This window comes from Pipra filicauda, unplaced genomic scaffold (genome assembly GCF_003945595.2).
Source record: "Pipra filicauda isolate LSUMZ 115617 unplaced genomic scaffold, ASM394559v2 scaffold8_size5757611_pilon, whole genome shotgun sequence".
NCBI lineage: Eukaryota > Metazoa > Chordata > Aves > Passeriformes > Pipridae > Pipra > Pipra filicauda.
Window position 1 is genome coordinate 595,669 of NW_024105087.1, and position 124,760 is coordinate 720,428.

General features: G+C 43.8%; 6 protein-coding genes and 1 long non-coding RNA gene across 15 annotated transcripts; 3 read left to right on the forward strand and 4 right to left on the reverse strand.

Annotated features, from left to right (window-relative positions):
• Positions 1–21,024: 21,024 nt before the first annotated feature.
• KLHL8 (kelch like family member 8) lies at positions 21,025–42,490 on the reverse strand. Of its 6 annotated transcripts, none has more exons than XM_027725060.2 (10): positions 42,448–42,490; positions 34,547–34,793; positions 30,786–31,334; positions 28,182–28,368; positions 27,340–27,483; positions 26,337–26,448; positions 24,726–24,894; positions 23,996–24,155; positions 22,824–23,025; positions 21,025–22,452 (listed from the first exon to the last, which is right to left on the reverse strand). In XM_027725060.2, exons 2-10 carry the CDS (start codon positions 34,751–34,753, stop codon positions 22,329–22,331), a joined length of 1,854 nt encoding a protein of 617 aa, XP_027580861.1. In that variant the 5' UTR covers positions 34,754–34,793; positions 42,448–42,490; the 3' UTR covers positions 21,025–22,328. The 6 variants fall into 6 exon arrangements, with proteins under 6 accessions (XP_027580861.1, XP_027580863.1, XP_039246957.1 ...); XM_027725062.2 differs by lacking the exon at positions 42,448–42,490 and adding an exon at positions 40,214–42,201; XM_039391023.1 differs by lacking the exon at positions 42,448–42,490 and adding an exon at positions 40,214–42,201 and having other exon boundaries at positions 34,547–34,855.
• Positions 29,615–31,477, forward strand: LOC120325253. The gene is made up of 2 exons (XR_005567159.1): positions 29,615–30,246; positions 30,625–31,477. It is a non-coding gene; the product is annotated as an uncharacterized LOC120325253 (long non-coding RNA).
• An 8,432-nt stretch (positions 42,491–50,922) lies between the features above and the next one.
• LOC113990005 (estradiol 17-beta-dehydrogenase 11-like) lies at positions 50,923–59,061 on the reverse strand. The gene is made up of 7 exons (XM_027725029.2): positions 58,763–59,061; positions 55,809–55,916; positions 55,056–55,187; positions 54,343–54,449; positions 53,048–53,185; positions 52,682–52,798; positions 50,923–51,595 (listed from the first exon to the last, which is right to left on the reverse strand). The coding sequence occupies exons 1-7, from the start codon at positions 58,970–58,972 to the stop codon at positions 51,508–51,510; spliced, it is 900 nt and encodes a 299-aa protein (XP_027580830.1). The 5' UTR covers positions 58,973–59,061; the 3' UTR covers positions 50,923–51,507.
• A 2,481-nt stretch (positions 59,062–61,542) lies between these two features.
• On the reverse strand, positions 61,543–69,515 carry LOC113990006 (estradiol 17-beta-dehydrogenase 11-like). Its single transcript, XM_027725030.2, has 7 exons — positions 69,180–69,515; positions 67,206–67,313; positions 66,454–66,585; positions 65,742–65,848; positions 64,115–64,252; positions 63,749–63,865; positions 61,543–62,257 (listed from the first exon to the last, which is right to left on the reverse strand). Exons 1-7 carry the CDS (start codon positions 69,387–69,389, stop codon positions 62,170–62,172), a joined length of 900 nt encoding a protein of 299 aa, XP_027580831.2. The 5' UTR covers positions 69,390–69,515; the 3' UTR covers positions 61,543–62,169.
• A 472-nt stretch (positions 69,516–69,987) lies between these two features.
• Positions 69,988–79,213, forward strand: NUDT9 (nudix hydrolase 9). Of its 2 annotated transcripts, none has more exons than XM_027725027.2 (8): positions 69,988–70,086; positions 72,340–72,576; positions 74,578–74,673; positions 75,655–75,741; positions 76,611–76,722; positions 77,144–77,290; positions 77,556–77,640; positions 78,581–79,213. In XM_027725027.2, exons 2-8 carry the CDS (start codon positions 72,383–72,385, stop codon positions 78,754–78,756), a joined length of 897 nt encoding a protein of 298 aa, XP_027580828.2. In that variant the 5' UTR covers positions 69,988–70,086; positions 72,340–72,382; the 3' UTR covers positions 78,757–79,213. The 2 variants fall into 2 exon arrangements, with proteins under 2 accessions (XP_027580828.2, XP_027580827.2); XM_027725026.2 differs by lacking the exon at positions 69,988–70,086 and adding an exon at positions 70,110–70,487.
• A 1,198-nt stretch (positions 79,214–80,411) lies between these two features.
• Positions 80,412–98,192, reverse strand: SPARCL1 (SPARC like 1). Of its 2 annotated transcripts, XM_027725025.2 has the most exons (11): positions 97,984–98,192; positions 92,319–92,436; positions 92,138–92,191; positions 88,317–89,501; positions 87,559–87,628; positions 86,793–86,911; positions 86,075–86,195; positions 85,115–85,251; positions 83,228–83,376; positions 82,161–82,309; positions 80,412–80,852 (listed from the first exon to the last, which is right to left on the reverse strand). In XM_027725025.2, the coding sequence occupies exons 2-11, from the start codon at positions 92,370–92,372 to the stop codon at positions 80,824–80,826; spliced, it is 2,067 nt and encodes a 688-aa protein (XP_027580826.1). In that variant the 5' UTR covers positions 92,373–92,436; positions 97,984–98,192; the 3' UTR covers positions 80,412–80,823. The 2 variants fall into 2 exon arrangements, with proteins under 2 accessions (XP_027580826.1, XP_027580825.1); XM_027725024.2 differs by lacking the exon at positions 80,412–80,852 and having other exon boundaries at positions 82,129–82,309.
• On the forward strand, positions 87,283–118,605 carry LOC113990034 (dentin matrix acidic phosphoprotein 1-like). Of its 2 annotated transcripts, XM_039391004.1 has the most exons (6): positions 87,283–87,303; positions 114,497–114,737; positions 115,570–115,646; positions 115,742–115,783; positions 116,262–116,516; positions 116,676–118,605. In XM_039391004.1, exons 3-6 carry the CDS (start codon positions 115,590–115,592, stop codon positions 117,945–117,947), a joined length of 1,626 nt encoding a protein of 541 aa, XP_039246938.1. In that variant the 5' UTR covers positions 87,283–87,303; positions 114,497–114,737; positions 115,570–115,589; the 3' UTR covers positions 117,948–118,605. The 2 variants fall into 2 exon arrangements, with proteins under 2 accessions (XP_039246938.1, XP_027580903.1); XM_027725102.2 differs by lacking the exon at positions 87,283–87,303 and having other exon boundaries at positions 114,228–114,737.
• Positions 118,606–124,760: the final 6,155 nt, after the last annotated feature.

Consider the following 124,760-nt stretch of genomic DNA (forward strand, 5'->3'; position numbering starts at 1 on the left):
TTCTGATAAATTTCTGAATTTGTGAATAATGGAAAATATCCTAGATGCTATGCTAGGGGAGGGCTGTTATTGGCTAGCTAATCTGCCTGAAAACATAACTCACTTGTAAGAAGAATAGTTTACCTTCAGTGCAGTGGTAGTCTGAATAAAAGTTTCCCTATTTCCCCCTTCCTCTCAAGGTAAAAACCATTAGGTAAAAGCTATCACATTGATTCAGTCCACAACCTTGTTATCTCAAGATAATTAGATAAAAGAGAAAGAAGGATTTCTTTTTGTACAAGCATCTTCCAGTGAGTCTTACCTATCTTTTATATCCCGTGCAATGCCAAAGGAAAGCATGATGAAGTAAAGATCATGACATTTGGAAGCAAATTTTAGCCAACCACTGATTTTTTTGTTATATGGATATATGATGGAGTGCACATAAATGTCCTCCAGAAGCAAAGACCTCTTGATAAATGACTGTACTGTAGACTTGCACAACTATTACAAGACCTCATCATTTGGATAATAAGTGTCTCAGTTCTTGAACCGTCTTGACTTTAGCATCAGGAAGTCATATCCAGCTCCAAACACTTATAAGCAAGTTTTATAGTTTATGTCTATGGCTTAAAAGGTTTTGTCTTCCACCTTAACTCCTTTTACAACAATCTGACTTAGTACAGCATCTTCCTGTGCCTCATGAATGTCAAGGAGTAAAATTCCAAGGACTTTGGTTTCTCAGACTTCTTTTTTTTATTTTCCCTTTCCTTCCTACAAAAGAATCCTGAGGACTTCATGTGCCAGTCTTTCTTCCATCCTTTAATTTTCCCAGTATTTGTTTTTACTTTTCTTATTTAATATGCTTTCATATTTTTCCTACATTTTTTTTCCACAGATCCTATTTTACGTTACGTCCCCAACTCAAAATAGCTTTTGCTGCCGGATTCCCACAGATACCCATAACTAGCTTTTTCTTTATAAATAAACCATCATTCACCCTATAGCGTTAACATTTATGAGTGGCAGTACAACAAATATAAACATGCATTTATGGGGGAGGGAAACTTTCATAAGGTTCTCTTTCATTAGGGAAGAAAACTTTACTGTAAGTATTTAAGTGACTGTTTTGGGACTGATAAGTTGTTTCCCACGTGGGTGTACGTCTCAGGCTCTATCTCACTTCCAAGGAGATATTGTAAATTTTTTTCCACATTCATTTTTTTTGCTCGTATCTGATGTATGTCCAGTAACTACTTAGAAATCTCAAATTCAGCAGTATCTTCACAATATAGCAGCATTTCCCACAGACAAAATACTTTACATGACCTTGCTGTTTAATTCAGAGCCTGATGATACTTTTTCCATAACCTGGATGCATACATCATGCTGCAGAGCTTTGTTTGTAACCTGACACAGCAGGCAATAAGATATAAACAGTCCCCAACTCTCAGCAGATTTTACTATAAAAAGCATATGGAAGAAAACTGTGCCTTGTTGTTTGTTTTTTTTTCCCCCAACCCTTACATAAACCTTGCAGAGCACAGGGTACGGTTCTATTTTAAGACAATGAAACAAAATGCAATAAGCTAGAAGACTTAACCTGTTCCAGGGTTTGTAAGCAATGCATTAAGCCCTGTTTTTACTGCCATAGCCCTTTTCAGTCAAATTTTTGTTAGTTTTCTCCTGATGGCATCCAATCTGTGAAAATGTTTAAAAGCAGAGAGATGCAATCTGATATAAAAAAACTTCATTGGAATGGAAATTCTCTGCAAAGCAATGTCACTTTTGGCAATGTTTTTGCTAATTTTAATGAGTGAAAATGAGGAAGCCCATTTTGCCTCCAAAAGGACATAGATGCTCGCTGGTTTGGCATCTTGGTGTTGAGGTGGCAGACTGAAATATTTTGTTTCAAAATGGAGATACAGTTCAGCAAAGAATTAAATAAAAACTACTTGGAAGAACATCTTCTCCATGGAATGGACACACTTCTTTCATCTTAGGGAAACAAAAATGACTGTTGAAAGTTGTGAGACATACAACGTAATTTTGATGCTTGTTCCCTTTCAATTAGATACATGAATGCCCACTTTCTAGGGGACAAATTGTAAATGTGTCAACGGAGGCATCAGGAACATCAGTTAGTTACAGTAGCATGAAATACCTACTTAAAAAGATGTCTTTATATTCATCCACCTCTTCTTGGGTTTTTAGGTCTTCCACTACAAATTGTCTGTCTATCCTGCATACGAATTACGGATTTCTGGAAGTGAAACCTCTTCCTTAAATAACCACAGAGGGGAACATGAACACAAAATATTGACCTGATGTAAAAAAATACAATTGTAGTTCCTTGAAAGACAAAAAAAGGGCCTAGTGTTGTTTCACCATGTATTCTGATCTCCAAGAAAAGATTTGTTTCTAAGTAATGGTGTAACTAACATATTTACTGGCTTATTGACATTGAACATCACATGGGGGAAATCATTTCACTTGGAGGCTACCCCATGTGTATTTCTTTCTATCTCTAGTTTCTGACATTTTTTGAGGCCTTCTATTGACTAGGAAGTTATGGACTATTCTCCTTGGAATTCAAAAATACATTTCAAGCCAGGAGAGAAAATGTTGCCATGGACCTCTTAGGGTCAGACTCAAATGGCAGACAATAGTACTAGTTTTATTTCACCTAAGATTTTTGAAGTGCCTTTCAAATTACTGACCACATTCTTCCAGGATGAGGAGCTCCGTTGTACAACAGCCTTAGTAAGAAACTGGGAACCATAGGAATCCCATTAAGTACACATGACATGGGAGGGTAGTTAGAATGATACTAATGATAAAATCCAAGTGTCTTTCATTCTGAATGCTGCTGACAGTGGCTTTTTTTGTTGTTGTGTGCTCTCTGAACTTTAAGCTTTGCTTCTAAACAAAAGATGATGATACTTGCACATGCCTCCTGAAAGTGTTGAGAAAGTGTTAGGAAAATCTCCTTTCCTACCTAACCCTCCTAGGTCCACAGACATATATTGCCTGGCTTCTAAACAATCTTAATCTTGTTTATGAAGGCAATTTGACTGTTCCTCCCACTGTTCACCATCTTTTGCTTTTTCTTCTGTTCTATCTCCAAGAACGTCAATAAAATTTCTTTATGTGCCTGAAGAAACTGCTGAAGATTTGTTCACATTCTCTTTTTGTGTAAGAAAGTGGAAAAGTATTTATTTCTTTGAACAATACCGTAAAGAGGATGCTTATTGTTTGCAAAAGACTTTTGCCCGTTACCTAGTATTGTTCCACCACATTTCATCTTTTTTTTTTTTCCCAAAAAGCTGTCATCATAACACGTCTCCTAGTTACAACTACTCTTAAAAGGAGTTCAACATTATTATCTATAGATTCACCCTACGGTTTTTTCTAACCAATTTTCAGCTATGAAAGTTACAGAAGCTGCACATAGAAAACTTCTGTATGATTTTAAATCACACAGGCAGGGCATGAACCTCAAGACTGAAGTGGTGTTATTACCATACAAAAGAAAATTGAAATAAAGAGGCAAAGCTGCCACTTTATTTTCAAAAATAAAATTAAATGGTACACTAATTTTCCCACAGCACATCACTGTCTTGAAAGCACAAAGCCTTTTGTAGCCTTATGGTAAAAACTTCTGGTAACAAAAGCAAAGTATTGTTTTTGCAAATTATTATAAGCCATTGCTAGAAGATACTAAAAATATAAAAAAAAAAAAAAAAAGAAAATCTCCTGTTGTTGTAACAAGTAGTGATTTATGTAAAAGCCACATTTTTTCATTGTTACCCAAGACCGATTAATTTTCTGAAGCTACTGCAGTGTCTAAGAATAGGAGATTCAGTCAATGTCATTATAAAGTTATCCAAGACCATGAGTCATTTCCTAGTTCTTCTTCTCTTGATACACAAAAGGTATTTCTCTGCATCTTAGATATGAAGAAAGTGAGAAGTCAGTGTAGAAACACATATTTTATTTCACTATAATCTGTTATTGTATGACCAGTTCTCAGTTCAAGTCCAGAACAAAACCTGTATATTTTACAAGGTCTGATGATTAAACACATGGCATTTAGAAAACTCAGTCCAAAGGTCAAAGAATATGTATGCGTATGTGTCTATAACACGGAGCAGAGCAGGTTATGGTGCCCAGGCAAGACTGTTGGCACAGCTCTGAGATACAGTGGTGCTAATTCTATTAAGTTGTTGGCAATAGTTTCTTTAAGAAATAGAATTCACCTTGGAATACTTGATTTTTTGTGTTGTATCTGGGTGAGACTGCGATGATTGTCGGCAGCATTGTGAAGGAAGGTCTTCCAGCTACCAGCTCTAGATAGAACTTGGTTTAGACCCTCTGCCAGGAATAATTTGTCCTGTTGTAGCACAGCCCGCCCTGGTTTCCTGATGAATTTTCCTTTAACATCTATGTAATAATTCAGCTCTTCCTGCTGCATCCACAAGAAGAGAGATATTACCTCTTAATTAAAAATAACTGCTTATCTTGGCCAGTGGGTTAGATTCTAGTTTTGGGCTTTAGTTTCAAGACTGGCAGTGTTGTTACACTAAAAAATTATCAATATTTTCCCGAATTCATGATTTTATATGGTGATGTGGCTTTGAAACTAAGATCTGCAGTGAAAACATAGGTCATAGGTCCTTTAATGAAAATACAGTCTCAGCAGCAGGCTAGAAATTTGGTTGGGTTTGTGTGGCTTTCAAACATGCAAAGTGATAGGGACAACATTTTTTCCATAGAAAGATTGTCTTTGACCAGTGTGCACTGCTTATAGAGAGAAGAGCTTTGTCCTGGCTGTGTTAAAATTAGGCTTTTTGATTCAGTTACGTTTGATACGAGAACTCTCTGAGAAACAGTAAGAAATATATCTTTATGTTCCAGGTGTTAAAGTCACAATCACATTGAGGGAGAGAGATTAAAGGAATTTGAAAATACTTTTTCCCCTGAGAGTTAAAATATCTGATCTAAATCTTTTCTTTTTCTAAATAGATTATCTTGTCTCCACTAGAAAATGAAGGATCTGTTACATGCCCTTGCTATATCATCGAAGTAAAGGAGCCTTCTAAATCATCCAGTAAAATCCACTTCGTGTTGTGTTGACATGAAGTTGAACTGAGATATTAGGTCTATATTGCCCTGACTTTTATATTTGTGGAGAGGATTGATGTATGGGAGAGCTTCAGAGAAGTTATAGGTCTCTGGGCACAAAATCCCAAATACCACTTAGGATCTGGACCAAATATTATTCCAGCACACAGTCCACACTGATATGTGGAGAAACACGTGGAGAAACACAACGTCCTGGGTAGATGAGTTCTCTGGCTGGTGTCCATAGATAAATAAATGAGAATATAATTTCTTGTTTCTGGGTTGCATTGTAACACTGTAACATGCAGACTGATTTTCAATTAAAAAAAAATTGTTCAAATTGATTTCACAGAAGACTTTAGCTTTCTGTAGAAAATGCAGAGGATTCTGTTTCTGATCAAGAAATCAAATGACCATAACTATTATCTGCATTTTTATACTAAAAAGTGGTAGAAAAAAAAAATTTGAAGAGTGGCACTGGGAGTTACTACACATATATACATACATGTACAGTTGTCCCTGTAAGCCAGACTCTGCCATGATTTATCTCATCATGAGACACAGAACTGATGGGAAGAGAGAGATTAGAATATGAAATGTCATGTGAGTCAAAATCTAACCTTTGGGACAAAAACTCCTGGGAAGGTCCTTACAGTACTTCAGAAAAGATCTATACAGAAATTACTTGAAAGAATCAATGTTTTCTTTTCTCAGCATCATGATTGTGGGACAGGTGCTTAGCCATAAGTGAGGCTGGAAACAAGATATACTGTGTTTCAACCATCCTGCTATCACAGAGAGGACCTCTGAAATATCCAAGTCATGGTCAACAGCCAGGAATGATATAGCCAGTGAAGGGACCACATCACTTGCTAAAAATGAAAGCCTTCTGTCACTGTCATAATTTTCATTGAAGTTGGCATGGGTCTATTTAACTCTTATAGGTTTCCGCTCTCCTCGATTCTAAATTACCCATTTTTGCCTTTCACACTGAAGCTAAAGGCACTCTGAACCTTGTGCTCTGTACAGTGAGTTATGAGACATTTTAAATTATGGTGTATTAAGGAGTAATTTACCTCTGGCTCTCACTGATTTGATCTGAGATTTGCTCCATAAGCTGCAGTAGAGTGAGAAATTTGCTGCTTAAAAGGATGGAGTTATATTTATGTTCTGACATATCCTCAACTGTAATAGACTGAGAAATGTTTTATCTCTGACACTTGCACTTTGCTCTGAGATCTGCACCTTTTAAAGGGGACTGAAATTGCACTTGTAGCTTCTCCCTCTCTGATAAATGGCTTGAGTTTCTGAGATCCTAAATGAGTGCCACAGTGAAGAAATGTTAAAAATTAATGGCACAGAGTTCTCTGAGGTGCAAATAAAATGCCGAACTCTTTTCATTCAATATGCATGAAGAGAAGGAGTGATCTGGAAAGGGAAATGCAGAGCAACCTTGATTTGAGGCACGGTATGCTAGCGAGGTCCTTTGATCTGACCTCTCTTGGTGCACACCAACGCACGCAGCACCAACAACAAGAGGGAGGAGCTCACAGCCCTTGTGCAGCAGGAAAACTATGATATATATGCAATCACAGAAACACAGTGGGATGATTCACAAAACTGGAGTGCTGCAATAGGTGACTATAAACTTTTCAGAAGGGATACGCAAGGAAGGAGAGGAGGTGGGGTAACCTTGTAAGTTAGGGAGTGTTTTGACTGTCTAGAGCTTGATGATGGTGATGATAGGGTTGAGTGTTTATGGGTAAGAATGAGGAGGAAGGCCAACAAGGCAGCATGGTGAGAGTATGTTATAGACCACCCAACCAGGACGAAGAGGCAGACAAAATATGCTATAAACAGCTGGAAGAATTGCTAGTACTTTTTCTCCTGGGGGAATTCAACTCGCCAGGTGTCTGCTGGAAATCCAGTATAGCAGATAGGAAACAGACACAGCGGGTGAGTGACCTTACTAGGGAAGGCATCCCAATGGACCTGTGGCTGATGTGATGGCTGGAGGCCATCTTGGGCACAGCTATCAGGAAATGATGGAGGTTAGCAGAACTGCTACCTTGTTCTTCCAGATGGCAGACTTTGTCCTGTTTAGGAGCTTGATTGACAGAGTCCCTTCAGAGGCAGTCCTGAAGAGCAAAGGAGCCCAGGAAGTCTGGGTATTCTTCAAGAACATGCAACAACAGAAGATGATAAATGACCCCCCCAAAAAATGTTGATGTAATTCTGCCACAACGTGAAAGATTAGAAAATCATGAGAATTTTCTTCTTTCTGGGTCTGTATGTAGTAATTGATGTGCCTTCTTCTTTTACCCATGTAACATTTAGAGAGGTCAACATAGTGCTTAATGGAGGGTGTAACTGAAGATAAATCAAGAAATTCAGCAATGTTGGTTGCTTGTATGCACCTTGAAGCTCTGACAAAATGCAGAGATAAGCCACTTGCTTTTCCCTGTGCTTTCAGGACCTTAAAATAGCTCCAACTACCATTTTATGACAGGAAGGATGATGCAGGGATGCACATAATTGTCTTACAATCCACACTTTTGATTCACCTACTTTGATCAACCTACAATTAAGAATTTGTACCTGTTAACAGCAAACAGTGCACCCTTTGTCTAGATTAAAACTGTTGGCATAATGCAGAGCCCCTCTGGCAAGTGTATGTGAGAATGGTAAGTTCCACTTCAGTTTTGGCCACTTGCCCCTATTACCCTTTTATGTTCAAACAAATGCAAAAAGCTGTGATAATTAGGTGGTTTATCCCCACTAATGCTGCAAATCTAGGTTACCTGAATCAGTGGGCTAATAGACCACATGACTAAAAATGGTGACAAGGTCTTCACTGTCAGTTTGCTAATGAATGCCATAATTATCTCTAGAAGATAAGAAATCTCAGAGAAGAGTAGGCAGAAAAGACCAAAGCAGAAGTCCCAGGAGAATATCCAATAAATCTTTGCTACATTAAGCATTTACAATAGGAACCATACTGCAAAAATGAGTGAAAATGAAGGGATCTTCAGGCTTCCACGATTGTGATAGGTTATCTGGCAATGATTATCATCTGATCAGACACTCCTATGTTGTCCTACAAAATCCTCCTGTCTTGCAAAAGGCAAATCCTTTTGCTTCTTTCATGTTTCAGGTTTTACACATGTAAAATCATGGAGTTCTTCATGTGTCATGCTATGATGTGAAGGATCATTAAAGCTTTATGAAGATAGATCCAGACTTCTAAAGGAATTTTAGCTCTCTGGGAAGTGATCGGGACTCCAAAATATGCTGGGTTGTGGTCAAAGGCAGAAAATACCTACAAAATGTTTATTTGCAGTGATGTCAGTGGTCGGAGTCAACAAAGAAGAAGCTGCTCAATAGAACAAGTGGTTAGAAAGATATGAGGTCAATGACCATCTTATCTCTGTTGTTCAGAGCAAATACTATTGAGCCTTGCTTTGTGTTTCCAAATTGCTGAAGGCTTTTGAGAACCAGCTCCAATTGTGAATCAATGGGATGTGATGATTCCATCTGAGTGTGTGAGTCTAAGTAATGGGGAAGCTGCCTGATTTCTGGAAAACAGAACAAACCACAAAAAAATGTCTTGAGACCCTGCTCTCCCTATCTAGGGAGAGCAGGGAAGATAGAGGGGCAACTGCAGGAAATTGGGAGCCATTAATCCACAAATGACAGCAAGAAGAAAGGAGAGGGAGAACCTTACTGCAGGGAGGCTTTTGTGTAGACAAAAATGCTACTAAATGGCACTATGACAAGAAAGGGTGTTCTTTGCTTGGGAGGAAAATTAGGTCTTGATATTTAAAAATGTTATTTGTAGATTTTCTACGAAACTTGTGCCATCACAGACCACTGAATCCTTGGAGGGTGTTGGAGAGAACTTTTGGTTTTGGAAAGCAAATGAAATGTCTGGTTTAGATTTTGATATTAATTTGTGGGGAGGAATTTACTGTGAATCCAAAAAGGACAGGTAAGTGGGATGAAAACGATCATGGGGATTTACTTTATTTCTTTAAAGAGAAGAAAATGAGTGATAATTAAAGTAAAGCTTAAGGATTGATAAGGAGTTAGGAAAAGCCATTCATTCTGAAGAAATCAATGACAATCTGATTAGAATGGAAAAGTATGTTTAGAGATGATTGTGGCTACAACATAAGGTTTTCTGTAACTTAAAAATGTAGGAGGAATTGGAGAGAGTACAAAAATAAGGGCACACACTGGAAGACTATGAGAAGAATTTAATTATGAAGGGATCACAGAAGAAAGGTGTTGCACAGAATAAAGTTTCTATTAGCAAGGGACACTAAAGGAGAGGGAAAAGGTTATACAGACATACTGGAAATGAGATAAATGCCAGCTCAAACGTGGGACAGGAAAACTTCTAAGGTTTCCAGGAATTGTTTTTTATCATCAGGAATGGACTAAGAGTACTCCACCTTGTCTCAAAAGAAGACTGGACTTGGAAGGTCCTTGCAACTTCCCTTACGGTTTGCCTTTCTCTGATCTATGTGACAAATGAGGATTTTTGCCATTAAATCACAAAGCAGCAGTAATTAATCATCATCCTTTGAAAAAGAAAGTATTTAATGATTTATTAATATCTACTTGATTCTGAAGAAAGCACTCCTTTACTGAATAGCAAGTTTCTGAAAGTATAAATCAGTATGCTCAGTAAAAGACATATATTTTTTAGGGAGGACAGGACTCATAGTTCTGAACAGAAAATACTGATCAAGTCAGATGTGAGTGCAAATTAATACCTCTTGCTGCTTGTCATCAGTTGTATGACAACTAGTTGCTATTCACCCATTTCCAAATGGAAATACATTTTCAAATGGAAATACAAAGTCCTGATGGTGCCCAGCTTGAATTCACAGCAGGAGAAGTTGTGTGCTCCAAATTTTGAGTTCCTCCTGCTGAGATCACTGAGTTATATATTATGCTGCTGCACACACTGCTTCAGCATTTGATCTTTTCCATGACATCCTTTAACAAATAACTTTTCTCAGTCAATGAGGAAGGCAAATAGACACTAGCTTACCTTTCATATGTTTTGCCAGTTTTCAGTCATCTATATCATACTAAATTATGCCTCTATTAGCCTTCCTCTCTGTGCCTATTCTCCTCCTTTGAAGAAGCATGTTTCCTGTCTTCTTGGATGCCTCTGAGTCTAAATGTCTAAATATGTCTAATCTCATAATCAAATGAACAAGATTTTCATTCATAGTCATAACACTAGCGTTTCTTAACAAAATGTTAAATGTTGGATCTTTCCCCCTATGTAAACTCCAGCTGAGGATTTCACTTTGCAGACTCATGTCTAAATTATCTCTCTCTAGTGCTAATTCTGATCTACATAATAACGTTTTTACAAACACAAGACAATCAGTAACATTCCACAAGTGGCGCCTCTCTGAGGCAGTTTTGATTCTGCTGCAGTTTCCCCTTGTAAACCCTTGGTTGATACTTACCCTTCCCTTCTTCCTACAGTACGACCTGCAGCAGCAAGCTCTCAATCTCAAAGCTTTGTTACCAAGTACAGGTGATTTTATTAATGAGTTTAGAATTTTGTGTTTATATTTTTTTTTTCAAGAAAAATGCCTGTCAGTTTTTGACCTTGATACTTCACAAGAAAATCAGCATTTAAATATTTTTTGTTTAAAATATCTGAGCCCAAAAGGGTTAAATAATTGAACCTGTAATACAAACAACAAGATCAAACTCAATTATTTACTGGAGTACGGTCTAATGGAATATGGAATTTGAATATGACCTGTCAGTGCAGAATCTTCTAAGTGTTTAAATTCCAGGACTGAAGTGCTTTGAATGTGTAAAGTCATCTGCAGCAGTAATAAATGGTGAAAAAAACAGCTGTTCTGGGGCTGTGAGCTAATTTGTATAAATGGAGAAGCCTGAAATACCTGCAGTCATCATATCATCTTAATTATCTGAGATATGTAGTTATTTAAATGCTCGTGTACATGTTCAGACATGTAGACATTCACACACACACACAGCTTTTTAGAAAATAAACTTTGATACCAAAGTGGGGCATTTTAAGAATGGACTTAGCTCTTGATCTAATTCTTAAATTCACTGCATCAAAATTGCTATTTTCATTTCATTACAGCCTAGTTTTTTTCCCCAGGTGGAGCCTATGTAGTGGGTTTCATTGTAGTTTTCAAGTGTGAGAAGATTGAGATGTTTTATACTGTTAAGGTAATTTGAATCAAAGGAAAGGTAAAGATGCTTCTTGTGTTTTAGTTTAGAATCTAATTATAAGGCTGACTTGGAAATTGTCAGAAAAATACTTCTGTCCTCAGGGACTAAGTCTGGTAAAGCTGAAAGGGATGCCCATTCTTATGTAATAGAAACACAGTGGTTTATTCCGTGTGGCAAAACTGAGTTCAGGCCCAGCTAAGGATCAGGCAAGAATACCTTCATAGTAAAATCTCCATGGGAGTAGGCTGATGTGGGTGTCCAAGGAGAGGGTTTTTCATTACTAGATACAGGTAATTTCTGTCCTTACAATCAGTGTCAGGCTGGTTTGTGCTTTGAACCACATGAGCTTACAGTCTCTGTCTTGTACTCCATTACTTCAGATTCTTTGGGCATTCGTTGTCCTCTGGATTTTACTTTATAAGTTAAATTCCCAACTACTGCTTCTGCAAAGCCTGCACCAGTGTTAAAAGTTTCTGATCACAGCTCTTCTTCTACAGCTTGCCAGATTCTTCTCCCATCAGTATATGACTCCCATTAACAACTAATTAACTTCTCACTTTTTAATAAACCCTCCCAAATGCCTTTAACTCCAATTGCTTTTTCATCTAGAATTATTGCTACTATAATTTCACCAAAGTAGTATCCTTCAGCTCAAAATAGTATCTCAGAGCTCTGAGGTTAAGATCTGTCAAAAACTGTCAACGAACATCACCCTTTTTGCTACTAACAGTTATACAACAAAAGGCACCATCTGCATTTCTTTTTGAAGTGAACTGTGTATCAGACTTACTGCATCCATTCTACTTTTCTCTACCAAAATCATACCTGAATAGACAAAACTACCAGATGCATTTGCTCAGGCAGCTTTAAAGAGACAAGACTTTTCGCATGCTGGCTTTTCAGTTGCTCACTGCAGGCAGATGCATCTGAAATATCTATTTAGAAGTTCAACAAATACCCATTATACTCTTTACTGTTTGAATTGAAGCTGGAGGCTACATTTTACTCATTGCAACACAATTGTTTTATCTCAGCCTCTGCTGAGCCTTTAAAACTCTGTTTGTTGGTTTGTGGTGGGCTAAGGGTATCTCTACTTGTGTTTTGAAAAATAGTATTCATTCCAAATAGGCTTGTCCAAAGGAACATGGTGCTTGTTCTTCATTGCTGACTGGACAGAGTTCATGTTGCTATAATTGAGGTTTCACTCAAAGGCTGCTAATACTAAAATGGACTATTGATTATAGACTTCAGCAAGATTTTGACCAGGTGTTCTATCATTTTCTCACAAATTTCAACCTGTATTATTACACTTAAATTAGAACAACATCTTCTCAATAGCTTCTAAGAGTCCAAACACAGTAAAAGAGGGTCAGAGGAAACAGGGCAAAAAAATACATTGTGACTTTCATGTGCACAAGATTTGCAAACAGCCATTGCTGTTCATGGTGACAGGCAGCTGCAATCATACCACATTTTATGCTAGTTACACATGCCAATCTCTTCCAGCTCATTATGGATTTTAATGCTTAATTGGATCAGCAATTCATTATTACCTAGAGTGAAATTCAGGATTTTTATCCTTTGAGAAATTCCCATGTTTCAATGTGGATTTTTATGCCAAATTAATGTAAAAGGATCATATACCCAGAGACAGGGCATCAGGTTTGTGATAGGAGTCAGACATAGTGGTATGTCCAAACCTACAGCTAACGCTTGAATACAGAATGGAATCTGGATATTGTACTAATATTAGTCTTTGAAACTTACTAGCTATGGAAGCCAAGGAGAAACACTTTGCTCCCTACGAACAGGAGTTTTACTGATGAGATTTTTTATTCTTTTACCTCCACCTGAAGTCCTTTAGTCTGATTGTGGCTGAGACAGAAAGCAGATGGTGTTCTTAGGGAACACGAGTTCTCCAGTGACAGTCCAGTGGCAGTATCTAAGTACTTTGTGACTCTTTCTTCTGGTTTGCTGTAACTGAGGCTTTTGAGGATGACGTTTGATAGTCTTCCAAGTCATCTGGTGTGCTACGTCTGGAGGGACCCAATGGTCCTGAAAAACATGCTCCAGTGAAAACAAGAAGCTTTAAAATCACCTCTAACAGATACAGAGGAACAAATCAAGAAATGGAGGGCTTGGAATAATTTCTTCCTGGCTGCTTAGTGTCTTGGCAAAAATGCTTGATGAGCCTCACCAAGGTAGGAATGCAACCACCTGGCCAAGTGTAACTACATAGATGAAACAACCAGCATATTTAACTGAGAAAAAACAGATAATATTTCCAGGAATTTTGGGCATAGTCTGCCTTTCCACAGATTTGTGTCCTTGGTCCAGCCAATCTGAGTTTTCTGCTACTGATAAACAGTTGATTTCACACTGCCTTTCTTCCAAGTGAACATGTTTTCATCTGCCTGGCTGCCTGTTTCCCACAGAATCTATAGAAGCTTTATATTCAGTGTTTCTGTCAAGTCTGGTTGAGTTTGGGCAACTGATTCCAAAGTTACAAGAGAGGGAAAACTAACAGAGTGAAGTCGCAGAAGCCCTGTTTCCTGGAGAAAAGGAAAAATGGAAAATGGGGTGAGATAATCCTTCATTCTGGTAGCTATTGTCTCTTGCAGATGTCCATAGTGAATAACATGATGCAGCAGGGAAATGACTAGAGAGACACAGGAAGATCTACCTCTACTGTCAGGCTGTTGTGCAACAGTCAGACCCATATGCAGTGCCCGATACAATTGATACAGCTATCAGAATTTGATGTACTCAGATACAGCTACTAGGAAATATTTGGGTGTCATCTGGCTGTGCAGGCCCTGGTTCTTACCTACATAGATAGAATGGTAACTTGTGGTGTATTGTCCAACTCATTTCTGTGGGAGAATCTTTACTGTTTGCATTGGGGTGGTGGTAACAAACCACACTGGTGATGTCTGGTGTTTCACATAGGAAGAGTAGAAACAGGGATTTTTTTTTTTCATATGAATAGGCATAGATTTAGGATATTAATTACATGATTTACTATGTCAGGCTGTTGCCTATGTTTGTGTTACTTGGAAATGTAATACTTCTTTCTTGCTTCCTAGGATTTTGTGGGATGTTGGTCTCCACGCTCTGCCTGCTAATCTCCAGAAGGGAGGCAGTGATCCAGTGACGAAATGTGCAGCACCTGCAGCTCTGAATGAATTCCTGCAATCATAGCTGGCAGTGCTCTGGAAAGTCAGGTATTTTCAGGAAAAGGATAGTACTACACATCCTTTCCTGCAATTTTTCTAGTGATAGCCATTGACAGCCCTTTTCCCATTCTTTAGAAGTTCATTTGAACAAACAAACCTCAAAACAAAACCTCAAAAAATCCAGAAAAATTGCAGCTACATTTGATAGTCTTAAAAATCCCTAGGGTTTCAAAAGTATGTCATCTTTAAGATACTGAAGCAGGATCAGAGCACAGTCTTGACCTGGATTACTGCGGTATTTCAAACTATTGTTTCCCAGCTGCTGGCAGACTCCTACTAAGGTCAGTAGTCCTGGTGCATCTAGTTGAGGAATTCAGCTGTAGGTACACTGGAGTGCTCATAGCAAACAATCAGCATTGTATTTAAATTTCCACCGAAAACTATTTTCTCCTTCTTCACATGCTTCCTCATGCCCCTGAGAAGATTTAGCATTCTTTGAGAGGGGGAAATCAAATTACTTCAAGAAACAAGATTGATGGGCCTAAGAAAAAAAAAAAGAAGATTGAAATTCTCAGCTGTTCTCTAAGGCAATTAAATTCTAATTGGAGAAAGTGCCTCGCATTCGACCTGCAGGCTGCACTAGGAAGGTCCTACAAGCTCAAAAGGGACACATAGCAGCAGCACATATATTTCTTGCTTTAGGCAGCCCTGTATCCAGTGGGCACAACTGAATAATGGGAAGGGCTGACACTGTAATGATTCCTGCTCTCTCACTATTCCAAAAAAATAGGAGGCACCCCCTGAGGTGTGAATGACACTCCTGAGGCCTCTCCTGACTTATTGATTCATTACAGCTCCCAAGCAGTCAGTTGCTTATATTTCATCTGGCACTACTCATGTCGGTTACAGAAATTGCACCCTTAGTTATCCCTTTTCCTAGAACATCTGCCTATGGAGGAGTTTTGGGGCTCTTTTCTCTCAGGGCTACAACTTCCTGGAACCAGACCTCAGTATGAGGTAACCTGGAGTGAAATCTGCACTGCCTTACCCAGCAAAGCAAACCTGCTAGACTCTCAAACCAAGCCTACCTCTTGCAGAAGAGAGTAGAGTTTCTGAGCACCTAAAGCCTAGGATTAACCTCTGCTTAAGCCTTGTTTTCTTCAGAGGAAAGCAGCTTGAGGTTTACTAGTTTCATGAGTAGTAGTGTCAGAACAGTGCTATCAACTGAATATCCCAGCCTGCTCATTCTGCTTCATGATATATTTTCAGGTGCCTCTTCACTGAGGCATTAGAGAGGTGTTGAGGATTGAGAGAAACGGAAGACTGGTGAGAAGGAAGTTAAAAGTAACTGGTGGTCAGGTTTCATTTTTCTGAAATAGTAAGAGCTTCTTTTACTTTAACATGATTCTTCTAGGGATTGCAGTGCTGTAAAATCAGTCGCACTTTTGAGGAATCACAGCCCTGCCAAAAAGTATAGCAATATTTACAGAATCACAAAATGGGCAAGGTTGGAAGGGACCACAGTGGGTCATCTGGTCCAACCTCTCTGCTCAAGCAGGGTCATCCTAGAGCACATTGCACAGGATTGTGTCCAGATGGCTCTTGAATATCTCCAGTGAGGGAGACTCTACAATGTCTCTGGGCAATCTGTTCCAATGCACAGTCACTCGTGCAATAAAGCTCTTCCTCACATTCAGGTGGAACTTCCTGTGCATCAGTTTCTGCTCATTGCCTCTTGTCCTATTGCTTGGAACCACCAAGAAGAGCCTGGCTCCATCCTCTGGACACCCTTCCTTCAGATACTAATAGACATTGATGAGGTCCCCTCTCAGTTGTCTCTTCTCGAGGCTGAACAGGCCCAGCTCCTCAGCTTTTCCTCCTAAGAGAGATGCTCCAGTCCCGTCATCGTCATAGTTGCCCTCCACTGGACCTGCTCCAGGAGCTCTGTGTCTCTCTTGTCCTAAGGAGCCCACAACTGGACACAGCACTCCAGATGTGGCCTCACCAGGGCTGAGTAGAGGAGCAGGATCACCTCCCTTGACCTGCTGGCAATGCTCTTCCTAATGCACCCCAGGATACCATAAAAATAAAAATAAAATAAAAATATAATAAAAAATAAAAAATATAATAAAAATAAATTCAAAATTAAAAATAAAATTAAAAATAAAATAAAAATAAAATAAAAATTAAAATAAATTCAGAAATACAATAAAAATTTAATAAAAAATAAAAATTAAAATGGAAATGGAAATTAAAAATTAAAAAATTAAAGTAGAAATTAAAATAAAATTTAAATTAAAATATAATAAAAATAAATGAAAAATAAATCGAAAATAATATTTTAAATAATTTTATTTTATTTTTTTATTTGAGTGGGATTTTTTAAATTTTCTCTTTTTTAAAAAAATTTCTTTTTATTTTTTTTATATTCTGTTCACGTTTTCGGGAGGACCTGGGGACCTATCGGGATTGACAGAGACAGCAGCCAATGGAACGGTGCGGAAGGCGGTGCGAGTTGCGCCGTGACCAATAGGCGAGCGAAGCGAAGTTCACGGCATCCAATGGGGAGGCGGCGGGGGCTGCTGTGCTTGTCTGCCCCCTCTCTCCCTGCTCTGCGCTCTCCCCTCCCGCTCGGGGCACGGCGGGGCAGGGCCAGTTCTCGGTTCCCGTCTCCGCAGCGCTGGTGGCCGCCGCGCCCCGCGCCCACCTGAATCGCCGGACAACAACATGACGGCCGCCTACGTTCGGGAAACGTGGCGCTCCCCTTTCATGCACCGTACAACAAAATGGCGGCCTCCAGGGCTCACCCCTCTCTCCTTAAAGGCTATCTAAGGCGGTCCAGCCCTTCCGACCCACCCCGGGGCCGAGTGGGTCAAGTCTCACCGGGGGAACAATTCTGCTACGAACACAGGGGTTTGAATCCCAGCTGTAACAGCTTTAAAAAGAAACTGCACTGGAGTAAAAGAAAGTGCGTTAAAATGCCACAAAGGGGTTTGAATCCCAGCTGTAACAGCTTTAAAAAGAAACTGCACTGGAGTAAAAGAAAGTGCGTTAAAATGCCACAAAGTGGCAGCAACACCAACCTTGATGATAGAGCCAAGAAAGAATTACAACTAGAAGTTTCATCTCCTGGCTGAGCGAGCTTTATTTGCTGCCAGTTCCAGTTAAGAGAACATGCAAAGCTTAGGAAATAAGTACAGATGTGGTAAAAGTGGATAGCAAAAATTTTAAGTAGAGCATCTGGAATAGAGAACTTGGTTTTGCCAAACTGCACTGCAGTGATGCTGAATATAGTTTTAAAAGCAGTTGTGGCCCAAAATGAAGATAGAAAGCCCCACTTAACTGTGGAGCAGTCTGGAGTTAAGGATTTTCCAGGCATTTGTTCTAATTAATCTTGAATGGGTTAATTGGCTGAATTTTTATCGCCTGTTGACAACTTGTTTGTAAAATGAATCTCAGTGTCATTCCACGCGGGAGCTGTGGCCCTGTCACACGGGATCAGCTGAGCATCCTGCAGGTGTCTCAACAGGCAGAGGGAACACACAGACAGCAAGGTGAACACAACTTCTGGTTCTCATGGTGGTTCAGGGCACTTGTGTCGGGCTGGAGCTGTGAAACTGCGCAGTCAGTGTTGCATTCTGAGCGCTCGATTCTATCTCTAACAAACCTTTGTTTGCTCAGGCGTGACCCCGTTCCTCAGTGATTGCTGTTTGTAGATATTTTGCCTGATGATGTGAATTTCTCATGCAGCTTGTTTCCAACTACTAGAAGAGATGGAATCACTCCAGGAATCAAATGTTGTTGCAAGTGGAGGTAAGATACAGAACTGAGGTCCTGCAGCCAGGATGCACAAAGGCACTCTTGATTTTAGGTGAGTGCAGAAAAAAGTTCAGGGCAGAAAAACGATCTCATAAAATCTCCTGGTGCTTCAGTAGCCTTAGAGCTGCTGGACTGTCTCTAACACTGTTGCTTGCACTGGAATGCAGTGGGGTGGAGCGCAGAGAAACAGGCTGTTCACCCGAGTGCTGGTTTCAGCACCTGCTGCCAGTCCTGCGGGCAGCAGTTGTGCTTTCATTTACCTTCCCATTGCTCTAAAAGAAAGGAGTGCCTTACCAGATCACAAGCAAGAGAAGTTCCTTGGTTTTGATGAACAAACTGCTTCTGACATGTCCAGTCTGCCCTCCGTGTGTAGTGTGTTAACCCTGAAAGGGTTAACAACACTGGCACTGCAATAACTGCCCCCTAATCCCACCGCATCTGAAGGAAGACCCTGGAGACAGGCAGGGATCCCTCCCTCGCCTGGCTGGGATCATTGTTGCCTTCAGCCTCCCGCTGCTTCTCCCGTGCAGCTTTCCGAGGCCGCTGCTTGATGCCTGTTGGTTGTGCTGATAAACACAGGGTGTGAGCGGAGCTCTCTGCCCGCGCGGGCTAGGTTACCCGCAGGGCTGCATCCCCCTCTGCAGGCAGGCGTTCCAGTGGAATCATTGTCTCAGCCGGTGTTTAAACAGGAGGGAAGTCTGCAATCTTCCTGATGGGACTAAGAGTGCATGTATGTATTTTGTTTACATTTTAAAGTATTCAAGTATCCCATGTCGCCTTCTAAGATACTCACAGCCAAGTATTTTAGCAGGATGTCAAATCCAAAGAGTTTTGCTGCAAGCATGGCTCTATTAGGAATGATGATGCCGTTGGGGGAGAGCAGTACTAAAAAGGATTTGAAGCTGTGAAAGTATAACCAAATGACCACAATTCCCTTTGAATGGAAATAATATGGTGTGAATTTACAATTCTTTTGAAAGGAGGTATTTTACAAAAATTGAAACAAACACTAATCCATGCAAGGTCCTTGCATCATTGTGGCATTATGGCATGTTCAGGAAAAAAAAACAAAAACAATCAGAAATTACTATTTCAGCATAGCGATCAGAAATATAACTTAAAGGAAAATCTTTGCCTTTGTGCCAATCTTCCATTCATAGAACTGTTCAGATTAAACTCTCCGTAAGACACAGCTGCCCTTGGCAGTGGTATGGTTTGGGAGGTTTCTGTCCAAGTCCCGAGGTGAGGAGCAGCACTGTGTGTGAGGGTGCCTGTGGGGCCGCAGGGCAGTGGAGATGGGGAGGTGGCGTGTCCCAGAAGTGGGGTGGGTGGCAGCAGGGGGGCTTGTAAGCAGTGGCTGCACCCACGTGATTGGAGATACACAGCTAAGAGGGCTGGTCAAGAGTGGTCCGAAGTCTGACTGTGCTCCTCCCAAAAGAACGTGACATCGGTAAAATCAGTGGGCCAGAAACCCGTGTGATTAACTGTGACCACACTTGATTCATCCAAAATGAGTTTTAAGTTGCATTTAAAGGATGTACTAACAGGCATCTTTGGGTTTACAGTTTTCAAGGGAGAGATCAAGGCTTTTACATGCAGGAAAAGGTCATTAACATCAGCAGAGACAATTCCACACTTGGGATCAGATGTGTGTCATCCTTAGATGCAATGATTTCCTGGCCCTGAATGTTCACAAACTTCAGTATTGCAAATGCAGGGGCTGCTCTGTCCCTCAGCATGGACCAGGGAGGGTATTCCTTTGTCATCATTATCCCATTGCCAGTACTGGAAAAAGCAAAATGAGTTTGCCAGTGTTAAATCACAACAGCTTTATGTGCAGGTAGGTAGTTACAGTTTGTCACCAAAGTAATCCTGCATTTTTTTTTTTTAAATAATTTGACATCATTGTTACATTTCCAGCAGTAGTGTCTCTAAAAACAGTTCCACACAAAATATTTGTAGCTCTGGTGACATCTAAGATTAAAAATGTGGACACCACTGTACTGGCAACAGGGTTGTTCCTTGTAAACCTGCTTTGCAGTTTTCATGCCAGTCCTTAAGGATTCACCGCCAAAGGTCTGAGCACGGGTGTTGGGGCAGGGCTGCGCATTGAAATACGACTGAGATGTCTGTCTTGGGATCCCGTTCAGACCTACTTACAGCCACAGGGTGACAGCAGAGCTCCTCCCACACAGTACAGAATCCCAGTGCCTTTGCTGTCACCTGATTTCCCCCTGGACACTTCTCCCTTTGGTGCCTGGAAGGTGACTACAGTCAGTGTGCTCCAGGCGTGCATTACTCACATGCTGCCCTCAAGGGTGCTCCCACTGTCCCACCAAGAGGAGAAATGTAGCACTGCCAGGCTACTTGGTTTCAAAGTCAGTGTAACTTCGTAGAAAACTTGGGGGGTTTTTGTTAGCCAGGACACCCATAGAAAAACCCATCTGGTCCCAGAGAGAGAACCTGCTTCCCTTCTTTCCACCCTTCCTAATCAGGTTAAGAGCCACAAGAGTAACCACAGCCTTGCAAGGCAGGTAGCAGGGTGATACAACTCGCAGCTGTAACACAGGGTTTTCTCTGCTGTCAAAAGCCTTCTGTTGAGAGTTATACACTGCAGAAAACAAAAAATGCTCCATGTTGTAATGTTTCCCAGCAATAGCATGCTCCAGTCATACTACAAACGAGGTCCTTTGAAGTACAAATGTTTATTGCAATGTTTCATTATTTACAGTACCATTCACTGTGTCCCTGGGTGCTACCAAAGTGCAAGCCATTTTGGACAGGACAGCTAAACCATGGTAATTCAGCAGCAAAACACGACTGCACCTTACGCTCATGCTGTCCTGCCTCTTCCCCAGGCCTGAACGCAGAGAAGTTTGCTGCTCTCCCAGGTCACTTGGAACAACCTGGTAATGTGAAACTTTGGTCACAAAGGATTGTCAGTTGCTGGTCTTTCAAGGTGATGCAGGAACAAGAATCAGCAATCTTTCCAGCTGGACTTTACTCGGAATTCAGAGTTTCTGATTGCCTAACGAGATGTGTTTGTATGCAGGACTGTCAAATTCCTATTTCAATTTCTTACGTAAGTACTGGTTTATTCCCAATTATTTTTTTTCTGATTCTCTTTGGTTTATGTAAGCTTTTCATCATCTACCTGTTTTGAGGCTATCTATCTACTTTCTTAAAAGAGCCAGTACCTTGAGAATTACCAGTCGCTACTGGATACTGATACTGGTTGTGTCATCTCCTAGAGTTGCATTTAAAGGTCTTTACTGCAAATTTTATTATGCACTTCCATTTCATATAAAAATGGTATTGCAGTGGCTAAACTCAGGGCAAGAATATTTTCTGTTTTCTAACACGTGTATTAGCTCAAGAAAGTAGTTTGAAAGACAGTTCAGACTGAGTTCCACTGCTGCCAGCAGTCCCTTGGGAGGCGGGCAGTGAACTTCTCTGCCTCAGTTATTTTATTTTGCACCAGGGATGTCATTACCTTCTAAAATTTGAGATGCCTTGTGTTACAAAGCTCTTGTACAATTAGGAAATGTTTAAGACTTCATTCCAGAAAATAAGTTATATTAAATGGCACTCAAGTCCTCCAGGAAACATGTAGCAGGGCTGTTGGGTGAAGTTCAGCAGTAACAATTTCTGCCTTCTCCCCATGCCTGCTTTACAGTTCCTGTAATAATGAGTCCCTGCAACAGCTGCCTCAAATGATTCTGAAATTACGGCTTCTCAAAAAGGGGATGATTGCAGCTCTTGGCAGGTTTCTTCCCCGTGAGTCACACTTTTATTCCATGTTATCACAGGCTTTTCTGTATCACTATTGATAAAAAGTCACCAAAAGCTTTACAGCTGCAGAAGGTACCATTTTCACAAAGAAAATGTACTAGATTGATTTCTTAACCTACCATACAAAACACAGTGTTTAAAAGCTCTGCAGTGCTTCTCTATTATCATTCCTTTGGAATTTGGAGGAGGCGGCAGAGCTCACATGCAGTCAACAACGTTGCTGGATCCTTGTCCCACATCCCGGATCTGGCTGCTGAGACAGGAGCACACGGCCACGCCTGCCCCTGCCCGGCAGTGTGACACCGAGCCCACGAGCTCCCACCTACGGAACGTGGCAGAGGGAAAAAAGAAAAGTCAGTTCCTGTCCTTTCTGAGCAATCTGAAAGTATTTATTTTCTGTGTCCGAAATTCTTTTACACAGCCTAGCTGTTTGCCCTGCACAAAAATGCAGGGCTTATTATTTCTCTGTAGATTGTTACTGAATGAACAAGGGATGCAGAGGAGGCAGAGGAGGGAGGAGGTGCTTAAATATTTACAAGAAAAACCTAGTGGCATAGGCAGCAGTCCTATATTGACAGTCATGGATATTACTCAGGAAACAACAGCTAGACTCCTGCTGCACGGTGTCATGTTGTGTTTTCATATAGGCAGACTTCATTGTCTTACTAAGCCAAATAAAACATTTAAAATTACCTATTCACTACAGGATCAAATGCTTCCACTGTATTCAGGTACACGTTGCCATTATGACCTCCAACTGCAAAAATCTTTCCCATCAGTGTCGCGATGCCAACACCACCCCTTGGAGTTGTGAGCTCTGCCACATATTCCCATTTGTTACTGCGTGGGTCAAACCGCTCCACCGAGCTCAGCGGGGAGTTGTCGTCAAAGCCACCTGCAAAGAACCATCACGTTTATCTGTTTTTAGCCACTTCTGGTGCAGGTGATGCCCAGGACTGGCATTATCAGGCTACTCTCAGTGTTAGGGGGTACTGTCCAGCTCCCTCTTCACTAGAACTTTCCAAGCCCCTAAAAATTAATCTAGCAGCTCTCCCTCCTGTCACTGTACAAGCATCGCCTAGGGCGACAGTTTTCTTCTATTCAAGTTGCAAGAGTTCTATTCTATTATTTTTCTCCTTGAATTCATCATACTTACAATGAAACAGCTTCCCATTCGGAACAGGAAAAAACCCAAAGACCAGTAAAAAGATGGTCCCAATCTTAAGTTTAGTTTAGTTTATGCAAAACACACTCTTGCAGAGTTCTCAAGTTACAGCATTGACGAATAGTTCAGTAGGAAACAAAAATTCCTCATGTAACACTTCGGTGATGCTTTCCCCTTACTGGGGCAGCTCTCAGAGAAGCATTCTGCTTGAAACCTTTGTAAGCATTTATGATAATACACAAGGCAGAGCTCTGCAACTACCACTATGGCACACCTACCTGGCATCTTCCTCCCTCAGGAAAGCAGGTAAAAGGTAGCGCACAGGACAACAGGCTGTGGAATAAGCGCGAAAAAGCTACTGTTGTCTACACTCAGAACACAACTAAAAAGCTTTGAAAGTCTGTGAACTTAAAAATCATTTCCTAAAAGGAAACCCAAGATTAGTGAGTCTAAGAGGGTTTTCTAATATAGACATATTGTGTTGAACAGTATAACCCTCCTGAAATGCGGGTTAGCAACTGCTTTTTTATTTCCTTGCTAACATACCTTTGTTTAAGTGTGTCGTGGTTGTACTTGCTCTCTTCTCCTGCCCAAGAACATCAAGTACAGGTCAGGTCTATCTGTTCCCCAGTTCCTCTAGCAACAACAGCTTCTTCCACTTGGCAGCACCAGCACTACAAAATGCCACATCCCTACTCACCGACAACATACAAGCAGCCATGGAGCTCGCTGACACCATTCCCAGCTCTTCGCTGACCCATCTCTTTCACTTCTATCCACTTATCCAAATGGGGATCATATTTCTCCACACTGGAAAGAGATGCTACACCGTCATTGCCCCCCACAGCATAAACGTGGTTCTGGAAAACATTTGTATAGGGAAAGATTATTAGTAATGTAGTTGTCTTTACTCAGCTTTCCATAAGCAATGTTAAAATTATAGGAAAACCTGGTATATCCACACAGTCCTAATTATTTACTTTATTTAAGAATTCCAGTAACAGACTTAATTATCTAACATAAATGCCATCTTCCAATTAAAGAAGAGAAAAAGTTATGTAATGTTGCAGCTATTTTGCAGAGCATATATGGCAACAGAGGGTTTAAAGTGCAGATGCATTCGGTACCTTTAATCATAGTGACCATGCCAAACCAGACTTCTGAGTGAGACAGGAAGCACTAGCCACGTGGTTAGAAGGGTTCTAATACTTGCTCCCAGTACCTCAAATACTGTTGAAACAGTTCAGTTTGATGTATTATCCTAAATATCCTCACCTTTTGCACAGTTCCATAGGATTTTGATGACCAGAGGTGCTCAGACCCACCAGCTGCATTTTGTTTAAGATCTCGTGTTCTGCCTTGTAGAAGCAGATTTGAAAAGCAGATCGGTTCCTCAGTTGGCCCTGACTTGGGAGTAAACAGTCACTTACCACCAGGGCCACGGAGCCGACTCCTCCCCGGGGAGTGTTCATGGGGGCGACTGTGCTCCACCGATCGGAGTCGATGTCGTACCGTTCCACGTCGCTGAAGCAGGTGTTGTCATCCAAACCTCCTATTGCGTAAATGGGGCCGCCAAGGGAGGCCAGGGCGATTCCTCTCCTAGGAAAACGACAGGATCAACACCTCAGTGCAAATCCTCGAGGAAAGGGAATGACACATCAAGTGCAATGTTACATGACTGGCACCTCTTTCGAACTATGGGGAAAAAAGCAACGAAAATTTAAAAAGTGAAGTTTATAGTAAATAATGTAGCTGGCCCTCTGCACACCTGTGCCAGAGGGGCATGGAATACTGTTTTGACAGAATGTCACCTAAGGCCCAAGTCCTCTACTCACATGCTCAGATATCTGAGATGGTCTTAGATATTTGCTTTCTCTGTCTGGGTACTGAATTTCATGCCTCCGATTTTGTTTGTCGAATCCGATGAAGAACCAAAACCTGCTGGTTTTAACTTTGTTGGTATAGCTGGCTTCTACAATTTGGGAATGATTGAAGGGGGAATATTGGTACATACTAAAAGGCAAACCTGTGCTAGATATTAGATGATTGAACTCTAGCAAGATGTAATCGCAATTTCTTCCATTCTGATTTTTAAATTAAGTGTTAAAATGGTTCTCAGGTTTGTTTCTACTGAATCTACCAACATGAGAGTACAATCGGTAGTACAAAATTAAAAAGCATTGTCTAGTTTCTGCTTTAACTACCAAGAGAGATGATTTACCATGTCCTTGGGAACATTCTTTCTCATTATACAGAGGGCAGGTTCACAGATGGGCGGGTGGGCAGGAGCAAGGGAGGCACAATCTTTGTACAGAACAAACATTGTGGCAATATCCTGGGCTTATCTTAAATTGCCTCAACAGATAACAGACACCATTAATGATGGCAGTTGTTTTCTATTTTGATTAAAGCTACAAAGAACTTAGCCGTGCTCAGTATGCTCCTACTTGTACAGGATGTTTTTAAAAACAACAAACAAAATGGAATGTAGAATTAAGTACAATGGTTTAAATAACACCAGAAACAAAAAAATTACAGATCCGTGAGTCCAGTAACTCCTTAAAAGAATCTTAAATGTCAAAAGGCAAGAAAAATCCTCAAGTGGACTTTCAGTGTTTTAGTCCTTCCAGCCTTTTGAGGCAAAAACATAAGTGGCTACTTGTTTGCTGGGCAGTATTTCACTTTTCATGTTATGCTGGCAGTTATCTTGCTCATTCTTAAAAAGAGCAAAAAATCCACAGAACCAGTTCATCAGTTTCAAGTTGTTTATTGGGCATAGCAGAAAGGCCCTTGATACCAGAATATAAGCATAGCTGTAGTAGAACAGGTTTCTGCTCCAGAAGCCAACTCCCCCAAAAAAAGAAGAAAAGATAAGGATAATACCTTTATAGCACAAAGCTCCAAAATAGGGAGAAAAATTCCTAGAAATAGCATTTTGAAAACCTGAATAAAGGCAGGGCAGACATGATATTTTCCAGCATGAGCAAGAAATGATATATCACAGACTAGGACTTAAATTTTGGATCATAGGACACATATACCTCTTTGTGTTCATCGATGCCTTCATCATCCACTTGTTTGTGAGAGGATCAAATACTTCCATGCTTCCTAAGTGTTCATTTCCATCATGTCCACCTACCGCGTAGACTTTACCTGAACACATACACATCTTTTGATATAGAGAGTGCTTGGCAACATTTCAGTTTTCATTTATATAATATCCCTGTCTATGTGGAAACAAAGAGTTCAAATAACGGTTAAAGTTTCTAAATGTTTTCGATATCAGAATTTAAGTAAGTATGGACTTTATATATTTATATGCTGTACTCAACCAGGAATCTGTTCTAATGAGGACTGGCTGACTGCTGTGTAAGGCCATTTTTTATACGTGGATTTATAAAAAGTAAAACCCCTGTTAAGGCAAGGGGGTATATACAGTTCATAGACTCATAGAATCATTTGGGTTGGAAGGAACCTTTCAAGGTCATTTAGTCCAGCCCCTCTGCAATGAGCAGGGGCATTTTCAACTAAATCAGGTTGTTCAGAGCCCCATCCAGTCTGACCTTGAATGTCTCCAGAGATGGGCATTTACCACCTCTCTGGGCAACCTGTTCCAATGTTTCCCCACCCTCACTGTAAAAAAATTTCTTCTTCACATCTACTCTGAATCTACCCTCTTTTAGTACCATTTACCCCCTGTCCTATTGCAACAGCCCCTACTAAAAAGTCTGTCCCCATCGTTCTTGTAAACTCCCTTTAAGCACTGAAAGGGCACAATAAGGTCTCCATGGAGCCTTCTCTTCTCAAGTCTGAACAGCCCCAACTCTGTCAGTTCATAATAATGTCTTTTCAGTAAGTATGGCCTTAGATTGGTTCAGAACCAAACACTCCTTCAGGAAAGAAGCTTTACTAAAGTGAAGAATATTCAATAATTAAGCAAGTAAAGTAGTTTACTACTTGTACAAGTAGTAAAAAGTATCAACTCCAGCAAAAGGAACAAAACAAGTGCCTTTTGAATGGGGTTGCTTGAATAGGGTTACTGACCTCCCACAGAGATCACACCCACGTGCCTCCTCCTGCTGTTCATTTCAGGGCCGAAGAACCAGTTGTTCTTACTGATAGAGTAACACTCAATGCTGCGAAAGGGGTCGCCTGATCCACCTCTGCCCCCGACACAGAACAGCACACCTGAAGGAGACAAAACAGGTTTCCAGAGAACTAGCAGGAGGATGGGGAAAAAAAACTGTATAGCAGAGCAAACTGAAAATTACATCGTTTGGGAGAAGTTGTATTTCACTTCCAGGGCACAGTCATTGCCCTGCATAACTGCATACTGGATTTTGGCCTTTGCTTGGCATGCTGCTATGGCAATTGGTTATCTATGCTCTTGCAAACACAATGTATATTTTAAATACACTTTTTTTGTGATTTTGCTTAAGGAGATGAATACATTGTTAAATATAACAACGTAAAAACGAGGATTTGCAGTCTAATATTCATTACTCACTTTTGGTGCAGGTTAGTCAAAGACTTTAAAAGTTAGCTCAGCCTTACACCAAAAGATAACTGTCCACTGTTTTTGGTATAGCTTTGAACAGATTGCCTGGTCATAACATACTTAACAGCTCTAGCTTTAATACAGATAGAGCCAATCAAGATAAATACATGCTTTAAAGAAAGAAAATGACTGCTAAAGTTCTGCTAGGAAAATGCAGCACATTATCTAAGTACCAGAATGGCACATAATGTCTTTCCCAATTTTGCATTAACTCATTAACAATCCTGGATACTAAACCATGCCTGCTTGATACCAATATACCTCCACAGATGTGCTGCCTTTCCTCCACACCACTCCCTACCGGATAACCAGACACACATTTAATTACCAGCAGTCTGCTTCCTTGGTGTTGTGCGAATGGAGTACTCAAAGTCAGGCACTGCCCTGCTGCTCAGGTGAAGGTGGTAGTTTCTTGCTTCATCCAGCAAATCCCTACATTTTAGATTCTGCTTGACAATCTCTTCCTTTGCCACAACGCCCATAAGGAAACAAATGGGCAAGAGAGGCAGCCGTACCTGACAGGAATGAACACAGTTGGAGAAACTGGCTGAACTGGCTGAGTCTCACCAGTCACAGTGACGCACATGTAACAGATGGCAGCTCCTGGGCCAGCTGGCAGCCCCACGCTCCTCACTGAAGAGAGCGGCTTGCATGGTTTTTTCCCAGATAACAGCGATATGAACAGTTCTTTTGAGTGACAAATGTTTGCTACAACCATTTGCACTTAAGCAACAGTGGAGAACTGTCCCTTGGCCCAGGCTGTGTGGGAGAAGTGCAGCTGCCTGTGCAGCAGCTGAACGTGCCAGGTGTGATGCAGGCAGCACCTGTGACTTCACCAGGGTAGCCTGTGTCAGGTTAGTCTGCAGAGGGTATGAATTTTTGGGTCACTGCTATGCTAATGTAAGGAGGGCTTATGCTAGAATGGTTCATTTTCTTTGGCTGGCAAGTCAAAAAGGAAACAGTTGTCAGCATGACCTAAGTGCCTATGAAGTACGTATTGCTAGCGCAGTAACACCTTTCTTTGACGCAGACTTGACAGACTTTGAGATTTTAAAAAAAACGTTGAGAGCCAATTGTTTCCTTCTCTAAATCCTTTCTGTCATTTATTTCAGCAAACCTTTCATTTTTCCTTGTGAGAGAAACAGTACAGAAGCATATGAAGTATAATCAGGGGCACAGGTAGGACCAGTGTTAGTGGGGGGAACTGAGGTAAACCTCCACCTGATTTCTTAAGGTTTGGAGTCAATGCTGCCAAGCAGCTCAGTTAGCCCAGTGGTGAAGTCCAGTATCTCCAGGGCTTCTCAGAGCAGCAGGATGGTGCTGTTATATCACTGACAAGGTCCCTGCCTTCAAATAAGCATGTGTCTCTACCAGTTTTTCCTTACCTACTTGCTTTCAGTCCCACTTCTTCCTTTACTTTGGCCCGGCTTATTTTAGGCTGCTTTAAAGCACCACCGTAGCCCTGCTGACAGGCTCCTGAGGTTAGTGATGTGGTAAGAACTCCAGGCTGACACACTCAGAACCTGATTATGACAGCAAAACCCATAAGGCTGATTATGATGTGGATAAAAACTGTTGATAAGCCCAGTCATGTTTTCAGCTAGCAATAATGTCCAAGTCAACTGATGGCTCCATGGCTCCATATACTCTGGCAAATAACCCATATGTACAGGAAGGGCTTTACTTTTTTATTGCTTCAATACAGATTTTGGTTTCAATACTGGTGTATATATATATATATATATAGATACTCTGGTATCAATAGAATGAAGTTGTTAATCTCATGTGATAGCACAACTGGGCAATAATACTCTTTTTTATATATATATTACCTGTAAAGTTAATTATAATGCACTAAAGAAGGGCTTTTTGTACCAAAAACCTCATGCTAGTCTAGATGAAACTGAAGGTTTTTGGAAGACAGTTAATAAACCATCTTTTACTAGGAAATGTGAAAAATGACACATGAAGACACTGACAGCAGCATCTTAGTGGACCTCTCCTCACTCATGTAACACCAATATTAGCAACTGAGCCAAATGCAAAGTATTCAGTGACAACTGAAACCACACAGCTGATCCTACTAAGACACATGGGGCATTCTGCAGTGCATAGCATGCACCCCAATCCTCCCCAGCACAGGTTCCCCATACCTGTCTCAAATATTGTATTTTAAACTCCATAACCAGCATATGTGGAACTTGAATAACTGAAGTACCTAATGCTTTGACAGGAGGAGGTCTGATGGGTGTCCAAATAAGTTCAGCTGAATGACCTTTTGATACCTGTGTTTCTTTCAGAAGCAGTGAACTCGCATCAACTCTGGACAATTGAACTGCCAACTCCTTTTGACTCCTACAGATAACCAGTGCTAGTCTAGCGAGCATTAAAAGGTCTATCATGTTTCCTGGCCTACTTGGAGGGCTGACATATCTTAGCCTTTTTTTAGTTAAACACATGAAATATTTTAGAAGCATGACTTGATGTGACATGTCTCTGTTACAGTTTTACTTTCCTAGCCATGTAAAAAAACTCAGTAGTTTTGACTCCTTTCTTAAGTACAAATACGTGCCAGCAAAGGCAGTAGTTTCAGGCTGTAGGACTGTCAAATCAAGAGAAGCAATGGCTTGCTCTGTTTCAAGTAAATCTAAGAAGTTTCTGCTCTAGCACAGATGTAGCTTTTTGTTGACTCTCCCCCCAGCCGTGAGCACAAAGTGAGTACTCTTCTCTGTACAGAAACAGGAGAATACCACTTTTTCCTGATATTCCAGAGATCTAACCTGCTTCCATGGTCAGCTCACAACTGTGAACACCAGATGAGGCACCAACAGCTGAGAACATTTTTCGTCTTGAGATCTACCCAAGTGCAAACAGTGGATTATACAACTAAACCACTGACGAGACAGGCACGTGGTGCCTCGGTCTGCCCTACCTGTGCAAGTATTTCATCCAGCCACATGGCGTGATGCTGTGGATTGGCCAGCAGCCACTTGATAGCAGCATTGTAAACTTGCTTTTCATTTTCAATATTTAGGTCACTGGAGGACAGCAGTTTATGGAGGTGCTGTGGTGACACGCTCACGAAGTCCTCGCACTCCATGACCTCCGCGAAATGCTCACAAGCGAACTGATCGGCCATGTCCATCAAGTCAATGCGGTTGTGGCTCTCGGCAAACGCCCTGACTGCCAGGCAGTTGGAGGGGTGGAAGTGCAGCTTCATGTATTCACAGCAGGCCTTTGCCACCAGTTCCACCTGCAGAATGCAGGCAGCGTACAAGAGGGGCTGGACGTTGTCCACCGTCAGCGTGAGCCGCGAGGAGTACGCGAACTTCACCAGGTCTTCTATCGCGTCGCCGTCGAAGTCCCTGATCTCGATCAACTTCTGCTTGGCCTCAGCCATTTCTGAAAGAAACATGGCTCTGAAGTAAGGGATGACACAAGCTAGAACCAGCTTGTGGCAGGAGATAAGCTTTGAACCGACCTGAAAGAAAAAAAAGAACAAAAAAACCCTCCATTTTACTGTAATGTCAGTTTTGGCTGTGAAAAAGATGAACGGTTAAGCTGAAATAAGAATTCTGGACTCGATGTGCATTAAAGCTACTGTATTTCGTTGAAACAAATTAACTTTACTTGCCCTGTACTTCTGGAATTACATCCATGTATCCCAGGCAGATCTAAGTTGTAACTTGGCCACCAGAATAGCGCAAAGCCATAAAACAAGGAAGCAGCAGCACTGATGCACTAAACTTGCCTTTCTTTAAAAGCCACATGAAGCATCCTTAGGAACATTCTAGATGCATCTTGGAGACAGAAGGAGACTGCTAGGCACTTGTTTTATGTGTATTCAGAGACTTTAAGGGGGGGGGAAATTGTAAAGTGACATTTTTAGACTACTTAATTTGAACTTCTGGACTTTTACTACTATCAAGAAATTGATAATGATCTTTATAGTAGCAAATTCATGTAAAACCATAGTAATAACAGTTATTACAGGGATTATTAAAAGTTACCAATCACTTCAAGATTTTTAGAATCTGTTAGCCACAAAAGATAGTGTATCCCCATAGAGACAAGGTATTTTTCAAAACTCTGATCAGAAAGCACAAAATAGGCTTTTCAGGTACTAAATTCTAGAATTCAATTACATTTAAAAAGAATGTAAATACTGAAGGTAAACGAACAATCCACTATTTGTGTTAACAGGAGTGCCTTCTTACAGCCTTTGTCATTCTGCAGTCTGCACTACCATAAAGGTATGGCTCAGTTAAGCAACCATTTTCCCTGGTGGACTAAAATTGCGTGTTCATTTTCAGATGAAGGTGTTACAGTGACCTGTCTTGCAATTTAAAAAAAAAAAAAGATACTAAATTAAAAAGGGTAATTTGGACCTTTTTCTAGCTCTGATTCAATACACAATTGCTCTAACCTTTTAAAAAGTGTGTATGATCAACACAAGTGTAAACTACCTGGTAAGCAGTGAGTTGAGTACAGAAAGCAAAGACACGTGAAAGAGTACACAGATTAAAAATGAGGCAAAGATGAATGGCTCAGTGTGATCAAACTAGATCACCCCAGAAGGAACAGTTCAGACCTACCAAATGAACAAAAAGCAAACCAACAGGAGGAGAAAAGCAGATGCTATCATCTGACACTCTCCGCCTTCTAACAGCCCTCTAACACTGTTCATATGACAGCAGCAGTACAGTGAAATTCCAGGATTTAGCTCGTAGGAGCAGAGGAAGTCTCCCTGTGTGCTCCCACTTCTTATCACTGTTATAGCATCACTCCAACTAACTACAGGACCGATGCAAAAAGATCCCACCAGCTGGTCTGCTGTATCAGGGAAAGCTCCCAAGCTATTCTCACCTTCACATATTTTTATTCTGCCCATCCTCCCACTCTCTAATTAAACCTTTCTTTTGAATTAAATGGCTTTATTATGTTACCCAAATCTGCTTAATATTCAAATATCTATTCTTGGTATTTTGAAATCTGAGTTCCCCTTCAGTTATTAACTATCATATTTAAGAGCCAGCAATTGGTCTGACAACAGCAATGCCAGAATTGCTATCGCAGGTCACACACAAAAGCAGAAAGTTCAGTAGAAATGTAATTATTCTTAAAACATGACAAATGCCTGAGCGCTACAAAAAGAAAAATCAAGCCCTCCAGAAAATTCCAATTCAAGATAACAGTTACCAGCTACATGAAAATCACTGATTTAGGAAGCTGTACAGTAAGATATACATGGGTTGCTTTAGCCTTCACTGGAAGATGAGTCATGCAATATAATATTCTTAAATTACCAAAGTAGCTCCACATAGATAATACAAATGAGCATTAAAACAAGCCTAACTTGGGGGAAGTTAAACTGCAGCCACAGTAAAGTATATTTTCCAAGCCAAGTTTCCCTAGCAGGAGTATACATTTAACTATGTTTATAAAGTAAGACTTTCTGCCTTTTTTTCACAAGGGTAGGTAGAAAGGAAAGGCAGGTGAGTATGAGGTCAACAAGAAAAGAGATGAGGAGGGTTGTTAAGAGTTCTGACGTGGACCTTCTTCCCCAAAATGCCTTTAAAATGACTGATGTAAATAGACCTGATGATGAGTGCTCAGCCCAATTGTTTCACGGCTCTCAAGCTACCCTGAGCAGCTTCAGCATTGTCATTCAGTGTCCTGTGGGCACTGTTATGAGCCACTGGACCTACTGCACTGAGTGCCTGCTCCGTGCCTGGTGACAGGCAATTTAGTACCTGCTGTGAAGCAGAACAGGAAAATGTTCTTGCTTATTACTCCTGTTGTCTGCTGGGACAGAAGGGAGAAAAACCTCTTCCTCTCAGAGATTTCCACTGTCTCCCAAGCATTTCAGAAAGATGAGATGCCTCCTGGAGACCAGGTTTACCAAGGACACACATCTGTCCAGGATTTTCCCAGTTCATATTTAACAGTCAAAGTGGCAGACAAACAATTGCTCCTAAAGGCATCCATTATCATTTGTTCTTGGTTTAGGAACTATGCTCCATCTCTTTTTCTTAAATCTTGCACTAGTAAGATGTCTAGCTAAGCAATACCTAATATTTGTAGGTGCTGATACCCACTGTTATGGATGCTAGATACAAATTTATTGGGATCAGGATATAAGGAACACACAGCTGAGTTACAAATAATGTATTAAAACAATGCTATGCAAGAATCATATAACTTGCTTCTTCTTCCTCCTCCTCCTTTATTCTTTGATCAGCTGTAGAACATAACTGTCTGGGTTTTTTTCTTTCTTTCTTTGAGAATGCTGGAAGTCAGATTTGTTCCAGAAATCCTGTTTGCTGGGAAGGATGTAGCAAAACAATACACAATGCAGAAACAAGAGACGGAATTGGAGATGAAAGTGAGTTGAGAACAAAGAGGCTACAAGGAGCTGAAACTGCACAGTAACATACTGATCAACTGTGGGACCTTGCTTAGAAGGCAAGTTGGATGAGGTCAAAGTCATGCACTTCACCTTAAATGTTTCAATTTCAGCTGTAAACCTCCTAAATAAGAAAAAAACCATCAGCATATCTAGAGATGCCTCATATGCAACAAGTATTCTGTGGTTTCCACATCCCTACCCAAATTCACAGCCACCTCCAGCACGTTTATTTGTAGCTTTATCTTCAGAGTGTTAAATGCAATGGATTCGTGACAAGTTATCACCTTCAGTGTAACGTCGCAGAGCTCTCCAGCTTCAAAGAAGTGAAGAAGAGAGCTGTGAAAATCCTTCCAAGCCTCATTTGCCTCAAATACAAAGACGTCATCTTCACCATCACTGTTGGAAGGCCTAGTTTGCTGCTGTTGCTGCCGCCTTTTTCCCTTTATCAGATGTTGTTTTGCCTGCTCAGGGACCATGGATTCTGAAGCCATTGGCTGTTTTTTCTCTCACTGCATGAATCTTCAAAAACTCCTGCCAAGACAAAATCCAGCCCATCAGAAGTTAAGTCCTAAAATGCAGTTCTGTCCACCTTCCTGTTTAAAAAAAAAAAAAAAAAAAAGAAAATGAAACATTAGGTAATGCTAGTACATTAACACTTTGATTACATGTTATAAATACTACTTATGATCTTACTTGGGGAAGATGAGAGGAGAAGGGGCAAAAAAACCCAACTCAGAGTCAAGAATCCTATGAAGGTACCTTTAGGAAAAGCCATTGTTTGTGAACTTGTTGCCCACACTTCTTGAAAAAGACATGAAAAAGGCAAAGATGTATCATAGAATCACAGTTTCTGTTGGAAGGAACCTTAAAAATCATCCAGCTCCAACCCTTTGCCATGGGCAGGGACACCTCCTACTAGACCAGGTTGCTCAAAGACCCATCCAACTTGGCCTTGAACACTTCCAGGGATGGGGCATCCACAGCTTCTCTGGGCAACATGTTCCTGTGCCTCACCATCCTCACAGTAAAGAACTCCTTCCTAACATCTAATCTAAATTTCTCCTCTTTTTTTAAAAAAAAATCCCCCTTTGTCCTATGACTATCTGCCCACGTAAAATGCCACTCTCTCTTTTTTATAACCCCCCTTTAAATACTGAAGGTACTCGAGAGTATATGGAGTAGCATGTTCTTCTCTCACACTGGCTAGATCTGGTTTTCACTTTTTTAAATTGATTTATGATGCATTCATTCTTCATTCTACACTGAGAGTTGATGATTGCTGTAGTTCAGTGATTTCCGCTCATGGACTCTGGCGTTCCAGGAAGTGGACTGACCAAAGGAACAAAAAATTCTTCTACAATAAAAATTTAACTCACGTGCCTGGGAGCAGAACTGATTTTCCTCTGGGCTATTTTGAAAGTGTCCATGTCTCTTACAGAATTTACAGCTCTTCATGCCTCAGTACCAGAGAAAAAGCAGGAAGTGACCTGAGGCGACCATACTCATTTCTGCTGTGGGTCACAGGGTTGTTGTCAGCTCCGTGTCCTGTGTGGTGGACAGGGCTGGTGGCTGCACTGGGCCAAGCAGGTTAAAGCAAGATCAAACATCCCTAGAGTATTTGCCTGTGGTGCTTTAAGCAAGGTAAGTATTACCTTTAAAAGTTATCTAAGAGAAAGACCTTAATTCTTCTAAAACCCCAAACTCGCTCAAAGATATTATGGACCATGGGATATATATACAGTTTATAGCAATAAATACTTTTTTTCTGCTGAAAACTTAGCTTCCATTATGCCAGATTTGGCAAATTACTATACTAAGCTGTTTTTCTAGTTTGTTAGGCTATTTTGATTCTCAAATTAATCCTCCACTACTGGTATTCACCACCTTTGCTTTGTTTAACATGCCCTCCAAGGAAGTCACTACTAGCATTGGGATATGAAGCTTCAAGCACAACCTCCTGAAGTTATAAAAATTAATATGGACAAACAAGAGGAAAAAAACAAGAGAAGCTGAAATGCTGTAGGTGTTGAAGAGCATATTGTGTCATTCCTTCATCTCTAGCCTACACTTCCAGGGAACTCATGCTTATTTTGGTCTTTGACTGACACTCTCACTTCAACAACCTAACAATTTTTACAGCGAGTAGAAGCGCTGCTTTCGACTGCCACTGACTCCTAAATGACAGTTCACAGCTCCCAAGTCATGAGGTTTTTCCATCTGACACATATGCTACATTTATCCTCATACCTTAACTGCAATCGCACATATACCTTCCCCAATTATTCTGTGTCTCATTATAAAAAAAGGCTGATGGCTACATTTTACCTGCTCTGGGTATGCCACTGTGAACACCAATATCAAACCTGTGAGTCTTCAGATAAATCAGTGCTGTTGGGGTCAATTTTTTTATGCTGTAAATGAATTAAGCAGTAACACATAAGCCAAACACAACTGATTTTAATCAAAGCTCTTCATCCAAATCTGATGCCTATAGCAAACAAAGCTTTTGGAGATGCTCTGCCCTGTAAAAGAAGTCGAGTGCATATTTGGATTTATATATTTGATACATACTAAGTACACACTTGATACTGTAGGAGAAGAAACTGGAAATCACACCAGAGGAAACCAATGCCATTACTGAGGCACACAGCCATAGATCACATGGGTGAGGGAGCCCCCAGTATTGCAATATCAAATATGTGGATGGGAACATGAGAGCAAGTCACTTACTGCTCCTCAGGTAAAAAGAAGTCTCTGCAACATGTCAAAAATAAACATATAATATAACCTTAGGGAAATATTCAGATAGCAGTAGTCTGACACACTTCAGTTTTCTTTTTAGACTTTGTGACAGATAATAATATTTAAGATAAGATTTTAATTCTTCCCCCAAGTCACCAATTTAGGAGCATCTTGTTTCTGTGACACATCTCAGTCATGCAAGTCTTTTTAGATACGTATCCCCAAATCCTCCACTGGTCTTAATTACAGCACCTCACAGGTTGAGTCTTCAAACAAATCATCATCTGCTATGGAAAGTACCAGCTGCAGCCATGTTTCATTTGCAGAAAATACTGGCTTGGGCTCATCTGAATGTTTAGCTACAGGCATTTTCTGTTCTCAGATTTTAAATGAAAAAGAAATGAATTTTAGTAGCACTTGAATCAAGATACTAAACTCTGGAAATCAGGAGGTCACTCTGAAGTCAAGGAGGTCAGTGTATTTCAGCTCCACAAACAAAGAGAGAAGAGCCATTTACAGATCATTCATAAAATCATCTGTTATTCCTTGTAAACAACTGTTTGACACTTGCCATGAAGTAGCAACTGTCTGAATAAAAAAAAACCAAACCACACAATTACAGCTCACCATTGTTTGCTGAGAGCAAGTCAGCAATTTTCTTGTTCAAGTTAAATATTTCGGTGATGTCTGCTGTTCTCAAGAGGGCAGCTGTTCCAGACCCCAAAGTTCGTGTTCTGGTTGTTAGGGGTTCTGTTCGTGTTCTGGTCTCCAGGCAAGGGACTGAGGATCCCCTCTTCCCTATTCCCTGTTCCTCAAACTTACAAAAGCAAGCAGGGATGGGGGACAGAGCACAAACACATTATCTTCTAACTGCTGCAATTCAGATAACAGTAACATCCTAAAGTGAAGTGATTTTGATTCAGACATTCTAGTTCAATCTGAAACAAAAGCAAGCAGGGATGGGGGACAGAGCACAAACACATTATCTTCTAACTGCTGCAATTCAGATAACAGTAACATCCTAAAGTGAAGTGATTTTGATTCAGACATTCTAGTTCAATCTGAAACTGAATCAAGTGTAAAATTACTCATGTCACATAAAGTACTTATGTTCAAGAGAGGTATAATACCTCAGTTTTGAAGTAAAAAGAAATTGTAGACATTGGACATGAATAGCATTGCTCTGTTTACCCCTATCATGAAATTAAAACCCCAGGAATCCTGCCCAACAAGCCAACCTAGATGTTGGAGTACATGGCCCACTTCCCCTGCCAGGTACCTTGGGAGACAGTGTCCCAGAAAGACAGGCTCATCCTTATTCTTTCTCTGACACATGGAAGGAAGACACTTCTGTGATACAACACAAACAAAAAACCAAGACTCCCAGTATAACCAAAACTAGGCAGCATTCACATGAGAGGAATTATGATATCCGTAAATCCAATGCTCTGTATAATCAGTGGTACCGAAGCTGGAAAAAAAGGGGGCAGAAGTCAAGGAGAAATCAAGACACAGATGAAATTTCACCAACTACCCTGTACGTAATTTTGCTCACCCACCCACAAGACGAACTAAAATCGCACCATGATCTGCGCAGAGCAGGGCAATCAGCCTCACTCAGAAAACAAAAAGGCCTTTTAATTGAATAAGATAAGAAATTTGCCTTTTGCAAATGCAAAGTTTGTAGCTCCATGAGCAGGGAGGCTTTGGAAGTGACTCAAGTACAAACAGAGACTGCATGCATATAAATATACACAAGTTCCTACGTGTGGCTGTGCAAAACTACCTTGTCTGATACAGAGCCTGTGAGTGTGTGTGGGTAATGAACCACTGGTGCTGCTGACCACGAGGTTAGATAAGCACAGACAGGGACAAGATCTTCTCCAGTTTGATCCAGCCAACAGAACAAGTCAAGCTGTTGTCTTGTTCTAAGAAAACAGGAACATTTGGAAAGTGGGCAGCTGGCAGAGCTAAGGAAGAGACAGAGGGAGAGAAGTGGGAAGGGCAAGAGGCAGCTGCAGTGCAAACTGCAGACAAGCAGCAGCTCTGGCAGGGACTGCATAAGCAGCTGTTCACTGTTCAGTCTGGTTACAGATCCATCATCAAGAAGGAACATGGGGGAAAAAAGGATAGACAAAATACTGTAGAAAATTCTCAGTGCTCTTCCCTTCTCCATTCATCAATTCCGTCAAAGATGACGTATAAACTTTATAAAAAACTGTTCAGATACCCATGCCAATTAGGTCAAATCAGACAAGACTTGATGGTTTTCCCAAACATGGGAAAGTTCAGGTCACATACTGTATCACAAACCTAAGCCACTGTACTTTTCAGCAGAAAGTTATTCAACAGAAAGAAAAAAAAAGTCAGAAACCGCACATCTAACTGGTTTAGCTTGTTTAAAACCACTAGGCTTCCTTTTCTAGAAATTCATAAAACAGATTCTTAGACAACACTAATATACAATTTCTAAACCCTTTCAGCATTTCAAAGGTTCTTTGTAGCACAACCTGACATTATTGTTTTGTGTTGTTACACAGGTAGTTCAGCAAACACTGAAATGGGCACAGCTGGCACCATCTTTCATCTGCTTCTATAACCAAAACCCCACCAGTGCTCTTTCTTAGAAGTCCCCACAAGGACTGCTCTTTCTCGGAAAAATGCAACAGAAGAGGTGCTTTGTAGAGCATGAAAAGCACAGTCAGATAAAATCTTATTTTGGAAATAATTCTGCCTAGCAGTCCCTTAAGGCTGTTTTGAGACAGCATCTTCCCTGCTCCCTTCGATTGAATGCTCCAGGAAGTTCTATTGAGGTTTAATCCCAGTTTCCATCAAACATCAGAAAGGCCATCTGTCTTCTGGGATTTATGGAATGACAGGCTGACAATTTTGCTCAATTTTCCATTATGAAAAACAACCAACCAACCTAATATGCCATGATTTATTTATGCTTGATTTATTTTTGCTTCAGAACAACCAGCAAAATCCCTCAGAAGCCACAAAACAGCAAAGGATTCTGCTTTGCAGATACAGGTATAACTAAGATGGGGTTTATTTATGCAATGCAACCTTGGGAATACCCAAAAAGTAGAACACAAAAGAAAAAAACATTGCAAATCAGTGCAATGGGAGTACAGTGAAGTGTTGATAGATATATTAAAAAATTAACTAGCATATTTCATTCATAAGAACACAAAACAGACCCTTACCAAGGGGAGGCACTATTGTCTTCTCTGATGGACCTGATTAAAAATAGCAATAGTCTAATGGTCTCCACGGCAGTGTTTAGTTCAGCCATTCCTGGGAAGTATTAACAGAGAGCAACATTATTTCTAAGTCATTTGCCAGCTGCCCTTTATCCTGGGCATGTAAATTAAGGCATGGTAAGCAGCAGAGCATTCCAGAGGTGCAGCCAAACTGTTTCCCAGACACTCACCACCCCCTTCTTCCCAGAACTCTCTGCCTTAGTTGCCAACCATCATCATATTCTCTCACCTAGAGCTGAAATTCACTGAGGCTGCAGCCTCATGTTATACACTCACAAGTCAAACAGCTCAAACCACAAAGCAATATCATGTTCCTTTTGTTCCAGAGCTGTAAGGCTCTTCGAAATCTGTTTGAAATCAAGAGGGGGCAGCGGTAATACAAGACAAAAGGCTTCACAACTCAAAACGCTACAACTACTGATGCAGGAAATTATTATTATGAAATCTGATCCTTGAAACCTGCTGGGGAAGAACCAAGGCACTGGCTAATGTGGTACTGTACTGCCCTGTACCAAATTACTGGCAGTCATTACACAACGACTGTGTGTCTTTGTGTGACCACACTGATTAAATTTGCTTTTACAAACAAATGGCCAACTAGAAAACTGGATGCCAGGCTACTGACATGCTGCTAACAATTTATAAAACAAACGAGGTCACGAGTATAGTGCACAGAAACCCCAGGCACAATCTTGCCATGTCACAACACAGACACAGAGATTATAGGGGAATCAGCATAAACTGACTCAAAAATCTCAGACCCAGCTGCTTACAGAAGGTGTCTGAGCCTTTTGAAGCGTCACCTACATTACAAGCAACCAAAGCCACATGTGACAGGCCTGTTGTTGTTGTGGTTTTAGTTTAACATTTGATGAGTTATTTTACCTGCTGTGGTACTTTTCTATAGTCACACGTGTGATTTGTTTCTTGACTGCGCTTCCAGAAGCCTTTGCAACAGGCACAGAAAGCCAGGTATCTCTGAGGTTTTTAACTCTTTCAACTGCAGTATATGTAGGAATGGCTTAGGCAAAGGAGGTAACACAGATCACAGAATATTCCGAGTTGGAAAGGACCTACAAGGATCACCGAGTCCGACTTTTAAGTGAATGGCCCCTAAGGGGGTCAAACCCACACCCTTGGCATTATTAGCACTGTGCCCTAACTAACTGAAACATCCGGATCATATGAACTAGGAGGCCCTACTAAGTTTGTGAACTACTTCCTCTTGGATAGTACCTACTCTTATGGATAAGAATCTGATTAACTGATACCTCCCAGCATCCGTCAAGCAAATGGCTTGAGTGGAGAAGGGAAGGTGGAACCTATCAAAGCAGGAAGGAAACCGAGGCAGGCAATATCAAGAGTTAGAGGAGCTGAGACATCTGAAATTCTCATTTATTTGAGAAGCAAGGAGAGGCTGGGAACTCCTGAGGCTCTCCCCAGTACCAACAGGCAATTTCTTGCTGGTTTTAACACAAGAAATATTTGTCTTGGAGTAAGCTAAGCGACTTGTTATCCCTTACAAGATGTCAACAGCGAGCCGGCCAGGGCACCAGATCCTCGGGCTGTGGTCTCTAAATGGAGCGTCTCGAAACGCGTGGAATCCTGGCTCAGTTAATTTTTTTAATTAATTTTTGTCTCCTCCTCGAACCGTGTGGCAGTGACGGCTCTCTCTGAGGGCTCCACGGCAGCACAAACAAGCCCCCTGACGCCGAGCAGAGCCCACCCCGGGCAGCGGAGCCGCCCCTGCGCTGCCTGGGGCACAGCCCAGTCCCGGTAGCGATTCCAGGTTAATCGGAATGGCTCGGCTTCGCTCCCCGGCGCCGGGAGCGGCCCTCCCGGGAGCGGCCCCGGTCCGTCCCGCCCCGGCGGCGGTGCCCGAGGGGTGAGACCCCACGGGTGCTGCGGTGCTGCGAGGACGGGGAACAACCGCGGCACCTCCCGCGCCGAGGCGGCGCCCGGGACACCTGAGGGGAACCCGAGGGCAGGGGGCGCGTTACATAAGGGCAGGGGAGCCGCCATGGCGGCGGGCGCGGTACGAGGGCGAGGGGCGGCGGGGGAAGGGCCCGGGAAGGGGCTGCAGCCCTCTCACCGCGGGGGAAGAACGGGAGGTGGGAGGTAGGAGCCGGGGCCCCCCGGGGCCGCCCCGCTGCCCGCCCGGTGCCCGCCCCGCTCACCTGCGCTGCTGCCGCTGCCGCCGCCGCCGCGGCGGGTCTGGCGGAGCGCCCGCCCGCCCGCCGCCAGGGGGCGCGCCCCGCGCATGCGCCGCGAGGTGAGGGGGGGAACGTGGGGGGGGCGAGAGCTTCCCGCCTTCCCGGCCCGCCCAGAGCCCCGTGAGGGGAACGGAGAGTCCTCTGTCTTCGCTGGGCCTTGAGTGCGGAAAACAAGACTTTCCAGGCCCGTCGGGAAACAGAACGCAAAACTGGCACATGAATAAAGGCATCCGAGTGCCGCTGAAGCACGTGCCCCACGGGCACCCGGCGCCGGACAGTTTCCACAGCGAAAATGATCCTGTTGGCTTGGGGTTCTTTCACAACCATGTTTCCCTTCTCTGGTTCAATGCTTATCTCCTTTCCTTTTGGCGCGTAAAAAAGCTCCCCTTCAATAGGAAGCAGAAAGAGGCAGAGCAATTCCCTCACCCTGTCCCCCCAACTAGTGTAATCTCCTCAGGAATAATCTTCCCCCTTCTTGAGGGGGAGCCATAAGAGGAGCGGCTGAGGGCACTTGGTCTGTTCAGCCTGGAGAAGAGGAGACTGAGGGGAGATCTCACTGCAGTTACAACTTCCTTGTGAGGGGAAGAGGAGGGGCAGGCACTGATCTCTTCTCTGGGGGGAACAGTGACAGGACCCAAGGGAATGACCTGAAATTGTGTCAGGGGAGGTTTAGGTTGAATATCAGAAAAAGGTTCTTCACCCAGAGGGGTGGTTGGGCACTAGAGCAGTCTCCCCAGGGAAGTGGTCACAGCACCAAGCCTGCTGCTTCAAGAAGTGTTAGGACAACACTCTCAGGCACATATGGGATTCTTGGTGCTGTCCTGTACAGGGCCAAGAGTTGGGCTTGATGATCCTTGTGGGTTCCTTCCAAGTCAGAATATTCTGTAATTCTGTAATACAGATCAGAGTGATTCTGCTTCAGATTTTCCAGGAACTGTTCTCCATAAATTCAGAGAGAGAAGGATGTAATAGGGAGAGGGAAAGGCTATACCAGCTCTTTTCTCCCCACCTGTCCACCAGCTCTGGTCTCTACAGCGTATATATACATGTCTCACGCAGAGAGACACCTACACCCTCTCCACTGCCAGAATACATTTCCTCATTACACACTTTCCCCCTGGCTTAATTCAGTCTCTTTCTTTGTAGTGCCCCTCTGTGCCTGTGGAGCAATAATGGCAAGTCTTCATCCCACTTTGCTTAAAGCTTGACTTGAGAGCTTGAAAAGAATTGGTCAAGAATGTTTTACAGCCTGATAAAATCAAATAAAGACCTTATTAAAGAAATACATGCCCTGGGAAGCACGGAGGCTTCCTTGCACAAAAGCAAGCACAGCTTGTGAACTGAAAATGCCCTCCACCTCCAGCCCCACAGCTAAATAATTCATTAGATTTTCCAGTTCTATACTGCAGTGTTGAAAGCTGGACTCACAGTGCATGCCAAGCTCACCCCTACAGATGTGCATAATAATTCTAGGATTTCCTTTTTTCCTGAATCCAACACAATTCTGCTGAAAAGCAGGAAGGTGTTTTATAAATCCGTGCTTATCTGAGAATGAATGGCTGGAGGTTTACAATTCCACACAGAATACACATATACTGTGTTTAGGAGATGCACATTTATTTTGGAGCCCTTAAAGGCAAAAATGTCCAACTAAATAACGCTGCTATTGGACCTGACCTGTTTGAGAAAGAGCCAGAAAATTATCCATAAAGAATATGGGAATCATTGTTATTATCTAAAATGTATCTGTATAGTGGGCTTGGGTTAATATTCCACACCCCTGTGCCATTTATTTCATAGAGGTCAGCATGAGCGAATATTCAGTAGCAAACAGCTGAATTGATTATATGGTATGCTTATCAAAACTGCACTAATTCTGATCAACCCAGCACATTATAGGGTTTGCACAAATACATCTCAGAAAATTCCTGTTCAGCAGTGTTTTAGTGGCTATTTTTCTGAACACAGAAACCCAAGGAATCCTCCCCAAATTCACCCATGTGTTCGAAAGCTACTAACCTGTGCGTATGTGGCAGACGTTGCTGTCCATGAGCAGTTTCCCGAAGGCTGTGATGAGACAAAGCGACCCGTAAAGACTTGTGTTTTGCAGATTCCTCCTTCCTTTCTATCACAATGCACTCTTTTATTCTCTGTTGGCCTCATAGAGAATGAGTTTCTACATCATATGCCACAATGTCCAGCCTGGCAGCAGCTTTAGTTTTCCAGGTGGGTTCTCTTCAAGATGAAAGCTTGACACTTAAGAAGTGTCAAGGGAGGAAATCTTACCTGCCAGCTTCCCAAGATGAGTGCTGGGGATGAGGGAAGTTTGTCGCTCTGCTCTGTGGAAAGATAGGAGTCGTCAGTGGGCAGACTGCTATTCCAAATGAGAAACTAATGCCTTCGAGCTCTTATTTCTGACTTTGAGAGTTAGTGATACTGCTTGTAATGTGTTGTGGCTCTCATCCAATACCCCTGGAAACCACCAAAAAGTCTTCCACTAACTTCAGTAATAGTTTGATCAGGCCTTCAACCCACAAAGTTGCCATTGTTTCGTTTTGCTGCCATTGGGTTCGTCGGAGTGCTGGCTCCTGCCCTCAGATACTTATATCAACTAAGTCATTGCAAGTAGTGATTCCCGTGGGTGAGGTATAATCTCTAATGACAGAAAGAGGTTACCTTTTCCTGAATGTTGGGAGACTTTAGATTCCTGGTGATCTATTGTGACTGTTATAGTCAAAGCTTTTCCTCTGTTTTGTTAGTAAATGTAAAATAACAATTTGAATGGGTTCTCCTAAAGACTTGAGTTTAAAACTATAGTGGCTCATTGGACGAGCAATTGTAGAATCAGAATATGTTTTCTAGAAAATGCAGTTAAAGATTGCACTGGTTGGGTGCAATCTTTTAGGAAGTGGAAATCTGATTAATCTCCCAATGTATTTAATTAAGTTTATTCAGCCATCTCCTTAACTCTGCAACAATAACGTAAGAATACAGAAATGTGTGTACTATGCTGCATGAAACATATGAGCAGTGAAAGGGACCTCAGGCTCCCAAGATTTGGACTGTGTCTGAAGTTAGGCAATGTAGAGCCTATGGAATTCAAGGTTTTGTAGCAACACTAATGATCATTTGAAATAATTTACCACAAAAGAATTAAACCTGGATGGTTGCTAAGCTACTTTGTTGATGAATGTGCTTTAAGAGATTTATGAGACTTTAATACTTTATCTCCTTGCTGTAAAGGCAATTAATTTAAAAATATTGCTATTCTCTGATTGTAACAATTCTAAAAAAAAAAAAAAAAAAAAAGAGGGCCAATTATGAAAAATTATATAGCTGGATTTTTGGGTGGATGTGTGGATTTGTTGGGGTTTTTTTCACCTATTTCAGAAGGAAAAAAGAAGTTCACCTGATCCAAAAGACAAATCATGACCTGGCAGCTCAGAGACAGGACATAAGCTTGGGTGAAAAGGTTCTTTGGGTGTTGAGTGACCGTGGCTTTGTGTGCTAAGCTCAGCTAAATCAGTGTGTGTCAGATATGCCTACAAGGTGAGACACACAGGAGCATAAACACCCATCTTGAGGAGGCTTTGAATAGAGACTGAATGCCAGGTAGTTTTGTCTTGCCAAGGAGGTGTCATACACTGAGTAGAGGTTTGCACCATGTCACTTGGCATCATCCAGAGATCCTGGGTTAGCTGACGAATGAGGAACAACCCCTTTCCCAAACATGTTACTGCAGAACAGCACTAACACAGCTGTACCACTGCCAGGCTCCAAGGTAGCAGATAATCATGAGGCTATCCATATATGCAAAACATCTCTTTCTCAGTGCCTTTGGTAGCTCAGCACTGCACGGCACAGGCGCTATCTAAAATTGGCTTTAGATTTTTGAGGATCATGCTTTAGGATTTGTCTGCCTGTGATCCATATTATGTTTTTAAGCACTTAATGTGCTTAATGTAACTGTGTACACAGTGTCCCAAGTTTCATGACTTCTGAGGCTGCAGATGTAAAAACAGCGTTGTGTGTGACAGGGCAAAACTGAAACAACCCATGGCTTGAAAAATAACTATCTGAAAAAATCTGTGCTACTGCTTTCTTATCTATAGGCCTGTGGTATGCGTGGACTTAGGTCATCCTGCTAAAGAACACACCTCTGTTTGGCACATTTCTTCCCTTTTTTCTATTCCTTTCTCCTGAGGAGAGAGAGCACAAAGTGAGCTACCGTGGCTCCTGCCCCTAGGTTGGTTACTGATTAACCATAATTATCTTGGATTAGGAACAAAGTAATCCTTGTGAGTCAGGAATTCTTTATCCAGAGAGTGAACATGTGAACAGTGAGTATAAACTATGTTCATAAAATGTTGCCTTTAAATGGCTGTCACTCACTCATTCCTAATGTCACAACCATTACAACTGACATATATAAAAGGAGTCTCCTTTACAGAGTGTCTGCAGAGTCCTCGTCAGAGATATTCACTTGAATCTCAGGAGTAACATCGCTGTGTTAGCTGTAACTAACAGCCGCTCTTAATTACTGTGCTGATGTTTCTTGAAAAACATTTTGATTGTGATGTCTTTGAAAATGATCAGCTACCAGCTGTGAAAAGGCTGAGTACACAGAGGGGAAGTAGTTTGCAGGAGAGCAAGTTTACTCCTACTAACACCTGGCTTCTTGGATAAATGTAAGCTTATTCATAGTCTGATAGTGGTTTTGCAGTAAAACTTAGTGGTGAGTTCAAACAAAGCAAAAGACCTACTTGGAAAAGAGAAACCTGCACGGTCAGATACTGGATGCAGAATGAAATAATCTGGAAAGTTGAGGGTACTAACAATTTAAGTCAGATTGGAATTTTGCAGACAGTTTTGCAACACTGTGAACCACCAGTAATCTCAGATGCTTAATTACAGTGGAGCAGTAGGGAAAAAACCACAAAACCATACAAAAGTTCAGTTTCATTAAACTGCTGGATTCAGAAGGTTCTCTGCATTTGGAAATCCGTGTTCTGAAATGCTGCCTAAAACTGCCTGTATTTTATGCATACTGGCATTACCTGCAAGCATTATAACACTGTGAGTATTGCCCCCATCATGAGGCTGGGGCCTCAGTGCGAGCAGACAGTGGCAATAAGATGTACAGCCATGATTTTCACTTGTAAGTGGCTTAGGTTTGTGGCAAGAAACACAGGTTGAGATGATTCTCTTAACATTCTGAGCAGGATTCAAGGACTTCAGAAAAATGCAGCAGAGCCAGTCTTCGAAGAAGTACTCAGACTTTGCTGAAGAGAGAGGTCAGGTGGCAGTGCTGTGGGGAGCTTTAATCCATGCCACTGGAAATTCTGTAAGACTAGATGTGGCCGAGATGAGCTGAAGCCACTTAAGTGTCTCTTGAAAATTTTACCTATCACGATGAACACAGTAATTATGATCAGTAAATATTGTTGTTAAATGTTGTTCTTCCCCCTAATAATGAGTCTCTCGAATCTCAGACCAGTTAGTGAACATTTGTAGTGGACAAAGGGAAACTATCACAGCTGCTCCTTTGTTTTATTCACTGTTGATTTGGGTGGTGTCCTCAAAAGGCTTCTGTGTCCATAAACTTCCACTTCTCTTGCAAAGCATATGGTTTCACCCACGCTGCCTGCCCAGCAGCCCTGTATCCGGGGATGCACTGCCCCCACAATATGCTGGAGTGTTTGCTGCCAGATAGGCTCATGGACCACAACTGCGCCAGGAATCCAGCTAACATTTCAGCAGTATGGATGACTGCAAAACAGTGCATGAGCATGGTGCCTGGCCATATGGCTTCCAAACAGAGCTATAGGGTTTATGATACCAGTAGTTCACCTTCATGCCTCCAGCACTGGGGAACAGAGCCTCTGTCAGCCAGCAGGGTAGTCCCAGCACTGGCATCTGCACGCTGGGTGCAGCAGCTCAGGGAGTACATAGTGCACCTGGCACATAAAATCCCTGTGGGCTCCTTACTCTCTTGTGCTTTCTGAAACTGGAACAGCTGGAAGAGCTGGGGAAGGAGCTCCACAGGCCTCTAGCCAACATCGTGGTGCTTTTAGCTGAACTGTTGCTCATCATGTCTGCAGGAGACTGAGTCAGCTTCAGCAGAGCCATTCCAAGCTAGGCACTTCTTCCTTTCCTCTTGGAACTTCATTCTCTGCTTAATTAATACATCAGCATTTGGCCAGACCCTAATTGCATGGCTCAGCGGTGCTGTCATTTTCCTGGCACAGGGCTCCAGTCAGGAGCAAGGCAGAGGAGGCAGGGAGGGCACAGAAGCATTGACTTCAAGAGACACCTCAGCAGGAGGCACAGCGTAAGGCCAGAGTCACTGACCTGACTCATAACTCCTAATAACTCCTTAAGCCAGGGTGTGAGGTACCACTCTTCAAATTTGGTGTTTAGCTGTAGGTGACTATATGAAGCTTGCTCACATAGGCTCCTGCTGGGCACCAGTAATAAACCAGAGTTTGGGATAAGCTTCAGTTTTTTGTTGTGAAAGAAAACTGAGGAGCCTGGGAGGCTTGATGAATCAGTTCTGTCACTGGTGGTCAGGAGATAAAGACTTAACTCCTTGCTGTTTGTCTCTTTCTTTATGCAAAGCAGAAGCCTTGGAAACTCAAGCAACATACAGAAGACCAAGTGGCTCTCTGTTGTGACAGGCCAGCCCTCTCAGCAAGAGCTCAAATAAAAGCAGGACAAAATGAAAAACTTCTTTCAGAGTAGAAAAAGGACTTTAAATCGCTGTTCTCAGATTTGGGATTTGGAGGGTCTTGGTTTAAAATACAAACCACGTCTAACATTCTTTAATTTACTTTTAACCTTTAGAGGTTTTTAATTCTCTGAAATTTGCTACCCTTCCTTTCTTTTTCTGTCTTGGGAATTCTCCACTATGAAGCAAAAGATCCAAACCTGGGAACCTGTACTTTGACACACTCTGTATTGTTACATGAATGTGCCATGAAAAAAATGGGAACTATTTTTCTTTCATTTAGCACATTTAGCCACTGTTTGTGCTGATGGCAGCACAAACTTTTACATGTTGCCAACTAAGAGCAGGAGGAGCTGGATGCTGAGTTGTCTCCCTTTTCTGAAGAACCTGTTTACAGGACAACAAGAAATGCTCAGGTGAGCAGGATGGATTCCAACTGGGCCAAAGGTGGCAGCGTATTCAGGCCTCCCTCAGATGGCTGTGAGCCAGCAAGTCCCTGCAGTGGCTGGGAGTTGCACAAGTAGGTGCACAGATAATCTCTGCTCCAAAGGGGTCTTTGACCCATGTTTCATCAGGTGCTGCTCTCTTGCACCACAGGCTGAAGGCCTTTGAGGGATTAACCTCCTGGTCAAGGTGGGTCCCATCAGATCAGGCCACTGGCTTGTCATGAGGAGCTGAGCGAAGGCTCATCTGGAGCCTTTTCCCGTGTACTCTCTTCCCTGGCACCCACCTTTAAGCCCTGGCCTTGGCCCCAGCTCTTGTGTGGGCTGTGCTGGTGGTGTGCCATGCCTGGCCCTGTACCTCACTGATCCTGATGTGACTTCCTGGTGTGACCACAGGACCTGCCTCATCCCTGCAGCCTGGCCTGGTGATTGGCAGGCTCTGGCTGACCCTTCCACCGTTGCAGCATCTGCTCTGCTGTCTTTACCCAGCAGCAGTGGGGTGGTGTCACGTTGGTGTGATGCCCACCTTGCCCTCAGCACCTGGCGTACCTTCTCCTGCCAAGAGTCCCTACTCTACTGCTCCCCTGCACCTGGAAGGGGCACAGCACAGCTGGGAATTAAAGTCCAAGATTACACAGGGATGTTGTTGCTGCAGCATTTTCTCCAGTAGCAAGGCAGCGTTTCATAGGAGTGGAAAACATAAACCCTCAGCCGGGTGCACATATTGGAAGACACGGACGGAAAAGAGGTATATGGAGGCGCATGTGTTATCCAGTGCCTGTAGGGGTTTAACTTTGTGCTGTGACATGTTAATTAGTTGAAATGAAGACGTATTCAGGAGTTCTCATGAGTGGAGTTCAACTTAAACTCACCTGCTGCATGCAAACAAAGGCTTTCCTGGCTCAGCATAACCTTGCTCTTTTCTTTAATAACACGAGTCTGACTCATGAATACTGACACAGACAGACTGCAGAATTTTCATTAGTTGGATTCATTGCCTTGTAATGTAAAGAGGAAAACCGTCTAACTTGGTCTGTGTTCTCACATAACAAATCACATTCTCCTGCATGCATGAAATGCAGGAGAGCACCCAGCAATTTGTAGAGAAATACTGCGCTGTTGTCATGGGGAAGTGTTTTAAAGGTGTCTGGGAATTGCAGATGAGCAGTGTTGAGAAATGATACAGGGAAAGGTGTGTTACTTGATACCACACCTTAAATGCACCTCTAGGATGTGCTTATGATTTTCACTGCCGAGAGACACTTCGTATTCTTTGTGTTAAAGAACTGTATTTATTAATATAAAGGCATATTGATGGTGCTCATTCATAATTGATAATCGATGTAATTAGGTATTATATAACATACAGACATATATTGTTTCAGGTACTTGCTACAAAAGTATGTGAAATTCATTGTACATATAAAAATATAAATTGAGGTGAAACAGGCCACCCACCTGCTGTATAAATTCCTTCTTGCAAGACAGCTTTGCTCAAGGATGTGTCCAGATTAACATATTCTCAAGCAATCTTGGCACTCAAATAGGCAGCTGTGCTGTCCCAAATACAGGCTTTGTGGGAATTCCTGTCTGCCTCAACACTACGAGACAGAGGCAATGTGATGTACACTCAAAGCAGTCCTTTAGACTTTTAGAGCTGCATCTCTGCTTAGCTAACACTCCACATTATGCAGGTGTGTTCCTGCTGCAGGTGCGGGATAAACCCATCTGTGTGCTTGGAAATGGTGGCCTGGAAGCACCTGTCTTAGTTCTGTATCAAACCAGCTGAACTACCCTCAGCACATGTTCTGTTTTCACTCGTGCCACTGCGAAACGAAAATCAATTCTTGCTTTTCACTGGGTGCTTCCCTGCCCAATGATTGCATCAAACTTGACATCGGTCATCTTCTTCAGAACATTCAGGGCACGTTCTGGAAGCACTCTGAAAGAGGTAATAACATGAAATTAAATGTGGGATAAGAAAAACTTAAATGATAGGAAAAAGTGGCACTGCAGGTGAGGGAAGAGTGGTCTGGGAGCAGAATGCACAGACACGGACTAAGTCTTAAATTGGGCATTATTTCCAAAGCATATGTAGCCCTCATCAATCTCCAGCTAGTTTTACTTCCAATCCCACCCATCTCCTTTTATGACAATTCTGGGACAGGTATGCACTGGACATGATTTATGTTGCAATATTGCTGCAGAATCCAGGAACTTTTCATATTGAACATAGACGTGCATTTTCTTTCTCTTTGCTTTCAAAATGTTACCTGGTTAATCTGGAAATTCTTGAAAGGAAAAAAAACCAAACTCAAACATCTTTACACTTCCTCATAAAAAGAAATTTAGGGTTAGGCCCAAGTTTGCTGGCTTTTGCAAACAATAAATTACTAATAGTTTCATGAGATACTGTAGAAAATAACTGAAAACTAAGTTTAGTTGTTATGATGTTAATTCTAGGTTTGGAACCTGAGCTCTGATGAAAACACCTCCTCAGCAGAGCGGCTACACTGAATATTAAAGATGTGTGAGAGGAAAAATCTTGCTTTACATAGCAGAGCTAAGAATGGAGCCATTTTAAAGCAATTTTCCAGCCTCTGTGGCCTCAATCTTTGGTGTTGATATGAAGAAACAAACACTAATAAGCAGCAGGTCCTCAGCTCTTTTGGAACTGCACTGGGGGTGCTGTTTCAGAGAATGTGGTATTTCCAGGAGGGAAATAGCAATCTGTGAAGAAAAACTGTTCTCTTGTTCTCCCTCCCCTTTCCTACTGGCCTGTAGAGCAGTTGAGCTCTCCACTGAGAACAGTTATCTACAGCAAATGGATTAGAAGGACCAACGAGAGGGCTCAGAAAAATAACTGTGTATGACATCTGCTGCTGTCAGTAGAAAGAACCACTGCATTATTAGTTACCTTGTGATGCGTTCTAAAATAACTGAATCAGATTTTACAAGTTTGAGGGTGGCACACTCAGCAAGTTATAGTTGATACTTGTTGATACATTTTTTTTTTTTTAATACTTACCTTTCAAGCAGTAAAGCAACACTCTGATTTGATGGAACAAAAACCATTTTCTGGTTGGTCACTATTCCTTCCATCAGAGCCTCTACAACCTCTTCAACCTCCAAAATCTTTCCAAGCCTGCAAAGGAAAGCACAGATGTAAGAGTTGTGGTGGTAGAAAGGGGTGGTACAAGCTTCACAAGGATGCTTCACATATGCACAAACTCAAGTAATTCAAATGCAACCATTACGTGGGTTAAAGGACACTTCTTTAGACAATTATACACAGTTATTATACAGTCAGTTGGAATAGAAGGCCTGAAGCTGGGATATTATGCAGTGCCCTGGTGCAAAGAAGGAAGGACAGGAACGCAGAGCACTGAGTTACCTTGTACTGGGGTTTTTGACAAATCCAGTGTTTATAAAAACCGGACAAAGGCACGTGGTTTTTATTCCGTCCTTTCCCAGGGTAGACAGCTCCTCTGTCAGAGCTTTATGAAATCCAACTGCAGCAAACTTGCTCGAGCTGCAGGAGGGGAAAAAAGCACAAATTAGAAGGCATAAATAGTATTTCTAACTCTCTACAACTGTAAATGGCCTAAACAATCATACAGTACAGGCTAGGAGGCAAAAAAAAACCAAGCAACCAAATAATGTAATCCAGCTGAGAGACAGGGCAGGGACTAATTCTAACTTCCCCTGTGGCAAGATGTAGTGCTGGATTAGATATTGCAGCTTGGGGAGTAATTGTGGAATGCACAGCAGATGTCTCAAAAAAAGTCACCTTGGTTTCAAACAGACCAAAGAAATCTTAGAAAACAATAACTAATGTGCATTGATAGACAGATATTCTGATTTATCCATGTGAGAAGATTTGTAGGAGGAATGCAGCCTGAATCTCTAAAATTAAAAAGGATAGGCAGTGTGGAAAAGAATATTAACCCTCTACTGTTTCTTATACCACATGGGAGCATCTTGTAACAGTTGTGTGTGACTTTTGAAATAGAGGAGCATTATGCAAGCAAAACTGAGGAACAACCTGCCACAGAAATAGGTGTGTACCTCTAGTTTAAGTCAAGTCCAAAGAAAATAGAAAAGAGAAGACTGCTGCACCTGGAGCTGCTGTTATAGAGGGCTAGATGCGACGTAGAATGGCAATATGCAATATAACAGGTTTTCTGTGCACCATGATTTTCTTGGTATGTTTCAAGTAGAAAAGCAGTTCTACGTCATGGTGGTAGAAGTATTTCTATACACTACAATCACTGCCACAAAGATAAAAAGACCAAAAGCTACTCATTAGGGGCTTTCTTGACAACACTACAACCACTCACAGAATCACTAGTTTCTAAGGAGAAGGGAGGAAGATACCTGTTTTGCTAAGGAAATGTCTGGATCGGTAAGGGAGAAAAAACAGAAGAATCTCTCATTAGTTGATGTGTCAAACGATTTTTCTTTCATACAAGCATTGCTCCTGATTCAGTCAGAGCTAATAACTACACGTTGGGAACTGCCAGCCATCCTCAAGTGCTGGCTGTTGTGCTTTCTTCCTCCTTAGCACAGTCATTTGTCCGTATCATATTCAGCGGGAGGATCATTTCACTTACTTGGTACTTTATGATGTAGAAGATGCGATTAAAAATTAAAAAAAAAATTAAGAGAGCTGATTTAAAAATCACTTACCAATAAGCCACCATGAAAGAAGTCACAAAATGACCTGCTGCCGAAGCCACCGTGACAATGTGCCCATAGTTATTGTTCATCATGGCTGGCAGAAAAGCTCTTGTTGTCTTCAAAGTAAGTCAAGAGGTAAAAATGCAGGGGTCAGGAAGGAAGAGAAGAACAATGTTTTCTTAGGCATATTCAGCACTGACCCTGAATATCAGTCATTAAGAGACCAATGCTTTGTGCTGCACAGCACCTCACAATCTGAGAGCCCCAGGGATACCTGTTCTCTGATCAGCTGGTGCATCTGGCAACCTGCTCTGCAAATGTTTCAGGAAGTCAGCTATAAACAGGATCTCATTTTCACATCTTTCCTCTGCTGCTTTTGAGGTTTCAGGTGTCACCAGCAATGCTGAGAGTGTCTCACCCTCACCACGTACAATAAAACACTTGTCAACCTGCAGCTTCTCTTTAGCTGCAAACAAATATTGCTTAACAGCTGAAACCCCCACACTCTGTAAGCCCCAGTACAGCTCTGACAGATGCTGCACATGAGGCTGTCACCAGCCTGCTCAGATCAGCAAGAGGCTGTTCAAGTTTCCCAAGGCTGCCCCTGTGCTGTACACATCCAAGACACTTTGGTAATTCACTGGTAATAAGGGTTACTTTAAATAGGTCTCCTCAACAATGCTCCCCAAAAATGTAGGTATGGAGATGGTAGTGGCCCTTACCCACATGTGAGCCAGGATGTTGACTTCAAACATTCTTTCTATCTGGTGGTCCTGAGTTGAGAGCAGGTCGGCAGCTGTGATCACACCAGCATTGTTCACCAGGATGGTCACATCCCCAATTTCCTTTTTCACCTTTCGGAGACAAAACAAAGCCCCAGAACTGTGTCTCTCATTCATTATATAAAAAAATCCCAAATAAAAAAATGCAAGGCTGCAGAAGATGAGCAATAATTAATTTATTTTTTAACATTATTTCTTTTATGGAGAGGAAGATCACAGTACCTTTCTAGATGTGGCAGAAACTGTGAGGTAATTACCATGAGATCTAGTTTAGATCTGATTCTTCTCCCTTAAATAATTACTGCCAAAATTTATTGTCTTCCACACACTGCGCGCACACACAGTTTGGACTGTGTAGTCACAGCCGGGGCTATGGAGGTACAGACAGCTTTGAGCCAGCTGGACCATAACCTTTACATTAAATGTTTCATATGTCCTCAGTGCTGCCTGTGTTTCTTCAGAGGCTGGAACTCTCCAGAGCAAACTTGGCAGTGAGGAATGACACCCTGGAGCCTCACTAAAGGGTGTGATCTTGGAAATGCCTCACCACTCTGTGTACAGAGAGCAGCGAGGAGTGGGGAGGTTCCAAGGCCCTGCATGATTTGTGTGCAATGCCTCTTCTCCAGCTGTCCCAGCTTTTCTGGAAATGGAGCATGTTTGGGTGAGCTTCTGTCCATGCCCCTGCTGCCCTACCTTCTCTGCAGCGCTGTAGATCTCCTCCCGTTTGCTGCAGTCCACCACGAAGGTTTCAACAGTGGCCCCCAGACCCTTGCATTCTGCTGCCGTCTCCTCAACGCCGTGCTGGAAGGGGCAGAAAAGAAAGACACCTCTGCACAACTGTGCTCTGCTGAAGATGTCTCTTAATTGTGTCACCACTGCCAGGCCCCTGAGCAGTTCACAGCCACCCAGGGACAGAGCTGTAGGTGGGATCCTTGGGAAGACAGCTATTCCAGCCTTAAATTTCAGACTTGTGTATACTGACTACCAAAAAGGAAAGAATAGAATCACAGAATGACTTGGGTTAGAAGGGACCTTAAAGATCACCTCATTCCAACCCCCCTGCCATGGGCAGAGACACCTTTCACTAGATGAGGTTGCTCAGAGCTCCATCCAGCCTGGTCTCAAACACTTCTAGGAATGGAGCATCCACAACTTCTCTGGGCAACCTGTTCCCAGAGAACAGGTTACCTTACCACCCTCACAGTAAAGAATTTCCTACTAATATCTTATCTACACCTATTCTCTTTCAGTTTGAAGCCATTCCCCCTTGTCGTGGCACCACATCCTCTTGTAAATCATCTTGCTCCATCTCACCTTTTTCTAGGCTCCCTTTAGGTACTGGAAGGCCACAATTAGGACACTCCAAAGCTGTCTCTTTTCCAGGCTGAACAATCACAATTCTCCTAGCCTTAGGAGTGTGGCAACAAGAGCGAGTTTGCCTTGGTAAGGCACACTTAACTAGGCTGCAGAAAGTGGGCACACAGTGCCTATCACAGCACAGCAGGCAGACACCGTGAGTGTAAACAGAGCTCCTCAAACACGGCCTGTCTGGCACCCAAGATATGAGAAGTTTTATGTCTGAGAGGCTTTATGTGTTTCTGTATTCACAGACTGGGTGTGAGAAGAGAGGTGCCCTCCACAGTTGTATTGGGTCTGGCTGAGATGGAGTTCATTTCCCTGTAGCAGCCTCACAGTGCCGTGCTTTGCATTGGTAGCCAGAAGGGTTTTGATAACACACCAGTGGTTTGGCTAGTGCTGAGCAGAGCTGGCACAGTATCAGCACTGTCTGTCCAACATTCCCCTCCCATCAGTAGGTGGGGGGTGGGCGAGATCCTGGGACGGGACACAACTAGGACAGCTGACCCAAACTGAGCAAAGGAATATTCCATACCACATGATGTCAGCTCAGATATAACAGCTAAGAAAAGAGGAAGGGGAGGGTATCCGTTTTTTATGACGTTTGCCTTATGGAGCAACTGCTACGTGTGCTGAAGCCCTGCTTCCCAGGATGTGGGTGGACACCACTTGCAGATGGGAGGTAGAGAACAAAATACTTCTATTTCTCTTTGCTTGCGCATGCACAAAATTTCGTCTCCACTTTAGTAAACTGCCTTATCTCAGCCTGCAAGTCATTTTCCATGCTATTTTCTCTGCCCGGTGCAGCTGAAAAGGGGGAGTGGATTGGTGAGCACCTGGCGTCCAGCCTAGGTCAAACCTACCACACCAGTGCACAAAGCAGAAGGACATTTCTTATGGAATGGCACTTGACACACGCAGAAGAGAAGCTCATCCATCAACCCCCTAAGTCAGGGCAGAAGTGACTTGGGTGTAGCCTTGTCCCCAGGTGCCAGAAAGCCATGCCAGTGGTGGCCTGTGCAGTGAAAGGCCCCAGGTCACAAATAGCCTGGGACAGCTCAGCACTTGAGAGAAGCTGTGCAGGTCCCTGCAGTGGGCGACTGGGCAGCTGCCCTCAGTCCTGGCTGCTGCTTAAGACTGAGAGCCCCAGAAGAAGGCCTTGGACTAGGTAGTTGGATCCTCCAGGATCCACCACCTCCTCTGGTATTGTATTTCAGCTCCTCCTTACACCCACCCTTACAATCTATTTCCTGGCACCAAAGCCAGGTGCTGCTCATGACAGTTTATTCCTTAATCCCCACATTCCATCCAGAGAACATGGACAATGCTCTACTTTGCTGCAGCCCTGTACACACCGGGAGGGCAGTGCTGTGCCTCCTGCCACATCTCCAGTGTCTGGTCTTAGCCATAATGGGCAGCACGAACAGACACTGAAAATGTTCTACAGTACCTTCCCTGTATATACAGCCCCTTATCCTCAGCTTGTCTTGGATTTTGTGGGGTTTTCCTGGTTTGTAGTGGGCTGGATTTTGGTTTTGCAGCTTCAGGACGACAGGATGAACTCCTCTCCTGACCCACTGCATCAGAAACCTTTCCCACTCTCTGCTCTCCAGCCTCTCATCCTCCCTGCACAGCTGCTTGCACCTACACACACTTGGCCTTGATCCCTACTGACTGCCAAGATGCATGTTTGTACCTGTCCGTCCTCCACTTGCCAAGGTCTTTTTGCGTTCCAGTCAAATTCTCTGAAACACTTTGGGCCAGTATGAACATTCGGCAAGGAGCCATCTACACTTGTAGCTGCCCCAGAGGGCAGCAGGGCTCACACGCAGCTCAGCACAGCAATGCTGTTGATATAAGTAAAGAGAAAACACACCTTCCAGCAATGTATGCAAAAAGCCCGAGGCCAGAGACGCTCAGCGGAGGCAAACCTGCTCCTCTGTGGACGCAGGCTGCCGGTCTCGGCGTGCTCTGCCTGCCAGCCCAGGCAGCGGTTCCAGCAGCAGCTCTCGGAGCACGCACTTCCCTCTCGCAGGGGCTCTGCCAGGCGGTGCCTGCCCCCTCGCTGAGCAGCGCCGAGGAACTGCGCGACCCAGAGCCCTCCATCCTCTGCTGCCAGCGGGGCCAAACCCTCTCCTGGCGCTCAGCGGGCCAGTCAGAGCCGGCCGTGAGCCGACGGCAGCGCAGGGGGAAGGAGCTGCTGTGGATGCAGTCTGGTGATGCCCCTCTTACGCTCCTGAACCCCATCGGGCTCGGAGGTGAAGGAGTGAGGGCACGAGCTGTGCCATTACCTTGCTGATGTCCCAGAGGACCAGCCTGCTCTGGCGCTTGGCGAACTCGAGGGCGGTCGCTCTGCCGACGCCATGGCCAGCACCCGTGATGAGCACAAGCTCTCCGCTGACAGACTTCCTCCTCACGGGGACAAACAGCTTCACGAAAGCCTCCAGGTAGGAGTAGACAAGCGTGGCCAGGAACAGAAAAGTTTCCACAAACAGATTCATTTCCACAAACAGATTCCGAGGGTCGTTTGATGGCCGAACTGAACTTTAATCTCTTTTGACGGGGACGTGGGTTGTTGATTTACCAGCTGCCCACGCCCGTCTCAGCGCTCACTGCTCGTCCTGTCAGTTCCCGGCGGGATCCACCCCCGCGCCGCCGTCCCGGGCAGGGGGCGGGAGCCGGGGGGGCTGCTCCGCCCAGCCCCGCACGGAGCTCTCCGTTCCCGGGTGAGTGGTTCTTGTTCTTGTTTGTCGTCTGCAGCAGGTGCAGGAGGGACAGAACTGGCAATAAATTTGCTCATCCAGTTTCTGGCAAAAGCATCTTGAAGTTCCCCTCAACTCTGTGTTGTGTGGCTCAAATCCTGCTTTGTGACTGTCCAGTCGCTCAGTTCCATGAGGTCCTTGAGTGGTTTTCTTCATGGTCCTTCCTTCCATTGGGTATCTGTCCATTGTCAGCAGACTTTGTCCCAATATCTTCCTCTTCCAGATCACTTAAAGAAAGCTGAATGAGACAAGTCCTTTCAACTTGTGGAACTCCATAGGTGAGCTCTTGCCTGGCTGCTCTCTTTTATTCTGTTTTCTAATTAGTGATTCATACTCAGTCCTTTCATCTTATGCTGTGGCTACTTAGTTTCCTCAAGTCCTTTGGAAAACGGCATTGACTGAGTGAATTGGGTCATCCTTATCTAATTGAGTCTAAATCACACAACTTGCTTGTGTGTAAGGGTGTATTCAGAACCTTAACCAGAACAGGAGTGCTTATGGGGAATAGGACAAAAGTAGTTTCAGGTGGTTTTTCCAGCTCCAACAATGTAACTGCATGATCTTACTTGAAAAGGATTGCTGACCTTACTCCTCTGCTTTTCAGTTAGAAAATTAGATGTATCACAGTCATGTTCATAATTTTATTTAAGCGTATTTTTAAGCTGCTTGGGGAAGAGTGAAGGTTTCATGAATATCTGTCAACTGACCAAAATCAGCCTCCAGTTAAGATTATAGTTCTTGAAAAGTACTGTTTTCGTTCTGGTGGTTTGCATGCATTGTTGCTAACCTTGTCTGTGAGAGACTGGGTCAGCTCCAGCAGAGCCATTCCAAGCTAGGCACTTCCTCCCTTCCTCTTGGAACTTCATTCTCTGCTTGATTAATACATCAGCATTTGGGCCCGACCCTAATTGCACGGCTCAGCGGTGCTGTCATTTTCCTGGCACAGGGCTCCAGTCAGTGCCGTGGCCAAAACAGTGACGGCAGGCAGGGCATAGAACCATTGTCTCTAAGAGACACCTCAGCAGGAGGCAGAGCACAAGGCCAGAGTCACCAGCCTGACTCATAACGAGTCCTAAGCCAGGGTGTGAGATACCGCTCTTCAAATTTGGGACTTGGCTGTAGGTGGCTATATGAAGCTTGCTCACATAGGCTCCTGCTGGGCACCAATAATGACCAGACTATGGGACAAGCTTCTGTTGACTGCTGTGGCCAGAAAGAGAACTGAGAAGCCTGGGAAGCTTGACGAATCAATTCTGTCACTGGTGTTCAGGAGATGAAGACTTAATTCCTTGCTTTTGCATAAGTTTCTTTATGCCAAGCAGAAGACTTGCAGCCATAGGAGACACAGAGACAACTGTAGCCACATATGAAGTTCTGCATAAGTTGCCCTGCCCAATAATTCCTCTGGGCTCTGAGAGACTAGACTAGATCTGGCAAGATGGGAGTGAACACAGTCTCCCTTTCCTTAGGACCAAGTATGCTGAGAAACAGACTGCAGGACAGCGCTGTCTGGATTTCTGTCTTCCAATTTAATGCTGCCATGAGAATCTGAATAATGCACAAGGCTAGTGGGAATGGTGTGCCAGGAGAAGCCAAATATCTTGTCTGATGTGTCCTACTGAAGCCAGTATGACAAGAGGGCCTAGTCATCGGGACGTTGACTTGTCTATCTCAGGGGTCTTTTTGTGCTTTTTCTTTGGAGTCACTGGACCATATTGCACCCTTTTCTGAAGAACCTGTTTACAGGACAACAAGAAATGCTCAGGTGAGCAGGATGGATTCCAACTGGGCCAAAGGTGGCAGCGTATTCAGGCCTCCCTCAGATGGCTGTGAGCCAGCAAGTCCCTGCAGTGGCTGGGAGTTGCACAAGTAGGTGCACAGATAATCTCTGCTCCAAAGGGGTCTTTGACCCGTGTTTCATCAGGTGCTGCTCTCTTGCACCACAGGCTGAAGGCCTTTGGGGATTAACCTCCTGGTCAAGGTGGGTCCCATCAGATCAGGCCACTGGCTTGTCATGAGGAGCTGAGCGAAGGCTCATCTGGAGCCTTTTCCTGTGTACTCTCTTCCCTGGCACCCACCTTTTAGCCCTGGCCTTGGCCCCAGCTCTTGTGTGGGCTGTGCTGGTGGTGTGCCATGCCTGGCCCTGTACCTCACTGATCCTGATGTGACTTCCTGGTGTGACCACAGGACCTGCCTCATCCCTGCAGCCTGGCCTGGTGGTTGGCAGGCTCTGGCTGACCCTTTCACTTTTGCATTTGCTCCACTGTCCTTTCTTGGACCTAATTCCCGTCTCCATTGCTGAGAGACACTTTTGGGTTAGAAAAATGTATTTATTTGAAATAAGGAGTGTTGATGGTGCGAAGGTATTATTGATAATCAATGTAATTAGGCATTACATTACAAACAAGGTTGCATTATTTCAATAATACAATTAATTAAAATAGTTCCATAATACACATTACAAATGCACATGAAACTGTAAGTGTTCATTACAGCATATTTTTTTACATTTAAAAGATAAATTGAGGTGAAACAGGCCACCTACCTGCTGTATAAATTTTTTCTTGCAAGACGCTTTTGCTCAGGAATGAGTCCACATTAACATATTTTCAAGCAATCTCTTGGCACTCAAATAGGCAGCTGTGCTGTCCCAAATACAGGCTTTGTGGGAATTCCTGTCTGCCTCAACACTATGAGACAGAGGCAATGTGATGTACACTCAAAGCAGCCTTTCTAGAGCTGCATCTCTGCTCTGCTAACATTTCATATTATGCAGGTATATTCCTGCTGCAGGTGTGGGATAAACCCTTCTGTGTGCTTGGAAATGGTGGCCTGGAAGCACCTGTCTTAGTTCTGTATCAAACCAGCTGAACTACCCTCAGCACATGTTCCGTTTTCACTCGTGCCACTGCAAAATGAGAATCAATTCTTGGCTTTCACTGGGTGCTTCTCTGCCCAATGATTGCATCAAACTTTGGAACAGTGAGCTTCTTCAGAACATTCAGGGCACGTTCTGGAAACACCCTGAAAGAGAAAATAACATGAAATTAAGCATGAGATAGAAACTTAAATTATGGGAAAAAGTGGCACTGCAGGTGAGGGAAGAGTGGTCTGGGAGCAGAATGCATGCACATATATGGACTGAGACTAAGTCTTAAACTGGGCATTATTTCCAAAGAACACATAGCTCTCATCAATCTCTGACTAATTAAACTCCAGTCTCAGCCAAGTCTTGTTACGACAGTTCCAATGCTGTGTATATGCTGGGCAGTATTTGGGTTGCAATATTGCTGGAGGATCCAGGAAGGCTCAATATTGTACAGATATAGGTGTGTATTACGTGCTTCATGCTCTGAAAAGCAGCAGGCCTAAGGAAGGATGAGATGTTAAAACTGAGGTGCAGTTTCCTCTCCTAGGATTCTTTCTCTTAAGAGTTATATCTCTCTGTCCCCCTGTCCCAAATTAAGACAGAAAAGCAAAGTTATCCTAAAGGTTTTGACAGCATTAGTTTTCATTTGTCTATGCTTCTGCAGACTTGCACTGTCAGCAAGCAGCTCTTGGAGATGCAAAAAACTGAAAAACTTTTTCCCACTGTCTGTTGTTGGGTTTTGCACACAAGATATTACCAAGTGTTTCATGAAATACTAGAGGAGTTAACCGAGACGTTCACTTAGTTGTTCTGATGTAAATTAGAGATTTGGAACTTGAGCTCTGATAACAACACCTCCTCAGCAGAGCAGCTACACTGAATATTAAAGATGCGTGAGAGGAAAAATCTTGCTTTACATGGCAGAGAACAGTAGAGCCCTTTTGAAGCAAAGTTCCCAGCCTCCATGACCTCAATCTTTGGTGCTGACATGAAGAAACAAACACTAATAAGCAGCAGGTCCTCAGCTCTTTCTGGAACGATGCTGATTCAGAGAAACTGTTGTTTGCAAGCCCAAGGAAAATCATGATCTCTGAGGAAAAGGTGTTCTGTTCTCTCCCTCTCCTTCCTTATTGGCCTGTAGAATAGTTGAGCTCTTCACTGAGAACAGTTATCTGCAGCAAGTGGATTAGAAGGACCTATGAGAGGGCTCCAAAAAATCTTTTGTGTGTGTTCTCATTAGAAAGAGCCACTGCTATTTCATTACCTTGTGATGTGTTCTTCTCGTACTAAAATATTTTAGATGGCTGGTTGTTTAATACATTATACTGTCTCCTGCAGACAATTACACATTATCTAGTTGCTATAGGCATACTGATGTCAAATCTGGATTAATAAGTATAACAATGTCCAATACTGAATATAAAATAAATGAAACTGGGCTGAATGTAAACTGCTTCTGTCCAGCTGTCATTTCAGGGTTTCCCTATGCTGCCAAACTATATCTTTTAATATCATGAGTGCAAAATGCAGTTTCCCATAAAATTAAATTAATCTTCATTCAGATGTTACAAGTTTGAACTTCATATACTGAAGTAGTAAGTATTGTTGTTTCCACCCCCACTTTTTTATTTTCTTTTGCTACTTACATTTCAGAAAGCAAAGCAATATTTAGCTGTGGAGGAACAAAAACCATTTTCTGGTTGGTCACTATTCCTTCCATCAGAGCCTCTACAACCTCTTCAACCTCCAAAATCTTTCCAAGCCTGTAAAGGAAAGCACAGATGTAAGAGTTGTGGTGGTAGAAAGGGGTGGTACAAGCTTCACAAGGATGCTTCACATATGCACAAACTCAAGTAATTCAAATGCAACCATTATGTGGGTTAAAGGACACTTCTTTAGACAATTATACACAGTTATTATACAGTCAGTTGGAATAGAAGGCCTGAAGCTGGGATATTATGCAGTGCCCTGGTGCAAAGAAGGAAGGACAGGAACGCAGAGCACTGAGTTACCTTGTACTGGGGTTTTTGACAAATCCAGTGTTTATAAAAACCGGACAAAGGCACGTGGTTTTTATTCCGTCCTTTCCCAGGGTAGACAGCTCCTCTGTCAGAGCTTTATGAAATCCAACTGCAGCAAACTTGCTCGAGCTGCAGGAGGGGAAAAAAGCAAATGAGAAGCTATAAATAGTATTTCTAACTCTCTACAACTGTAAATGGCCTAAACAATCATACAGTACAGGCTGGAAGGCAAAAAAAAAACAAGCAACCAAATAATGTAATCCAGCTGAGAGACAGGGCAGGGACTAATTCTAACTTCCCCTGTGTCAGGATGTAGTGCTGGATTACATATTGCAGCTTGGGGAGTAATTGTGGAATGCACAGCAGATGTCTCAAAAAAAGTCACCTTGGTTTCAAACAGACCAAAGAAATCTTAGAAAACAATAACTAATGTGCAGTGATAGACAGATATTCTGATTTATCCATGTGAGAAGATTCGTAGGAGGAATGCAGCCTGAATCTCTAAAATTAAAAAGGATAGGCAGTGTGGAAAAGAATATTAACCCTCTACTGTTTCTTATACCACACGGGAGCATCTTGTAACAGTTGTGTGTGACTTTTGAAATAGAGGAGCATTATGCAAGCAAAACTGAGGAACAACGTGCCACAGAAATAGATGTGTGCCTCTAGTTTAAGTCAAGTCCAAGGAAAGGAGAACCAGAGAATCACTTTATTGACTGTCATTGATTTGGACAGTGTAATCCCACTAAAATCCCTGGCTGGGGAGTTCTCACATTGCCAGCAGGGAGTGATTCTCTAAGAAAGAGTGTTCCCAGGGGAAGACTGCTGCACCTGGAGCTGCTGTTATAGAAGGCTAGATGTGATGCATATTGTGAATGACAATATGCAATCCAATAAATTTTATGTGCATGCACCATGATTTTCCCAACATGTTTCAAGTAAAAAAGTAATTTTATGTCATGATGGCAGAAGATCGCGGGGAAGGTCAGCAGGGAAGACATAATGGTGGGAGTCTGTTATAGACCAGGATGAACAGGCAGATGAGTCTTAGCCTTAGGCTGAGACAGGGGAGATTCAGATTAAATATTAGAAAATTTTTCTCACTACTGGAGTGGTCAGGCATTGGAATAGGTTGCCCAGGGAAGTGGTAAAGTTACAATCCCTGCAGGTGTTTAAGACATCTCTGGATCTAGCACTGGGTGATGTGGTTAAGTGGTTTGGGGGTTGCAGCAGTAGTGCTGGGTTCACAGTTGGAATTCATGATCATAAAGGTCCCTTCCAACCTCGATGATTCTATTTCTATTCACTACAGTCACTGCCACAAAGGTAAAAGGATCAAAAACTACTCACTAGGGGTTTACTTGACAACTCTACAACAAATCACAGAATCACTATGTTGTAAGGAGAAGGATACCTTTTTTGCTAAGCAAAAGTCTGGATCAGTAAGGAAGAGAAAATAGAAGAAAATCTTTCATTATTTGATGTGTCAAATGATTATTCTTTCATACAAGCATTGCTCTCAATTCAGTCAGAGCTAATAACTTGGTATTTTCTGATGGAGAAGACACAATTAAAAATTAAAAAAAAAAGAAGCGAGCTGACTAAAAAAATCACTTACCAATAAGCCACCATGAAAGAAGTCCCAAAATGACCTGCTGCTGAAGCCACCGTGACAATGTGCCCATAGTTGTTGTTCATCATGGCTGGCAGAAAAGCTCTTGTCGTCTTCAAAGTCATTTAATCCAAGAGACAAAAATGCAGGGGTCAGGAAGGAAGAGAAGAACAATGTTTTCTTAGGCATATTCAGCACTGACCCTGAATATCAGTTATTAAGAGACCAATGCTTTGTGCTGCACAGCACCTCACAATCTGAGAGCCCCAGGGATACCTGTTCTCTGATCAGCTGGTGCACCTGGCAACCTGCTCTGCAAATGTTTCAGGAAGTCAGCTATAAACAGGATCTATTTTCACATCTTTCCTCTGCTGCTTTTGAGGTTTCAGGAGTCAGTGGCAATGCTGAGAGTGTCTCACCCCCAACACGTACAATAAAACACTTGTCAACCTGCAGCTTCTCTTTAGCTGCAAACAAATATTGCTTAACAGCTGAAACCCCCCCACTGTAAGCCCCAGTACAGCTCTGACAGATGCTGCACATGAGGCTGTCACCAGCCTGCTCAGATCAGCAAGAGGCTGTTCAAGTTTCCCAAGGCTGCCCCTGTGCTGTACACATCCAAAAGACACTTTGGTAATTCACTGGTAATAAGGGTTACCTAAAATAGGTCTCCTCAACAGGTATGCCCTGTAGGTATGGAGATGGTAGAGGCCCTTACCCACATGTGAGCCAGGATGTTGACTTCAAACATTCTTTCTATCTGGTGGTCCTGAGTTGAGAGCAGGTCGGCAGTTGTGATCACACCAGCATTGTTCACCAGGATGGTCACATCCCCAATTTCCTTTTTCACCTTTTGGAGACAAAACAAAGCCCCAGAACTGTGTCTCTCATTCATTATATAAAAAAATCCCAAATAAAAAAATGCAAGGCTGCAGAAGATGAGCAATAATTAATTTATTTCTTAACATTATTTCTTTTATGGAGAGGAAGATCACAGTACCTTTCTAGATGTGGCAGAAACTGTGCAGTATTACCATGAGATCTGGTTTAGATCTGATTCTTCTCCCTTAAATAATTACTGCCAAAATTTATTGTCTTCCACACACTGCGCGCACACACAGTTTGGACTGTGTAGTCACAGCCGGGGCTATGGAGGTACAGACAGCTTTGAGCCAGCTGGACCATAACCTTTACATTAAATGTTTCATATGTCCTCAGTGCTGCCTGTGTTTCTTCAGAGGCTGGAACTCTCCAGAGCAAACTTGGCAGTGAGGAATGACACCCTGGAGCCTCACTAAAGGGTGTGATCTTGGAAATGCCTCACCACTCTGTGTACAGAGAGCAGCAAGGAGTGGGGAGGTTCCAAGGCCCTGCATGATTTGTGTGCAATGCCTCTTCTTCAGTTTTCCCGGCTTTTCTGGAAATGGAGCGTGTTTGGGTGAGCTTCTGTCCATGCCCCTGCTGCCCTACCTTCTCTGCAGCGCTGTAGATCTCCTCCCGTTTGCTGCAGTCCACCACGAAGGTTTCAACAGTGGCCCCCAGACCCTTGCATTCTGCTGCTGTCTCCTCAACGCCGTGCTGGAAGGGGCAGAAAAGAAAGACACCCCTGCACAACTGTGCCCTGCCCACGTGTTGCTGCTCAGGCACCTTGGTAGAGCAGTTACAGCCTGGAGATGTCTCTTAACTGTACAAACACAGCCACACCCCATGGTAACCCAGGGACAGAGCTGTAGGTGGGATCCATGAGAGGACAGGTATTCCAGCCTTAAATTTTGGACCTGCCTAGAGGGACTGCCAGAAAGGCAATGTGGCAACAACAGCGAGTTTGCCTTGGTAAGGCACATGTAACTAGGCTGCAGAAAGGGGGCACACAGTGCCTATCACAGCACAGCAGGGAGACACTGTGAGTGTAAACAGAACTCTTAAAACACAGGCCTGTCTGACACTTTGAGATATGAAAAGTGGTTTCTATGTATTCACAGACTAGGTGTAAGAAAAGTGATGCCTTCCACAGTGCAAAATGGCATTTCAGGAATGGCATCTGATACACACAGAACAGAAGCTTCCCTAAGTCATTACATCAACCCACTAAGACAAAGCAGAAGTGACTTGGGTGTAGGCTTGTCCCCAGGCGCCAGAGGACCTGTGCAGTGAAAGGCCTCAGGTCACAAATAGCCTGGGACAGCTCAGCACCTGACATTACCTGTGCAGGTCCCTGCAGTGGGTGACTGGGCAGCTGCCCTCAGTCCTGGCTGCTGCTTAAGGCTGAGAGCCCCCAGGAAGGAGGCCTTGGACTAGGTAGCTGGACTGGAGAAGCACAGTCCTAAATCCTCTGGAATCCACCACTCCCTTGGTATTGTATTTCAGTTCCTCCTTACGCCCACCCTTACAGTCTATTTCCCAGCACCAAAGCCAGGTGTCGCTCGCTACTGAATTTATTCCTTAATCCCCGAATTCCATCCAGAGAACATGGACAATGCTCTACTTTGCTGCAGCCCTGTACACACCGGGAGAGCAGTGCTGTGCCTCCTGCCACATCTTCAGTGTCTGGTCTTAGCCATAATGGGCAGCACGAACAGACACTGAAAATGGTCTACAGTACCTTCCCTGCTTATAAAACCCCTTATCCTCAGCTTGTCTTGGATTTTGTGGGGTTTTCTTTGTTTGTTTGTAGTGGGCTGGATTTTGTTTTTGCAGCTTCAGGATGACAGGATGAACTCCTCTCCTGACCCACTGCATCAGAAACCTTTCCCACTCTCTGCTCTCCAGCCTCTCATCCTCCCTGTACAGCTGCTTGCACCTACATACACTTGGCCTTGATCCCTACTGACTGCCAAGATGCATGTTTGTACCTGTACCTCCACTTGCCAAGGTCTTTTTGCGTTCCAGTCAAATTCTCTGAAACACTTTGGGCCAGTATGAACATTCAGCAAGGAGCCATCTACACTTGTAGCTGCCCCAGAGGGCAGCAGGGCTCACACGCAGCTCAGCACAGCAATGCTGTTGATATGAGTAAAGAGAAAACACACCTTCCAGCAATGTATGCAAAAAGCCCGAGGCCAGAGACGCTCAGCGGAGGCAAACCTGCTCCTCTGTGGACGCAGGCTGCCGGTCTCGGCGTGCTCTGCCTGCCAGCCCAGGCAGCGGTTCCAGCAGCAGCTCTCGGAGCACGCACTTCCCTCTCGCAGGGGCTCTGCCAGGCGGTGCCTGCCCCCTCGCTGAGCAGCGCCGAGGAACTGCGCGACCCAGAGCCCTCCATCCTCTGCTGCCAGCGGGGCCAAACCCTCTCCTGGCGCTCAGCGGGCCAGTCAGAGCCGGCCGTGAGCCGACGGCAGCGCAGGGGGAAGGAGCTGCTGTGGATGCAGTCAGGTGATGCCCCTCTTACGCTCCTGAACCCCATCGGGCTCGGAGGTGAAGGAGTGAGGGCACGAGCTGTGCCATTACCTTGCTGATGTCCCAGAGGACCAGCCTGCTCTGGCGCTTGGCGAACTCGAGGGCGGTCGCTCTGCCGACGCCATGGCCAGCACCCGTGATGAGCACAAGCTCTCCGCTGACAGACTTCCTCCTCACGGGGACAAACAGCTTCACGAAAGCCTCCAGGTAGGAGTAGACAAGCGTGGCCAGAAACAGGAGAAGCTCCAGGAACAGGTTCATGGCTCTCCCGGGACTCCTTCGGTGCCCGAACTACGCCGGGGTCCCGCTACCCCCGCCCAGCCCACGGCCCGCGAGGCTCCGCCCCCGCGACGCAGCGCCCAATCAGAGCGCGGCTGAGCGCTGGGGGCGCGTCCGGGGGCGTGGCCGAGCAGCGGGCCGGGGGCGGCGGGGGCTGGATCGTAGCCTGTGCCCGCCAAGGCGCTCTGTCATTCCCCCTTCCCGGCCGGGCAGGGGATGGAGAATAATACGAGAAGCGATCCGCAGGTTGAGACAAAGCAGTTTACTGACGTAAAATCGAAAGTTTGCGCGCGCACAAGCAAAGAGGTGAAAAGAAGAGAGAAATTATTCTCTGTTTCCCATGATCAGGTGGAGTCCGGCCACATCCCGGGAAGCAGGGCTTCAGCACACGTAGGGGTCGCTCCGGAAGGCGAACTTTGTAAATAGCAAATGCCCTCCCCTTCCTCCTCCTCCTCCTTTTTTTATTTTTTTTAGTATTCATATCTGAGCTGACGTCACGCGGCATGGAGCATCCCTTTGGTTAGTTTGGGTCAGCTGGCCTCGCGGTGTCCCGTCCCAGGATCTTCCCCACCCCGCCCTTGCTGATGGCCGGCGGAATGTTGGAGAGACAGCGCTGGTACTGTGGGAGCGGTGCTCTGCAGTAGCCCAAACACTGCTGTGTTCCCGGCCCCCTTTCTAGGTACCAGTGCCCAGCCTAGCACCGCAGGGAACGAGCTCCATCCCAGACAGTCCCGGATCGGGGCGTTCGTCACTGGCGCCGCTCCGCCCAATGCGGGGCGAGCTTGTACCGGGGCCGGCGGGCGGCTCCTTCCCGGCCCGGGGGTAGGAGCTGGGAAGGAGCGGTGTCCCGGAGCGGTGTCCTGGAGCGGCTGCCTCGCACCGCCGATCGCAGCCCGGCGCAGAGTCCCATTCCCGGCCGCGGGGCCGAGGCTGAGGCGGGGCTCGCTCCCGCCGCCGTGGGGCCGCGGAGGCGCCGCCGATGCCGCTGCCGGCCGGGTCCCTGCGGCGGGCGGTGGCCGTGCTCTCGTTGTCCGTGCTGCTGTCGGCCCGGAGCGCTGCCCAGCGCCGCCCGGCACACAGGTACCGCGGGCTGTGCGCGGGGGAGCCGGGCCGCGCCCCGGAGCCGCGGCCGGGTGTCGCTGCCGGAGGTCGGTGCCCTGTTGTGCGGGGAGCAGCCGCCGCACGGCCGGGCCGAGATCCCGGGGCTGCCCTCTATCCCGGGGCTGCCTTCCGTCCCCTACTGGCGCAGGGGGAGCTCGGCGCGGGGCGTGCGATGGCTCTGAGGGGTGTTCCTTTTGGGCACGGCAGAAACGCAAACCGGCCTGTCCTTTGAAGTAATGTAATTACCGAAAAATACAAAAGGAATGTTGCCCTTTTCCACATCTCTGCTAGGAGTTTGTGGTTTTTTTGAACTTCAGGTGTTTTCTGAGTTGGATATCAGGAGGAATTTCTTCACAGAAAGGGTCTTCAGGCGTTGGAATGGGATGCCCAGGGAGGTGGTGGAGTCCCTGGAGGTGTTTAGGGAAAGACTGGACGTGGCACGTGGTCTAGTTGACATGGTGGTGTTTGGTCAGAGGTTGGACTCGATCTCAGAGGTCTTTTCCGACCCAATTGATTCTGCGAATTGTGCTTTTGAGAACATCAGCTCAACAGTGAATGTGACACATGCTGTACTTGTGCCAGTGAACTCTCAGCTTCAGTGAGAAGCAGAACCTCCTCTCCCAGATGCACCTGAGGATTTCACAGCATCTGGGGTGTTTGGCACTGGCACTACTGTTTTTGAAAAAGCATGGCCTGTTTTGCTGGTTATAATCTAATATTCACATCTGGGTTCAAATACCAGGGTAAATAATGTATGAATATTTTTTTCTTTTTTTACGTGAAACTCATTAGTCCCATCATCACCTTGCTCAGATGTTAGGTGGTTAGGTGGTTCCTCTTTTGCAGAGGAATTATATTTCCTTATGTAGAGGAAGCGATTGTTTATTGATAAAACCCCCATAACTTTTCTAAGACTATGAATTTCTTGTTTCTAAGGTACTTTTTTAGGTAATAACCCCTTGCTGAGCTTTAAGGCTCTTGTCTAAAGTAATCTTTTTTTTTGTAACAAGTAAAAAAAAATTGAGTTCAAGAAGGCCACTTAGTATGTTGAAGAAAATCTGTGTAGAGTTTTTAAGAGCTGATGAACAGGCACCGTAACCCAACCTGTTGTATTTTACTGTTGACTGGTCTTTCAGCTTCTGAAAACCCATGGCAAAATAAAATAAATAGAGGCCTCAAGTATTTTTTCTTTTAACCTTGTTTGATAGTTCTAGCCTTCTTTTAAACTGAAAAGCAAAGTATGTGTTATCCCATATCTGTATTGCACAAAATGGTACTTTGGTGCTCACTGCAACTCGAAGAACTGTGTTGCTCAGGCTCTTAGATATTTCATTCTTGGTCTTACGTGGTCTACCACTGGATGCAAGAGCAGGACTCTTGCAAGGCTGTGTTGTTTTATTGATGAATAGAGATTTAATAAAGATTTAAATAGATAGTTAATGCTTTAGCAGACTTCTTGCTGCATTTATCCTAAATATCTTTGAGGTGTTCCTTGTATATGATTGCTAACTAGTCACTGTTACACACAGCCTGGAATGGCAATTCTAGTTTTCAGCTTTTCCTCATGCTGTTAAATCTTCATGTGTATTTAGTAGAGTATCTTCTGCTTCAAGTAGCTGATGATAAAATTCAGACTTGTTGGGCCTGCATACATTTGGTATGGTACATCACTGAAAGAAGCAGTGATATATTACTGAGAACTGTCTTCTGGAAAGAGCTGGGTCTATTCTGCTTGCTATCGTGTACCCTGCAGATCTGGTATTAGATTACAGGTTAAAGCCTAATGAATGAGATGCTACATTTCTTTTTTTTTGTTTTGTTTATTTTTCAGTAACTCATCTGCAAACTGTTGGTCCCATCTTCATCCTGTGAACATGTTCAACAGTTACAATGTTAAGTTCTACCACAGCAAAGCTCTCACCTCCCCGTATCCAGGATCACATGTTGAGCGTAGCCAAGTTCCTGAGGATAAAGTGGGCTGGTTGACGGAATGGAAAGATTATAATCCTGTGGAGTACACTGCAAAGTCTGTTTTGTCTGGACCCAGTTGGGCAGATCCCCAAATCAAGTGAGTGGAAATGGTGGCTCTTTTCTTCTATGAACATGGAAGCAGGGAATAGTGATGACCTGAGTTAACAAGATCATAATTTTAAGTGATGTGTGATTCTGAAGTGATGTGGGAAAGTCAAGTCTAAGTGTTGGTTAGAGAACTGAGTTGTTTGGGTTAGCTGTGAAGGTCTTTGACACGTGGTTTTACTGAGCTGTTGATGCTGTCCAGTGTTTCTCTATGTTGTGAGCTAAATAAAAACTTCCTAATTCTCCTTAAGAATTTGGGACAGTATTTTCATAATATACTTGTTTGTTCATGGATTGAATGCAACATGAGAAAAGAAAGTAGAATCGCAGTTCTTCAGTGCTCTGACTGAGGAAATATGACAGGTTGAATGCATGACTGTAATTGTTGTGGGTTTTTTGATTATGTGTATTCATTTTTATTGATTCAGTGAATATTCTCCTCTCAAGAAATGCTGTATGCTTCTTGGCTAGAAAGTTAAATGCATGCATCTGGTGTAACTTGTGATAAATGTGAAAAGATGATTCCTATGTATGCACATCTGTGTAGGCTCTTGAGGTTTCAGCCTTCCTTGTTCCCCAGTGTTGTGTGAACATGTGCTCCTGTTTACTCTTAGTGGGGTTTAATATTCTGTTGATTACAAGGCAATTCTCAGACTCCACAGGTGTGCCAATGTTCTGCCAAGGCAAGTTGTGACAGTGTAATCTTTTAGTAGGTGTTAGCAATACTTTAAAAATTTTAAAGTCAGGACTGGGGCCTGTTCTGTTTAGTATCTTTATTGATGATCTGGACAAGGGGATCGAGTGCGCTCTCAGTCACTTTGTGGGTGACACCCAGTTGTGCCAGATTGTTGATCTGTTGGAGGGTAGGAAGGCTCTGTGGAGGGACCTGGACAGGCTGGATCAATGGGCCGAGGCCAATTGGATGAGGTTCAATAAGGTGAAGTGCTGGATCCTGCACTTAGATCACAACAACTCCGTGTAGCACTACAGGCTGGGGAAGAGTTGGAAAGCTGCCCAGCAGAAAAGGACCTGAGGGTGCTGGTTGACAGCAGCTGAACACGAGCCAGCAGTGTGCCCAGGTGGCCAAGAAGGCCAATGGCATCCTGGCCTGGATCAGGAATAGTGTGGCCAGCGGGACCAGGGCAGTGATTGTCCCCTTGTGCTCGGCACTGGTGAGGCTGCACCCCAAATCCTATGTTCAGTTTGGGCCCCTCACTACAAGAAAGACATTGAGGTGCTGGGGTGTGTCCAGAGAAGGGCAATGGAGCTGAAGAAGGTTCTGGAGCAAAAGTGTGGTGAGGAACAGCCGAGGGAGCTGGGGGTGCTTAGCCTGGAGAAAAGGAGGCTCAGGGGGATCCTTACTGCTCTCTACAACTACCTGAAAGGAGGTTGTAGCAAGGCGGGTGTCAGTCTCTTCTCCCTTATAATAACAAGGGATAGGACAGGAGGAAATAGCCTTATGTTGTGCCAGAGGGGGTTTAGTTTGGATATTAGGAAAAATTTCTTCACCAAAAGGTTTATCAAGCATTGGAACAGGCTGCCTAGGGAAGTGGTTGAGTCACCATCCCTGTAGGTATTTAAAAGACATGTAGATGTGGCACTTAGGGACATGGTTTAGTGGTGAGCTTGGCAGTGCTGGGTTAATGGTTGGACTGAATAAGTTTCAAGGTCTTTTCCAGCTGAAACAATTCTGTGATTCTACGATTCTAACTTTAACGAGAATACCTTTGAAACATTTTGTCTAAATGAAAATTTACAGAGATATGATGTTAAATACTTTAGTTCTGCACTTTTCCTGCAGAACTAAATATAGGGAGAATATAATGAATAAAGGTTGAGACTTTATATAAAGAAAAGGGAGGGCCTGCAACATAAGTTCTGGTAAAAACTACTTATTGGTCAAATGAGTGTTGCCAGTCTGATGGTTTTGGGGGCCAGAGGGGTGTTTTGTGTTTTATAACGTATCTCTATTAAATCATTATTTTCCACACAGTGATGAAGGTTTTTCTCCCAAATTCAATGAGAGAGATGGAGAAGTGGAGAGGAAGAGTCTGAATGGCTTGTATGTGGTTGAAAATGGGAGACCCCGGTGAGTGTGGTTTTTTTGTTTGCATATTTATTTCAGTGATGTAGTTTCAGTCCTCCGGCAGGTCTGTTAGTTTTGGTACGTGGTACCTGCTAGAACGAAGCCAAGATAGTCCCCCCTAGAGACAGGAAAACTGATACCTTGGAGCCAGAGTTCTTCTTGGAAGAAGATTGTGGCAGAGAGGCGTGGAATGGTTAGCCAGTACTACTGCCACAACGTAGGGTGGTGGTGGCACTGGAGTCAGGGGAGGTCTAATACTGTCAATAGTAGGGTTTGTTGGGTTAATTGTTTCCACAGTTTGACCAAATGTGGGGCTCTGAAGCTTTTGTTCCACTTGTGTGCTAAGGTGGAGGAGTGGAGTATTTCCTTCCACTGACAAATCCTGGCATAGCACAGATGGGTAATCTCACCTAAAAATAGTTTCTCTTCTTTCCGCCTTTTGTACATAATTGAATGGTCCGTGCATCTATAGTCTTGGAAACTAGATTCCATTTTCAGACAAGATTGTGTGCATAATGAGAGTGATGCCTGATCAGGACCATCTCGGGACACAAGATCTGAAAAATGACAAAGCTGTTTTGTCTTTTTCCTTTGCCTGTGCTATTAAACACAAAAAGAAGTTGATGAAGGAGAAAACCATGCTGTGTCTCTTGCCTTTTAAAGCCCATGAGGACACTGAATACATGTTGCTATCCTTTCCTTTTTTGTTATTTAATCTTCCTTAAAACTGTTTTTTTGGTTTTATTTTTTTTAGAATACTTGGAGCATCTTTTGAATGCGGGGAAATAAATATGTTTAATGTACTGTTGTGTCAAGGGTATATAAATTTGGCAGTAAATAAACCCCCTTGCATTCCAGCTGACCCTCAGAGATCAGAGGGACAATAGCATTGTCCTAACTCAGAGATCAGGGTGCAACTGGGCTTAATTTCTGATTAGAACCAGTTCAGGACTCTTAAGTTGTGTACTGTGGCATTTATTTCAGAAATCCAGCGGGAAGGACTGGCCTCACAGGCAGAGGATTGTTGGGGCGCTGGGGACCAAACCATGCTGCTGATCCCATCGTAACTAGGTAAGGGGCAGGTGACTGCAAGGTGCCCTGCAGTACAGAAAAAGTGCATTTTGTTTCTTCTGTGCATCTCTGGACAGGCTATTACTTTTTGTGGCCCTTTCGTGTGTGTATTCTCTATATGTAAGCCCATTCAGATATGGGTATCTGAGTGGAGAGGTACACAGACATGAGGAACACATGGTAAAGAGTAAGGACTCACTGCTAATTACAAGCAATTGCTTCTGAAATGCTGAGAAAGCACATTAAAAAAAAAACAACAAATAACCCAGGAAGCATATTTCAATGGAAATACATTATGTAAAGAATCTTCGGTAACAAATATAAGAACTGAAAGGATTATGTGATGCTTTGATACTATACTGCCAAAAGGCCTTAAATATGAGGCATGTGAAATTAAATTGCAAGAACAGGTTTTTCTGTCATAATGACACAATTGCAAAAAAAAATAGAATAAAAAGCTACGTGCCTGCTTCTGTTATGTAAGAAACAGTAACTTGACTTACTATATTATAGGAGGATGTGTGGTTAAGATCCTCTTTTGGTCAGCATGTGCTTTGTTTTAATGTACTTTTGCCAGCAGGATCTGTGTGTACACAAAGCATTCAGAAAAGACTGTGTAGTTAACAAAGGTGCAAGTTAGGAAGTGCCATGCTGAAGGTAGAACTGTTGTGAAAAATCATCCTGGTACATTTTAGTTCTTCCCCTTTTCAGAATGATGCCATTGCTACCAAGTTGCTTCCTTGAAAGTCAAGGACATGCTGCTTTTGTTTAAGTTTTTGTTTGGACAGCTTTTTGCTTTAACTATTGGTAGTTCTTAATCCTTTACTGAAGGCAGTGGTGGGTGTTTGTGCCTTTGTCGTTTGCTACAGGTGGAAAAGGGACGGAAGTGGCAATAAAGTTGCTCATCCAGTTACTGGCAAAAACATCTTGCAGTTCGTGGCTATCAAGAGGAGAGACTGTGGGGAGTGGGCCATTCCAGGGGTAAGGGGAAAGCTCCAGAGACATTGACATCTCCCCCCACTGGTGAAGCCATGAGGCAATAACTGGCATGCGTGTGATAGAAGAGTGCTTTTTGATGAATGACCTGGTGTTGCAGCAGTGAGGAGAAATGCTCCTTGAACTAACTTTGCCCAGGCATCAGCTGGCATGCCTTCTGATGTTTCTGCATTGCAAAGTGGTATTCCTGTTTAAATCTGCCCATGTCTTGCTTAATGCAGGTACAGTTGATTCCACTGCGGGTTTTGAAGGGCATATGTGCTTGATCTTTACAGCTGATTGTAAAGTTCCTCCCGTGTCCAGAGTATGATGCAGGTGGATGTAATATACTAAGAGCTGGGAGTTACAGCAGGTCAAATCTGAGGGATTGAAAAAAAATCACCTTTTTTGTTTTTCTCCCTCTAAGGGGATGGTGGACCCAGGGGAGAAGATCAGCGCTACCCTGAGGCGGGAATTTGGGGAGGAGGCCTTGAACTCTTTGCAGAAATCACCCGAGGAGAAAGCAAAATTGGAGAAGCAGCTCCACAAGCTGTTCAGCCAGGAACACTTTGTGGTGAGCTCTGGGTCTCTTGTGATAGCCTCTTGAGCTATGCATGTAATTCACAGGTTATGGAACTTGAGAAAGTGTAGCTGGAATGAAAATAAGTTACGTTGCTCAGGTTCTCATGGGGTAGGAAATGGAAGGGACTGTTGAAAACGCTGTAAGGGCAAATGTGTTAGAGGAAAGGAAAAAAATCTTAGTGATTCCACTTTGTTTGTTGTGATTCCACCTTGTTTGCTGTGATGCTGAGCTTATTTTGGTTTGTTTGGGGCCTTAGGTGTACCGAGGATATGTGGATGACCCTCGTAACACTGATAATGCCTGGATGGAGACAGAGGCTGTGAACTATCATGATGAAACAGGTGAGTATCTCCATATGTGCTCTTAGTTGCCTTTTACTTCATGTGCTTGTTTGAAATTGGGACCTATGTTGAGCTGAGAATGGCAGTGAAATTGGAGAACATGCAAGTCAGGTGTAAAATATGGGACTAGATTCTTAGAATGATCTGTTATCTTGGACTCTCATTTTTCACCTGCAGGAGACATCAATCTAGTCAGGTGTTTCTGACTTGTTAAGTCAGAGACTTCATATAGTGACATTTCCACTGAATTTTGAGTAGTAGGTACCAGCTGTGAAGTTTCACATGTCACTGGTCCTTGATTTATCAGCCCCCAGAAATGGGGGAAATCCTATATCTTTGGTCTTTGTTTCTAATGCAGAATTTAAAAGCGTTTTCTTGGTTGTTGTCTATGAAGTCCTGGGACTCTTTTTTTAGAAACAGAGTAAAAACTTAGAGGGAGCATTTCAGAAGCCTTTCTGCATCTCTTCTTAAGTAGTATTTTTGATTTTGGGGCCTTTAGCAAAGTTTTAGTTATTCTGTTTTTTCATAAGTGCATATATGTTTCAGAATTTGGTTTTTCATGTAGAATAGTACCTGAGAAAAGCAGCAGTCAAATGTTAGGCAAACAAACAAAAATCAAGGCAGAGGGATTGGCTAATCTTGGGGTAGTGAGTATGTGTTGTCCTGATGATTTCAAGTAACTTTTTGTGCTGCTGATGGTACCCTACAAGTGGTGACAAGGAGTTACCACCACCTCCACCATTCAGATTTGCCTTAAAATAGTACAAGTATGAGAAGGGTTACTGGCACAGAATCAGTGAGCGACTTACTTCTTTTTTCTCTGAGAAGAAGTTGCTGCCTGTGAAGAAGCATTGTGGAAGGGGGAACTGATTGGATCTGAGAAGAAAAAGCAAGAAGAAAAGATACAATAGCATGTCCTAATTCTTTTTTTTGTGAATAGGTGAGACAATGGATAATTTGCCTCTGGAAGCAGGTGATGATGCTGGAGTAGTCAAGTGGATTGACATCAGTGAGAAGCTTGAGCTGTATGCAAGTCATAGCTACTTCATTAAGCTTGTGACTGAAAAACGGGGAGCCCACTGGAGTGAGGATCCTGGACCTGAGTGCCATGAGTGATGTCAACGAGGAACTGACAGACATCAAGAGAAGAATATGTTTTCCAGCCTTGAAACAGATGACATTGTCATTTTGAGAGGAAATTCACTGAAAATTCTGTGAAATTCAGCTGGAAAAAACAATCGACAGTGATAAATAGAAAGTTTTTCAGAGACTTGAATTTGCTTCTTTTGATTTCTTAGCTAGTGTGAAATGAGATGAAGGAGGAGATCTGACCTTGCTTTGCTTCCTTGTCTTCGTTATTTGCAGCTGTTTCATCATATCTGCAGATGTGCACAGCCACACTGGGATTCTGACTGGTGGTGGTTCAGAAGGTGTTCACTTTAGCTCTGTATTTTTGCACTGATTCCTTTTCAGGAATGAATCCTTAAGGGATGTGAGACTTGTAGGATAACCTGGATAATGACTTAATTTAAGTGCTACATAATAAAGTGAAGTTTCTTTTTTGAATCATTTCGCTTGACACGTCCTTGCAGTGATTTTCCATTTTGAGAGATTGGTTTTCACATTTAATTACTCTTTAGTTTATGGTATGGATGGTATTCACATCTGAATGTGTGACAGTGCCTCTGTGTAAAAAGATAACTGTTGAAGGATGAAACTTGATGACTGATTTGGAGAGCTGGATTTTAAGGTCCCTCTTCCCACTGTTTATGGCAGTACAGCTGTTGGGGAGACTGTACCATAAACAGAATCATTGGAAGGAGCAGCCTTAAGGTATAATCTTGTGAATTTAAGCCTTTAGGTAATGTGAGTAAGTTGCAGGCTGATGTGGGCCTTCTATGGCATTTATGCTGCTAACACTTCTGTGTGTTGTTACAGAATGTGAAGTGAGCAAAAAGTCAGGCTCATGGGAAAAATTGTCAATGGAACCAGTTTCTCTGGGAAATAATCCTTGGTTTGTGTAAGAAGTTCCTGTGTTAAATATAATCGTAGCTTGGGGACTTCCACTATTTAAGCTACCAAAATAGCATTTCTGAATCCTATATTCTTTTCATTGGAAAGGCGACATGGTTCAGGTGAAATGTGTTTTCTGACCTTCCTTTGTAGGAATAGCATTTGGGGCTTCTTCGTTAAAGCAGAGCTTGATTGGAGTATTTTCAGTGAAGTGCTTAAAAATAAAATCACAGAGTTAATGGGATTCAGGAATAATCTCATCCTGTCCTGACTTTTTTATGCTTCAGTTGTGCCTCTCTTGAGGCCAGCAAGAGATGGGAGATGGTGAAAGACATAGTTAGCATTTTTTCTCAGAAAAAAAATGGTAGCACTAGTTGGTGCTTCTGGGGGATGAAGGAAGAATGTGTCTGCTAAGGAGAATAAGGAGGTGTTGGAGCTGTGATATCCTCTGCTGCTTGTGATGGTGGACTTGTTGCTAAGCTGTCTTGATATGCATCCACACTCACTATGCTCATACAGAGTTTGTCAGCAGGAGTTCTGCTGTGTGGCATTGGTACTGTTACTGTTGTGCTTCAAGAGGTAGGGGAAGAAGTGTCTGAAAAGTGCTGATCTTTTTTACTGAATTTTGGGTTCAGGATTGGCGTGTATGATCTACGCTCTATTTCTTCTCCTCCTTTATATCTGAAATGAAGTTTTCATTGAACCTTTCCACTGCCTTGGTACTTTTTCTTTAACAAAGTTCTGACAAAAACCATATATCTAGGTAGACATTTTATTTGAGACTTCTATGCAGAATGTTAAGCTGACAATACAGTAAATAAAGGAAACAAGTCCCATTTCAGTGTACGGTAAAATCTAAATTCTATAATTCTACTGAAGAGTTTTGTGAACAGGTCAGTCTTTAGGTTAGTACTATTTACTGGTTCAGAGAGATCATGGATACATGTAGGGGCAAACACTGGTTGTTTAGCTATGAGCCAGCTGGAGTAGTTAAATTTTTCTGCTGTTAATGAATGTAGAAATCTTCTGCACTTGTGTTATTTGATAAGAATGCAGTGAACCTTACACCACCTTTGTCTTGAAAGCTATGAAGCTGTTAATAACAGAAATAGACAGGGTTCACATATTTCACCAGTTTCAGTGCAGCACTGGGAATCTGCTCAGCCAGGCTCAAAAAAGCAGATTTTCATTTATGTCTTCTGCAACAAAGAAGAAGAAAGTGTTATTAACATTTTATGCCGAAAAGGCATTTTTGTGCTGTATCACTATCAATAAATTGGTACACTAAAGTTTCAGAGGATTCATGTAGGGGAATGCTGTCCCTGTCAAAAAACAAGTATGGTTGCTGCTGTCATACTTAAGAGCCATTCATTTAGACCCTTCTTGATGGTGCTTTCTTGTTTCTAGTGTTAGGTCTCCTTGATCTATTTGTGAGCCAAGAATGCCTTCCACCTCCCTCTTCATGAATGACTGACCCTGGGAATGAGCAAACACTGGCAGCAGTATATGTGTATTAAGATAAATTCTTGCAGCTTTTTCCACCTGTGTATTGTGACTGCTAAATTGTCATCAGAAGAGCTGGAAAAATTCTAGGAACAGTGAAGCCTTTGTGTATCTGACCTTTGACCAGAATCAGCCTCCCCTTAAAATTAGGGACTTACTAGTAGGATTTTGAACACATTTATTCAGTCTGAATATTTAGCCAAATGCCTTCTGTCACATAACTCTTCTGGGATTAACCTGTTTAACCCTTACTTAGTGGCTGGCAGTATTGTCCAGCTATCACTCAGGGCTAGATCAGAAGAAGGTAGATTGTGAAAGAATGCCTTATGTTGAGTGCGGTAATCTCATAAATCTCAAATTACTATCATGACAGCTTCTGTTCAGCTGCTGCCTAATTTTAGAGGTATCACCAGCACAGTAGTACCAAACTTTTTACTATCCTACAGAAGTCTCAAGGTGGATTGAGCTGAACCAAACATGTGCCTATCCTGTTTAGGATTTGGAAATTGTCCCTGCCTCTGCCTAAGCTTCCTGTTGCATGCAGTCTGGTGGGCACGTGTTGCAAGCGACAGGTTAGGTGAAATAGCCTACAGTGTGATGAGAGCATCTGTGTTGTGTATTGTAATCTAGAGTTTGATCAATCTCTGCTTGATCAGTGAAAGATCTTGGTTGTTTTCCCTACTTGGCTTGAGATCTTTAAATGCATTTTCAATCAGTATGCTTTGACCACTGATTTAAAAGTGCAAGCTCAATTAACCTTTCCTTTGGCACTGAAGGATAAAATAGAGTGTTTCTAGAGAGGCAGACCTTTTTCCTGTTTTTATGAAAAAAATGTAGAACCTTGCCCCTTTTGCTGTCTTGTCATTACTGTTCTATTTGCCTCTCAGCACAGTAGCCATGAGCTTCTGGTTACAATTTCTTTGCCTCACGTTGTGATCTGAGAACGTACCTAGTCCTGATAGGAACATTTTGTCAGGCACATCTGCCTGTTCGTTTGTGTTTACCTTCTTTAATCCCAAAGCAGTGGCACCATTCCTTCAATGCAATGAGTTTGTCTTGGTCTCCATCGCACTCCTGGAAGAAACGGGTTATGCAGTGTTCCATGGGAACCAGGGAGGCTCTCAAAGGCGCGAGCTCTGAGTGTGTTAATAATCTGAAAGAAAGAGCAGGTGTGTAGAGCTGTATTTCATTATTAAATCATCAGGATTATCAAAGAGGATCTAAGCTGCTAGAAGACATCAACAGTGCCTTTATCAGAGACACCCCAGTGGATTCTATTGTGCTTCTGAAGTGAATCTGTCCCAGGTCATTATGATGATATATAATACCCAATAATCTAAAATGTTTTAGCTGCTATTTGTTTGTTAAGTTTTGTTTTATCAAACAAGTATTCCTTGTGTAGTAATTACTAGTATGACAAGTAGTGACTTGCTCAAAACTCATCATTTATGGAGTTTTGCTGTTAATCCTCAGGAGATCAAGCTTGCAAAGGTACTTAGCTATGTTCGAAGACAGTGAGTGTGATTGTCATGAGGTATTGAGAGCCTAGAGCTTTGAAAAATGGATCCCATCACCAAGTGATATGACCAAAAGCCTGAAATCTGGGTCTTCTCAGAAGCTGTGAGCTTCCTCTGAACTGTGACACTGGTGTTGTCTTACATATCTGCTCCTTAAACTGTGGTAGTAGTTGAGAACTGTGGGTACCTCACTAGTGAATTAGTACTGACAGGACTCTGTCCTTTGTACTTAGCCTGTTGCTCCTAGCTTCAGTAGTAACAGGATTTCTTCCTGGTTCAGGGCATTAGTTGCTATTAAGACTCTGTAGAACTTACAGAGTGTAATACAGGATTATGCAAGGCAAGAGGATAGCAAATTCTGACCTAAGACATTACTGCAGGAAAACAATGAGGGAAGAAGTTCTGTGTTAGAAAGAGGAGGATGCTGGCTTCTAAGATCTGAGGGACTGGTTCTATATGTACAGAATCCTTTGAGTGGTTTAGAGAAACACTAAAACAGCCTGAGTTTAAACAGCAAATCAGAACTGAACCCAAAAAGATTTTTTTTTTTTTACCTGTCAACAGGGTGCTGATCAAGCTGATGAAACTGCCAGTGCACAGGATACACATACATGTGATAATTTTTCTCAAAGTCATGCAGGAGCAGCTCAACCGTGTGGTTGCCAGCCGCAAGGCGCTTGTCATTCTGGTAGATTTTTTTTACCTGAACACAATGCAGAAATTGTTATTTTTTGTTTAGGGATGAAGATCTGCCCTGAAGAGAACTATCCAGCAAGGAGATGTTTCTGAGAAATGAAACTTGATAAAATACCACTGGGGAAATGAGTTTTAGTGTTTGTGACTATACACAGCATGAAAACCTTGCTTCAGGTAGACCAGGTGACTTTTGTTGCTGTCCCTGTCAACTTTGGTAGTAACTAGAAAGGAAGTAAAATTCCTGTGGCTCAATTGTCAGACTCAGCTACTGGGGGCAGCAGCTTCAGGCTGGTAGGAGATTAAACCAGTGTAATCACATATTCTGTCCTGTGGCAAGCAACTCCGGTTTTGGTGTGAAATAATCTCTGAAATCATCTAATTCATACCACTTAGTATGAGATATTCTGGGCATGTCCCTCTTAGTAAGTGTGTAAGTAGTCTTTGATGTTGCTTAAGCATATTTTGTATAAATATTCTGTGACTTACTGCATGTACCTCCTACTTCAGAGTTAGAGCAGCCCAGGTCTTGGTTTAACTTAAACAATGGCTTTTTAGGCAGTTATGACATCTGTATCTTCAAAAACAAACTACTGTCACCATTTCACTTGACATAAATCCTTCCCTGAAAAAAATTGGCCCAATGGCAATAGATGCTCAATCCACTGTAAGCCAACGTAGTGTGATGTTGCAGGTCTACTGGATGATAGAAAGCAGCTCTTTTCTCTTAAAACTGAATGTCAGACTTATGTAATTTTATATCCCTTGAATATCATGATGGAGATGGTTAGTGTATGTGACTGGATTAGAAAGGGCAAACGATACCATTAACTGTTGAGTTAATGGTATATATATCAGGTAATGATATGGTTTTGTATTGATGGCCATGTACAAGGTGTGTCTCGAGAACAGAAGAGAAGCTAACTCTGGTTGGTCCAAGGCAGGCATCCTCTACCCCTACAAAAGTCACCTAAACTCTGTATTGTAATTCTGTCTCAAATCCTAGTGTGTGACTGCCCAGTGGTTCAGTCTCATGAGGTCATTGTGCAGTTTTCTTCATGGTGAGTCAAAGTCCTTCCTTCCTTTGCATTGTTCCCTACCTTCCTCTTCCAGGTCGCTTGAGGAAAGCTGTATGACACAAATCCTTTCAATTTGTGGAACTCCACAAGTGAGCTCTGGCCTGGCTGTTCCTTCTTATCCTGTCTTTTAATTGGTTGGTCATCCATAAGTAGACCAACTTATGGCTGCTTAGTTTCGTCAAGTCCTTTGGAAAATGGCATTGACTGCATGTGTTTGGTTATCCTTATCCATGTATTAGTTGATCTTTCCAAGAGGTTTGTCACAAAGCTTCCCTAAACAAGAGCTGTTTCATGCCTTCTCAAGCAAATGATATTTATCTAAGTGTGCCCTAATTCTGACTTGTCTGACTGTTGTCTGGAGACACTAACTTCAAAGTAATGCACTTGGTTTGCATTTGTACAGACAAGAGGGACATTCATAACAGAAATGTCTTAACTTAGAAGAAATGTCTTAACAGAAATGTCATAACTCAGCTTAAATGAGTGTGAAGGGACATGTAAGTGTATTTTGCAGCTTGTGAATCTAATTGAGTCTACATTACCTTAACCAGAACGAGTGTGCTCATAGGAAATGGGAGAACTCGTGAGATGTGAATCACTTTTTTTTCACGTGGTTAGTCCAGTTCTAACAATGTAACTTCATGGTCTTATTTGAAAAGGATTGCTGACCTTATTCCTTTGCTTTTCAGTTAGAATTCCAGAAGTGTTCAGATCACGTTCATAGTATTGCATAAGGATGTTTTTGAGCCAGTCTCGCATCCGGAGGGGAAACTGATCCACTTCATAATCAGTACAGGGGGGGATGTCTGTGCCAAATAGGAAAGCTTTTGTTAGCAGGTGATCTGTTAAGTCCCCATTTGAGCATTTCTGAGCCCAGTTAGATTTGATTCTCACTATCAAACTTCCAGTTAAACGTAAAATTGATGGAGCTGTTAATACATAAAATTGGGAATGCAACTAACGAGTTCAAATATATACAATTCTTTGGTGCACGTGCTTAACCAATTGTGCAAGCCACAACCTTTATATATCTGTGGAGCTTCTGAGCATAGTTGTGCAGTAAAAGTCTTATCAGTCAGTTGCATGAAAGCAGAGTTTTTGAAATCAAAGGAATATGCTGGCTGGGAGTGCACTTTCCTCCTACCATATACAGCAATTGATAAGCTTGAAAATCGGTTCTGGCTTTTAGATCTGACTTCTGCATTTGACATATAAATAGGTTTTTTGATGGTTTTTGGTTGGTTTGTTTTGGGGTTTTTTGTCAGGGGTGTTTGGACTGGACATTTTCATTTCTTAACTCTGTAAATACTGTTTTTCTGGTCAAGTTATTAAAAAAATATTCAGAGGCTATAGCAATGGGAACATATAAGACAGTGCAGGGGGAAGATCAGGTTGACAACAAATTGGAGTAAACATAGGAGAGATGTCTTTAGGTTTCCAATGCTTAATACTCTCAAGTGTGGGAAAAGTGACTTTTTAGACATGTTTAGGGTTTGAATGTCTTAATTAGCAGATAATTGATGCACTAGTGGCAGAGCACAGGAAGAAAGGTAATTTAGGGCTGGCTAATGGTTAAGGTTACTGGCTCTTTATACCTAGGTGAATGCTTCATAGAAAAACAAGCCTTACATTTGCAGGAGCCCATATAGTCTAGGTGCAGCTGGCGTCCCATTTTTGTGCCTTCCAGTTGACATTTGGTGCCAAAGAGTTGACATGTGCCATCATAAGTCTTGTTGTCCGTACCACAAACCTAGAGGACAAGTGAAAAGCAAAACCACTCCCACCACCACTGTGTTGAGAAAAATTATTGCCCTCATATGGGTGTATATAATAAAAGTATCATTAACATATGGTGTGGCAGTTGTGAATACCCACAGGGAATACGTGTGATCAGAAGTATTGAAAATCGTAGCTGTTGGATGCCTACATAAAGATTAGTAATCTGCACTTAACACACCCAGTTCCAAAACACTTGAATTTATTTTTTGTGCATTAGTAATACAGTTTGAGATGCTACAGGATTATTTCACTCAGTATGTACGAGTACTCAGCATGTGCTCTGAAACATCAAACGGATAAATAGAACTTTTAGTGACAGGGAAAAGCTATGATCCCTGAGAGACCAAGTGAAACAAATCAGTTACTGTGTAGTTACACGTGTTCATACTACCCTCGAGCCAAAGTCAGTGAGTTTGGGTACTTTATACTGACTTTTGCAATTATTGAAATCACTCAAATGCACTCGCATGCTTCTAGGGTAGAATTATTCTAAATAATAGGAGGGGGAATGTGTTGTAAACACTTTAGTTGGCTTTTTCCAGTGCTGTGCACTATATAAAATACTTACATGCTCATAGTCTTTGGTGGAAGGGCAAGCAGCAGGATCTTGGCAAATACAGTGGGGGTTCCCTTGTTTGTCCTCGTGGCAGACTTTACCTCTTTTGCAGTGGAAGTTCCGACATGGGTCTAGCAATCACAGTAAGAAAGAGCAACTGTTAGGGATGATGAGATGAAGCCAAGTGTTTGTCAGATACTACTGAAGCAAAGTACAGTCTAATATTCACCAAGAAGTCAAGTGCGTTTTTAAGTTTGTTAGAATTAAACTGGATCTTGTGTTGAATAAATCAAGCCAAACTTTAAGTGAGGATTTTGGTGAGAATTCTAGCAGTCCCAGGTTTGAAATGTTTGGGAAAATAATTTTCTCAGAAAAAGCTGTTTCTTCTCTAAGGACTGACATTCACTTCCAGCTTCCTTGTGAGACATATCCCATCTGTCTTTGCTGAATCAAGCACTGGCATTTGTCCCACTCCTAGCTGAATTCAAGCTACTGTTCTGAAACTGAAAGCTTTCAGTGCAAGGTAAGTCCCATCTCTGTATGACTGACCCAAAAATTTGTGCACTGTCTACAAATGTTTTTCACAAACAAATAACTAAATCCAAGGGTGTGTGGAAGGGGGATACTCTGGGAATGTAACCGCGATGCAGGATTATGCAGAGGCACAGTTCAGTCATGTGAAATTGTGTGCTGCAAAAGGCAGAAAAGAAATGCAGACCAGCAGATTCCCCAGCTGCAGAGAGTTAGGAGTTACAGGATGGCTTTGCTTGGGGCTTACCCAGGAGAGCCTTCTCAGTCCTGTTGCTGACACTTTTCATCTCACCATAGGAACTGCCCGGAGTCTTAACCTGTACAGTCACAGAGGCATAAACAGAAGTTGTGGTAAATTTGGGAAGAAAAAGAATACTTGGACAAAATTTTTTCAGGTCCAAATATAGAGCTGACTGAGGCACAATTTGCCCTGCTTGCAGCAGAGAGAGGTTGCTATGCAAAATGTGTGAGAAGAGCATAAAGCCTCTGGTGGTATTAACGTGCTCTTGTTATTTGGGGAAATAAATAAAGTAGGAGGTGGAAAGGGAGAAACAGGAACTCAGTAACGCTTGAGTTTCTCATAATTATTCTGTGGACTCTAGCCCTGCCTTCCAAGCTGTTCACTTTTGTATAGCAGTGTTTAAAATCTCTGCAAGAGAGGAGTGAACAGACTGTCCTAGTAAGATGAGACTAGGTTTCAGGTTTTGTATCTGTGTATCCATATTTATTTGCATGTTGCATTACACAGCCCATCAAGGCTGGAGCTCTTGCATGAATTGTGTTCACTTCCTTTCTGGTACAATTCATCTAAATGCCCTACGTGCAATGACACAGGATGAACCAGATGAATAAGTGAATAGAGGGGGAGCTGGACTTCTGCATACTAACAAGTTATTACACCTGCTTTTCTCAAAAATATAATTTCAGTCACCAGGAATTTAAATTTGGAACTGGTCCCTTTCCCCCTTTTTGTAGTATTTCAATTTTATTTTAAAGATAGTTTACCTTATTTTCACTTTCCATTGAATTCACGATCTGAACAGAGCTACTCATTTTCAGTTGTTGCTTGCTGTCAGAATTAGGTGACTCATGATCATAATCATCTGGTTCAGAGTGAATAAGTCCTTTAATCTTGAAATTTTGGTAATCCTCAGTCTCTCTGTGAACAGCAGCATCATCTTCAGTGGTTCCTTCCCCTTCATGCTCAGTACTGGTACTCTCCTGGTCATTACTCTGGATTCTCTCCTCTTCCTCATAGGCTGCTTCTTTCCAGGTATTGCTGGGATATTCCTCACGATCAATATCACCACTGTCATGACCCTCGTCATCATTACTGTCCTCTGTATCTTGTATTTTCACCACTGTGTCATGATCATTCTGATAGTTTACTTGAATATTGTCTTTTCTCTCCTGACTTTCCAGTTTGCCATCCTGATCTTCGTCATGTTTTTTTTGAGAGAGGGGGATTTCTTCTTTATAGGGCTTCTTTTGGCCGTTCTCCCTCAATTCTTCCTCTAGGTCAAATTTTTCACCGTGTCTCTTGCTCATCCGGGTTGGTCGGCTGGAGTCTCTCAGGACTTCATCAGATTGCATGCTGTTTCCATTCTGCTGTCTTTTGTATCGGTCGTCTTGGTTTCTCTGGTGGCCTTCATGCTTCATATCTCTGTAATCAGTTTCTTCACCCCATTCCTCGTCTTCTTCTTCTTCTTCCATGCTTTCTTCTTCATCGCTTTCACTGCTTTTTTCAGGCAGGCCAACTGTATTTTTGTTGTATTTCCACATGTTATGCTCACGATCAAGACTGAGAGCGCCCGCTGGGTGTTTGGCGTTGCCTGTAAGGTGTTGGTTGGCTGTATTGCCGTGTTTCTCATGCCTCCTGAGCTGGTAGTGCTCAGAGCTGGGCTGTTCTCTGCCGCTGCTCCCAGAGTCACTGTCCTGATTATCAGAAGCCAAACCTAGTTTATTGTGCAGTGCAAGGAAATTGATGCTTTTTAGGCTATTTTTCCCTTGATGCTCACTATCAGTTCTTCCGTGTTTCCTAATGGTATGGGGCTCATCCCTGTGCTCGATCCCTGGTACTGAAACCACTGGTTTTAAGTTTCTGTGACTGGGCAGCGAATCACCTTTGTCTACAAAGGTGTCTACACCTGTGTTCTCTTCCTTTGAGGCTTCAAGATGAAAATCTTCAATCTTTAAAAAAAAAAAAAAAAAAAAAAAAAAAAAAAAAAAAAAAAAAAAAAAAAAAAAAAAAAAAGAGAGAAAAAATTAACAACTAGATTAATAAATTTTAGGATTTATTTGAAGTTGGTAGAGTGTTATTTATTTTTACCTTGAATTGCAAAGCATGACACTGGCTTTATTTGTTTTCTTTGTATATGTTCCTCTTACTCTAGCCCAGTACACAAAATGAGTATGTTGTCTTATGAAATCTCAAAATGCTTAATTAGTAATTCAGTGTCATAACTCCAGGCACTTGTAGGCTGCAGTAATCATCACTTACCTCAGTGAGAGAATTATTGCTTATCTCCTGGGAGAAGAAGAGCAGGGGAAGAGAGAGCACCTTTCACAAGGTGTCTTGATAGTAATTGCTGAGGAGAGCACTGCATCGTAACTACTTCGTAATCAATGTATTTGTCTACTCTGATAGATCATTGCTTCCTAGCTGAATTCATCAGGAACTATTGTATTTGGTGGCAATGACTGTCATAAGCTCATTAGCAGGAGTCATAGGTGTTTGAGTGGCTTTTTTTTATGCTGTCAAGCCACTAGCAAAACTAGTACCTTCAGTGGAAAAGGTTCAAGTGATCGAGCAGAAAACAGGTACTAAAATGACTGTTATGTCTTACTGCAGCAATTACCTTTCTGCTGCTGGGTGAGTCCAGGCACTTCCAGTAGCAGCAATGACTAGTGTATTTCTGCATAACACCTATTGATGTTCAGTGTTGCTTATTGCTTGCAACACTATAGCACTTGATACTGATTTTTCTTAAAGCTTTTGGGGGATTTATTTATGAAAATGAATCCTTCTTGGCGTCCAGGTTGCTGGAATAGCGTTTCCTTTGGGCAGTCTCGTCACTGCTTGGGAACAAACACTCCACTAAGAAATACTTACACAGATTTTTTTTTTAAAGGTAGGATTAGAAATACTAATTTGGCTCTTGGCAGATCAGCTATATCCTATTTCCTAATATCAAAGTGGTATCTAAATGTTTTACACTTTTGTCTTTTACCTGGTAAATTTGCTGATGCAGGAAAAGTTCCAGCTCTAACTTTTTCAGGGAAAGATTGCATGTTTGCTCAAATCTAACAGAGATTCAGTTTAGAGCTTTTCCAAATTGAATGCACTATTCTAGAAGACCTTACAAAAAGTGATCTTTGTGTAGCAAAACATCTCAAGCTGATACTAAAACTTTTGAAAATTAAGTTTTGAGACCAGTGGTTTTTTACATGTGATTTTGGGCACTGCTATGTACAACATGTTGTTGTTGTTAAGTTTTAGCAAAAAGCAGTATTCTGTGAAGGGCTACCAGTTCTATAGATTTAGAAAATACCAGACCAATCTATCATTAAGATTGTCTATTTTGAGTACCTGTATTTCAAGCAGAAGTTTGGGAAAGATTTGGCTCATGTCTTGATGGGAAGCCTGGCTGTGCACCACAACCTTAGTGCAGAGATGTGCCTGGATGTGGCTTTCAGATGCTACTTTTTGTTATACTTTTGTCCCCTGAATTTAATCAACTCTTAGAACTCATTTGCTTGCAAAGGTCATTGGGCAAATTTCAGTCACTGTAGCTGTGATTAGCTAATGTTAGAGGACAGGTGGCCTTTGCTATGTGTTGCATATGCTTGGAGCTGACGATTCACTGGCTATTGCAATATTTTATTTTGATGCAAGTGTCTTCTGTGAGTTGTTCTGGGAGACAGCTGTAGGCTAGTGCTTATACCATAATTTCTTCTGCTGGATACTTCTTTAGGAAAAGTTAATTTTTTGTTTTTCATAATGCAGAGCACAATCTGGATTGATAGGAAATGCAATCGGGAAAGCTGTACAGAGTGGGATATAATTTATAATTAAAAAAAAAAAAAAAGGGTTAGCACCAGAGTTGGGATTTTGGATTTTTTGCTATAGACCACGCTCTGAATTTGGTAGTTCCAAAACATCCAGTGGCTTGGAGCCAAGGCCCTTTGTGGCTGAACCACAAAGGCTCACCAGAATGGTGCAGTAAAAAGGAATTTTAATTTGGGCCAGCCATGAATGCAAAACTGAGGGCTCTGTCATTAGTATACATATGTGCCATAGGGAGGGCTGCTGAAATCATCTGTCTCATTATCATCAGGGCTGTGTATGTGGCTTGTTAGCCACAGTGTACTTTGCCAAGATGAGCTGTACCCAGTGCTCTGCATTGTGAATAATGGAGCATATGGTGGCTAAAATTCTTATGTGTTTGAGCCCATATATGATCACTTGGTGTGATAAATTGGGGATTGCATCTTCCTTGTGTACTGGGGCTGTGAAAACCGCAATTTCAACTGTCAGTGGAGCTTGTTGCCTGTACAAATACGGGTAATGATTTTTTGTGGGGATTCATTTAAGGTAATTTATTTCAAATAAGGGAAACTTCCATTTTGAGCTTTCCTTTTTGTCCTGTTATAACTGTTTAATATGCAAGGCATGACTTGTTTGGTACTAATTCTTGAGGTGAGGGGGCCTACAATTTTTTTATCCTAAATCAATTTGCCAGCCACTACGTATGTGCTAATGTGTTTTTTTATTTGAGATGAATAATGTAAGTTACCTATTAATGTTTAAAGAACAAGAAGAGTACCTTTTCTGGAGTTTTCTGTCCATGAGTTTTGAGCTTGTGGTGTACGGCATGGGTCTAAAATAGATAAATATATTAATATCTGCATGTCAGTAAAAATCTTGTATAAGTCAATGGCATAACACAGAGTATTCACAGAATGGGAAATTAAGTGCCCAGTAATAATAGCATGTTGAGAACTTACTGGAATAGCAAAAGCTGATCCTACAAGACAAATGAAGAGAGCTACAGCCTTCATGTTTTTCAGATCTTGTAGAGGACAATAGTTAATGGTACAGTGGTAGGGTTTAGAGTTTTCCTTTCTGCAAACAACATGAAAAGAAAAAAAGTTAGGATTTGGGTATAACGGTCTAGAAATGACTGATGGAAGCAGTGTAGTGTCCTCTAAACTCAGGTGTTAGATCAGCTTAACTAGAGGACACTTTGGTCTTAGTTCTTTTACAGGACTTAAGCTGTAGCTGTGTTCACAAACTCTTGTAGTGTTACTGAAAGGCAGAGTTATGAATGTACATAGGTTCAGCCCTGTAAATATTTATCCACTCCTCTGAGATACTACTTTGTGAAATAAGTCTCTTTTTTATGTAATTCTGAGACAGTGACCTGTTTGTGGCATCTCTATGGCTAAGGTGTCTCCAGGCTCCTCTTCTGTGTCTGCAGTAGGAAGAATTTACTGGTGAAGTTCTGCTCAGCAGGTCTCAAAGCTCAGAATTGCTGTCCAGGCTGTTTGACAAAGGGGTACAGTCCTACTTTGGATACCACGAACCCAACTCTGCTGCACAGTGGTGTGTGTGGCAGAAGACCATGCAGTGCATTAGGAATTTCTTCAGTCTGTGCTTATATCCTCATGTGAGTGAAAGACAGGCAACTTGTTTTTTCCTCACATGTCACCAGCATATTTTCTTACTTTGCAGAGCACATGAACTGGAAGTGCCTATGGCTGTAGGTGTATCACTGGGAAAATAAAAAATCAACAAGTCATATTGGTTCTGTTTACCCTCCACTATTTTTTTTTTTTACTGTGTTGCTTTCTCATTCCTTTTAATTTCTCCAGGTTTTTGTTGGCTTTTTGTTTTGTTTGTTTGTTGGTTTGTGTTTTTTTTGGTTGGTTGGTTGGGTTTTTTAAATTACTTTTATATTTATACAGAATCAGAGGGATGTTTGCTTCTGTTTCTGCTCTCATTCTAGTGTCTGTTCTTTCTTGGAAATTGTCATCTGAAGTGTACACTTCAGAAGATCCCTGTGTTATACATGATTTAATGTCAATATCTTCTAGTTAATGAAGACCAAAATACTCATTAATGGGGCATATCTAGTATGCAAACCATTTTTCTTGCAGTAAGCTCATTTAGTCTCTAAATTATCTCTTAACTAATTATCTATTATCTCTGGCATTTGCAGTTAGTTGTTTAGGATGTTTTCAGAGGGAAAGGCAGAATACAACAAAAGCCATTAACGAGCATGTGCAAAATGCCTCACTGGGCTGTGTATGGGCAGTCACTTCAGATCAAGGCAAGTGTTGTTAGACTGAGGGTTATGCAGGCAACTTGCCAGAAACATAGGGAAATAATCTGATTTCATGTGTAACCCTAAAAACTGCATACTGTGCTTTTTGAAGGCCTGGCAAGTGACTGAGGAAAGAAGTATTTGAATGTCAGGTAGGCTTGATTCTTATTTCTTTCTGTTCCTGGTGAGCAACACAGCTCTGGGCATGTCACTTAACTAAGTTTCTTTTTCTAAAATTCTCATTTGTCATATTTGTTTTGGTAAACTAGTTTGAGAGCTATAAACTAAAAGCTCTGCATGTTGGATTTTATTTATAATTGCAGTTTTCTAATTTGGTTTGTGCCACTGTCTGTAAAATTGCCTTTACCACCTTTGCCCAAATAATGAAAAAGTAGTTTGAATAAATCTGAGCTGAGGTGGCAGGACAGGGCTTTTGCATTTCTTCCTCTTAGTAACAAGCCCACAGTGGGAAGAAAGGAAACTCATAAGTCTTGAACTACTAGGGAAGCCTGACCACACTGAACAAGTAGGATTGTAGTCTATGTGAGCATCTTTTTTTTCTAGTCACAATAGTCCAAAGGAGTTGCAAGGATTTATAATACATCCTTCAGTAGGATAATCTGTTCCAAACATTAAGTAGCATTGCCAGTGTTAATTCATGAGGTTTGCCTGTTTGACTATGGCAGAAATATCAATTCCTATGCAATAAGTGTCCTCTCCCATTTTTTTCAGAGCAATGAATTTTGGGGTTTAGATGGTACCTTGTGGCGGACCCGCAAGGAGCATTTCCTGCAAGCCCTACAGCCCAAGCCTGTGGCTCATGGCAATGGATGACAATGGGATTTTTATATCTGCTCATCTAGCCTTTCAGTGCTAGAAAGGGAAAGTAGTTTTTGCAGAAGTGATATAAGAGCTAGCTTGAACAGGTGCAGAAATGGGAAAGCTCTTGTAGGTGGTATGTAATATCTGCCAATTAAGGTGATGGTGATGAAAGAAATTAAACATTAGCTAATTGTCATATGATCAAAGGGTCCACATTGTGACTTTTTTTTTTTACACTGCAATCTAAGTGGGAAGACACTTAATTCTTGCTTTAATTTCCAAAATTTTCCTACCAAAGAGAATTTCTAAAAACAAGCTTTTGTAATATATGTTTAATAGTACTGTCATTAAAGAAAGAATACACAAGAAGCTATTTTTAAAAGCCAGGAGACATCTCCCTGGAGAAATTAAGTCATTATTCAGAGAAGTCGCTCTGCAGCAGAATCTGTAGGAAAACTTAGCCAAAAGGTGAATATGAAATTTCTTGTTTATGATGGGTTTTTTAGACCAAGAAATGAGGAATTTAACAATACTTCAGCTTTGGGGTATTGAATAAGCAATGCTAACTAGGTGTGCTGGGCTTGCATGGCGAAGTTTTGGTAGCAGTGGCTCCAGGGGTGTCTTCTGTGAGAAGCCCCCATGTCCAACAGAGCCAGCACTCCAAGACAAGGCACACTCCTGGCCAAGGCTGAGCCCATCAGCCTCAGTGGTTGCACCTCTGGGGTGTTGTATCTAACAAGAGGGGGGAAAAAACACATGGCAACTTTAGCTGGAGAGAGGAGTGAGAATGTGTGAGAGAAACAACCTTGCAGACACCAAGGTCAGTGCAGAAGGAGGGGGAGGAGAAGCTCCAGGCACCGGAGCAGAGATTCCCCTGCAGCCCACGGTGAAGACCACAGTGAGGCAGCTGTGCCCCTGCAGCCATGGAGGTCCATGGGGGAGCAGAGATCCACCTGCAACCCCTGGAGGCTGTTACCCTGCTGGAGCAGGCTCCTGGTAGGACCTGTGGAGAGAGGAGCCTACACTGGAGCAGATTTTCTGACAGGACTTGTGACCTCATGGAAGGGACCCACATTCATGAAGAACTGCAACCTGTGGGAAGGACTCACATTGGACAAGTTGATGGTGGACTGTCTCTTGTGGGAGGGACCCCACGCTTGAGCAGGGGAAGAGTGTGAGGAGTCCTACCCCTGAAGAGAAAGAAGCAGCAGAGACAACATGTAATGAACTGACTAGAACTCCCATTCCCTGTCTCCCTGTGCCACTGGGAAATTGGGAACAAAGTTAAGCCCAAGAAGGAGGGAGGGGTGGGGGGAATGTCTTTTAGGATCTGGGTTTATTTCTCACTGATTTGATTGGTAATAAATTGAATTAATTTCCTCAAGTTATTTTTGCTTGTGACTGTAATTGGTGAAAGATTTCTCCCTGTCTTTATCTCGACCTGCAAGACTTTACATTTTCTCTCTTCTGTCCAGCTGAGGAGGGGTGTGATAGAGCAGCTTTTGTGGGCAGCTGGTTTTGTTTCTGATTCAGCATTGTTGTCATCAACTGAAAGAGCAAACCTCATGTGACTGCAACGTAGCGGGTTCTCTCGCTTTTTGAAGGGCTACTCAGAAGTGATTAACTTGCAGAGGCTGTGGCTGGAGATGATAAATGCCTCATGTTTAACAAAAGAAATCATGAAGACTGACCTACTTCCAGCTCTAGCAATGGCAGAAAGCTCTGCATAGGCTATTGTCCTTGGACTTGACTCTAGAAGATGAAGTTGCCCAATCTGCTGCCATCACTGATTAGCATGGATGTTGTCTGGCATTAGAAGACACATCTGGAGTACAATGGTTCAACTTTGGAACTCAGTTTCTGACTGTGTATAATGGATATGAATGCTCATTTCATGAGGCTGAGCTTTTGTGAAATTTTGAGTGAGGTGAAATATTTTAAGACACTATGATTTTCATAATTATTAAAATGATAGAGAAGTTTCAAAATTGAGCTTTCATTCCTATATCCCCAAAGTATAATTGAGAAAGCGTGCAATGTGATTTTTTTTTTTTGAAATTGCCACACTGAAACTTTTTTGGACTGCAATAGAATTGAATGTCTTATTATTGTAAAAAGTCTCTGCTTGGTGCTACGTCAAGCTTGTTAGCAAGAAATGCTGTTGCCCATATCCTCACTGATAAATGCTGTTACAGTCCTGGTATCCGGGTATTGATTACAGCACTAATTTTCTGAGTGGATAGAGTTTTGTGTACAAATATCTGTGTATAAGGTGATATGCATCAGTAGGGAGAGGGAGAATTCTCTATGCAATGTCTATTCTTTCCATAACAAAAATGTACATGTGATACTCTTAAATTGCAACTGGTATAGCACATTCCTGTGTCTAGGTCTGTTTCAAAAGCCCTCGTGACAGCGTGTGTGCATAACTATGACATACATGTATAAGCTGGTTCATGTGTGTACACATATAAAATTAAAAGGCAGAGTTTGAGGCAGGTATCTGTCTGAGTAAAAGAAGAGACTGTAATAAGAAAATAAATACCAAAGTATTAAATATTCTACTAGTTCTGTACCAGTAAATGGCTGCTAATGAGCATTGATCCCCCTGGTGCTACCAGTTTTACAGGTGCAAAAGCTGTTAGGCATAAGTCTTTGATGGCTGAATGCAAAAAAGAACCCCAAACCAACAGTATTTCGGGGCATGTTAAAACAATTTTCAGATAAACCGTTCACATTAACTTAATGTACTTGTTTGATGTCTTGCACTTCCCTTCTACCGTTTGATTTTATTACATTCTGAGATCTGGGGTTTTAGAGTTTTAGGGTTTTTTTTTCAGAGCTCTGTGTAGTTTAAGACCAGATCAAATCAAAATCAGCTACTTTGATTTAATTTGAGAAGGGTCAAAATGAGAATTACTTAGTAGCCAGAATTATCACTATATCAGTTGGTGGGTTTCGTCATCTCCCAGAATCTGCATTTCTTTCATGGACTACATTTGCTACATGTTTTCACTAGATCTACCAACACGTTTTCAAAAGGTTCCTCCAAGACCAGCCACAGTTTCTATCTCTCCTCTCCAGTACGGGAAAAAAAGAGTGAAACTATTTTTTTTGCCTTGTCTATTGTCCCTAAATGGATATTTGAGGAGACTGGGACAAGTGTTGGGAAATCAGGTTGCACTGTGGCTTTCAGCAGGAAGACTATATGCTTCTGAAAGAGGTATGTATTTTGCTTGACTCCTGGTGGCCACCACAAAGCAATGCTTTATTGCTTTGCAGGGCCACTGGAAAAATAATTGTTCCAGCAGTAAGATAAAGGTCTTCCTCAACACACTAACTATACAGTGTTTTCTCCTACAAGGAACATCTATTTCTGTTCTAGACAGTCTGAAAAGAGTTATCCTTAAAACAGATGATACTGTACAAAGCTTCAGCTATTTCATGGTAAGTGGGAAAAAATTGCAGAGGGTTAGATATAAGGAATTCTAAGGCTTTAACTAAAAATAAAGAAGAAACAGTACCATAGCAGTAGAAGAGGTGCTCCTTCTTGGCTAGCCACTGATGAACTGGAAATCCTTGAGCCTTGCAAAATGTTGCTGCTTTTCCTGAGAAGTGTTTTGGTGTCTGAAAGGGCCCCTCTCAGCAAGTGTGTTGTGCTGTAAGCTCCAATGAAGGAAGATGATACTCTATGGGTCTTGGTGAAACAAGGAATCCTAGGCTTCCATGGGATGAAGCGGGGGGTGTAATGGGCTGGTGTAATTCTGCTGAATTAATTGAATCAGAAAGACCATTCAGTGTTCACAGGCTCTGGGCCAGTGGAGCTCAGCCATTGTGTGGGAAGGACATATTTAGTCTTTAGCGGGGAGGGGAGCCAAGGGGAGCGGGTGTGACAGTTTCTGCCGCATCAGCTGGCCCCAGAAGAGCTGAACTGAGGGATCATCTGGGCCAGTCATACTGTGGGCCTGGGGGACAGTAAAGCACAGGGGATGCCAGTCCCTGTTAACTTCTCCGAGTTGTTTCAGAATACTGTACATGATGCATGTAAGCCTGTAAGAAGGAAGAATCCCTAAATTAAAAATGTAAAAACCAGCATTGGTTGGAGAATCTTGCATAACTCTTAGGATTTTGCTGTTTTGAAGCTGTTGCCATGGCTGTGCTGCCTGTCTGCCATAGCAACAGTACAGAGCAAGCTGGTGAAAAGTGTGAAAAACCTCTACCAGTGGTGCCTGCCTGCAGCAGAGGCTTCTCGTTTTGCAAAGATTAATGAGTTGAATCTTTCTTTTTGTTTTCTCATTCCATTATTCCATAAAATGCACCACCTGAACTGGAATACTCTCTGGGAGATTGTCAGATCAGAAATAGCGAAGCAGATGTACCAGTGCGAGAACAGAGGCCCTTCCAGTGCTGTATGGAGTAAAGTCAGCAGGTCTGGCCTCAAATTTCCCATTCTGCCAATATTATGTCTTGCTAAGAAGGACACTTTCCATATTATGTTGACATGATTGGAAGAGAGGTTGAAGTAAAGTGAAATAAACCATGTGATGGGTAAGAATTGTAGTGCAAATGCTGAAAATTCGGTCACTCTGGATAAAGTTTTATCATGTGGTTTTGTAAAATTACAGTTTGACTGGCTTCTGCTCTGTTCATCCAAAAAGGTAATAGACATCGGGGAGGCAATTAGACAAGATAAAGTGAGAAATGTACAAAAATTGACCGTGTTTTACGTGGGCAACTCTGAAATTTATAGTTAATAAAAAAAAAAAGAGGCTGAAATCACAGCTGAGCCCTCTCTCTGTAGACCAAGCAGAAAAAAAACCTTTGACAAAACCCCATGAGAAATTCTTTAAATCCCTTTCTCTTTTATCTCTGCTTCTTTGCCTGGAAACTAATTCATGCCTATTGGAGTTGAAATTCTGCTGGTCTGTCAGCCAGTCAGTGTCTGAAAGGAGCGGGGATATTTCAGAACTTCACGTTTGTTTTTTCTTTTGTTGTGCATGCAGAAAAGATGATTTGTTTTATCTATTCAAAACTTTGTTTTGTGCTGTGTTGTACTATCAGATTATCTTTATTGGGGGACAAAAGATAAATGGTTTTCCTGTGATTTTTAAATATTCCAGATATGCATGGACTCTCAGCTAATAGAAGTTATCCATGTGGCTTCCCAGAAATTAGAACACATACATCAATGTTAATCTTATGCTAGCTGAGGTTCAACTCTTTTTCTCATAAGATTTTCAGAAAATGGCTATTAACATTGCCTTGAAATTGTTAATCCAGAAAGTGTGAGACTCTGAAGAACTGTGCAGAAACTTGAAGCTGAAATTTGTAGGAGTTTGAAAAACTATGTGATTTGTAGGCTTTGCCTGTTTCTGTGTTTAAACAGCTTTCTTGGAACTTACAGGGTGATGGGAAGGAAACATTTTCTTTTTCAGATTTTCAGATTATATCTGGTTTATCAGAGCTGTTAAATATTTGTGAAATGTTTCATTGAATCAAATTTTCTGCTTTTGTGCTTGATTACAAAATGCTTTGGCTGAGAAAAGATCTCTGGTTGTTTTCCAAGTGTCGTCAGGAGGCCTGAGCTTGTCTAGGAGCCATCAGTACCAGTGCTACAGTCCTTAGCCAGTCCCACTGTGTCAGGCAGGGTGCTTTTTGGAAATCCTTTCATTGATAGATTAGTAGTTCTCTCACCAGAAAAAGGTGCTGCACCATCGTGGTAAAGTGTGGAAGCCAAGTAGTTGCTGTGCTGGAAAGCTGCAACCTAGAAATTATTGTTATGACTTGTTAGAGGATTTCATTTGGAAACAGGATAATGGTATCCTATCCCCACCTCTCTTTTACTTGGAAGGAAGGACTTGAGCATGAGTGTGTTTTACAGCTAGGTGATCTCTTAGTGAAGTATATGGCTGCATCAGTTCTGGCTCAACAATAGAAGAGCATGAATTCATTTAATACCAGTATTACCCCAGAGTTCCTGATATCCTGGCTTGATCTTTGCTTTGGTTTCCATTTGTATTTCAGTGCTGTGCTTGTAGCCTGTGTGCTGGATCCAAAAATGTGGGACACATCTCAGCAACCACGTCAGTGGAGAGACACTTTCTCATTTCTGTAGGCTTTGGACTGAAGCCCAATTTAAGTACTTAAGACCAGATATTTCCCAAATTGCCTGAACCCTGCATGGCCCTTGGACAGCAGTCAACACATAGCCTCCATCAACCTATACTGATGGATCACTGCAACTTCATCATCAGTGGGTCCCATTTTGGTTGCTGTGCTGTGCAATCATTGATGTACCTCTCATGAAAGGCCCAGTTTCATTTTAGACTTTGGCTCTTTAATTGCAGCCTACACTATTATGATGAAGTCATGCATTATCTGGCAGCATGGTGGGAAAACTGGACATATGGTGTTCTCCTTAAGAGTAATTTTTGGCACAACGAGTGCTCACTGGTGAAAACTATCTGCTGGTCTCCAGTAAGTCTAACCTGCAGTGAGGAGGAGTATGGCTGTTGGAAGGAAAAAACCTACATGAACAGGAAAGTTAAAAGGAGAATATGCAGCAAATAGTAAAAAAAAAACATGGAAGAAAGAAGACAGATGAGCACAGGGAGGTGAAAAAGTTTGTTTTATCTGTGCCTCACTGTGACAGCTGGTAAACAGACACTTTAAACAAAGGAAGAAGAGCAAAAGCTCAGAGAATTTTGCATTATGTTTATTATTATGCCTATCTTTCCTTGTGTACTCTTAGCAGAAAAGATCTGGGGCTATGAATGACTGGGGGGGAGACAGAGTTAAACTGAAAAGATGTTTGTTATTATTGGAGCTGTCTGCACATCTGCATGCTCAGTCCAGCCAGAAGCCTTCAGGTCTCTGCCCACAAGAGAGTGGTGTTGAGCCATCCACCTCCAGACCACGTAGCAGGGTTCAATTTACAGATTTTTAAAATGTACTTTACATTTTAACCTCAATGCTAGTTCTGATTCACAAATAAAGTTTGACTTTTCCTCAAATATGCTTTACCCCAAATTCAAAAAAATGCAAGCAAGTTGGAATTCAAATGGGATTTTTAGAGTAGATAAAAAACCATGAATGTACACACTGGCTATTATATCAATGATATAGTACCTAGCTTATGTGTCCATACTTTTTCTCTTTTTACTAGAGAGGGGAAAAAAAGAACTACAAAACAACAGGTAGACATGAAACAGTTTGATTAAAGTCTGACTGAAGCCAGGATAGACCATGCAATGCTGATGTGCAAGAGGTCCATCCACACACAGAGTCGAGGTATTTGATTTATTTACAGTTCTGCACAGAAATGGGGGCTGGGTGGCAAATCCACACAGCTAGCAGACAACTACCAAAACCTTTCACTATTTATATATTTTAGCAAACAAGGGCACTAATGTTCATGGGTTACAAGTTACATAGTTCTCTTAGTAATTACTGTTCCGTCTTCTGTTGGTTAATGATTGTCTCTCTTCTCATGCTAATTAGTCCACATGCTCAGTCTTTCTCTTCTTTTGGGTCACCGGGTTTCTTCAGTCAGTGGTTGCCATCTCCCCCTGCCGGAATTACCTTTTACCCACTCGGAGCTGGTTCAGGGCAGTTACTGAGTTGGCTTTATTAGTTTCTTCCTTATCTTGGCACTTCTGCCAAATGTCCTTGTGACCCATAAATTCTGCATTCTTTGTGCCCACTATGAGTGATACATCCTCCTTCCCAAGCCTTGTTAACCTCTCCCTGGGCTGAGGTCATTGAAGCATGTCCGGCCCTAAACCTTAATAAGGCAATTCTACCAACAAGTAATTTGTCTTTCTGACACCTGGCCTTCATTTAGATAACTATATAAATAACTTAGATTCTCAAAAATCATAGCCTACAGCAACTCCCACTGGGAATGTTGGCAAGTACTGCTTGCCCTTTCCTATTGGAAATAATTAGTAGGGTTCATGTGGACCGTAGAAGCATTTCATGGGGAGTTTAGTTTTCTGAAGAGTTAGCCAGGTAGAAAAACGGGCTGGAGACACTGCTGGGGCAGGAGGGAACTGGTGCCTTGGATCAGCTCTGTTCAGTTGTGCCACACCAAAGGAATATTGTGAGAGGTTTTCTGTGCCTTATCCTTAGGGAGGCAGGAGAATATCAGTTTAAGTCAAGTTTAGGCTCTTTAAGTGTCTCATGATAGAGATTCTAATAAAGAAGTTTGACCAAGTATTTTTGGATACGTTTCTTTGTAAATTAATTTATCTACTGAAAATAAACCACTGGTAATTATAGCACATATAATACATATGTGTGTACATATATGAATATATATTACATCCTCTGAACTAAGTAATTTCAATACATTACTCCTTTCTTCTGTTTCACCTCAAAAGAAAGGAAATTTTACTGCCTTCTGGAGGCTCCTTGTACTGAATTTGGACTGAAAATTTTTATACTCTGGAAAACTAATTTTTGGCACAGCTTTTTTGGCTCTAAAGGCTGCCCCTCTCAATTAGATACCAGCAATGCCCTGAGTTCTTTCAAGATTAGGAATCATCTCTTAAGACGAAGCATAATAACAAATGCATACGAGCTGAAACTGAGTTATCTCTTAAGAGGTTTTTTAGTGAAAAATCTCATAAAAGTGTGGCCTATCATTAAAAATACTTAAAAACTCACAGAAACACTAAGTTGAAAGTCCACCTATGTGTTCTTTTTAGCCTGTTACTTGGTCAGTTCTGCATCTAAAAACACATTCAACAGCCATACAGACTATGTGGTTGCATAGTTTATCTTTTACACTAATCCAGGAGCCCCTTGTCACCAGTGTTTTATTCCAGATAGCAGAAGTTCTGTCTCCTTGCACACTACAATTCCTTTATTTTATTACATGGCGTTTTCCAATCCTTCAGAAATCTCTATTTGTCAAAACCCTATATTGCTTTTTTTTTTTTTAATATCACAGCTCTTTATTTCTTGTTCTACCTGTATTAAACGTCCTACTGAATGTATTTCAGCCTGTTATTTCCATGATGCCTGAGAAGAGAACAAGTGCCAGCCAGGACTCTTGTTGCCTGAATGTATGGACACGAGTAGCTCTTGTAGGATGTTCGGGAACTGACTCCAAAACGGGCCAAGGCTCCGACAAGGCTGCCCATGTGCTGCTGCTATATCAGGCTTTGTCTTCCAAGGCATGATGCAGGTAGTGTATTAGAGACTCTCATCCTGTCTCCTGTGAGCTGCTGTGTTGGACTGTGTCATGTTTGACCACAGGGCCTACATAAGTTGAAATTAAATGTTTAAAAAAGAGGGAGATAAATAAACATCTTTCCCAGCCGGGGAACATTTGAATCCCGTTGGGGAGTAGCTATTTTAAAGCTCAGACTGAGGGATGGCTATTTTTGCCCTTCAGACAGACAGACTCAGCTAACGGTCTATATTGTTCAAACTGTTTTGTAGACCAAATTCTTAAAAAGAGGAAGGTAAAAAGAGCAGGAAGATCCCTTAAGCCAGCAAGAGGTAGACATGGCTCAAATCTGGAAAGATCTTATCTGTACCTGAACCCTTCTGTTTGGGACTCCAGAGATGTGCTTTGTCTTGCCCTATTATTCAAGTGTGCATTTGCTTTAATAGCGAGACATAGAGATGGAGGTTGGTGTGAGTATTTTAAGAGCAATTCTACCGAAAGCACTCATGGTGCACAAGTCGTGCAGTCTCCATGTGTGGCTCAAGAGCAGGTGGTTATTTCTCTTAATCATTTCAGACACACTGCAGTCAGAGGCTTTTGGGGAGGTGTAACACAGCATCAGACAGCTATGCAGTGGAGTCTGATGTCGGAATGGCGTCAGACGTTGTGGCTTATCTTCCTCGTTTCTGGTATTCTGTTGAACACTTGCTTTAAGTACTCTGACTTTTTAGATGGATTTAAGTGGCAAGGCAGGGGGTAAAACATTTCATATTATGAATAGGTGCCATTTAATTAGATTTGGAACCTGACTGCTACATTAAGCAGCTCTGCAGCTGTTTGGGAACACCATGAAGCAAATGTAACTGGAAAAAAATCCATATCCACTTGTAATGAGGAATCTGATGTAAAAAGCATGTCAAGACTTACAAAAGAGTTTGTAAAGGCTGTTTATTTAATAAGCACTGTGATCTTTGGTGATGACAGAAGGGCAATGAAGTTGGTGAAGGGTCTGGAGCACAGATCTTACCAGGAGTGGCTGAGGGACCTGGGGTTGTTTACCCTGGAGAAGAGGAGGCTCAGTGGTGACCTTAAGCACTCCCTACAAATACCCTGTAGCCAGATGAGGGTTGGCCTCTTCTCCCGGGCAACTAGTGACAGGATGAGAGGACACAGTCTTAATCTGCGCCAGGGGATTGGACATTAGGAAGAATTTCATCACAGAAAGTGTGAAGGCTGTCCAGGGAGATGGTGGAGTCACCACCCCTGGAGGTGTTTAAGGAAATATTGGACATGGCACTTAGTGCCATGGACTAGTTGACAAGGTGGTGTTGGGTCATAGGTTGGACTTGATGATCTGAGAAGTCTTTTCCAACCCAATTGATTCTGTGACAAGAAGTGAAGCCTTCGTCCATAAGGAGACATAAAAATTGTGCAACATTCCAATTAATCTGTTCCTTGTTGATTCAGGAACAGCATGGTCTTAGCATGGAGTATCAACATCTCCTGCCATCTGGTCCTGGTTCTGCTGCTGATATTCCATATAGCCTGTGATTTGTTTCAGCTCTAGTGCTGGCTTCCTGATGCTCAGGAATTGACAAAACCCAACTGTGATATTGTGCAGCTAAACCAGTCCTGGTTCTGCTGCTGATATTCCATGTAATCTCTAAGTTACTTTTTTCACCTCTAATGTTGGCTCCCTCTTGCTCAGGAATCGGCAAAACCCAAGTGTGGTTTTGTATGGCTAAACCAGCTCTGCTGTGCTCATGGGCCTGTCTTTACCCTGCCTCCAAGTCAGCATTTCAGGGAGATTCCTTTGCTGCTGGGAGCCTGGGGACAGCAGCAGCTCTCAGGGCATTTTGGCTTGGCTAAGGGCAGCTAGGCATTGCCCTGCAGTGGGCAGCTGCTCTCAGGGGTCTGCAGGGCACAGGAGGGTTTTGGTACCCGCCCCTGTGGCATTGTGCCTCCAGCTTCTACCCTGGGCAACTGCCCCTCTCTTCCTTCAGGTTTTTCACTTGCTGTGTGCATCCTCAACTTTGTGCAACTGCCTGTTCCTCGAATAGAAATAAATACTGAGGAGCCTGTGTTGTTCGTGACAGCATGAAGGTCAGGCTCCTATCAAATCTGCCATCTGCGTGTGTGATGTCTCGCTGCTCACAGCCCCTCCCAAGAGAAAAGACGTGTCTGTGGGTGGGTGGGTGTAATGTCTGTTGTTCAGCGAGGGAGAAGTTTAAAAATACCACTTGTGAATTACCTGAGGGGAGCAGTTTTAGAAGGCAATCCACACCCAGCATGTTTTAGTTTTCTAGTGGGAAAGGTATTTGAAGAGATGTTTATTTCAAAACAAAATTTACTAAACAAGAAGGGAACAGCAAGCAGCCAGCTTGCTTTTCAGGGACCTTCTGTTGGGAAGGGAGGAGAGAGAAACACTCATGCCATAGGATGTCCCTCATCACTTGCTCCCCAGCACCAGAAAGACGTGGGCTCATTTCCCCTTTAGGCAAAGGTTTGGGTTTAGAGAAGGCTCAATGTAGCTGAGCTGATTTGAGATGAGTGTCTGGTTCCCAGTCATTTCCTTGGATTTTTATACAGATCCTTCTCACCTCTTTTGTTTGGGTGCCAAATTACTTTCTGAGTGAAGGCTTCCTGGACGGTTCCAGATGGTTGTGTCTGGATATACTCTGGATATTCAAGATGTACCTAACGTAGTAAAACTTTGATTTCTATTTATTTAATTTTCTTGCTATTTACTTTTATTTGAAGAACTCTCTTTGATTATTTCCTTACCGTTGCAGAAACTCCTAGTTAATTACACAGTGCAGTTATAAAAATGTTTCCATTATCTTTTGCCAAAATGAAGTGAGAGTAAGGGAGTAGAACATTCTTTTGAAAAGGGTTTTTTTATGTCATTTTTATGTCATTTTATTAAAAGGGTTTTTGACATCAATCTTTCAATCAAAGACTGATATTCATTTCCAAGTACCCTTTTCTAGTGCTGTAGAAACAACTTCCTGTCTGAATGAGTTATACTAATTTCAGTGCTGAAAATCCAAAAATAGCTGAGGGGAGAGGAATCAAATTATAGTTTTGCCATAGGATGAGGTGGTGGGAAGGAAAAGGATGATGTACCTTCCCCGTGTGGGCACAAGTGTCTGTCTTCCTGTGCTCAGAGGGAAGCAGGACCTAAACTGGAGCCAAACCGAGCACTGTGCAGAAGCACCACCTCGCAGAGATCTGTGACTGTTGCCTGTCTTCCCTTGGAAATTCATCTCCTGAGGTCCACAGCCATTAAAAACCAACCTATCAACAGCACCACACATTGTAGAGCCACAATTTCCAAGGTCATTACAGCAGGATCTAATAGTTACAGAGAAGGAAAGAAAGAATAATGGTTTGGAATACTTCTGCACGTAAAATTCTCAATAGTACTGTATCTTTGCTTGTTTCTTTGTTACCCCTAAAGCCAAAAGTTCAAGCCCAAGTGCTGGTGATATGAGCATCACTCAGGGGTCTGCAGTGCCCAGCATATGCCCATCTCTTCCTCTCATGCCTGTGCCCCTCCGTGCTGCATCCGACCCCTCCACCATGGCAGCACTTCCCTATGCTGCACCACTGCGTTGGAATCGCGGCCTTTAGCACCTTGTTGGCCAAGGAAATGGTTGTCACAGCAAATCTAGTACAGCACACACTGCAGGTGGAGTGGGAAGAACTCAGAGCAATTCCTGGCTGGGGTCAGTCCTCAGCCCAGCTCAGCAGAAAACTTGTAGCTGGGGATGGGAACAGCAATGCTGGGCTGTGGGGCTGCCCTGGTACAGCACACAGCCAGCATGGGCTGGGTTTGCTAGTGGGAATGGCTTTTCCTGAAAAGATCACGGAACTGAGTGTTTTTGATGATGCCTCTCTGAGTGCACCCTTTGTGTTAATGCTCAGCCAGCTCTCACTAGGTTTATTTTGGGTTTTGGTTTCATTGAAAGGAAAAACAAATGGGGAAGTGAATCAAACCAAAACCTCCCTTTATTCCATTTATTTTCAGCTGGAGGGAATGGAAAGATATGAGCTTACCTGCTGGAGCACATTAGTCATATGAAGAGATGATGGTTGTGGGCATGGGCGAGATTTAAACATGGGCTGGGTAGTGAAGTGCTTAAGCCCACAATGCTGAGAGGATTATGGGTGAGCTGGATGAGGTTTTGTGATTTGGGCCTGATTTCTTCAATGAAGAGTGCCAAGACTCTGCTGAAGGCAAAGGATGCTCCGGCACATTAGCTGGGGTGACACTTCCGGGGATCCTCCTGCTCCCGCAGGGTTGAGCAGACGAAGGAAGTCCTTTCATGGCTTTGCATTCCCATTTGGGCTGCTTCTGGAGAGGTGCCTGGTGGAAGACAGAGGTGGTGATGCCACTTCCTCATAGAAAGCCACGGAGTGTACCATGTAATTACATCTGGGCAGAGCAGGGCTGCTCCCGCAGCACAGGCAGTTACATACATGACTTGAGGAGGCAGGCAGTGCAGGAGCTTTCAGACATTTCAAGAGGCACAAATATTAGAAATCCTCAGGAAAGCTTTTGTCAATAACTTGAGCCCTGAAGTTACTAAAAAAAGTTGGAAGGGAGTGTTGTGTTCCTGCTACGGCTGTGAGACCACACAGGTTGGGAATAGGCAGCAGTTCTTGATGCTGCTTCCCCAGACAGCACCTTGCTTGAATTTGTTTGCATCAGTTTTCCCTGCTTGCCTATCAAGCATATTTTCACATCTTTTTCTTGTGACTGGTTATGCAAAAGTGTGAATTCTGTGCATGAGGGTCAACGCTTATCCAGTATTCATTTCTTGCAGACTTTCTGTTCCTTATCTCCTGTGCAGAATTATTCTATGCAGAAAAAAAACACAGAGCGACAAGAGGAATTTCCAGTGGGAATAGGGAAGAGGAACTGGCTTGAGCCAAAAGGTTGTGATTAACACGTGCAATCACACGTATGTAACTCCTTTGAGGTGTACCGTTGAATTCAGCTGGAAGTTTAATAGAGTGTGAATATATTTGACCAACAGACTTAGTCTGTTGTGTAAGACTTTGGTCTGTCATTTACAGCTGCTCATTTAAGTTGATTGGTACAAAATTACAAAGAACAAGTAGGGGGGGAAAAAATCTTTATTCATTGATAGATCAAACAAGGAAGAGTGTTAAAGTCACCACAGTGTTGAGAGTAAACTGTTGATCCAGTCCTATGACTGGTATCTGGACTGGGTAAACTGATCACTGGGGGAATAAGTAGAAGATCATACAAATCCAGATCTTAAAAGAAGTAAGTATTTTGAAGATTAAAAAAAAAAAAAAAATGTGTAAGGCTAAGGAAAAGCATGTTGTCAGCGTTAGGGCAGAATATCTCAGTTCAAGCACTTCAGGAAATTTAAGTAATTGCAAACTGGACGAACTTGGAGATATGATTTATTACTCCAAGCCAGATGAAGGGTCTGATAACCCTCTTTCCAATGGGGCCTGATGCATGACACATCTGCAAGAAGTGTGCAAACCTTGTTGTGACAGCTGATGCTGTGACTATGGGCCCAACTTTCCACTCACAGAGTCAGTGGTGGTGATTCTCTGATGGAGCTGTGCACTCTGTGCACCCAGAAGGCTGGCTAAAGCCTAGGCTGCCCTAGGTCACAGCTGCTCAGCATCTCCACGTGATGAAGCTCATAATGGAGAAAACACTGGAAACTGGCTTCTGTCGTTTGGAGGCAAGAGCCAAATTACTGCTGGTCTCTTGCTCAGAGCTGCATTGATGGTGTCTATCCAGCTTGTAGGCTCCCAGGGGACTGTGGTAATGCTTCCTGTCCAGCTACACCAAGCAGCAATAAATTTAGACCAAGTGAGCCATAATGACAGTACAGGAACCAGAGGAGTGCTGACTGCTGTCCAGGAGGAGGGTCTGGCACTCCATACAGATGTCTTAATCCTTCGGGCTGCCAACCCTGTCCTGACCTCTCTGCCCACTCTGGGCAGCCCGTGCCTCCACATTACCCATTTGCACTTGTGCAGTGGCTGCTTCATACAATCCATTCCATCAGTCATTTCCTTCTGAAAAGGAAAGGAATCAGGGTACTGTGACTCACTAGACATACACACATCTGACAGGCGCACACAGCGCAGCTGCCCCTATGTCCAACCTGCAGCTTGGAGCAGGTCACCCCAGGCTGCCAACTGATGTGAGGGCAAAGCTGGCCCCAGATCATTGCTGTATTTTCCTTCCTGAGAGCACTGACATCACGCTGCTTTGAGGGTGTCTGGCACAGATCTCCGCAGTTCCAGTTGGAGCGGGGGCGAGCACAGAGAGGTGGCTGAAGAGAGCTTCATACATTAAGGATCTGTTATTGTTCAATTTCCAGCTTGTTACTAACAAATACTTATTGCTCCTACCTCCCAAGGGATTCAATTCTGAGCAGGGAGTGATTGTAAAAGATATTATAGTCTGAATGAGATTGTAGGAGCTGTAACTACCCATTACTTTCTCTATGATTACTGCTGTCACTGCTGAGCTTTTGACGGCCCAGTGGCACTGGAGTTGCCTGGTACTGGTGCCAGCAGTGCCAAAACTGGTCCCTGATGTGAGGCAGAGCCAGGGTTCTGTCTCTGCTCTTATTCTGACTGAGGGCAGCAAGCTGCAGCAGTCCCTGTGTCCAGGAAGACATGCTAGATCTGACAGTGGCACTCTGTTCACAGCTGATGAAGTCACGGCCTTGAATTAGTGAATTCAGCCAAAGTGACTGATGAATATGGATCTATAGGACCTGACAATCTGGTCACATACATCTGGCAGAGATGGCCCAAGGTACCTGTCCAGCCACGAGTTCCAGCTGCAGTGGACACAATGTGAATAGCAATTATTGCTCCTTGCATTTCGCCTCAGCAACAAGAAGCAGCACAAATTTCCAAGTAGCACAGAACAGGTACAACACCAGTGAGCCTTCATCCTGACAGACTGTCAAGATGATGTGCTGGTTTTGCTGGAGCCCATTGCTCAGAGGAGGGTGATATAAAAATGCTAGAAACAGAAGTTAAGGGAGTGTGGGGCTGGCATGGGAGAGAGGGGTTTCAGGAGCTCACTTTGCATGTGTTTCGGGAGAGGGAATGGTGCATCTTGTTGGTAGGACAAAATCAGCATGTTGGTCACCTTCCTTCGACAGCATCACAGAGACTTTAAACAGTCTGTGATGCATTTCCTCCTGAAAGAGGTATCTGAAATAGGACAAATGATTGATGCCTTAAAAGTGCTTGTTTTCTCTGGCTGTAAAGGAAACTCCATGGTAGACACAGAAGGATGGGTTAACAATCCTACCTCTGTGCTATCGGAGGCCAGGGCAGAGGGATGTTGGTCTTGTGCAGAGGTGTAGCATTAGGGTGGGTCCTGTGAGTGTCTGTAACTCAGGGCTCCAGGACTCAGGCACCTATGATGTCTTTTTTCCAGTGCAGAGAAACAGCAAATTTTAAAGGCCTAGCATAAACCAAGCTTGTGCACGCCTCTGCACTGTGACAACCATGCTGGTAACTTCCATCTGCTGCTTATCACAGCATTTGTAGCTTCAAGGCTTGCTTCCAGGGGGAGTTGGAATATCAGTGCTGTTCTTCAAACACCTAAAATGTTATCATTAGCTACACTGTTATGTGTCACGTTAATGCTGTGAAACGCAGACCATATTTACTCAGGCTTCAGGTACCAGGTGTGATGCCTTTGTTCAGATCCCTTGAGTGCAGAGGAGCCAAAGCCAGGCTGCTTCTCCCTCCTTGCACACACAGCCACCAGCTGTGCTCTACCCACCTGCAAAGCAGGCAGTGACTTGGGAACCTGGCTGGTTTGCAAGGCTGAACACCCCTGTTTAGAGAAGCACTGTGGGAATGAATCCCTTAGGATTGGGCACTAGATGATTCCTGGTGCACTTATGGGGCAAATGCATATTTAGGAGGCAGGTTTTCCCCACCTGCTCCAAATGGAAACCTCAGCACTGCATTGTAGCCTTTGTCACCAGAAAGTGCTTGGCAAAGGGATTTGGGTTTGGGTCTGACCATAAGGTAGGAGGAGCTGGTGTTGAGTGTTTGGGAGAGGGCTAAGGATGTGTCAGCAGGCTTGAGTCCTGCTCTCGTCCTAGTCTCTTCTGCCCCAGTTCATTCATTGATTCTTTTCCTTTTGAGGCTACTGTCAAAGCCCAAAGGTTTATTCAGGAGAGAAGTGCACCAGCAACATCAATACTGTGAAAATACTCTGGACTGGAAAAAATAGAGGGAATGGTGCTTTTTTTGAACAATAATAATTTCTTGGTTTTAATGCCGAGATGTCTCAGTCAGCGGAGGAGAGCAGCTGTTATGTATCAGCTGTCTCTCTGCTGTGCCAATTTCTCTCTTGGCTTTGGCATCTCTAATCCCTGCTGCTGTCTGCACTAATTTCTTTTCTCTGTCCTCATGAACACTGTGCAGTCCAGCTTTTCAAACAGAGAAGTGATATTCCTGCATCTTTTTACCTGCCCTGCCAGTCCCCTCTGACTCAGCCACCTTATCCCTGGTAGCCTGACGGTGCCAGCTTTAGCCTGGCCAAGTTTCCCACATCTTCCTTGCCCCACTGCTTTCCATCACGGCCATCTCAAGGGACCTACCGTCTCAGGAGAGTAGGACTTGGGGAAATGCCCAGTGACATTATAAACATCCATCAGACAGCTATTTCCCCCACCCTCAGTCCATTTCTCACCTCTGATGTAACAATAATCCTTAATATTATTGGGGGTTTTTTTAAGGTTAATTGGCAGGTTACAATATGTGGGCTGGGGTTTCCTCTCCTTGCAAAACGCAGGCAGATCTGCTTGGGTGGTCTAGCTGATAGTGTGGGATGATCTCTGGAAGGGATTTGGGGGACAGACCTTGGTCTTTTGAGCCAGGGCTGTTGGAGATCACAGGGACCTGGGGTCAGATTGGGGTCCTGACAGTGAGCACTGTTGGGTGTGCTGGTGCTGGGGGTGTTTCAAGGAGGGGAGGGAGGTGACCTTGGAGTGGTGGCTGATGGGGCAGTGGGTGACCTGTGTCATAAAAGAGCTGGGTATTCACAGCTTGGTGTTTATCTCCGGGGCAGTGGGTGACCTGTGTCATAAAAGAGCTGGGTATTCACAGCTTGGTGTTTATCTCCTTCTTCCACCACAGCACCTGGATGTGAGGCAGCATCAGGTCTTTGGGGGTTGAGTTAAATACAGGTTTGACATTACAAAAAAAATACAACAAAACATGGTAATTGTTGGAGGTGCCTAAAAAAGGTTGGCAACATGAACTCATATCTGGCTGGGGACAGGGGTATAATTTTGTCCTGGGTCAAAAGGAAAATACGTCCCACAGTAGCTGTGGCAGGGGTCAGGCAGGGAAGAAGAGGGAAAACATCTGCCAAAGGTGTGAGTGAGAGTAAACGACTCAGTGGTGACCACCTCGAGACCGAGGGGCCATGGGGAAAGCAGTGGGACGTCCCTGCTTAGGGGGCAGGAGGAAGATGCTCATCACACATGGCACCTTGCAGTCCTCACAGGGCAGATACACATGGTCTTCTGGCTGGTGATGATGGGGGGAGAAGGCAGGAGATTTTGGAGAATGAAATTAAGCTGGCACCCACAAGAGCAGACTAACAAATCTGGTATCACAAGGTGCTCTGTCCAGCCACAGTGGTGTCACAGCACAAGGCATGCTTTCTGGATGCTGTTGTCTACAGATGGTACATCCCGGGCAAATTCAGATAACCCGCCATTTACAGAGCCCTGACTCAATCATTGTTGCTCAAGTTTCCTTCAGTCACTTATTTTGCAGTGCCACCATCTCCTGTGAATCCCTGTAAACCTGCAGTGTGCCCATGTTCCCTGGGCACTACACTCACCTCTGAGAATTTGGGATCCTGCGCCGAGGGGCCATTGCAGGTGACTGTGGGGAGAGCCCAGCTGGCAGAAAAGAGATGCATCGCCTGCTTCAAAGCAACCTGCTTGCACATGCAGCAGAGGGGGGGGTGTTGTGGGCACAGAAGATTTAGCAATGGCTAAATACAGGGAAGGAAGCTGCCTTCCTTCTACCCGTGCTGGGGCAGAAGGAAAAGCCAGGCATGTGGCTGGGGCATACTGGTCCTGTCCTACTCCACATGGGCAGAGAGCTGTGGTCGCACTGTCACCTCTGGAGGTTTGCAAACTCCCTCTTGTAGTACCTGTGAGTGAGGAGGGTCCATCTGTGCTGCTGCCTCATGATGCTGTTTGGAGTAGGTGGTCCATGCTGCCACCAAGAATCCCTGGGGTATATGTAGCGTGTGTATATGTGCTCGTATATATAGAATTGCCTATACATGCCCATACACATGTGCACATGTTGTTGCCTGTGTTTTCCAGAGCAGAGGTTTCATCTCCCCTCTGTCCAGTAGCTGGAAGGAGAGCTGGGATGTTACACCCCCTCCTTGCAGGGGATGAGATGCTGCATATCCACCTCCATTTAGTATTTCCCTTCTCCCTTGCCTGAGTGGGCAAGAGAATAGACAAAGTCCTTTCCTTCCAGCATGGTTTTGTGCTCCTGCCCCAATGTACAGGAGAAGGCTGAGACCTGGCAAGGGAATCATCCCCTGTGGGTTTCAGCACCCTGGCCCGTGACACAGGGCAAACACCATTCCCAAGTGCACGGGTTAGGAGGATGCCATCTCTGGGACAGGGTCCAGTGCTTGGCGTGGGTGACGCCGTAGTTGTTTGTGTGTGTCATGGCGGGAAGTGTGTGAATGGAATAAATTTAGCAGTAAAAACACAGGGTCAGTGCAGTCAGTCATTAACTGCCAGCCCATCTCGTCATCCTGCAACCACAAGGAGCTTTTTTAGGGCCGACGTCCTGGCGGAGGGCAGCGGAAGCGTGGGAGGCCAGTTCCCGGTGACATCTCCACGTGTGGCAGCGCTGCCCGCTGGTGCCATTGGCTGCCCCCTGCCCGGGGCTGACACTGGCCAGCGGTTAAATGCCTGCATGACCACGCTGGGGCACACAGCCCAGAGCATCCCAACACAGGCAGCTGGCTCATCCCATCCCCAGCACTGGAGGAGACGTGGACTTGCACTACACCTTAAGGTAAAAGTTTTGGTTTCTTTGGCTTGATCTGGTGAAAATGCCTGGAGCAAAAATGGCAATGTTTGGGAATAGGGGTTGTAGATTTCCTCACAAGTTTTGGTAGAAAGCACAAGGCTTGTAAGCTGAGATGTAGGAATTGGTTTGTAAGGGAAGAAATCAGGAGCGTGCCTGTGTTGTGGGCACAGGGTGATGCACAGTGCAGTTAGTGTGGCCCATGGGGATGTGGTGCTGGGCTGCTTAAGGGACTTGGAAAATGACAGCAGAGCTGGAGGAAAGCCCCCACTGCCTTACCTGCCTGCCTGGCAGCAGTGCTGCTGGAATGCTGACCCAGCGGTCTCTGGGGATGCAGTTCTCCATGGGCTTACCTTACTACCATCTTCCACTTTGGGGTGGTGGGAGATTTTACAGGGTTGTGGGGACCATTCCAGGTGGGAAGTGCAGCTCTGCAGCCCACAGACTTATGGTGCTGCCCATCTGTGGTGCTGGCTCCTGTCACAGCCACTGAGCTCTCCTGGGTGATGGGTGGACATTACTGCGGGAACAGGACATTCAGGAGAGCTTTCCTCCTCTTTCATGATGCTTAGACAAAAACTCTGCCAGAGCATGGCCAAATATTTCAAATCCCAAACTACAGGGAGGTTTCTGCAAAGGAGATGCCAGGAGGTGGCACAAGGACTAATCCTTGGCTTGTTTGATGACACGCCAGGCTGAGCACCATGTGCCAGGATGACAAGGCTGTATCAGCTGGAAGGGCTTTGTGGGGCCAAGTTACAGCCAGAGGCACGTGCAAATGCTTTGCTCTAGTGTGTAATTACTTTATTCCTTGTTGCAGCCACAGGGACCACAGGTGACATGAGGGTGGCTACATTCCTGGTGCTGCTCCTCTGGGCCGTGGCCAGCGCTCACCCTGTAAGTACACACTGGACAGATACACCTAAACCCCATCGGTTTGGCCCAACCAGGGTGCACTGATCACTGATCAGATGTCTCCTGGATGTGTTTAGGTGCCTGGCCATGAGTCCACCCATCCCAGCGCCCAGCAGGAGGTAAGCCAGGGGTGCCCCAGTCCCACAGGTAGCAGTCACTCATGGAGCAAGTCTAGGATGGGGAGCTAGCCTTGGGCAGGCATCCTTGGACCAGGGACCTGGGAGGGGAGCTGCTGCTTCTGCAGATCTTTGAGCTTTGCCCATCTACTCGGTCTTTTCAAGCTAGGTTGGTTTCACCTCATTTTGACTTGCCTCCCTGAGCATGTTCCCAGCTTACCTGATGCCTTCTGCTGTGTTGGCCCTGAAAAAGGAGTTTCTGTGCTCTGAACTGTCACAGTTTGGGCTTTTCTGAGTTGTCCTTTTGTTGGTGGCTACTGGGTTTTTTGTATCAGCAGAAATATCTGAAGGGCTGAGGTGCAAGCAATGAAAAAGACTTGAGCACTTGCATGGCTTAGGAATGATGTCCTGCAGCAGCAGTAAAAATGTGCTGTAGTTGGTGTTTAATAAACCAAAGCATCATGTCACATTTTGCCTCCAGGACACAGCAAATGAAGAGCACGTCAACAAGCTGGGCAACCTCCTAAATGGTGGAGATGGAAGACATCCTCCTGTTGGTGTGGAGAGGGGGGACAATGCCCTTGCTGGGGACCTGATGGGTGGGAATGCTGTGGATGAGGAGCTCGGTGAGCACAGTGGCCGAGACAAGGGAGACCGAGTTGGGCAGGCTCAGCACGTGAATCAGGTGGATCACGAGGATGCAAGTGCCCGCAACGGGAACGACCTTGGTTTCCTGGTGAGTGAGCGGAGAGGTGTGTCCTGCTCTGCCAGGAAAGCTCCCTTGGCCTCAAATCTGGCATTGGTCAAGGCTGAGCTTGGCCTGTATGGTGAGCAGTGCTGATAGTGCCTGCAACCTGCAAGCCTTGGCATTCATCCCTGTTTGTCACCTCCACAGGAGGGGGATGCACGTGACACTGATGACGGTGACAACGGAGACCATTACGGCACTGGAGCCAATGGGCTTCCCTCCCACGCCGGCGGGTTCCTGGATGAGGAGGATGACAGTGGGGATGACACCTTTGATGGGAATGGGGAAGAGGAGAGGGGAGAAGGTCCTACTTACGTGGCTGGTGCCGATGGGGCGGGTGAACCCGACCGCGATGCTGGTCGTGGGGATGCCGGGGCTGGCAGAGGGCATGGCGACAGCAGCAGCAGCAGCAGCAGTGAGAGCACTGGGGCAGACCACCGGCGGTACAGGAACTACATGGGCAGCTGGTATGAGCGGAGCTACAGGCAAGGAGGGGCCAGCAGCAGCAGCCAGGAGGAGGAGAGCTATGACTTCGAGGACGGAGCCATGCAAGGTGACGACCCCTCTGCCTTTGACAGCTGGGGCAGCAGCTACAGGGTGCGCCATGCTGGCCGCCGTGCCCTAGGGAACAGCCGAGAGGGCGTCCAGGGGGCTGGCTCCCACCACTGGGAGGAGGGTGATAGCAGGTCCCCAGAGGTGGAGGATGCTGACTCTGGAGAAGACAGCCCATCCGTGGAAGACAACAGTCAGTCAGAAGAGCCTGTTGACAGTGAATCAGAGGAAAAAAGCCCCAGCCGCTCTAGGGAGGATGGGGATGAGGAGGACAGCCCCTCCAGCGAGGATGAGGACAGCAGGTCCAGGGAAGGCACTGATGACCAGTCAGATGAAGAACCACAGGAGTTCCCAGATGTAGTGAGCACATTGAACGAGCATAGCAACAGCCAGACCTGGGAAGGGCAAGAGAACTGGGAGTCTGCTGAGGACAGGAGTGTGCCATCCATGCCTGACAGCGAGTCTCAAGAAGAGGGTGACCAGAGCAAGTCCGGGGAAGATGATGAGGACCAGACCCAGTCCATAGAGGACACTGTGGAGGAGTCACGGGAGGACGAGAATGACTCTGACTCTGTGCCAAGCACATCAGGCGAGAGCCAGAGTGCATCCCCAGAGGATGACAGCAGCCCAGAGGACAACACAGGTGAGGACAGCAGGTCCCCAGAGAGTGACAACAGTGAGTCCCAGGAGGAGGATGGCAATGAGGAGAGCCACTCCCAGGAGGATGCCACCCACGAGACCAGCAGCCATGAGGATGACAGCTCGCTGCAGAGCCTGGAGAGTGGGATTCGCAAGCGGCGGCTGGGCGCTCTCCGCCGCAAACCTGCTGCTGACTACGATGACAATGACTGCCAGGATGGGTACTGATATGTGCCCCACAGCCTCATTGGTGTGGGGGGTTTGGGGGAGGAGGGGTTTAATTTATTTGCCATATAGCCTGGTTGACTTCTTCTCAAGAAGATGCTGTGGTTAAAATGGAGTCAGGTTCGCCAGAGCTAGACCTGGGCACACTGCACAGGGTGTGAAGAGGTAGGTGATGCCAGGCACAGGGAAAATGCCAAACCACAGCAAGAAATGGCATTTTCTGAACAGCTGTGAATGCCAGCAGGGTGATGCTGCCCACTTGTCCCAAGGGCACAGTGGTGGCTTGGCACTCCTGGGCATGCTGGGCAGAAAGGTCCCTGTGTTCACCCCTTATATTTACCTACCATGGCCCTAAAAACCTCTGCCAAGACTCCAGCTGGAGCTTTCTGTTAGCTCCATGTCCTGCACATAAAAAGGAAAAGCTACAGCTGGTGGGCATATGTGGTTCATGGGTGCAGCAGGGTGTGAAGTACCACTTCAGGATGGGATGTATGTAATATTTTGTAAGAAATGTACAGAAAACATTATATTGTACCCTTTTTGCACTTGTATTTCAAAGCCGAAATGTACCCTGTTGATTTCTTTAATTACCATTAAAACCACCAAACTCCACAGTGGTGTGGTTTGAGGTGTTGCTGTTCTTCTCTCCCAGGGGACTTGTGCTGCGATTTGGAGCCAGACTAGAGGGAGTGGGGAGCAAAGGGGAGGCTATTTGCATGGAGAGCCACAGCATGCTGGGGCGAGGGGGAAAGCAGAGGCTGAAGGTGTTCCCATGCCTGCCATTTCCAGGTACCTCAAAAGCCACCCCTGCCTCTAGGTGACCGTGTAGTGGAGTGGAAAATCTGGCCAATGACCCCAAGGAGCTGGGCCTGGAGCTTTGCTATATTATGGCCATCACTGCTGCAATGTGAGCAAGGGTTGTGCTGCTCTTCCTGAGGTGCTGGGAAGGAGATGTTCCAGGGCATGAGGGCTCTCCTGGACCACCAGCTCTGGGTCCCCAGGGTGGCCTCTGGTACCAGGTCCCCTGCAGCACAAATGCAGGTAAGCAGGGAAAAGGTGTTATCACGTACCTTTTTTTTTTTCTCCTACCAGCAAGCAAGTAAACAACACATTCTTTATTTAAAATCCCACTCAGGGCATTCTTCCTTGTTCACATGTGTATGATGAGTTGTGCAACGTGGGTATCGATGCTGACAGGTGAAGCCACGGGCTGTTGTGTAGCTGTGCAGTTTTACAGCATGGAGTTGTGGCTCTGCAGAGGACAGTCCCCAAGGGGCCAGCATGAGTGGACAGATGCCCTTGAGCTGCCCAGGCTCCAGAGTGTCACTGCTGGGCATTGCAGAATTCAAGAACTAGTACTGAAATGAAATAATTTTTTTACTATTTATGGCAGAACCACACTTAATTTGTAGCCTCTTTCCACCACTATGAAGGCTGGGAGCTAAACAGCTCCTGGTTTTAGTGGAAATTATGTTTTCAATTTTCACCCTGTGTAATTTTTTTTCTTCTGTATAAGGTCAGCTCTGAAAATTGCAGCTTCCCCACGTTGCTGCCCTGGGAGTCTCTTTCCTGACCCTCCCTCCTCCACCCCACTGATCCCCACTTCACAGGGAATACCTCGGTCACGACTTGCCCCTTATTTTTTGGACCCCTTGCACCAGTTATGTGAGTAGCTGGGGATACTGTGATGGTGATGATGCCTGTCAGGGTCTTGGGTACCAAAATGCTGGTGTGAAAGACAGCAAGCATGGGTTTGGCTGCAGCCCAGAAGCGCAAAAAGGGCTGAGTGACAGCTGTCGGTTTGGTTTCAAGCTGTAGTAGTGACGTGTTTGGTGCGGGGCGGGGCAGGGCAGGGCAGGGCGCTGCTGTGAACCCTCTGGTGTCCACCAAGCGGTGCTGCTGCTCAGGCAGCGGGCGCCTTCTGGGTGCTGGCTCTGCCACAGGGCTGGGCCACATCCCTGGGGCCATCAGAGGTGATGTTTGCGTGGGGACAACCGACGGGGGTAGGAATGGGGACTGGGAGGTTTTTTCCGGATGCCTTCAGGAAATCGAGGGGTGCCACGCGGCTCTGCAGTGAGCCCAGGCTGTGAGCAGGACGGTCAAGACCCTGCAGGACTGGGGTTAAACTGCTTCTTGCAGTTTGTGCATGGCCCTATGTCCGTCCTCACCCTTGTGTGAGCGGTGCTGGGGTGAGCAGCAGCCTAGCACAGCTGGGAAGGGGACTGCTCACCCTCTCCCCTCTGCAAAGGGAGAGAAAAACGGGGTTGACTTGGGTCTAATCTGAACGGGAGGCGCGGGTGCCTGGCAAACAGGGCACGCAGCACCCCCACTGCCCCCTGTGCCGAGGGGCAGCTGGCTCTGCTCCCCCTGCACGTGGGTCCCCTTCACGTGCCTTCCCAGGGACGCGCTGCAGTCCCTGCCAGCAACGCCCAAAATTTGCCTCCCGCTGCCTGGCTGCTCCCAAAGGCCGGGGAGTCGGTGCCAGAGCTGACTGCGGGAGTCGGTGCCAGAGCTGACTGCTGCCTGCCGGTCCTGCCAGGACGGCTTCCCACGGAACCATCCCTCCCGGGCATTACAGGGTGAGGAAACAGCCCTTCACTAGGGAAACCTGCCCGGCCACAGGGAAGGAGCTGCTCCTATTGGCTGGCGCCAAGAAGGGATGTGCCCAGAACCTGGCATTTTGTTTGCAAGGACAGGCAGGTTTCAGGGGACACTAGCGGCACTGGATTATCCCTACTAAATTCTGTTCATCCCTGTGCAAGCTGGGCCACTCTGCTTGACATCTGGACGGCCTTGATGACGGGCAGTGCTTCACAGGGCGAGGTTTTGGATGAACAGAGAGAGTGTGACCAAAATATGCTCACTTGGAGGATTTTAAGGCATTTTTAGCAGTCCGTGTGCTTGGTTTTCGTGGCATGTGCCTGTTTATCAGAGGGGAGTGAGCACTGGAAGGGGGTGCTCCTGCTCTCTGCTGTCAGCCAGGCAGGCAAAGCAGCTGGGAAGATTAGCCACAGGCTCTGCCATCACTGGAGATGTTTCTGCCTCCAGTTTTGTGATGGTTATGCAATGAAGTTGTAAGGGCCAGTTTGCCTGATGGGTTAGGCAAGGATAAAAAGTGTCCACATCAATGTACGCTTTTCTTATCCACCCACATGACATTTTTTGTGCGTTTGGGGTGGCCTCTAGAGCTGAATGCAGTGATTTACCCAGGAATCAGCACTAGGGCTTAAAGCAGGTATTTTTGGATGCATTTAGGTTTGAGAAAACATAAGTTTGCATCATCCTAAAAGAAAGGTTTCTTGGTTTTTTGTGGGGTTTTTTTGTCCTTTCCAAGAAGAAAAAAGTCTATTTTTAATAAGTAGTTGGTGTGGCTGAAGCAGTGGGAGGCAGCAGTGCTGACCCTGGCTGTGGCAGCTGGATCTGGGGCAGCCAGGGCACACAAGCTGCATTTATTCAACACTCTTATTTTCCTGGGTTGGTGGGTGAAACAGAGATACCCTTGGAGTTCACAGACTCCCTCTCCCTCCAGCAGTGGCTTTTTTGACATCACAGCCAAATATCCCGGGCTTCCTATGGTGATCTGAGTGCCATAGTTTCAACCCCCTGCCAAAGGCAGGGTCACCTGTCGCTAGATGAGGCTGTTCAGAGCCTGCCTGGTCTTGAACACTTCCAGGGATGGGGCATCCATGACTTCTTTGGGCAACCTGTTCCAGTGCTTCACCACCTGACAATAAATAATTACTTCCTAATATCCAATCTAAACCTACTCTCAGTTTGAAGCCATTCCCCCTTGGCTAGTCACTACATGCCCTTGTGAGAAGTTTCTCTTCTTCTTTCTTGTAGGCTCCCTTAAGGTCTGATGGAATTTTCTCTTCTATGCCTGCTGTGATGGGAACCACTCCTTGCCAAGTACTCAGTGAGGCCGGGAGAGTTTGATTACGTTTCTCTGGCCTTTTTCAACGTGGAGGAAAAACCTCTGACAGAAGCACCATGGCCATCAATCTGAGTAAAAGAAATATCTTGGCCATGGGAAAACAGCCCCTGATCTCAGTGAAACACCAAAATATTAAAACCTTTTGAATGCTCTAAAGAAATTTTTCTTCCAGCTGCCTTTACTGCCATGCACTTCAATGGCAAATAACTTTCCCACCCCTGCTGGCTCAGCCATGTCCTGGGAGTTTTGTGATCCCCCCAGCACTGCCCCAAGGAGTTGGGCACTGCAGGAGGATACAAGTAAAGTTCAAACATTAACATCCACCTGTACTGTAACCCTCTGAACTCATAATGGAGATCTTAAAGCTGCAGAGTGAGTAAGTGGTTTGCAGTTCAGGTTTCTTTTGTTTTCACACCCTGAAATGCAAAGCTGCAAAGAGGTAGTATTGTGTTTTAGCAGAAGGCATCAGGTTTCCGAATAGAGGAGCTAAACCTGCAACAGGGAAGCACAGGCAACACCTGCCCTTTCTGTCCTAAACCTGATGTTATTTAACCTGCAGAGAAAAAAGTAGATTCATCATAGGGTGAAAACTTCCAAAGCCATCTTTTTCAAAAATAAAATGTGTCTGAATCCTAAGGTACTTTTTTTTGCTAGAGACATGTACTTCTCTGTGTATATAGGCCATTTTGGACAGGGCTTTGAGTAACCTGGTCTTGCTGAAGGTGTCCCTGTGTGGCTGGAACTACATGGTCTTTAAGGGCCCTTCCAACCCAAACCATTCTGTGATCCTATGATATGTGGATACATATACTAGTTTTGTGCAACTCAGGTATGTACGCAGTAACAAATAACCAGTGCAAGTGCAGCAGTTCCTGCTGACACTGTCTCTGCTGCAAATGGCACCATTTTAATCCCTGACTCAGGGTTTTTTCCCAGGGGGCGCAGTGGCAGGGAGGTCGGCAGCCATCACTAGTGCAGCATGGGAGCAGCGTGCCTCCACACCATCCAGATGCCTGACTCTTCAGGGACACTGATTTAACTTTGTTAGAGAGCTCATTTCCTGAGCTGGGTGGGCAGGTGGTACCTTTGCAATGAACCCAGCTTTTCTGCCTGCTCTCCTTCTGAAAATGGGGCCTCTGAGGGGGTTTATTTGGCTTTTTCTCCTGTGGCTGTGTTTGAGAGCTCTCACATGTGGATGGATGCAGCAAACAGGTGGTGGGACCAGACCTGGTAACTTATGCTGGCTCATGAGCAGCTTCTTGCTCCTGAAAAAAAACAAAACCAGCAAAAAATCAGAGGAAATCTGATATACAGATATTACTCAAACACGTGAGGGCCTGGGTGATGGCAAGTGCTGAGATTTGCGATAATGCTGTGATTTTGCCTCAGTGATTTCCTGGGTTTCTGTTCCCAGAGTTCGTGCTGCTTCAAAGTGCTCACATTATAGAGCTGCTCCTGTATTTACATTTTGCCAGGCATGTAAATAGAATTAATTTCCTTCACCTGGTTTCTGCTCAAAGAAAAAGGAAAATCATATGAAATGTTCAGTTGCAGAGGGTTAATATATAAGGGCTGTGTACTGATAGCTGAGATTGATATGTGGTGCATTTTAGACATTTTCCCCTCACACTTTTATTCTAAAATCGACTGTTGGCAAAAAAATAACAAGCTGTGTGCCCAGCTGATGCTGATTTGCATTTGGGTTTGTGCTGTGAGAGGAAGGGGAAAGAGAGAGGCATCCCTTATTCTTACACTTGTTCCCTCTTCTAGCTCATTACTTCTCTCCCCAGTTGGTGGCCATGGCACGCATGCTGCTGTCCTTGACAGCACACAGGGAGACGTGGGAGCCAAGGAAAGCTCTGCCTCAGGTGCCTCCCTGCACAAATTTTGGAGGTGCCTTGGCCACTGAGCTGCATGGCAGGGGTGCCCCTTTCTCTGGCTGCAGGAACACCTTGGTCTCTTCTCATCATGGTCGAAGTATCCTTTTGGTTTTGTTTTCTTTACTTATTTTTGGCCCTGAGGTTTCCTTCTAGAATAGCTCCAGGGCGTGGAAATAGGACAGTGCAGCCCCAACCACAGCCTCAGCCCCACAGTGGACCCGGGCAGGACAGGAGCATGCTGCTCTGCTCATTTACTGCCCTGCAAAAATAATAATTAAATTTGGACCTCGGAGCCATGTCAGCCTGCGCCAGACAGGGACACTCTGACCGTGAGGTCCCCATGGGATCAGGAGAGTGCATCAAAACCACACACAGTGCCCTTGCCAGGTGCAAGCCCACCCAGCTGCAGCTCAGAGCTGGTGCCAGCAGCTGGTGCCAACCCCACCAGCATTGGGTCATGGGGGGTTGTCAGGGCCTGGGCACAGCAGCAGCTGCCTGGGGGGTTCATCACCATGGGCTGTGTGAGGGCAGCAGTGTGCCCTGACAGGGTTTGGGAGTGGGCTGTGTGCCTGACCCCCAGCTTGCTCATCAGGGCGCATAATGAGCGACATGGCAGCACATTTGTACACTTTAAAAAACTGATGGGAGTGCATTTGCACAGGTGGGCTGCATGCTGCATGCCTACCTTCTCCCTGTTCCCAAAAAAAGGGCTTTTGCTGCTGTCACCTGATCATCTAATTCCAGTCCCCCTCTGACACAGGCAGGGACACCTTCTGCTTGACCAGGTTGGTCAAAGCCCCATCCCCCAGAGGCAGATGAGCCTCCATGAGCTGTTCCATGTTTTTTTTCCCAACTGGTTATCTACAAAGGTGAGATAGTTTTCATAAAGCTTTCAGAGCCTGCACTTGCTTTTAATAAAAGATACCTTTTGGGGCAAGTGGGTTATCTCTCCAAGCCCTGCTCCCTTGGACAGCCAGAGTTCTTGCAAAAGCATTAAGAGAC

Excerpts from the sequence above, each read along its gene's own strand:
- KLHL8 (XM_027725060.2), bottom strand. The coding sequence starts at position 34,753 with ATGGCTTCAGAATCCATGGTCCCTGAGCAGGCAAAACAACATCTGATA. Across the intron at positions 31,335-34,546 it reads TCTGCGACGTTACACTGAAG|GTCGGTTCAAAGCTTATCTC; the intron begins GTGATAACTTGT and ends TTTTTCTTTCAG. Across the intron at positions 27,484-28,181 it reads ACCAAGGAAGCAGACTGCTG|GTGTGCTGTTCTGTGTCGGG; the intron begins GTAATTAAATGT and ends TGTCTCCTTCAG.
- LOC113990005 (XM_027725029.2), bottom strand. The coding sequence starts at position 58,972 with ATGAATCTGTTTGTGGAAACTTTTCTGTTCCTGGCCACGCTTGTCTAC. Across the intron at positions 55,188-55,808 it reads TCTACAGCGCTGCAGAGAAG|GTGAAAAAGGAAATTGGGGA; the intron begins GTAGGGCAGCAG and ends TGTCTCCGAAAG. Across the intron at positions 51,596-52,681 it reads GTTGCTTTACTGCTTGAAAG|AGTGCTTCCAGAACGTGCCC; the intron begins GTAAGTATTAAA and ends TACCTCTTTCAG.
- LOC113990006 (XM_027725030.2), bottom strand. The coding sequence starts at position 69,389 with ATGAACCTGTTCCTGGAGCTTCTCCTGTTTCTGGCCACGCTTGTCTAC. Across the intron at positions 67,314-69,179 it reads TCCTCTGGGACATCAGCAAG|CACGGCGTTGAGGAGACAGC; the intron begins GTAATGGCACAG and ends TGCCCCTTCCAG. Across the intron at positions 65,849-66,453 it reads ACATCCTGGCTCACATGTGG|ACGACAAGAGCTTTTCTGCC; the intron begins GTAAGGGCCTCT and ends ATGACTTTGAAG.
- NUDT9 (XM_027725026.2), top strand. The coding sequence starts at position 70,387 with ATGCCGCTGCCGGCCGGGTCCCTGCGGCGGGCGGTGGCCGTGCTCTCG. Across the intron at positions 72,577-74,577 it reads TGGGCAGATCCCCAAATCAA|TGATGAAGGTTTTTCTCCCA; the intron begins GTGAGTGGAAAT and ends TTTTCCACACAG. Across the intron at positions 77,291-77,555 it reads TCAGCCAGGAACACTTTGTG|GTGTACCGAGGATATGTGGA; the intron begins GTGAGCTCTGGG and ends TTGGGGCCTTAG.
- SPARCL1 (XM_027725024.2), bottom strand. The coding sequence starts at position 92,372 with ATGAAGGCTGTAGCTCTCTTCATTTGTCTTGTAGGATCAGCTTTTGCT. Across the intron at positions 86,912-87,558 it reads GACTGAGAAGGCTCTCCTGG|ACCCATGTCGGAACTTCCAC; the intron begins GTAAGCCCCAAG and ends TGTGATTGCTAG. Across the intron at positions 85,252-86,074 it reads CTATATGGGCTCCTGCAAAT|ACATCCCCCCCTGTACTGAT; the intron begins GTAAGGCTTGTT and ends TATTTGGCACAG.
- LOC113990034 (XM_039391004.1), top strand. The coding sequence starts at position 115,590 with ATGAGGGTGGCTACATTCCTGGTGCTGCTCCTCTGGGCCGTGGCCAGC. Across the intron at positions 115,647-115,741 it reads CCGTGGCCAGCGCTCACCCT|GTGCCTGGCCATGAGTCCAC; the intron begins GTAAGTACACAC and ends GGATGTGTTTAG. Across the intron at positions 115,784-116,261 it reads ATCCCAGCGCCCAGCAGGAG|GACACAGCAAATGAAGAGCA; the intron begins GTAAGCCAGGGG and ends TTTTGCCTCCAG.